Source organism: Akebia trifoliata, chromosome 11, assembly GCF_017979445.1.
Source record: "Akebia trifoliata isolate Shusen 1 chromosome 11, ASM1797944v1, whole genome shotgun sequence".
NCBI classification, from domain to species: domain Eukaryota; kingdom Viridiplantae; phylum Streptophyta; class Magnoliopsida; order Ranunculales; family Lardizabalaceae; genus Akebia; species Akebia trifoliata.
In genome coordinates, this window is record NC_141385.1 from 28116981 (window position 1) to 28261159 (window position 144179).

General features: G+C 35.1%; 1 protein-coding gene and 1 pseudogene across 2 annotated transcripts; one reads left to right on the forward strand and one right to left on the reverse strand.

Moving 5' to 3' along the window:
• Positions 1–10459: 10459 nt before the first annotated feature.
• LOC147391207 (putative calcium-binding protein CML16 pseudogene) lies at positions 10460–10934 on the reverse strand (annotated as a pseudogene).
• A 17826-nt stretch (positions 10935–28760) lies between these two features.
• Positions 28761–100750, forward strand: TPP2 (tripeptidyl peptidase ii). 2 transcript variants are annotated; one of them, XM_086457357.1, is made up of 34 exons: positions 28762–29215; positions 33311–33389; positions 33494–33567; positions 34543–34652; positions 34730–34810; positions 35429–35515; positions 35605–35741; positions 55166–55316; positions 55423–55545; positions 57077–57160; positions 57266–57453; positions 57539–57713; positions 57790–57911; positions 57988–58067; positions 61944–62002; positions 76571–76725; positions 77907–78085; positions 82175–82287; positions 82357–82527; positions 85420–85548; positions 85665–85765; positions 85862–85979; positions 88359–88438; positions 88868–88940; positions 89655–89740; positions 89832–89883; positions 89960–90070; positions 90319–90390; positions 96780–96872; positions 97633–97728; positions 98094–98192; positions 98377–98469; positions 99190–99375; positions 100382–100750. In XM_086457357.1, the coding sequence occupies exons 1-34, from the start codon at positions 28861–28863 to the stop codon at positions 100538–100540; spliced, it is 4071 nt and encodes a 1356-aa protein (XP_086313483.1). In that variant the 5' UTR covers positions 28762–28860; the 3' UTR covers positions 100541–100750. The 2 variants fall into 2 exon arrangements, with proteins under 2 accessions (XP_086313484.1, XP_086313483.1); XM_086457358.1 differs by lacking the exon at positions 34730–34810 and having other exon boundaries at positions 28761–29215.
• Positions 100751–144179: the final 43429 nt, after the last annotated feature.

Genomic DNA, 144179 nt, shown 5'->3' on the forward strand with positions numbered 1-144179 from the left:
TCCTATCCCTAAAGGAACACGAGGCAATAATGAATTTACTCAGAAATTTTAAAAGACTTGTTCACGTGGTCTGATGAGGATATGTTAGGTGCAAGCTTGGGTGTTGTTCAGCATGGAATAGATACTCGCCCAATGAGATGAAAATATCGATAGAGATGTTATAAAATGTATAAGTGCTATCCTCACTACATTTTGAGTTGCAAATCACATATTATAATTCGATATGGAAGTACCTTTTGAACTAATCTCTGATGATGGGTCATATTTCAAAGCTTAGGTCATTCCTCCGTGTTCAAAATTCAAGATCCGGCATCTCCTCCCTACCATCCTCAGATTAATGGAGCGATTGAAGCAAGTTACTAATAAAAATCACAAGACAATCATTACGAGGATGTATTAATCACATAGGGATTGATCGAAAAAGTTGTCATTCATACTTGTAGGTATATCATACTTCAATATAGTCTTCCACTAGAGTTGTTCCTTACTCTTTAATGTATGATATGGAAGCAGTCTCACCAGTTGAAATGAAGATCTTGTATGTCAAGGACTTGATGGAAAGTCAATTCTTATAAACAAACTGAGTCCGACATCAGTACAAAGAACTAAACCTGACTGAAGAAAAGAACCTAAAAGTTATGTACCACGTATAAACTTAACAGAGAAGAGTCACTCACACATTTGACAAGAAGGTCAAAGTTTGTTATTCACAAGTCGAGGATTTAACGATCAGACTTTAGAGAAAATTAAGTACCCCTCCTCGACCATAGGAGGAAGTCTAAACCCAATTGGAAAGATTTATACTTCAAGATCATAACAGAATCGAACTACTAGAGTCAACCAACCTTGACCAGATCAAGCAGTACTACATATAAAGAGGCCATCTTTGGCCGAATTAATTTTTCTTGCTACCCAGTTCAACATCTCCTTTTTCAACCCTTTGCAGCCTTTTTCAAAAAAAAAAAAAAAAGTCTTTTTTTTCTTAGCCCGATAACCTAACCTAGGGGAGGGAAGAATTCGAACTACGTCTTGGTCTGATCCCAAAATTCTAGGGTACATAGGCAACTTGAGAAGTTACTTCAGGCCCAACCACATCAAAATAAAAAAAAAGATTCCCCGACAAAGAAAAAAAATTCAAAAGAAAAAAAAATATCTTTAAAATGAGGAAGAAAATTCAAAGTAAAATAAAAGAAATGTCACACAAGGGGCATTTGGATTTTTGAGCCTCAAAATTCTTTTCTTTTTATGCCCAGTCCTAAGCCTACCCATAAAAGACCTCCTAAGTATTGTACGAAAAAGTCAAGGAAGATAGCAAAGCATGATCAAATAGTAACTCAAGAAGTTCAAAATGGAAGAAAAAGAAAAATAAAGCCTGATAGGTTGAAAACCCAAAAATGGCAACTTAGGCAAAAATTAGGGCAAGCTCGCCAGGTTGAAAATCTGAAAGGACAATCTTGACAATAATCAGAGTAAAGAAAAGAGAAAAAATTGTAAGCTCGCTAGATCGAGAACCTAAAAAGGGGATCTAGGCAAAAGCTAGAGCGTGCACGCTAGATTGAAAACCTGAAAAGGCAATCTAGGTAAAACTTAGAGCAACTAAAGAATAAAAGAAAATCATCGTTGAGTTAAGAAGCTGAAAAGATGGTTCGAGCCGAAACATCAGAAGTCCAAATGATCAAGTTTCAATACCCAGTTTGAATCAAATATAGACTCAGGGGATACAAGTATCTCGTCTTTGATTGATCTGAAGAGTTTCATGTCCTTAAGCGAACCGACGGGGAAAAATAATAAATTCTATGATGAATTTCAGAAAGAAATATTTTGTTCTAATTTCTTTGAGCCTGACTCAAAATCTTCAATATAAAGAGTCAAAATTAAAAGTTAAACTTTTATTGCGCTTGCGGTAATTAAGGATTTCAAATTTTCATAACAAGGGCACTTCCTTTTTCTAAAGAGTACAGTTTCCCCCCTTATACTGGGGGCATTCGTTTTCAAAATTATGTTCAATTATCTCTAGTGTAATATTCCCTGTCAAACTAGGGGTATTTTGGTTCTGAAACCTGGTCAATTCTAATCCCAAAGGATAAGGTTAACTTTGAATTAAAGGTTACCCTCTAGATAGTAATTTTGAAAATTCCTCAGATTCAAATAGAGTTAAAATGTTTATCGGACCTTCATAAAATCAAATTTTTTGTTTAAAAAAAAATCAAATGCGAGGTTAATCCCCTGTTTGTTCCCTCAAAGCTTAGTTCATTACTCTTTCACTCCGAGTAGGTAGATTAGAACTTCCCAAAAAAAAAAAAATTAATTCATTACTCTTTTACTCCGAGTAAGTAGAATAGAACTTCCAAAAAAAAATTAGTTCATTACTCTTTCACTCCGAATAGGTGGAGTAGAACTTCAAAAAAAAAATTAGTTCATTACTCTTTCACCCTGGGCAGGTAGAGTAGGACTCCTAAAAAATTAGTTCATTACTCTTTCACTCCGAGTAGGTAAAGTAGAACTTCCCCAAAAAAAATTAGTTCATTACTCTTTCACCCTGGGCAGGTAGAGTAAGATTCCCAAAAAATTAGTTAATTACTCTTTCACTCTGAGTAGGCAGAGTAGAACTTCATAAAAAATTAGTTCATTACTCTTTCACTCCGAGTAGGTAGAGTAGGACTCCTAAAAAATTAGTTCATTACTCTTTCACTCCGAGTAGGTAAAGTAGAACTTCCCAAAAAAATTAGTTCATTACTCTTTCACCCTAGGCAGGTAGAGTAGGACTCCCAAAAAAATTAGTTCATTACTCTTTCACTCCGAGTAGGTAGAGTAGAACTTCCCAAAAAAATTAGTTCATTACTCTTTCACCCTAGGCAGATAGAGTAGGAGTCTCAAAAAGCTTAGTTCATTACTCTTTCACTCCGAGTAGGTAGAGTAGAACTTCCTAAAAAAAAATTAGTTCATTACTCATTCACCCTGAGCAGGTATAGTAGGACTCCCAAAAAAAATTAGTTCATTACTCTTTCACTCCGAGTAGGTAGAGTAGAACTTCCCAAAAAAAATTTAGTTCATTACTCTTTCACTCTGGGCAGGTAGAGTAGGACTCCCAAAAAAATTAGTTCATTACTCTTTCACTCCGAGTAGGTAGAGTAGAATTTTCCAAAAAATTTAGTTCATTACTCTTTCACCCTGGGCAGGTAAAGTAGGACTCCCAAAAAAAAATTTCATTACTCTTTCACCTAGAGTAGGTAGAGTAGGACATTCAACGTTTTTCCAATTTTTGTTCAGATTTGTCTCAAATCTCATTCAAATTTTCTCGAGTTTTGTTTTACTCAGATTTTACTCAGTTTCACACAGTGCACACACTTGCACATTTTCACTTTTTAGTCGAGGAGAATTCTTTAAAATTCAAGGATCTGACACTATCTGTGAGAGTTCTCACTCGATGACCTGACAATCTTTTAATTCGGGGAGAGCTTTACCCTCAAGGATCCGAACACCTCGACGAATTGCCAAATCAGACTGAAAAATAAACTGTCACTAGATTTGCTATCTAGTTTGCTTCAACCCTCTACCAATGAGGGGCATCTGTAGACACCCCATTTTTGCACTTGCCTGATTAATCAACTCGTCAACCCGATCGCAATGATCCCAATGATGGATGTTTATTCTATTACTTTATTTTGTTACTAGAAATGTTTCAGAAATCCGGATGAGGTATCTCGAACTGACAAAACTGTAGGAAAATATAACCCCAGAAACTTAGAAATCATCATTTTTCAGACAAAAAGAAGATTCACGATAAAAATGACTAAAAAATTATCAAATTATCAAAATACCCTTAACCTTAAAATATCCCTAGAGCCTACGTTATGCTTAGGAAAACCCATTCACACACATAAAATAACAAATCGAAATCAAATAAATCATTTCGCCAATTTTAACAGAATTTGATAAAATTACGAAAATGTCCTTCATAAAGTTCACGATCATTTCACACAAAAAATTTCATAAATGATAAAAACCAACAGTTCCATTGAATTCCTTACGAAAAATTATTTCTAAAACATCCTAAAACATCAAAAACCGACTTAAAACGCGAAAAGTCCTCTCTGGGGGTAAAACGGTAATTTCACAATTTTTATAATTAAAAATTTTGAAATTAATAAATAAAATATTAAATAATTAAAGTAAAACATTAATGAAATTAATTTAAAATTTTGACGTAAAACAATCGATCAATCAGGCTCTTAGGCAAAATTGTTGAGGGTTCGCAAGATATTTCTTTAAGGACCCCTCCATTTGGGGGTTCAAAGAATTAAAGATATAATAGAGGGGGGTTCTCCAAAAAATCAAAGTTAACCAAACAAGACTAAAGTCAAGATATTAAACTCAATCAAATAAGACTAAAGTCAAAATTAAAGTCAATTAAACAAGATTAAAGTCAATCAATTAAAACTAAAGTCAAAATCTTAAAGTCAATCAAATAAGACAAAAAGGCAAAACCCTAATAGAGTTCCAATTAAATAATAACTCTATTTAATAGAGTTCTAACTAAAATATAACTCTACCTAAAATAATTTTAATTAAAATACAGCTCTACTTAAAACAATTCTAACTAAAATACAACTCTAACTAAAAGAATTCTAATTAAACACTAATTCTATCTAAATCAACCCTTAAAAAATCTATAAATAGGGGTCCTCACACCTTATTTTCGGATCAAATCATAAATCCTAAGAAAATAGGTCAAAAAGCTTTCCTAGCCTCCCATAAACCCTAATTTTGAAACCCCAACTCCTTACCTAACACCTATACTTCGATTTTAGCCTGAAAAACACCTAGAAACCCTTCAAAAACACCCCAAAATCCATAAAAATTTTGAAAAATCCAGATCTAAGAAAGAGATATCTTGCCTCGAAGATCAGAAATCAGATCCGGAGAGAGAACGAAGTGAGGAATACTATACAAGAAGTTGTTCTATCAAATCTGAGGGAAAAAAAACCATTGCGTTCGGAAAAGGTAAGTATTTTTATTTTTTATTGATTAGGTCTTTTTACCAATGTAGTTCTATTTGGGGATTAGTAGAGATCGACATTTTCCGGGCGGGGTTGGTGCCTAACACCTTCCAACTCCGTAACGTAATCCATGGTCTTAGTTTCTTATTTTTCGTAGATTAGTTTTTTTTTTTTTTTACCTTTTAGAATCAATGTTCGATTCCTAAACCGTAATAACTTGGTGGCAACTCCCAAACCTCAAAGGTCAAAAGCGGATCTGCGCACCCCGCGGATCGAGGGCGTTTTCAGTTATCAAGATGGTAACCTTATGTTTGGAGTTCCCATTATCTTTTAGGATTAACATTGCTCAAAAACAAAATGCCCCTAGTTTGACAATAAACATGGCATTGAACACATTGTGTAAAAATTAAAAAAAAATGCCCCTAGTATAAGAGGGAAACTACATATTATAGGAAAAAGAAAATTCCCCTTGTATGAAAGTTTAAAATATTTGATTACCACAAGCGCAATAAATATCCAACTTTTAATTTTGATTAATTTTATTGAAGATTTTAAGTCAGGCTCAAGAGAACAAAATATTTTCTTTTGAGACTCATAATAAATTTACATTTCTCTCTTTGGTTCACTTGGAGAAGTAAAAATTTTCAGATTGATCGTAGACAAGATACTTGTGACTTTTGAGTCTGTGCCTGGTTTAAGCTAAGTATTGAACTTGATTATTCAGACTTCTGATGTTTCAGCTCGGATTGCTCTTAGATTTTCTTCTGTTTTTCTTTGTTGCTCTAACTTTTGCTTAGATTGCCTTTTCAGGTTTTCAAACTAGCGAGCATGCCCTAGTTTTTGCCTAAATTGCCTTTTTAGGTTTTCAATCTAGCGAACTTTTTTTCTTTCTCTTTGCTCTGATTGTTGTTAAGACCGTCCTTTTGGATTTTCAATCTTGCGAGCTTGCCTTAGTTTTTGCCTAAGTCGTCCTTTTCGGGTTTTCAACCTAGCATGTTTTTCTTTTTTTCTTTTCTTTTTTATGGAATTGATGTCTGATCATGCTTTGTTATCTTCCTTGACTTTTTCGCATGGTACTTAGGAGGACTTTTACGGGTAGGCTTAGGACTGGATATAAAAAGAAAGGAATTTTGAGGCTCAAAAACCTAAATACCCCTTGTGTGGCATTTCCTTTTAAATTGTTTTCTTTTTCCTTAAATTTTCTTCTACATTTTGGATGATATTTCTTTTTCTTTTAAAGTTTTTTCTTTTTAGATTTTTTCTTTGTCGGGGAATCTATTTTTTATTTAGATGTGGTCGGGCCTGAAGTAACTTCTCATGTTGCCTACATACCCTAGAATTTTGGGATCAGACCAAGACGTAGTTCGAATTTTTCCCTCCCCTGATTAGGTGATCGGGCTGAGAAAGAAAAAGGTATATTTTTTTATTTTGTTTTTGAAAATGGTTGCAAAGGGCTAAGAAAGGAGATATTGAACTGGGTAGCAGGAAAATTGATTCGACCAAAGATGGCCTCCTTAAATATAGTACTGCTTGATCTGGTCAATGTTGATTGGTTCTAGTCATTCAATTATATCATGATCTTGAAGTCTGACGATTTTTCCAAGAATATTTTCTTTAATGATGAACGGACCTTCCCAAATAGGTTTAAACTTCCCTCTGGGGTTAAAGATAAAATATAGGTGCTCGATTCTCTTTGAGTACCAAATCCCCGAGTTGTAAGTGACATGCCGTAACCTTCTTATCAAACGTGAGAGTAACTTTTTTTTAATAAGTTTGCACGTGGCACAGAACTCTAAGTTATTTTCTTTTCAATCTGGTTTAGCTCTTCATACCCAATAACGAGCCTAGTCTGTTTTAGCAATTGATTTTCCATCAAGACTTTGAGATAAGAGATTTATATTTCAACTGGTAAGACTGCTTTCAGATCATAAACTATAGAGTAGGGAATAGTTCTAGTGGAAGACTATATTTGAAGTACGACACTCCCATAGTGTAAATGGTACCTTTTCTGATTGACACATTTTCACGATAATTATCTTGAGACTTTTACGAGCTGTTTCAACCGCTCCATTAATCTGATGACAGTAGGAGGATGATCTGTGATGCCGGATCTTGAACTTTGTACACAGAATAACGACTTAAGCTTTGAAGTACGACTCATTATCAGGAATCAGTTCAAATGGTACCCCCATATCGACTGATAATATGTGATTTGTAACTCAAGATGTTGTGAGGATAGCATTGATACATTTTATAACATCTCTATCGATATTTTCATCTTATCATGCAAGTATCTATTTCGTGTTGAACAACACTCAAGCTTGCACCTAACACATCCTCATCGGATCACGCGAACAAGTCTTTTGAAATTTCTAAGTAAATTCAATATCCCCTCGTGTTCCTCTAGGGATAGGAGGGTTTCTATTTGATTCTCTTTAGGAATTATTTTCTGTTACGAGGTCAATGACCTTTGCTTTCTTGATTGAAAGTTGTTGAGTCTGACCCTTATCTTCTTGTTCAGGAGAAAAATATATCCTTGAAACCAAATTATTAGTTAATTCGTTAATGCGCTCGAGATATTCAAAAATTTTCTTTATCCAATCAAATTCAGAAGGGGCGACAAATACCTCTATGACTCGACAAACTAACTCGACTCAACAGAAAAAAGAGTTGACTCAATCTAAAGAAAACATGACCTTGCTGGATTGATAAAAAAATGGACTCGAGCTAATCCAAATGACTCATGAAAACTCAAGACAAGTAACAACAACGGGCTTGATTATGGACTGAGGACTCAAGACATTGCTTATAACCGGCAAGACTGAAACACTATGATCTTCAGGAAATAACTGTGTAATATGAAAAATTCTGAGATCATTTTTTACTGTTGACATGATATTGACGCTTATTCTAACTTATCAGACTTATAACCCTAGCTAGATGATGGATGATTGAGCTTAGGTACAATGATAACCCTTAAACCTCATTGAAGGTGAATTTAATCAATTCAAGTATTACCCCTTTGATAATCTTTTAAATGAACCCTGAAAATTCATGCAATGATTATTCAGAAGGAAAATAATTCTATTGCACTCTTGAAAATTATTGACAAATAATGTTTCATAAAACTTTCACAAATCTGATTATTTTTTTACAAGTCATTTACTTTTTAGAAAGATACATTTTAGTAATTTTTCAAAGTCCACGCAAAAAAGAAAATTTCCAAGGTTCATGCAAAAATATATCTTCTGTAAATCATTTTTCCTTCCTTCTCTTTTCTTTTGGAAAACTTTTTTCTGGAAATTTTTTTTATTATTTTTAAAATGGGTCGGAACCCGAATTTAGAAAAGAATTTGATTTCCATTTTGATCTAAATGGCCTAGCCCATTATGATTGTTGGATTGAGATGGACTGGATCATTATGAATTATTGCAAGAAATGGATTTTTTATTGGGTCGATGCACCCATTTTAATCAGGTAAAACAAGACCTTAATCATTGAGAACAACAAAATATTTTGATCTCATACGTACATTTTGATCTCATCATTCACATCATCACATACATTTTTCAATCACAAGGTCAAATAAACAACCCGGGAACACCCAATAAGTTCGAGTTGTAACCTATAAGGGAGGTTTCTAGACTCTAAGCTTACTACGTGCAATACATTTTTATCTGGCCACCCTTGTCCAAGCACACCTATATACCTCTTAAGCGTACTCAATCAGATGGTATGTAGTGACTTGGTTTGATATACCGTGTAAGTGATAATCTAAAACTTCAACTCACTTATCTAAAGCCAAAAACAACCAGTTTGATCCCTAGTTGAGAGGTGGCGCACGATGCTGAGCAAGGGCCCACTTAAATACCTCTCGTCTAGAATAGACGTAGTCTATCCACCTCATACAGTAGGGTACAGCAGGGTAGGATCTCTCTTAGGCACCGGTTTTGACCAAGAAGTGAAATTGATGTACTAAGATTATCTTTGATATACTTATGGGTACGAGTCAAGAGTTGTAGCTTTTATAAATTGTTTGGCATCCCACGAGGGGACCGACCACGTACTAGTACTACTTTGGCAATCGGGACATGTGATTGTGTGGCTTACAATAGGTCAAAGGCTCAGGTCGCTCCAGCCTGGGTGCATCGATATACCTTTTAGAGTCACCTGATCAGACGGTACTGATGCCCCAGTTTGATATACCTTAAAGTACGTGACTGGAGTTGTGATTTTCATGAATGACGTCGCATCTCCAAAGAGACCGAGCCACGCACTAGTGCCACATTAGCTATATGGGACGTGCAAACGTGCAAAGCAATAAACGTGCCAGTGGTGTGTGCAAAACAGGGTGGGTGTGCCCGGGGGCCTTTTCCAAACCAAAGGGCCCATGTCATCAAAATATGGATAAATATCGATCAATAAATACAAGAACATCCAAAACATCTTATTTGAGATCAAAGCATACACATCATAGAGATATATCAATCAGATCATGGCATATTAGATAGGCAATCAGTCAAGATAAGGCAAAAGAAAACAAAAATGATCAATCAACCCGGATAGCCCAAAAATAATTAATCATCGATCAATCTAGGCAGAAATTTATTTATTTATTTTTTTAATTTGAATTTGACCCACACAAAGAGATCTCAAAATTTTCTAAGGGTCAATAAACCAACGTGGTCATCTCATCGGTAATCCAATACCATAGCCTTTTTAGATTTGATAGAAAGGATTTGGATCCGACAATAAAATTCAAAATTTTTAATTTAGATCCAAGGTTTTGAAAATTGGTGGCGATAAAAACTAAGATTAACATTCGAAATAAAAATTAAATTTAAAATTTTCTTGAAATTTTTCTTTTAAAAATTCTTAGAATTTTATCCGCAATAAGCATATGGTATTGGATCATGCTCTTAAATGCCACATGGTGAGATAAAAAAAATCTTTAACAAGATTTGAAATCTTACTACATTAGTAAGAAAAACATTCTCTTTTTTTTTTTTTTTTTTCATGCTAACACACACAATCCACATCATGCTACCACCACCATTACACAGCTCACACATTTTTATTTTATTTTTTTAGTTGGCAGCACACACAAAATATTCTAAAATTTAAAAAAAAAAACTGCTACCACGTGGGGAGATCAATGACCTTTAACAACTTTTGAAATCTTACTAAAATGTGAGGATAGCCTTACCCTTTTGTTTGTTTTTTTTTTTTTTCTCTTGGTTGCTACCAGCACACACAACTCACACATGAATTCCTAAACTTAACAAATAATAGGTAGACCACAGGAACTAGAAGTTAACAAAACCAAACAATTACCTTAACTCCATTAATAACTCATTGGTGCTGATGTGGAACAAGAAGTCAACAAAACCACAAAGTTACCTTTAACTCCATTAATAACTCATTAATGATGTTGATGAGGTATTAATGGAAGGAGCTCGTTATCCGAAGGTGCATTCAAGAATATTGACGGCTGATTTAGCCATAATAGTTGCAAACTCAACAAACTAATGGCACCATCTCCATTCATGTCGACCTCTCTCATCATATCTGTAATCAAGCCCTCTGTGAGTTAATGGATGACCCATCTTCGCCAATGATTCAGCAAGCTCTGCCTCTATTATATAACCATTACCATCTCGATCACAAGTTCATAACGCCTCCATTAATTGTTCTTAGTTCATCAAGACTTCTTCATTCAAGTCGGGTAATATAATTTTCACTAATTCATCGAATACCATCAATCCATTATCATTTGAATCTGTAATCGCCAATAATTCGTGAATTTAATCACCACTTGACTTTAATCATAGAGATCGCAAGGGCGCTGCAAATTCTAAGTGGGTAAGGTTTCCATCTAAATCGACCAAATATGTCTTTTAACTGGTTTAGTTGATTGGATTGAAGAGTATCCATAGAGATGAAGATGCAAAGAGAGAGAGAGAGAGAGAAAGGGGAGAGACGTTTCTCTCTGTTACTTTTTTCTTCTGGCTGTCTCTTCTTTGCGCATACAGAGAAGGAGATAGAAATAAATAAAAAGAGGTTTTACTAGCCGCACACCAAGCATAATAATGCTTATTTGTTACTAACAGCAAGCAGTTTTTTTTTTAATTACTTCATTGTTCAACCATCATTATCCTTCCATCCGTAATACAACCACCCCTTTGAAATCCCGCATTATTTACAGTCATTCTAGATGATCATAGATCGAACCATAAAAAGTGTGCCAAACAAAATATTCAACATAACAATCAATAATAGAGCCAAAAGAATGATGAACCATAAAAATAAACAGATAAACTAAAACAATAAATAAAAAATAAAATAAAAAAGGTCCCTACTGGCAATGCTTCCCATACTTGGGACTTTTCAAGTCTGATTCTCAGTGGTCCCTAGTGGAGTCGCCACTGAAAGAGCCATCGATCCGCAGGGTGCGTGGATCCACTTTTGACTCTTGAGGTTTGAGAATCGCCACGTAATTATTACGGTCTAGGAATCGAATACTGACTCTAAACGGATAAAGAAACTAATATACTAAAGAAAAACTGAATCCGATAATCACATTACGGGGTTGGAAGGTGTTAGGCACCAACCCTGCCCAGCCAATGTCGGTCTCTCCTTATCCCAAATAAGACTACATTGCTAACAAAAATCTAAATAGAAAAAATAAAAGAGATTTTACCTTCGAACGCAACAGTTCTATTCTCTCAGATTTGATAAAACTGCTCCTTGTGCCGTACTCCTTACTTCGTTCTGTCTCCGGATCTGATTTCGGATCTCCGAGGTAAGGTATCTCTTCCTTAGATCTGGATTCTTCGAATTTTATTATCAATTTTGGGATATTTTTTAAGGGCTTCTAGGTGTTTTTCAAGATAAAATCGACGTATGGGTGTTAGGTAAGAAGTTGGGACTTCAAAATTAGGGTTTGTGGGAGGCTAGGGAAGCTTTTTGACCTACTTCTCTTAAGATTTTTGATTTAATGAGAAAATAGGGTGTGGAGGCTCCTATTTATAAATTTTTTTAGAAGAATTAGGATTTGATTAGGATTTCTTTTAGGGTATTAATTAGGGTTTTGACTTTAGTCTTATGAGATTGACTTAGTCTTTAGGGTTTTGACTTTAGTCTTATGAGATTGACTTTAATACTTTGACTTTAGTCTTTCTTGGTTGACTTTTAATATATTGACTTTAGTCTTACTTGATTGACTTTAGTCTTACTTAATTGAATTTAATTTTTGGAGAACCCCCTTTTATTATATTTTTAATTATTTGGGCCCCCAGATGGAGGGGTCCTTGAATAAATATCCTGGCAACCATCAACAATTTTGCCTGAAAGCTTGATTGATCGATTTTTTAGTTCAAATTTTTAAATTAATTTTATTAGTATTTCAATTTACATTATTTAATGGTTTATTTATTAATTTCAAAAATTTTAATTATTAAAATTGTAAAATTACCGTTTTACCCTCGGAGAAGATTTTTTGCGTTTTAAGTCGTTTTTCAATGTTTCAAGATGTTTTAGAATCAATTTTTCATAAGGAATTCAATGGGGATGTTGATTTTTGTCATTTATGAAATTTTTTGTATGAAATGGTCGTGAACTTTATGAGGGACATTTTTGGAATTTTGTCGAATTCTGTGAAATATGGTAAAATAATTTATTTAGTTTCGATTTGTTATTTTATGTGTTTGAATGAGTTTTTCTAATCGTAATGTAGGCTCTAGGGTTGTTTTGATGTTAGGGGTATTTTGGTAATTTGATCATTTTTAGTGATTTTTATCGTGAAACTTCTTTTTGATCTGCAAGATGATGATTTCTATGTTTCTGGGGTCGTATTTTCCTAGCGTAACGTGATTTCTAAGGTTTTATCAGTTAGAGATACCTCATCCGGATTTCTAAAACATATCTGGTAACAAAATAAAGTATTGGAATAAACATCCGTCATTGGGAACCGTTGCGATCGGGTTGACGAGTTGATTAATCAGGTGAGTGTAAAAATTGGATGTTTACATTGAGCGTTAGGACTTTTGTTAGAGTGAAGAATGTTTGTATAATCATTTATTTTTGTTATCCTTCCACACTCTAATCTATCGTATGTTATTTGATGTATATAGGCTTTCGCTTATATAATATTTTGTATGTATATATGCAGGATAATGTATGTCATTTATCAAGTACAAGTTAATGACCTTGGAATGTTAAAATAAACAGAGGAGACCATGCTGAAATTTCGAGGTGTCACTTAGAGCCTCGAGATCTGACATGGGGCTTTGTGTTAACATTTGGCGGGGTGCCACAGGTGAACTCAGTATTGGGTTGTTGACCGACGACCAGTCTGAGTCGGATAAACGGACCCAAAATTATGGTATGCCGACCGGCCACACAATCAAATTTTAACGATAGGATTCCACATCGAATTTGAAGTTTGGAATATCGATTTGCCATGCTGAGGCTGTTGTATTAGCACGTTCCTCTGCTCTCTTATCGACTACACCACCGTGTTCTTATTATGTATTTTCTTTATTTTGTGATGCTGATAGATGTTTTTCATTTGAAGAATGTATATGTTACTCTAAATGATAGAAATGATAGATTGAAATTATTGACAACTTTTTATGGAGTATGATTAGACATTTATCATATGTTGCACTATGAAAAACATACATTATTTAACTGTGTAGATGTTTACTCGTACATGTATGACTCGTTGTTAGAACGACGTTCATCTTGTTGAGTAATACTCCTCTATTACTCACCCTGTCCTTCCTCTTTCAAATGTTTTAACTTTTGGAGAACTTGCCTGTGAGGAGTCATTCGAGAAAATTCATATAGAGGATTTTGTCGAGGATCTGCAACTTCCATCAGCTTGAGGATTGGTTTAGTATTATAACAAGTGTAGTGTAATTCAAAATTTGGGACATAATGTATATTTTGAAAAGTTATATTTTGGAAAATGATTATAATGTTTAGGTTTGTCTTAGATTATGATTATGACTGTGTAGCTTTCGTTGATCTGATTGAGATTATCTAATATAGATTCCGCTACATATATTATTCTTCATAGTGTTTTATTTATGATTGTTCTATCCGGTTGTGTAATATGTTTACCTCACACCTCGAAATTCTGACTGATGAATCCTCAGGATTCGTGTTTGGATTTCGGGGCATGACACAATCATTTGTCAGTATGGAGGTCACGTTGAAGATATTATGTACATTGGTGAAAATATTCAAATTTTATTGATTTCACCTGAGATTACATATTCAGAGTTACAAGGTCTTATTTTTTCAATTTATAATATTTGATAATAATTTTCAATAAGGATAGTTATCACATTAAATTATTAGAATTTTTAATTGATATTTTTTACCAAGGTACTTGGGAATATACATTACAGAGTAACCAAAATTTCCAAAGTATAATTATTTTTGTGATACAACATGAAAATATTGAAATACACCAATAAAATGATGGTCATATTAACTTTCAAGGAGGGCCTAACTCATTGAATCAAATATCAAAATACTGACCATAATCTCATTGGACACGATTCAACTAATCATATTGTTGTAGTACAAAATAATTTTCTTAGTAAAAAAATTTGAATTTGTTAATAAAAATTTAAGTTCATCATCCAACAATTACGATGTACCCAATATTTATGTCAATAAGATTTACAGTATTATAGTTGCGTCAAGAGCAACAATAATTGATTTGGAAATTAAAAATAATTTTTATATACATCATGTAATAAATAATATAGAAAATTTTACCTTTTCCCACGATCTTATCATGGTGTAAGTCCCAAATTTACCTTTATAGTCAATAATCATGTTTATGTCTCAATAATCATGAAATAACGCATTTGTCGGAAAGTTGATTACGTGCATGTTCAAATAAGTAGGTCAAAGATTAAAAGAGAAAAATTGAACACCAAATCCTCAGAACGACTTTACTTTGCAAATAAAAGAACAAGAGAATGACTCTAACCAGTTCTTTACAGAAGTTAATTCCAACTCTAGAAGCTGGCTTCTAGAAGAAGTAGAAGTCCAGGCCCTGAAAAGCCACATCCAGCAAAAGCTTGTTCATTACAGAAGTACATAAGCCAGAAATTGATGTTCATTTAACTGTTTTTTATTGCTAGATTCTTATAAAATGATCAAAATACCCTTAATATTGATAATGCACTAAAAATGAACAGAATGCTTATATATATTCAATTTAAATAAATTTATAAATTTTATAATTCTATCGAAATTTCGGCAACAGGTGTTTTGGTAATAAAGTAGTGATGATGAATTACTTTTGGTCTTGGTAGTAAATATGAAGGGTATTTTGATAAAGATGAAAGGTATTTTGATAATTCTCTTTTATTTTTTAAGGTTAAGTTTAGTTGAAAATTTGATTAAATATGAAGGGTATCTTAGTAAAGATGAAGGGTATGTTGACAATTCCCTTTTATTTTTAAACTTAAATTTGGTTGGAAATTTGATTAAAGATGAAGGGTATTTTGATAATTTCCTTTTGTTTTTTAAGGTTAAATTTGATTGGAATTTTAATTAAAGATAAAGGGCATTTTGGTAAAGATGAATGGTATTTTGGTAATTGGTGAAGAGTATTTTGATAATTTTCTTTTGTTTTTTAAGATTAAGTTTGGTTGAAATTTTGATTAAAGATGAAAGGTATTTTGGTAAAAATGAAGGGTATTTTGGAAGATGAAGGGTATTTTAGTAATCTCATTTCATTTTTTAAGGTTAAATTTGGTTTGAAATTTGATTGAAAATGAAAGATATTTTCGTAACTACACTTAAGCTATTTTACGTTTTTAAATTCACGCAAAAGCCATTTGAAGAAGCCCCTATTGAGTGACTTCTTTTAGGAGCTATTTTTGGGCTTCAATTAAAATTTGCAAGAACTAAAAAAAGCCCAAATGAATATCATTTATCTGACTTTTTTTAACTTAAAAGTAGAAAAAAAAAAAAAAAAACTGGCTCCTAAAGCTCAAAAGAATAGGGCCTAAATCATATCTGAGTCAGCTTCACCACGGTGTGGCATACCCAACCTTGGCGTTGTAATTAAAAGTTAAAGTTCTTGTCCTAATTTCACATTAATCGTTTACGTATGCATGAAGCATCAAGTTAAGTTGGTGTCTCAAAAAAGATCTTTTCAGAACCCTAATTTTTTCTATAAATAGGACTTTTACTATGGAAGGTCTTTTAGTTTTTTTATGTCTCTTTTCCATTTTTAGATTAGTTCTTCATTTTCTTTTAATTAATAGTAAAAGAGAAGAGAGTGTAACTCTATTTCCTTATGAATACAAGTGTTTGTTCTCCTTTTTCTTTCTTCTATTTTTTCTATGACCTTAAGCTAATCTCCCTCTATTAGAGAGTGGAGAAACCTAGATAAAAGTTCTATGTTGTTGTAATTCAGTAATTTATCCTTTATATTTTAATTTAATATTTATAGATTCACTTCAAGGCCTTGTCCAACTCCAATGGACCAAAGCTATAGATGAACCCTTTTACCCTTTATGTTAGAGTTTGATGGTTCACACTTGTAAATACCCAAATTTGAACATGCCTTATGCAAAAGGGCCCAAAAATTGTATCTTTAAAAAAATAAATTTAAGGGCCTAAGGGCCCAAACCCCCAAAAGGTTTATTTTCAATATAAATAAAAGCCCTAAGGTTCCAATGAACCTATGGGATCATTTGAAAAATCTTTTTCTTCAAAAAATCTTTCAAACCCCTAAGCCCTTCACTCCAATCCACCATCAAGCCCTAAGCCCGTTACAAGCCCACCAAGAATATCCTAAGCCAATCTAATCCCAAGGTTCTCCCATCCAGTCAATTTCCAGCATAACCCTAACCTGAACCAATTCCAATTCATCCCCTAACTTAACCTAACCTAACTTAAACCATGACCTAATCCCAAGCCAAAAGTACAAAAGGTCATTCTAAACCAAACCTCTACTCAAGCCCAAAACTATATCTATATCCATAATCTTAACCAATAATCACCAAAAATCCATGATCATCAAGATGGACACTTGTTACCACCACAACCCAACTCCCAAAATCAATATAACCAACCTCATCATCATTCTTAAAAGCCAATGAACCCATACCCCACGTCATAACCTACCCTTATTATTTTCACCAAACCTTCATCACAAGTAATCCCCACACCCTTTCTCTTTAATCTCCTCACTTAACTTATCATAAAACGACACATATCACAATACTTTTTACCCTCCCAAAATCAAAATACTTACTCCCTTTACATAATCATTTTTTAACCCAACAATCTCAACCAACACTCAACCTAAATTATGGTTGCCTAACCAATCCAATTAGATTTTATCCTTAGGTTTGTGTCAAAAGCAACCCATCAAGCCCTTTTACCTCACTTACCCCTTCCCAATCCAAAATCCCAAATCTTTTAACCCAAAAATCATGTCATTTGCTACTATCTTCTACATTTGACCTTTTTAACCTTAAAAATAACCCCTCAACACCTATAAAAGCCTACCCCCTTTTCACAAATTCCCCATGCTTGAACTTTCCCTCTCAAGCTTCACCTCTCTCATCTTGCTTAATCTTTAAAAATATTTCTCAACTCACCACCTCAACTCATTCAACTCTCAACCTAAAGTCCATCAACTTCAAGTCCTCATACTACACATATTTTAACCCTTAAACTCTACACTACAAGCCACTTAAGTCAAGACCAAGAAATATTTCAAGAACACAAAGAAGAAGAATCAAGAACAAGGTAGAATAATGACAAAAGAAATAATCTACAATTCCCCCTTCTTTCCCTTTCATTCTCCTTCTTCTATGATTCCTTCTCCTTTTATTTTTTGATTTTAGATCAACCTTAAGATGTAGTGGATACCTTCACCTACACTCGGTAGATTGGGCCTCGACTTGGTCGAAATGGTAGGGATTGAAGACCATTTTCAAAATAAATTCTCTTAAAAAATCCTTACATTTTGTACCCACCACAAAACATTTTTGAGGCTAAGGCATTGAGCCCATTTCTTATGAAAACGAGCATTTAACCAACAAATTCATGCTCTTTAAAACTTGTATTCCAAAGGCATTGATCACAAAAAGGATTTATTTATTTTATAAGGAATCCTTCTTGATCTAAGTTGAGATTAAAGTCCCTTGAACTTGAGGGCAAAAAATCGAATTTTCTCGATTTTTTTATTTCTCTTTTATTTTAAAAAATGATTAAATTTAAGGTTACCACCTAAGATGGAGCAAATAGGGTGCCTAACACCTTTCATATTTACTAAAATAGACCTCCTTAACTAAATCTTAGATAGATTAATACCATTATCCGTATGAGTCACTAAGAGAAAATAATTTTTTTAAATTATTTTTTCGGGTGCCCATTCAGAACATTTTCTAAAAAATAATGGAGGTGACTCCAAAATTATGTAGTTCGTTATTTTGTTCTCGAAAATCGCATAGTTATAGTTAGTGAATCAACTGAGCAATAGCTAGTATGCCCAACCCTTCTTCGATTTGGTCATTTTTCAAAAATAAATATGTTTTCATTACTTTATTTTTGAGCTACTAATGACTTTGTGTTTTTGTTCATTTTATTTTATTTTGTGGAGAATGGTTGTAATGTTTTTTTTTTTTTTTTGCTTTATTTTATTTTTGGACAAGAAAATGTAATAATTGATACATTTTTCAAAACACATGTGTATACATGTTTCACAACCCTCCAAACAACCACCCCCTTCCTTGTTTAAAGTTAACCCCAGATGTCAGTATTCTCAAGCCCTCGAGATCATTATTTTGGGTGGTAAGGAGAAAAATATTCAACCTAAGACGTGGACATTTTAATGTACATTGATGTTTGAAGAATGAGTATTCAAAAAATTATCTATGAGCCTGCATGCATCAAAGTACGATAAATATGTTAGTTCCACATTTTGTCAATTCGAGATTTAAGTTGTGCGTTGGACCGATTTATAATTGAAGACATGTGAATACCTCGGTAAAGTTGTTAAACCTCAAATACATCGACAAAATGCTCATAATGTGTGTGCATATAACCTAAAAGATAATGAGACCACCTAAACTATTTCCCAACACCTATATGATTGTTAGGTCAGCTCATATTGGTAAATACCTTTATCCATTCATTCATCAGAGCTTTTGGGAGTTCTAAATAGGCATAAAAGGTATTTTAATAATTTGATTACTCTTAGACTATCACCTACTCTTGGTTACTATTTGAGGATCTTATATAGGCAAGATTTATTAAATCCCTGAATCATTTAATCATCGGACTTCCTGAGAGTTCAATTTAACCTAAAATTGCTAAAAGGGTATTTTAGTAAGTTTACATACTTAGGCCATAACCGACCCCTTGGTGAAAGTTTAGGGGCCTTCTGTCAGGTACGATCCACAAAATCCTTAAACGTTTTGCTCAACGAAGTTTTCAAGAGCAAGATAGAGCTCAAAATAATCCAAAAAGGCATTTTAATAATTTACCTAGTGTCACCAGGTAAAATGACCAGGTGTAGACACCCCATTTTTGCACTCGCCTGATTAATCAACTCGTCAACCCGATCGCAACGGTTCCCAATGATGGATGTTTATTCCAATGCTTTATTTTGTTACCAGATATGTTTCAGAAATTCGGATGAGGTATCTCAAACTGACAAAACTTTAGAAACCATGCTACGCTAGGAAAATACGACCCCAAAAACATAGAAATAATCATCTTGCAGACAAAAGAAGCTTTACGATAAAAATCACTAAAAAATTACCAAATTACCAAAATACCCCTAAACCTCAAAACATCCCTAGAGCCTACATTACACATAAGAAAACCCATTCAAACACATAAAACAACAAATTGAAATCAAATAAATTATTTCATCAATTTTCACAGAATTTGACAAAATTACGAAAATGCCCCTCATAAAGTTCACAATCATTTCATACAAAAAACTTCATAAATGATAAAAACCAACATTTTCATCGAATTTCTTATGAAAAACTGATTCCAAAACATCCTGAAACATTGAAAAATGACTTAAAACGTAAACAATCCTCTCCGAGGGCAAAACGATAATTTTATAATTTTAATAATTAAAAATTTTAAAATTAATAAATAAACCATTAAATAATGTAAAGTGAAACATTAATAAAATTAATTTAAAATTTTGAATCAAAAAATTGATCAATCAGGCTTTTAGGCAAAATTGTTGATGGTTGCGAGGATATTTATTCAATGACCCCTCCATCTGGGGGCCCAAAGAATTAAAGATATAATAAAAGGGGGTTCTCCAAAAATTAAAGTCAATCAAGTAAGACTAAAGTCAATCAAGTAAGGCTAAAGTCAAGATATTAAAAGTCAACCAAGAAATACTAAAGTCAAAGTATTAAAGTCAATATCATAAGACTAAAGTCAAAACCCTAATCTAAACTAATCAAGTCAATCTCATAAGACTAAAGTCAAAATTCTAAATCAAAATCCTAATCTAAACTAATCAAGTCAATCTCATAAGACTAAAGTCAAAACCCTAAATTAAAACCTTAAAGACTAAGTCAATCTCATAAGACTAAAGTCAAAACCCTAAAAGAAACTCTAATCAAACCCTAATTCTTCTAAAAAGCTTTATAAATAGGCGCCTCCACACCCTATTTTCGTATCAAATCATAAACCCTAAGAGAAGTAGGTCAAAAAGCTTCCCTAGCCTCTCACAAACCCTAATTTGGAAGCCCGAACTCCTTACCTAACACCCATACTTCGATTTTAGCCTGAAAAACACCTAGAAGTCCTTCAAAAATACCCCAAAATCAATAACAAAATTCGAAGAATCCAGATCTAAGGAAGAGATACCTTGCATCGAAGATTCGAAATCAGATCCAGAGATAGAACGAAGTAAGGAGTACGGTACAAGGAGCAATTTTATCAAATTTAAGGGAATAAAACCGTTGCGTTCGAAGGTAAAATCTCTTTTATTTTTTCTATCTAGGTTTTTGTTAGCAATGTAATCTTATTTAGGATAAGTAGAGACTGACATTGGCCGGATGGGGTTGGTGCCTTACACCTTCCAACGTTGTAATGTGATCCCCGGATTCAGTTTTTCTTTAGTAGATTAGTTTCTTTATCCGTTTAAAGTCAGTATTCGGTTCCTAGACCGTAATAACTAGGTGGCGACTCCCAAACCTCAAGGGTTAAAAATGGATTCGCGCACCCCACGGATCGAGGGCATTTTCACTAGGGCCCCCTTGAAGCAAGGCCCATGTTCTATTAGGGCCGCCATGGTGTCTACCGACACTAGCGGGTTGTTTACCAAGACCGCCGGGTGAGTTACTTCAATGGTCTGAAAATTCGAAAATATGATTGTTGGAACACCCGGTACCACCGATCGGTATTTTTTTATTTTTTAAATAACTTTAAAACTCATCTCTTGAGTTCATTTATGAAGGATAAAACCCTAAAAATGTTTAGTTATCCCCTCTTTACACTTAAAGAACTTTCTCTACTCTCATGAGAGTCTAACTTAGGTGAACCCATTCAATCTTCTTAGACCTCTCATTTAATCTCATTCCATCCATCAAATGTCACCTTACATACACATTTGTACATTCATTGATCAAGGAGAAGAAGAAAGGAGTGATCAAAAGGAGTCGAACTCAAAAGCTTGATTGGAATATCCAACTGTTGAGGCGTACTACTTGTGAGCTCAAGGACTTGAAGAACTCAAGATCGCCATTAACAAATATTAAGAGTTGAGTGAGTCCTTGTTATTTTGGTTTTTCATTTTCAAATATATGTATGAGGTTACTTGTTTCAGCCCATAAAAAATCAAGCTCTTGTTAGAATCTAAGACTCTTAACAAGAGAAGAGATTCATGAATTTTCGATGAACAAAATTCACAATTTCAAGAGGATGTGTTTTTCTCGATCTTAAGATTTTAGAATTTAATCTAAGTATAAAAATTCTATTTAAAATATTAGAGGTGAACCATAAACCTCTTTGATAGTGAGCACCAAGTTCTTAGGTTTTTCTTTGATAGGACGTAGGCACGTTGCCGAACCACTATAAAATGTTTGTCTCGTGTTTGTGAAAATGTCTCTATTAATTTACACTTAGATGAATGCGTGCTGTGAATGAACATTATGCTATATATGACATGTCATAAATGTTTAGATTCTAAGTGAACAACTATTACATTGCAAACTAAAGACTTGTCGTGAGAATGGATGTAGCCACATTGCCAAACCATTATAAATTTTATGTCTCATGCATGTTTTATGATTCCACAACTTACACTTGAATGCTTTAAATATCATAAGATACCATGAATTCTGACTAGGTAAATCTTATATGAATAGACCATTAAATCATATGACGAAATGAATGTTTAAATTCCAAGTGTATTTTCATTAAATACATTTTAGAGATATAAGTACAAAATCGATGATAAGTGAATGACTTAAAATAAATAGTCACATTATCAATTTAAGTTAAAATTAGATAAATCGAAAGAAATTTTAATCATCCTATTCACCTCCTTCTATGACTAGACATGGTACGAAGTCCAGTATTTTCAATTGGTATCAGAGAGGGTTACTCTTGATAGACTTAACATCTTAAAGTTGATCACAAGACTTTGAACTATGTCTAAGTCTGACAATAGTCATTCTTTAGGCCTTCATTTATTCATTAGCTAAAGTATGCTTATTGGTAACTTAGGATGATGATTTATATCAATTCCTTTGAATTATGATGTATAAAACTTTGTAGATGAAGGGTATGAGCCACTCAAACAATTGAAGACTAAAAGTTTTAATAACTTGAAAACTTTAAATACAAGCTACACAGTCATATTACACAATGAATTATATGAATATACTCGTGATGGTCGGCAAAACAAGCTTGGCTTACCCTAGAAACTTATGTTATCAAATATTAACAAATTATTTTTGGGAATATTAAGATGAAATAAAAAAATTATGTCTAAGGATTTTATGAAAAACTTAAAGATTGTTGTATTTTTCATATTCTTTCTAGGATAGTTTATTTCAGAAGGAAGAATTTACACTAAAATTCTTAGGTCTCTTCCTAAAAGATTTGCTTCTAATGCAACCTCGATTGTAGTTCCGAGATGTAAAAATAATAAGTGTTGAAAAACTTATTGGATTGCTCACCATAATATAGCTCCATCTTGAAGGTACTCCCTTAAAAGGGTAGATGTTGGTCTTGCTTCTCTTCTTCAAAGTCATCCTCTAAATAGTTACATCATATGTCATCTCATTCTTCTTCCCAAATTCATTGTAAAACTATCATTGAGGAAAATAGTGAGAGTGACCTAGATGTTGAGGATATGACTTTGATGGGAATAAATTATAAGATAGTTCATAAGAAGAGAAGATTATAGAACTTCAGTAATCTTGGTGACTAAAGACGATCCATTTGTAAACCTCCTTAAGTCATAGGATGATACTGAATGCTATAATTGTGGATGCATTTGCCATTTTTCTATAGCTTGTCTCTTGAAGCTTAGAAAAATTAATTTTCAAAAATTTAAGTGCAAAGAAAAAACTAGCTGCAAAAGCCACTTGGGATGACTCAAATGAGTTAGAGGGTGAGTAGAGATTTCTAATAGGGAAATCAAAATCATTTTGGAGAAAATAGTTAATCTTTTATAGAAAGATTGGTATTTGAGATTAAATGATTCATTATGGACTTATTGAACTGCTTTTAAAACACCAATAGGGATGTCTCCCTACAGGTTAATTTTTGGCAAGGCATGTCATCTCTTTGTAAAATTTGAGTATCGAGCATATTGGACGATCAAGCATCTCAACTTTAATCTCAATAAAATCAGTAAATGTTGTAAAGAGATCAGAAATGACTATTATAATTGTGCTAAATACTACAAAAAGTATACAAAATTTTATCATGATAAGCATATTCTTTGACGAAATTTTGAACCAAATCAAAAAGTTTTATTGTACAACAACAGATTCCACCTTTTTCTAGGAAAATTCAAATCTCGTTGGACTGACCCTTTTATCATCCAAACAATTTACTACCATGGTACTATTGAAGTCATTAATCAAGACCACGAATCCACTTTCAAAGTGAATGGCTAGCATCTCAAACCATATCTTGAGTGTGTACCATCAGAGGAAGTTTTTCTCCTCGATAAATTGATTTATCAAGATTATTAGAGTTTTCGTCTGGCTAAAGACATTAAACTTAGCATTTATGGGAGGCAATCCATTCTTTTTTTTTTTTTAGTAGTTTTGGATGAGTATTATAATTTTTCGTTTTAGTTAGGCCTAGAATTTGATCATTTCCCTCGTCGGAAATAGTTACCAGTTCGGAATCAAAGTGGTAGGTTCTAAAAGAAAAATCATAATTGGTCTCATATGTTTAGGATTGCACAAAAATTAGTAAAAATGAATGATGTACTTGTCGATAGGTTTCCCCCTTATTGGCCCTCTTCAAATAGTTACCGACGAATCGGGACGACATACCCGATGCTCCCAAACTCTATGTGCTAAAAAGTGACGAGTTGATCCCTTATCATGTAAGTAATATCCTCAACTATCTTTCCATCCAAAATTGTAGGAACTAGTATTTTTCTCTAATATTTATTTTCTTTCAATTGTAAGATTCTATTTTTAAACTTAATTAGTGTTTCTTTCAATTTAAAATTTCTTTTTCTTAGAATTTTAGGATTTTCCTTTGACTCAAGGATACTTTGAGAATTTTTCATACACCCTAAAATCAAATAATAAGCCATAATTTCAAAATCATCTTCTCCATCTCCATTTTCAAATCCATCCAAATCCATAATCATCAAAAATCCAATTTGCAGATCTTCATTCTCAGTTGTGTTTATGCAAATCTGAAGTGATCAACATAGTCAGCATCAAATTGCGATCAGATTGCAGTACTGTGTTTGCAGATTCATCACATTCACTGCTTCGCAATCATCAAATCACAATTCATCATCAAAATTTTAATAGTCGATCGTTTTTCCTCCTGATTGTACTTGTACCTATGGCTTCTTCCAAACAAATAATTTTTTAGGAGTCTATTTTCGATCCTTACTTTCAAGGCATCAACGGATCATGGTTTTGCGAGACCATCACTGAGCAAGGATGGAGCAATTTACTCTATACCAGTTTTGAAGTTTATTGCAAAGAATTAGTAAGAGAATTTTATGCTTCCGGTGTTGCGAGCAATCCCGTCATTCCGTCGCTTACCATTGAGTTCTGTGGCATAACGTTTGCTATTGATTTTGAAGATATCAATGCGATCTTAAGAATTGCAGAGGTCGAGGAAGGAACTTGCCAAACACATCATTTATTTGAATTCTTTGTCACACAATTGGGTCTTGATTTACAATGCATTAGCAAGAGGAATGGAGGTATATTATTGAAGAGCTTTTCCGCTAATCAGTATCTTTATTGGCGATGGGTGGTATCAAAAATCTTAGGGACGCAGAACAATACTTTGCTTTGCGCAAATCACATGTACATTATGCACGCGATCTAAACCAATGATACTACTTTTTGCGTGTCCCGTCTCATCTTAAAAATTCTAATTGATGCTTGCGTCAAGTCAAAGAAGGGCCGTTCGCTAATTTTTCCTTACTTAGTCTGTCAGATTCTTTAGAGGCAAATAAAAGTGCCAATGGTAGTGCTAGCACCCCAAGACAAGATGATCTAGAACATTTTGAGGAGCACGAAAGCCCTCATGGTCATGAACTCCCAAGATATGAATTTGACGAGGCTGGAGTGAGTTAAACTAAATCATCTAAACTAGATTTTGAGGACACATCCTTCTTGAATGAGGTCAAACCACGTTTCCTGCATAAAGCATTTACAAAACTTTTCAAGGGGATATGTAAGTTGTATAGATGACGAAAGACATTAGAGCGATGACTAGATGAAGGTGAATAACTCGAGAGAGTGCAAGAATTTGAGACAATCATGCTAGAGACAGATCTCGAAGGGATTAAACACTTAATTAGATGTTTTCATTAGGAGTTTATTTATAGTTTGCTAGTATAATTTTCTTTGTTAAGTAGTTATTTTTGTTTATTTGAATGTTGTACTATCTATGTGTGTTTCAAAAATAGTTTTTTTTTTTTTGTAGTATTTTTCAAAAATCCTTTTATTTTTTGTAATTATTTTGTTTTTTGCTAGTTTACACAATGTAGGTTGAAAATACTGATGTGTGTTTTTTGACATAACTTAATAACTAATTACTTAAACTATTATCATAGTATCTTTCGTGGTGTTTCTAACATCATACAACATGATCACAATTAATACGACAGATACAATCGACGCTGCGATAGTGGTGAGTAGTGTGTTGTCTCATTTAACGAGATATTGTATTAATGTCATAAGTCTGTATGATCATTTTTAAGTGCTATCCAACCCACTTCATTTTTTTTTATAAATTTTAGCTTTGCATTTGCATGTGCATGCTAGAATATTGAGAACAATATTATGTTTAAGTTTGGGGGTGTAGGGTCGGATTTCCAGCTATTTTCTTTTATTTTCTATTCAAAAATCAAAATCACAAAAATTGTAAATTTTGAAAAATATTTTGGTAATTTTGTTGTATTTTGTTCAAAATCTTAGTTTGCATCTTTAAAGCACCTAGTTAAAAATACTAAATCAATCTTTGGTTGGAAGCTTTGATCTGGAGTCTCCATTTGTGATTCTCTTAGGCAAAAGTTAGAACAAAATTACCTTTTGTTTATAATTACTTCTAATAAGGTTACCAATAGTCTAGGTTGAATTGAGTGAGTTTGTTACATTCTTTCTATCTAGAGTATAATGAAAAATCAGGATTTGATGAACTTTGACTTCTTTGTTCGTTTGGTTGGCTGATTAGAAGAAAAACAGAACTGAATTGAATATGTCTTGAAACAACAACCATTGAATTAAACTAAGTATCTTGAAAAGAGCTGCCTGCTTTTCTTAGAAAAAAAGTGAAAATGAGTATAAAAGATAAATAAAAAAATAAAAAAAAAGAAAGAAAAAGATCCTTCGAAGCTGAAAAGAAAGGAAAATTTAAAAGAATCAAAATAGAAAAGTTAAAAGTTTCAATAAGTTGAAAGTCATTAAGTGTAAAAACATGAGTGCGTTGGAATATCATTGATAAAGTTCCTTAGATGTATTAAAGTGAACATCCACAGTTCTTACTACCCCAGAGAAGATGCTAAGTTTATAATTAAACATTCAATTATCCAATTATTCTGGATTAACTAGAAGGTTAAAACTCACTCTAGAAAATCGAATATCTAAAGTTTCTAAGTTATAATCACTATATCTTAAAGATGAATTTAAGTCTAAGTTTTGTCATAGAGAAATAAAAGTTGAAACTCCATACCAAGTATTACTTTCAAATAATTGACAAATTTTAAAAGAACTTGTGCTTCTAGATATAAGTGTTAATTTTGACCACCATTATTTCAAAAGTTGTTTCAAACTTTGTGGGTATATTCTCTACAAACCCTAGTCAAACTCGTTTATCAAGGGTAAGCTAGCAGTTTAAGGTCTTGCTACATTCATTAAATACAGTTGAGATGCCTGCGAAAATGACAAATTTATTTTTTAAGGGATTAGAAAAACCTAAGTTTAGGGGTGTTATCAGTGTTTCAAAACATTGATTTATCCGTATTTTTCTTAGGTATCTATTTCAATTTTCATCCTTATTTCATTAGATTAGATGAATAAGTATGTTAAGCCTCAAGTTATCACATTTTATGTTATACCATGTTAATTAGACTTAATTGCACAAAATAATTATAAATATTAGAAAACTAATCACGTGTGTTTACTCTACAGGTCAATGTTCAACTAATCTAGATGAATACCAAATCACTTAAGAAAGAGTGCACTATAATCACAAAGACTTGGGCTTAGACCTATAGCCCAATTGGTTTGACATATTGCAAAACAACTTAGAGGTCGTGGGTTCAAGTCTCAAGTCTAGCTTACCCATAAAAAAATAGTAACAAAGTTGTGATTCGCAAAATTTGGTAAGGCAAAAGTTAAAAAAAAAACAAAAAATCAGCAAAAATCGAAAAAAGTAAAATAGATATACTATTACTTAACATAATAATAAATAAACTAAAAAAATTTCATATTTAAACATAATATAAAAATATCATCCTTGACCTCTTGGGTAAAAACTTTTGCCCTAATCTCCAACTTTAGAAGTTTATCGACTTTAACCTTCAAACCTCAAGAATAAAATAAAATATTTTGGAAAAATTGAAGATGATAGAATCAGATATTTTCTATATGGTGCCAAGGTAAGGTAAAAAATGATAGATAGAAGATGAAGTGAAATATTTTAAAAAAGTTAATTTACCATGGATGACGAGGAACATGAAAACTTTTCAGAAGAAAAATCAATAGTTTTTTACATAAAGATTGAAGATGGGGGTATTTAGGTCATTTTATTAGTTCATAATAGAGAACGAAAGTTAAACGGCATGTATGGATTTTAAAACATAAGGTATTTCAAATATAAAAAAAAAAAAAAGAACAAGAAAATACTTGGAATAAAGTGAACCATCCAATAACCTCTTCCGGCATCCACTAACTAAACGTCCCTTCCTGCTGTTAAACCTCTTCATATACAAAACCTCGATTTATAGAATACCATTTTTCCGACAAAATTATTTATTTATTTATTTATTTTCCAACCAAAAAAGAGAAAAAAGAAAAATTGTACCTAAATAAAGAGGTTAAATGAATATTAAAAGTTGTATGTTTGGAAAGATTCGATTCGCCGTTACCTAATAAAGAGGTTAAATAAAATGATAGCAGCATTATTAAAAGTTGTATTATGTTCGGATAGATTCCATTCGCCATTGTTTTCTACGCCATTTCTTAGTCCTCCTGTTATACCCCTCTTTAACAAGTCTAGAAAGAGAAGAAAAAAGCAAACAAATTTTAGAGAGTTTTGTGAAATTAGGGTAATGCCTTTCTCCTTATCTTCTTCTTCTTCTGCTGCTGCTCCTACTGAAGAAAATGGTGCCGCACTTGGCTCCTTTAAACTAAACGAATCTACTTTCTTAGCTTCTCTGATGCCGAAGAAGGAAATTGGAGCCGATCGATTCATCGAAGCTCACCCTCACTATGATGGGCGTGGTGTCATCATTGCCATCTTTGGTAATCTTTTTTTATTTTTCTTCCAAGATTTATTACTACTCTTTTCATTGTTTGATGATTTTGGATTGCAATAAGTTAATTTCATATATCTCTTTACCACCACGGACACTCCCTACATTTTCAATGATGCAGTAACATCTTCACGCATCAGAAGGTCTCGGAGGCCCAGAGAGACAGAGAGAGAGACCTACTTAGATTAGATCACCAAAAAAAAGATTGACAAAGATCTCAATCTGACCTCCAAATTAACCGATTCAAGATGATTAGTCTTCAGATCCAAAATAATTCTTAAAGATAAAAAGCAATTTAAATGAAGATGCTTGACCCAACAAATTCCTATTAAAAAGGGAAACAACATACATACCACTCTTATATTAAAGGAAAACAGTTTCTTTCTTTCTTCCTTTCTTAAAGACCCCTTTAAACTACCCTAAGTAAAACCTCCTTGTTTAAGCAACTACCCACATACAAAAGTTACACACCAATCCCTTCCCACTACCATGCATCATATGCAACATAACTATTCTTCTCCTATCTTTAAATATAGGCATATATCACATGTTCCTGGCTATAATGATAAGGGAATTTAATTGGCCTTTCTTATCAGTCACGGTTTTTGGGATAAGTGGTTAGTTGGTCCCTGCATTATTAGGTTGCCACTTTGTAGTGCTGTTGCGGCTTTTAGCCTTTTACTTTGGTACCCTTCGCTATGGCCCTCAAGTAGTCTGTTTTTTTTGATAATTCAGGGGGAAAGCAATACAAAGGGGTGGTCAAGATAACCAACCAAGAAAAACAGCGAAAAAAGGAAACAATCGGAAGCTATAGAAAACTAAGAGTCTGATACGTTACAAACAAATTCCCAACAAACTAAGAAATCTTTAAAGAATATCCCTTTAAACTCTTTGAAGATCTTGCACAAGAAGAATATTAAATCCAAAATCTCCATAAAAATCTTTTGAATCGAACTCGATTTTCCTTCAAAAGTTCTTATGTTTCTCGCCTTCCAAATGCCCCATGAAATTGCGAAAGGAGGTGAGACTCTACATCTATCTCTTTGACAAGTGAAAACTAGCTCCCAATTGAATCCATTCAACCATCACACCTCTCAAGGTTCCTTGAAGACAACATTCCACGCCGAAATGAGCTAGAAACATAACCCACACCTCCTCAGCAACTTCACAATCGACTAAAAAGTGATTCAATATCTCCTCATCACACATGCACATACAACAGACATTCGTTCTGCAAAAACCCATCTTCCTCAACTAATCAAGAGTAAGAATCTTTCCTTGGATTGCTGTCCACATAAAGAAGGCCACCTTCGAAGGCACCCTTGGTCCCCACATTGCGGTATGAGGGAGAGTAGGCCCCCCTCTCTTAATTAAATCGTTGTAAAAGTCTTTAACAAAAAAAGTACCTTTACTATTAGTGCTCCAACATCTCAAGTCCTCCCCATTAAAAACTCTTGGAATATTGTCTAGACTTCCTAATAACTCCGTGATTTCCGACACTACCCAATCATTTAACCTTCATCTAAAACCCAAGTCCCACCTTGTGCTCCCGACATTCACCTTCATGAAACTAGGAATTAAGGAACTCTTCTTGTTTGATAAAGCAAACGTCGTCAGGAATCTATCTTTTAAGGGACCCTCCCTACACCACGAGTCTTCCCAGAACCTAACCTTATCTCTCTTTCCCACCTTAAATTTTATTCTCCTTTTAAATTGTGGTAGAATTTTGTGAATGCCTTTCCAAACACTATACCCGTATGTGTTCTTCGCCAATCCTCTTTCCCAACCAAATAATTTCTCCCCATACTTAGCTACAATAACCTCTCTCCATAAACTTTCCCTTTCCACCCCAAATCTCCATGGCCATTTTCCTATTAAAGTCCCAGTCAAATATGCTAAATTCTTAAAATCCAACTCTTCCAAGCTCTTAATCGTACAAACATTTTTCCAACTTACTTAAATGAAGTATATTTTTTCCACCTTTGCCATGCCACAAGAAATCTCTAAATAACTTGTCTAGTTTCAATTCCACAATTCTAGGGACCGAGTAAAGGGAGAAGAAATAGATCGGGATGCTATAAAGCACACTTTTGATTAAATTAAACTTCCTTCCCTTAGACAAATAATTAGCTTGCCAAGAACCTAATCTTCTAGAAACCTTCTCAATCATCGGCTCCCATACACTTTTTGCAGTTGTAAGGGGCCCAGAAGGGGAGACCCAGATATGAAGAAGGAAGATTGTCTACTTGACAACCCAAATAGGCCACTATAACATCCACATCTACGACTTGCCCCACGGGAAAAAGTCTAGTCTTTCGAAGGTTCATTGGAAGATTGGTCACAGTTTCAAAGCAACACAACACACCTTCGATGAATCTGATTTGATTTATATCCACATCCAAGAAGACCAAGATGTCATCTTCGAACTGTAATTGAGTTACTAACGGACCCCTGCTGCTTGGGTGAAAATCACCCAAATCCCCATTCTCCACTGCTCTTCCTATCATCTTTCCCAAGGCTTCTACAACCACTAAGGATAAAAATGGGGAAAGAGGATCTCCTTGGTGAAGGCCCCTAGAGCTTTTGAAAAAACCCTCTGGAGAACCATTAACAAGAATAGAAAAGGAAGCCGAAGAGTCACACAACATAATCCAATAGATCCACTAGAACCTAAACCCCATACGTCTTAGAATGTACTTTAAGCAATTCCAACTAACGTGATCATAGGTTTTCTCCAAATCTACTTTGCAAACAACACTTGGAGAACGAGCTTTTATTCTCAAATCAAGACATTGGTTAGCAACGAATCCCATCTAGAATTTGTCTACAACACACAAAGGCTCCTTGGCTCCTTACCTTACCTGTTTGGAACATGGATTTGAATTGACCTTTATTAGTTCAATTGTGTTGTAACTTGTGCTGCAATCATGAGCATGCATGTTGAGTTCCACCTCAACCATCAATGAGCAAAGGGGCAGAAAAAATGAAAAAGAAGATGAAGAACTATCCCGTGCATGAAACAAATCCTATACAACCAAGAAATATGACAATAGCAATTAGCCAACTTCACCAACCAAAACTAGTGTACACAATGTTAGATTCAAATAGGAACTGCATTACTAGACATTTGAATATAAAGTTAAATGTGGATGGTAATACTGGTTTAGGTAGGATCTATCCAATAGTCAATAAACTATGTGGCGAGTCCCGTTCTATTGAAATCCAACTTTCTTTGGGGTTTCCCTTCTTATTTTGGGATTCAATCTCTGGTTTCCTCTATATAAAAAAAGGGTTTGGGACAAGTCGTAAGCATCCCAATATAATACCAAAGTAGTCAAAGGAAATTCTGGGGGAAGCCCTAGGAGCTCCAAGATATTGGAGGGAAATCCTAGGTACTGTAGGTTATCTCCAGAGATTAGAAAGGGCTTCAATTGAAGGTATTTGGTTGATTGAAGGGGATTTGATGGCTACGGAAATTAATCTCTCTTGTAATTCGCTCAATTTGCATATTGCACATGTTTTTGATAATCAACACCTGTGGGCGAAGCCCTTAGCGGTGAACCATGTAACTTTCTGTGCGCGTGTGTCTGGTTTTCTTTATTTCTCATTATTATCTTACTATTATTGCTTGGATTCCTGTATTATTCCGTTGTGTTCAAATTCAACTAGGTATAGGATTGTGGGTGATGCAAGTCTTGCTTTTGAAATATAATCCTTGCAAATTGAAAGATTAATGATTCTCTATGTTATTGTATTCAAGGAAACCACGACAGACCTTTGGTTTGATCCATCACAGCCTTTAAGTTGCTCAAGAAAAATATATATGTGTTTTATTTTTGACTTTTTTATTATCCTAAATTGTCTTGTGGACATTATTTATTTATTTCATAACTGCACGGGCTTGGATAAGTTGATACTGTGTCATTATTGAGAAGTTGGAGTATTTGGATGTGGGGTTCTCATGTTGGAAGCTTAGATTTTTTTATTTAACTTGTTTTCTAATTTCCACAGGTCGATCTACTAATATGCTTATGTAATGAATCGTTTTAAGAACTTTTTTTTAATTATCTCCGCTTGCTTTCAGATACTGGGATAGATCCAGCCGCTGCTGGATTAGAAGTTACATCAGATGGCAAGCCAAAAGTCCTTGATGTCCTTGATTGGTATATTTGAACGTCTTCAATTACATGTAGAATTTTGTTGGCTTTGAATTTGCTGTCTTAGTATTCCAAGAAGTTTTTTAACTGGCAATTTTTTTTCCCCGCAGTACAGGGAGTGGTGACATTGATACCTCAAAAGTGGTGAGCGCTGATGCAGATGGTTATATTCATGGAGCTTCAGGTACATAATAAGACCTGTATTTTTATCACAGAAATGATGAGAATACCTAGTAGTCGAAAGCCCTAATCGTGCTCTGCTAACAGATCACTTTCACATTATAGATTTCCATTTTTCTTTGTGTTTAATATGGATTTTCTTAAGGGCGCTTGACTTAGCTTTGAATTGCTATTAAATTTATCTTTTTTTTTCTTTTTTTTTTTGATAAGTTAAAATTTTATTAGAAAAAAGGGGACGAGAAGGCCCCTAAGATACAAAACAAAAACAACTAAGAAGCATCTAAAGTACAAATAGAATCCCAACGAACTAGAAATCCTCGATGAAAGTTCCCTTGAATGCTTTGAAGGTTTTTCCCCAAAAAACCAATAACCCCAAGATTTCTAAAATAAGGTCCAGCAGATTGCTCTCTTTATCCTCAAAGATTCGTCTATTCCGCTCCTTTCAAATTCCTCAAGAAATAGCAAACGGGAGTAGATTCCAAAGGATCTACTTTGCAACTCTAATGTGTGAGCCCCAACATAACCATGAAGCAAGAAGATCCTTGAATGTGCAAAGGAAGCAACCAGCCAACCCAAAGAGACCAAGGAAGTGCGACCATACCTGGCGAGTACGAGCACAATGCAATAACAAATGGTCCATTGTCTCACCATCATTGAGGCACGATAAGCAACAATTTGGCGTATGGAATCTTCTTTTAATCAATTGATCCAGCGTAGTAATTCTACCCAACGCTTCAAAAAGGAAAAATAAAATTAGAAGTTAGTCACCAAGAGTTACCTCCAAGGCTTCAACAATTATGTGTTCATTATTTTGTGTTAACATCAAATTTTTTTTTTTCTGATAGATTTATGTTTCTATGTTCCGTGTTTTTGCCTGCTCGATAATTTTGGCCTATATCATCCCTGTCTGAATAATTGAGAACAGAATATTCTATTTGTTTTTTTTTTAAATGTGTTTTAATGTCTTAATTTAATATAGGAGCGCGACTGCTTGTAAATCCCTCTTGGAAAAATCCTTCTGGGAAGTGGCATGTTGGTTATAAATTGGTTTATGAGCTTTTCACAGACACTTTGACTTCCCGTTTGAAGGTAAACATTTCACTTTGAAACTATTGGATATTCTTTATGCCCTGTGCATTTGAGGTCTTATGAACATGTTTTGACAGAAAGAAAGGAAGAAAAATTGGGATGAGAAAAATCAGGAAGCAATTGCTGAAGCTGTAAAGAATCTGGATGAATTTGACCAGGTTGTTAAGAATGTTGCTATTTTATCGATAAAAAAAAAGAATGTTGCTATGTTACGTAGGTTATACTCCTCTTTTGAGCTTGAAAGCATGGATGTCTTGTTTCCATTGTATTGCATGTCGTCTTGTGAATGTAAATGTAACTTATGATGAAAAAGTACAATTTGTGATGTCTTATACATCTTAGTCTTGGATGCATTCTGTAGTAGAGATGGTTAGTGAGATCCTTTATTTGGCAGTCTACTCAACACCATTTGGTTTCCTGGCCTTGCTTTAAACAAAATTTTAAAGGTTGACCACTATGTCATCAAGCGCAAGAGAATCATAATCCAATTTTGTTCAATGTGTAAATCTAGCGGGGAAACGGTAGATCATCTTTTGCTTCATTGTAATGTTTGGAGTACTTTCTTTGCTCACTTTGGGATTAATTGAATTTTGCCTAAAACTGTGATTTCTACTGTCCTATCAATTATATTCTTCTTTTTTGCTATTTTTGGGGATATGGAAGGAAATAAATATTGATGAGGAGGTGGCCATATGTATGCTTAACATGAAATTGTTAACATTTAAGTGGTCTAAGTTTTTTCCATACATAATTTTTCACATATTGCCTTTTTCCAGAAACACATTAAAGTGGAGGATATGAACTTGAAAAAGACCCGTGAAGACCTTCAAAATAGGGTTGATTTTCTTCAAAAACAAGCAGACGTGAGTTACCATTTTGTTGGATATATAATTCAAAACTGTCCCCTTGAATGTGTGCCGGTCTTAGAAGTATTCTTCTTTATCTGTTTCAGAGCTATGATGATAGGGGACCTGTTATAGATGCTGTAGTGTGGAATGATGGTGAGGTATGGAGGGTTGCTCTTGACACACAGAATCTTGACTCAGAGCATGGGAAACTGGCTGACTTCATTCCCTTGACAAATTTTAGGTATGTGTGATCTAAAACTGATTGCTTTATGAGGTTGAAGAACTTCACTCCCTGTTGTAATAACGTTCGGAGACTGTAGAATATCATGTCAATTAAGAAATATAGATTTCTCATTTGAGTGGTTATGCTGCCCAGTAGTAGTAGATAACCACTCTTTTCAAAGGTTTTGCATCTCATGTTCATTTTAATTGCCTTGCCGGGGTTAGGTTTGCTAGACCAATTTTAATGATGTGCACTATAAATTCTCTCTCTTAAGTATTAATGTTAATGTTTTAATTAAAAATTATTATAGTACCATTTATGACGATTTATATTTGTTTTCAAATTTCCCAATTTAATTATTTTCTTCTTTTATTCATCAATATCCATGTAGTATTTCTTTGTATTAGTTGAACAACATGTGCATTGCATATGTTATATGTATGCGGGTGAGTGCTGTGTGTGTGTGTTTATTGAAACGAGGCCCTTGATAACAAGACTACGAGATGGAAGGACTCCGTGTAGCAGAAATTCTATAGCGGATCAGACCTAAGTATAAGATGAGAAAGCAATCCAGATCATGAAAAATGCCTCTGGTTTCATTAAGAAAGGGATGAGATAGGACGAAAAAAGAAGAATGAATATTGACCATCCCTGTTTTCTATATTGAGTGGGAGAAATTAGAGGAGAGGCATATATATTTGGGAAATATCCATCCATAGAGTTGCAGATTCATCAATGATAGAATCATTGAGGATTGTGTCTGCGTGCATGTGACATGACACATTTGAGAAGCTGAAAATGCAGACACATACACACATTTAATATCTATTATTTTAACTTTATTTAACTCATCAGTTCTTTTTGTTTTTTCCTTTTTTTTGTAGGGAAAGAAATTTATGAAGACTAAAGAACACCATAACTTAATTGTTGTAGATTTCTAATATCAAATCATGGTTGTGTTTGGCATAGGGGTGGTTCCGGTTCGGTTCCTAAGCAACCTAGAACCATGAACCATTTATTTTATCGGTTCCGGTTTTAAATTATTTGGAACCGTAACTGGAACCAATAAAACCACGGTTACCCTTCGGTTCCGATTCTATCCACATGACTCTAATTGGAAAATTCGTTTATTGATTTAAGAATTCATATAAAATCTCCTCGAAGAATATGAGATGCAAATTTTCAAGTATGCTCACTAGTGGTCCTGAATACACATTTTGATTGTAATATTGCTAATAAAAACATGGTTACTAATTATCTTTTTATTTTCATTGAGTTTGATTTGGCATGCAAGAAAAATATAAAATATTTCTATTGCGCCCATGAATATATGAACAATCAACAAATTGATCTCCCATGGATTGTAATATAGAATTATTTGATTGTAATATAGAATACAAACTAGTGTTGAATAGCAATCTTGTCGACATTCAATCACAAGGATTTGCATGTGTTTTCTTTCTATTCTATCTGGCAGAGGATATAATTTCTCTTACTATGACAAGCTTCTAAGGAATTTTTTAGCATACATATTGCCACTACAATGCTCAACAACACCATGCAATGGACAAATCAAACACACACACATACAAAAAAACCCTTTAATTTTTCTAATAATAAACTCTATCTTTCCTAAAGAAATTCATTCAGATTCAGATTATGTGAGAATCAGCTATGTTTCTAATCAACCAACAAGAAAATTACCCTTTAAAGTAATCAAAAGTTCCCAAAATTAGCTCCTAAACTCCCAAAAAGAAAAAAGATCAAACCCTAAGCAATCCTTTTTTCATTTCAAACACATACATGCTCATGAACAAACATCAGCAAAATTATATAATAAAAAAACCTTAGAGTGCAACAACTCACAAGATTCAGATCCACAAAAAATAGATCCAACAAAATAATACCCTGTTTCTACACAAATTAAACAGAAATAAATTGATATATATATATATTTTTTTTGGAGCATTGTTAACACACATCTTGGGGTGGCTAGCAAAAGTTGGTAAGGCTTTCTTATTTTATGACAACTCGGGAAACAACTTTATGATATATAATACCATTTACTCATTGATTTAATTGGGAGTCCAACAAATCAAAAAAATATGTTAACAAATTGTGTTCCATCTAAGAAAAAGAAAGGACACAAACTGAAAAAATAGTGGAAAACAAGAAAAATGTCAAATTCCTGTATATAACTTGAAACTAAGTAAAAAAAAAAAAATCTTGGTAACCACAAAAATAGTGATCTTCTCCCCTTCAACAATTAAACCTGTAAACAAATAACAAAGGATCAAGGAAAAGTCAGATTCCAATCAAGGCTTTTGGGTTCATATAATTAAAAATTAAGAAAATTAATATTAAAAAAAAAAATTATAAAAACCTATACTTGATATTTTATAGATTTAGTGTTGTAGTTTCATTCTCATCATCAGGATCTTCTTGAACAATGGGACCACAATCCTCATTTAGATGAACTTCATCAATAGCCTTGAGCACAATTTCAAGTGCATAGTTGTCTTTAACAACTCCTTCATCTAACACAAAATAACATATAGAAAAAATCATAATTTATAAGTAATTTAATAGTGTAGCAAATTGATGTGGGAAGATTGGTGGTGTGGGAACGGACCTTTTAAGGACTCCTTTCCGGACCTTTTTGAATTGTCACTAAAAAAAATAAAGTTATTTCTTACTTTAAACGTATGGATAATGGGGTGATTAATTGGGATTTCGGTTTCAGAATAACTTTTAATGATAGGGAGGTGGATACTCTTGGGAGATTAATTCTTTTGGTGGAGAGCAGTATCATGGAGACTTTCTCGGAAGATCAGAGATTGTGGGGAGGTACTAGGGATAGGAAGTTTACGGTTAAATCCTTGTATGACAGAATTGCTTCAAGTAGTGCAATGACCTTCCCCCACTCTTTTGTGTGGGGTGGGAAGATTCCTCTTAAGATTTTGACTTTTTTTTGATTGGCAATTTTAGGGGGACTCGCAACAATGGACCAGTTAATCAGAAGAGGTTTTCTTTCGCCGAATTAGTGTTATACGTGCAAGTCTTAGGCGGAAACAACGGATCACTTACTTATTCATTGCCGGGTGGCTCATTATATTTGGTCTCATTTCTTATCTTTGTTTAGCTTAGTGGGTTGCTTTCCCAGATCAGTTAAGTCAGCTCTAGATCTTAGGCTGGGGTGGGGAGGTTCTTTCTCGTCTTCAAAACGGATTCTTTGGTTTTTGGTTCCGTTCGCAATTTGTTGGGGTATTTAGAAGGAGCGTAATCGTCGCATTTTTGAGGGGAAAGAGTCTACGCTGGAAGGATTAGTGCTTTCTATTTTGGAATTCATGTTCTGTTGGAGTAAACTTTATGAGGAATTTAAGGAGGTTTTCTTTGAAGATTTCGTTGTGAGATGGGATAGGGTTTGCTATCTATCGAGAGAGTAACTTGTGTTTGTTTTCGTTTGTTGTTTGCTTTTCTTTTGCTTTGTTTCTTTTTGTTTTGGTTTGATCCCCTCGACCCCCCTTGTTTTCTTATTTCAATAAATTTATCTTTATCGATCAAGAAAAAAAAAAAATTAACAAATAAATTAAAATTTTACCTTCTTAGCTTTTTCTAATCCAATCTTGCGCACATATCAATGCTTCAACAGTCTTTGAATGCAAAGTAGATCAATATCGGTCAATTACTCTCCCACCAGTACTAAAGGTTGATTCTGAAGTAATGGTTGATGCAGGAATCACTAAGATATCATATGCCATTTTTCCCATAATAGGAAATTTATGTGCATTATACTTTCACCAACCTAAGATGTCAACTGTTTCATCATCCAAACATTTTCTTTCTTTTTTTTATTGGGTACGTAGTTTCTTCCAAATAAGATTCCAAATCTATCTTCACTTGAACATTTTTTGAACTCTCTTCAAAGGTATGTTTCAAAACTCCTTAATTTTGACGCAGTGGTATTACGTGAAGTCATGCTATTAATTTTATTAGTATCACCCAATGAGAAACTTCCACTAGTACTGCTATCAACACCTCCATTCCAAGGAAACATCTGATTTGACATAGATGAGTGAGCTACATATTTATTGTAAAGACTTTTCAATGTTTCATGAATTTCTGTTACTCTCACTGGATTTGTTTCCATACTTTCGAAAACATAAATAAAAGTTGGGAAAATTTCTGTTCTAATTTTATTGAAACAATCTGTATAATTATATACAGCTTCTAAGAATCAATCTAGGTGCTATTATAGGAAACTGAATCAATCTAGGAGCTATTCTAGGAAACTAACCCACTAAATTAGCCTAAACAAAATAGGAAACTAAATCATAGCCTAAGCAAGGAAATAAATAACACAAAATCAAGAAAGGTTCTGACTTGGATTCCTTGGTAATCCTCATCAACCCTTTCTAACACTCCCCCTCAAGCTGGTGAATGTATATCAATCATTCCCAGCTTGGATACATTTTTCTCAAACCCGACCCTAAGTAAAGGTTTTGTGAGGATATTTGCTTCCTGTGATTCAGATGGCACATAGGACAGATTGATTTTTCCACTTTCAATCTCGGATTTGATGAAATTTCTGTCGATGCGAACCTGTTTCATCCGATCATGTTGAATAGAGTTATGAACAATTGCTATTGCTGACTTACTGTCACTGTACAATTTTATTGGACCATCAATTTGAACATTTAAGTCTGACAATAGTCGTTCAAGCCAAATTAACTCACAAATCCCTTGTGCAATTGCTCTATATTCTACTTTTGCACTACTCCTTGACACAATAGTTTGCTTCTTACTTTGCCATGTAACAACATTCCCCCAAAGCTTTGTATAGTATCCAGTGGTTGACTTACTGTCCTCAATTGAATCAACCCAATTAGCATTTGCAAATCCTTCAACCGACCGTTATCACTCTTTCTGAATAATATACCCTTGCCAGGAGTTCCTTTCAAATATCTAAGAATCTGATCAACAACACTCTGATGTCTCTTGGTAGGAGCATGCATAAACTGACTAACAATGCTAACACTGTAGGTAATGTCAGGCCTAGTAGGTGATAGATAGATTAGTTTTCCCACGAGACGTTGATATCTCTCTTTGTTAGCTGGAGGATCATTCTTAGAAATCTTATGCTTCCAATTCTTCTCCAGAGGAGTACTAGCTGGACGACAACCAAGCTTCCCGGTTTCCTTCAATAGATCTAGGATGTATTTCCTTTGAGAAATGAAAATACCAGTTTTGCTTCTGACAATCTCCATTCCTAGGAAATATTGAAGTTTTCCAAGATCCTTAACCTTGAACTCAGTCTGTAATAGACCCTTAAGGTTTTCAATCTCATCATCTCCTGTGATCACCATATCATCAACATACACAATCAAGATTGATTTTCTTCCATCCTTTGACTGTTTTATGAATAGGGTGTGGTCTGCCTGCCCTTGTGTGTACCCAAAACTTTTCATAACCGTGCTGAATCGAGTGAACAATGCCCTAGGGGATTGTTTTAAACCATACAGAGACTTCTTTAGTTTACATACTGATCCCGATTTTTTTGTCTTCGAAGCCAGGAGGCAACTTCATGTAGACTTCTTCTTCAAGAGTTCCATTTAGGAAAGCATTTGAGACGTCCATTTGGTGCAATTCCCAATCTAAGTTGGCTACCATGGACAAGAGAACCTGTATAGAGTTCAATTTTGCAACTGGTGCAAAAGTTTCTTCGTAATCAAGTCCATATGTCTGCGTGTACCCTTGAGCAACCAAACGCGCCTTGTATCTCTCTATCTTCCCTTCCAAGCCTACCTTCATAGTAAAAATCCACTTACAACCCACTAACTTCTTCCTTTCAGGCATATTTACAACTTCCCACGTATCATTGTCATGTAGTGCCTTCATTTCTTCCAAAATTGCTGCTTTCCATTTTGAATCTCTCAAGGCATCACATATATTTGTTGGAATTGTTACTGTTAAATAAGTCTGTAGGGTTATTTTAGTCTTTTCACTTCTTTAGTTCTTTTATGTAATACTTACATAGCCTAATTAGGGCTAATTAATCAAATCACTATTTCCTTTTAATTCTAACTTGGTATCAGAGCTAGGTTCCATCGTCCCCTCTTCTCTCTGTCATCTCTTCCTTCTTGCTGTAACTTTTTTTTCCCTCCTTAAACCTATCATCAACAGCTCTCGACTTCAACAACTAGATCACCCCTACGGGGGTTGTTTGCTCCACACCTTAATCACATCATGTGATAGGGTTGTTTGAATCTCTACGGCAGTAGTGTAGTCACTATCAAAGGTAGCAGCAACAGCAAGGTTGTTGGTTGGGGTTAGTTTGGCCTGACGATGGCATCTTTGATCTCCACAAAGGCTGACGATGACAACAACTTGGCTGTTTGATGAAAACTAAGTCAGGCGACACAGTTTTGGATCTCCACAAGGGTTGGCGATCATAGAAAATGTCTGTTTGGAGCCTGCGATCACCCCTGTGTGACTGTTTTGGTTTGTAAACCGCAGCAGAGTTGCTGTTTTGGTCTGTCAATCACAGCAGAGTTGCTGTTTGGTTGAGTTTGGAGCCTGCGATCATCACAGGGTTATTTTTTGAGTCTGGAAATCACAGCAGAGTTGCTGTTTAGTGGTTTTTTGAGTCTGCGATCATCACAGTGTTGTTGGTTGGAGCTGAAAATCACAGAAAACGACTGGTTTAGTGCTTGCGATCACAGCAGTATTGCTGTTTGCGACTATACTCACAGCAGAGTTGCTATTTGACAGTTGTAACCACATCGAGTGGCTGATCGGGTCACCTACAGTAGTAATTGATCATCCTTCACGCCTCTTACGATCGTATATTGTCACCGGTGGGGTGCTACGATTAGTTTCCTGTTTGAATTTTCTTCAAACCAAAACATATCCACTCTCTAATGGCTTCCGAGGTGTCTTCTTCCTCAATCACTGGTAATAGTAATGGATCGGGTGGTTTTACCTCTAATTCGACTGACTTTCCCGGTATTCAAATTACCACCGTGAAATTAGATGGTCCTAATTATCTCCTTTGTGCACGATCAGTTGAAATGTTCATTGGTGGAAAAGGGAAAATCGGTTACCTCACTGGGACAGACAAACAACTTGCACAGACTGACAATTCTTACTCCCATTGGTTTGCTAATGATTCTATGGTCCGTTCTTGGTTGGTTACTTTTATTCAACCACACATTGCGGCTGGTTTTATGTTTTCCTCGACAGCAAAACAGATATGGGATTCCACAAAGAGTATTTACTCACAACGTCAGAATAATGTCAGGATCTTCAATTTGGAGCGTGAGATTTCTTGTCTTTCCCAAGGAGACTCTTTAGTTACCACTTATATCTCGCAGCTACGTGCTCGGTGGGAAGAATTGACTTTCTATTCCTCATCCTATGCTTGGAAGGACCCTCTTGATGAGACATTATATTCGTCAATTCTGGATAAGATTCGGGTTTTTCAGTTTCTAGAGGGTCTCCGGGACGAATTTGAGTATGCGCGAGTTCATTTATTGGGTATGGATCCTTTTCCGTTGCTACAGACTGCTTATTCATATGTCTTAGTGGATGAGAGTCGTCGTGCAGCTGTCCTACCTCATTCTTTAGGAGATCATTCTGCTATGCTTACTCGCATATCTTCTCCACAACCCCCCAGTGGGTCTATGCCTACCTGTCAACGACATAAGTGTGATTATTGTGGAAAGTTAGGTCATGTGAAGGCTCGATGTTATGCACTTCATGGTCATCCTAATCAGCAACGTAAATAGTTTCAACGATCTTCGGCTCATATAATTTCTCAGTCGACTACTGATTCAGCAACTATTTCAGTTACTACATCTTCATCAGACTCGGTATCTCTTTCCCAAGCTGAGCTTGACAAGTTCAGAAAATTTTTCAATCAGATAGAGACTTCATCTCAGCTGGTTTCTACCTTCGCTCACTCAGGTACCTTTGCATCTATAAACAGTGTTTCCATCACTTCCTCACCATGGATCATTGATTCTGGTGCCTCCCTTAACATGACCGGTATGTCCTCCCTATTTCAAACCTTTTTTGCTCTGGTCATCGAAAGGTTCGCCTGGCTGATGGTTCTTTGTCTTCCATAGCTGGTCAAGGTCTTTTACCTGTTACATCCTCTTTATCCTTAACTAACACACTACATGTTCCTCAACTTACTACTAACCTGGTATCCGTTAGTAGTCTTACCAAAACTTTGAATTGCAGTGTAACCTTTTATTCTTCTCATTGTGTCTTTCAGGATCTGGAGTCGAAGAGGACGATTGGCACTGGACGTGAAGTGAATGGATTGTATTTCCGGGATGTTCCCGGTTCCCCTAGCACCCATTCTGCTCTTCAGCTTAGTAGTTTTAGTTGTTAATCTAATAAGGTTCTTGTAATGCGTTGGCATTTACGCTTAGGCCATATTTCTTTTGGATATTTGAAACACATGTTCCCTAATTTATTTAATAATAACAATGTGTTTGATTTTTCTTGTGAAATTTGTCAATTAGCTAAACATGTGCGTTCTTCTTATCCTATTAGTATGAATCCTACTACACCTGCTATGTTTGACTTAATTCATTCTGATGTGTGGGGTCCTTCCCCTGCTACATCCACTCTTGGTTTTTGCTATTTTGTCTTGTTCATTGATGATCACAGTCGTACCACTTGGGTTTATCTTATGAAACACAAGAGTGAGATTTATGGGATCTTCAAGCAATTTCTTGCTATGGTTCAAACTCAATTTGGTCGTACCATCAAGACCTTCCGTTCTGATCATGGTACTGAGTATACCTATAGTGAGGTCCTGAAACTTTGTTTAGAGTCTGGCATTGAGCATCAAATGTCCAATGTTAAGACCCCTCAGCAGAACGGCTGATCAGAAAGAAAAAATCGTCATATTCTAGAGTTAGCCCGTGCCATTTCGATTGGCATGAACGTGCCCCAATCCTATTGGGCTGATGCAGTTCTTACTGCTGTTTACCTTATTAATCGGACCCCCTCCAGTGTTCTTCAGTTTGTCACACCCCTCTCTAAGCTCTCTTCAGATCGTCCCGTGTTTCCACTTCCTCCGCGTGTTTTTGGGTTTGTCTGTTTTGTTCAAATTCTTGACCAAAATCGTTTTAAACTTGACCCTAAGACCGTCAAATGTATCTTTCTGGGTTATTCCTCTACCTAGAAAGGATATCGTTGTTACCATCTTCCTTCTCGACGACGTTTCATTTATCGAGATGTTTCTTTTTTTGAGCATACTCATTATAATGGGTCCGTTGGCATTCAATCTGAGTGGTTTCCTCTAGGTTCACCTGATGTCTTTTTCCTTCTTTATTTCCCCTTCCCCTGCCTGTTCCTCCCTCTCCACCCCCTGTTAGTTCGTCCTCTCCTCCATTGCAGGTTTACTCTCGACGTTCACGTGATACTATCATTACTTCTATGTCCGACCAGCTTGCCTCCTTGCCTCCGGCTCCGCCTCTGTTTGTTCCCTGTGATGATCGTCCTATTGCCACTCGTAAGGGTAAGCGCACTTGTACTTATCCCATTTCAAATTATATATCTAACTCTGCCCTATCACCCTCCTATTAGAGTTTTCTTGCTTCTGTTTCCGCTGTTTCTCTTCCTACTACTGTTGCAGATGCTATTGCTTGCGCAGCTATGATTGATGAGTTGACTGCTCTTGAAAAGACTCAAACTTGGGAAATTGTGCCTCTTCCGCCTGGAAGGAGAGCTGTGGGTTGTCGTTGGCTATTCACGCTTAAGCATAATCCGGATGGTTTCATTGCTCATTATAAGGCCCGTCTGGTGGCCAAAGGTTATGCTCAGACTTATGGGATTGATTATCAGGAAACTTTTGCTCCGGTTGCCAAGATGACCACCATTCGCGTTCTCCTTTCTGTTGCTGTTATCGAGGATGGCCTTTTTTTCAGTTAGATGTCAAGAATGCTTTTCTTAATGGTGATCTTCAGGAAGAAGTCTATATGGTCCAACCTCCTGGGTTTCTTCCTTCTGCTTCTCCTGCACATGTTTGTCGTCTTCGCCGGTCATCTTCGCATTAAGGCATGGACAGATGCAGATTATGCTGGATCAGTGACTGATAGACTGTCTACTTCTGGGTATTGTACTAAAGTTGGTGGTAACTTGGTAACTTGGCGTAGTAAGAAGCAGGATGTGGTTTCTCGGTCGAGTGTTGAGTCAGAATACAGAGCTATGGCACTTGGAGTATGCGAGTTGTTATGGCTCAAAATCTTACTAGCTGATTTATGTCTTCCTGTGCCGGTCCCCTTCTTACTATATTGCGATAATAAATCAGCTATTAACATATCTGCAAATCCAGTTCAGCATGACAGAACGAAGCACATAGAAGTTGATTGTCATTTCATTAGAGAAAAGATAGTTTCTGGACAGATTTGTACTCCCTTTGTTCCTACCTCTCAACAACTTGTTGATGTTCTTACTAAAGGTGTTAGTAAAACCTCCTTTGAAGATGTCTTGTTCAAGTTGGGCATTATTGATATCCACGCAACAACTTGAGGGGAGTGTTAAATAATTCTGTAGGGTTATTTTAGTTTTTTCACTTTTTTAGTTCTCTTATGTAATACTTACATAGCCTAATTAGGGCTAATTAATCAAATCACTATTTCCTCTTAATTCTAACTGTTACATTATCAAGTTGAGATATGAATGCCCTATGAGTGTTAGATAAACGACAATATGACAAATGATTTGAAATTGGGTGTTGAGTACAAGATCTTACCTCTTTTTTTGATAGCAATGGGAACATCTAGATCATCTATTGTAACAGCTCCTCTCTGTGAATCTTGTGGTGGATCCGCCAAAGGTTTTGCTGACTGAGTTTGCTGAGTAACATGGGGCCTCCTTGAGTAAACAACTAGTTCACCCTGTTGTTGAATTGATTCTCCCCCTTGACTAATACCTGAGGTTATATTTTTTTGAAACTTATAAAAAAAATATATATATATATACCTGAGGTTATATCTTGTGAGGGTAATGGAGGAGACTCAGAGGATGATAACGTAGGCAATGATGGAGAGTGGGACAAAGACACAGGAAGTGAGATCGAAGGATCCCAATGATTGTCTTCATTTAAGTTCTCCCCCTGAGGACAATCGTGGGAATAAAATGATTGATTTTCTAGGAATGTGACGTCATAGGACACCTAGAATCTTTTTGTGATAGGATTGTAACATTTATACCCTTTTTTAGTGGGAGAATATCCTATGAATATACATTTGATGGCCTTTGGATCAAGTTTTCCCCGAGTAGGATTAGTGTTATGAACAAACACAGAACACCCAAATATTTTTGGTGGGAGCGAGTTGATTAAACGGATATGAGGGAATTCTTTTTGGGGACAACTAACTGGTGTACGGGATTTTAGGGGTTTTGATGGAAGTCTATTGATCAGATATGTAGCAGTTAATATGGAGTCACCCCAAAAATGATGTGGAACTGCACTAGCAAACATGAGTGATCGTGCTACTTCCAACAGATGGCGATTTTTTCTCTCTGCAACCCCATTCTGTTGCGGGGTTGATGTACACGAGCTTTGATGAAATATGCCATTCTCAATGAGGTAGTCTCCTAGAATTTGGGAGAAATACTCTCCTCCATTGTCTGTGCGGAGTATGTGAATGTTGCATTGAAACACATTCTTTATCATTTTATGGAACTGTTGAAACACATGCCCAGCATCAGATTTGTTTTTCAAAAGGAAGACCCAATAGACACGAGTATGGTCATCTATGAAGGTGATGAACCATCTCTTGCCTGTTAAATCTACAATCCGTGCTGCTCCCCAGATATCACTATGAACTATATGGAATGGTTTTGAAGATTTGTAATTGTGAACAGGATAATTTTTTCGGGACTGTTTCGCAAGAATACATGACTCACAATGGAACGAAGAGAGATCTTTTTAAAGAAAGAGTTTTGGATACAGATGTTTCATATATGGAAAACTAGGATGTCCTAAGCATTTATGCCATAAAATTACATCTGAATTTAACGAAGTAGATGCCGAAAGAGACATGTGGGTTTAACCTTGGAGAAGAATCAAAAAGATAGTAGAGACCACGTCGTTCTTCAGCATTGCCAATCATCTTCCCCGAAGACAGATCCTGAAAAACACAATGATCACAGAAAAATGTTACTTTACAATTTTGATATTTAGTTAACTTACTAACAGAAAGGAGATTGTATCTTAAACATGGAACATAAAGGACAGATTTCAAATAAAGTCCTTGGCAGAAAACATCTCCAACTCCAGCCACAAGTATTGTATTCTCATTTGCCACCGAGACTTTTATCTCACCATCACATTTTTTATAATTCAAGAAGGCTGTATGAAGCCCCGTCATATGATCTGATGCACCGGTGTCAACAATCCAGTCATTGAGATCATCTTTCTGTGATAGTAGAGATGAGGAGATATTTCCTCGTTGTGCAATTGTTGCTTTAGATGTAGATCCTGATACCTCAAAAATTTGTTGCTGGTGAAGAAGGGATCTCAAAATCTCCATTTGTTTCGGAGTAAAAGCTGCAGTGCTAGGGTTTTTTGTCCCAGCAGATTTTGCTACACAGGTTGGAGGGTTGTCTTTCATCTGATTTCGTGGCTTCCAATCCCGGGGTTTTCCATGAATGTCCCAGCAAGTCTCCTTCGTGTGATATGGCTTTTTGCAGTACTCACCATAAACGGTGTTCTTTTTTGCTTCTGAGGCTGAGATCAAGTAGATGCAAGTGCAGATCATTGAGATTGTTCCTCTGGGATTCCAAGGGATGAGTTCAGCATTACTTTTCTCCTGCTTTCTTCTTGTTGGACCTTAGAGAACACCGCACGGAGAGAAGGAAGGGGTTTCATTCCAAGAATACGACCTCGTACTTCATCCAAGTCTTTATTGAGTCCTTGGAGAAAATCAAATACTTGATCTTTCTCAAGGACCTGATTATACAATATTCCATCATCAGCACACTTTCATGGAATTGTGTAAAACAAATCCATTTCTTGCCAGAGATCAATCAGCCGATTGTATTACTCTGTTATCGACATTGATCCCTGCCTTATGTTTCGCAAAAGAGAACGAATTTCAAAACATTGAGACGTGTTTTCAAGATTTGAGTACATCTCCTGAACAGCCTTCCATATTTCGTGTGCAGTCTTGTAAAGCAGATAGGTGCATCCTATGCGAGTTTCCATGGAATTAATTAACCATGCCATGACAATGGAATTTTCAGCGTCCCATGTCTTGTAACTTGCATCACTGCTTGGTGGAGGAGGAATTTCACCAGTTAGGTAGCCCACTTTTCCTTTCCCTCGGATTACTAACAACACAGATTGAAACCATTCATGGAAGTTTGACCCGTTTAATTTGTGTTGAGTAATCTGTAGAGAATGGCTAACATCTGGAGAGGCATTAGAATACTTCTCTGTTGCTGTTTGTGGACAATTGCCTGACATGTTTGATGACGATGATCGATTTTTTTGCTTCGATCAGAAAAAAAAAACTAGAATTTTAGCCAGCAGGAACGCACAGCTCTGATACCATGAAAACATAAATAAAAGTTTGGAAAATTTCTGTTCTAATTTTATTGAAACAATCTGTACAATCATATACAATTTCTAAGAATCAATCTAGGAGCTATTATAGGAAACTGAATCAATCTAGGAGCTATTCTAGGAAACTGACCCACTAAATTAGCCTAAACAAAATAGGAAACTAAATTATAACCTAAGCAAGGAAATAAATAACACAAAATCAGGAAAGGTTCTGACTTGGATTCCTTGGTAATCCTCATCAGCCCTTTCTAACAACATTTGTGGAAAGTAAAACTCAATCGACTTATCTTTTGTTGAGGATCCAATATAGAAGCTATGGCGAAAACCAAATTAGTGATGTTCTAGTATTTGATAAATTTCTCTTTCATTCCTATTAGCATCGACACAATAAAATATTGCTCACTTGTGCTCTACTCAATAAACTGCAAATAAATACTATAAGCTAAATCGAAATATCGATTCACTGTTGCATATCTAGTTGTAGACAAAATTTGTGTAGCATTGTAAAAAACCTTCAAGCATTCAGCAACACGTCTCATATTATTCTATTCCGTTGCAAGAGGGCCACAATTGCAATCAGAATCTACTTCTGCAAAACGAAACAATGCATCTTTCAATTCTAATGTTACCTCAAGCATCATATATGTAGAATTCTATCTTGTTGATACATCTTAAACAAGTCTTGTGGGGGTGATCCTGACCTGAGCACATACATCTTCAAAATCTACTTTGTATTTGGTGTGAGTGTAATCTAATTGTAGCACATAATTTTTTCAAGTTCTCTTTCAATCTCTTTCAATTCATCTTGAACAATGAGATTAAGGATGTGTGTACAACAACGTACTTGAAGCAATTTTCCATCTAAAATAAGAGACCCCTTTGGTTGGAGCTTCTTAAAATGTTCACGAACTAACACATCATTGTTTGAAGCATTGTCCAATGTAATTGTTGTTAACTTCCTATCTATGTTCCACTCATACATCTTCTCCAACAACACATTAGCAATATTTTCTCTAGTATGTCGACCACTCACATTGGAAAAACCTGAAACTCTCTTTTGTAATTTCCATGCCTCATCGATATAATAGGCTGTCAAAGTCATATAACTTTTGTTTTAACCTGAACTCTAAAAATTAGATGTAAGACATGCAACATTGGAGTTTCTCAAGATTCTTATACAAAATCTATTTTTCCTTTTCATAAATCTTCATGGAATCTGATCTAACTGTATTACGTGTCACTACCTTAAATGCTGATTGCATTGAACTTAATACTTTTTTAAATCCAAGATAATGAATCATTGAAAAGGGATACTCATGCAAAATAATCATCTCAGCAATTGCTTCACAAGTTACATCCGGATCAAACTTGAAGTTGTGAAAACCAATAGACCCTTCCTCTTTTCTTTCATTTACTTTGAGCAACGTCTTACTCATTAATTGTTGTTTTTTCTTGAAAACCAGACATGTTGAAGTAATATGCTTATACAAATTGCTAGTTCCATTTTTACTATTCGCCCCTAAAACCTTATTGCAATGCTTACATTTAGCGAATGAAATCTTCCCATCTATTTCAATTTTTTCAAACTCATTCCAAACCTCCGAGGTTGTTTTTCGCTTTGTAGGAATATCAACAGTTGATTATTTCATAGAAATTGGTAATTCCCCCTTTTCTCTATCTGACATTTTAGATCTACAAAAAATAAATCAAAGTATCTTCAATGGAGTAAATAATTTAACAGGATTAATCTCAATAGAAATGTATGCTTTTGCATATATATGCACACACACATAATAATAGGAATAAGATCTTGGTAGATAACGAGAATTCACATGATTCGCAACATTGACTGTCAAGCCTAGACTCTAGTAGGGCAGTAATATTCTTGAATAGTTAGGATACCGACATACATAGCAATTAAGGATCCTAGATAAGATGATTAAAATAAAGAGTTCACCTACGATCACTATAAAAAGGGGAAACTGAAAGGTATATATACATAATGTTAGCCAACTAGGACTCTAGGATAGAATCGTAGGCACTCCACGAGATTTAACTCAGTAGATGGAGGTCAAATGTGTCACGTATCTCAATGTTAAGGTTACGTAATTTAAGTCTATTGTAAATAGTTTGGTAATCACTGTAATTTATTAATGCCAAATGACTTAAATAAATGAAGAAATACTGACCAGTAAAAGAAAAAGAATCAAATTCTTTATTCTCGAAGCGAGGTATCGACAAAGATAAACTACCAAATCATTGGACCAAGGTTCTGAAATGGGTGCAGTTCCCCAATATGAGGTTCTGGTTACTAATTAGACCCAAACCCAACCCAATTACTAATAATTGTACCTGAATCTTATAATCATGCTACTATTAAAGGTGAGTGAGAATCCAAGGATGAGACAAGTCTCTCCTTCAAGCGTGCTTGACAACATATTTGTTTCTCTAAATGAAGCTTCATCATCAAAGCTTACTTTATTATTATTGATGCCCAAATAAGAAACCTTTATGGGGACCTGGATTCCTTTTTTTTTTCCCTTTTTTTTCCTTCTCTCCCAAATTTCTATAACAAGATTCTAATAAGTACAAGTGGTTCTCAATGCACAATACAGTCCACATCACTTTGAGAAAAGGCAATAAGCCTCCACAGAAGCACTTTCTTTTAGGATCTTGTTATGAACTATAAACTTGCACCCCCACCTCTATCTACTTTGCATCGCTATTATTGGTACTTTTTATGACCATCATGAAAATACGTGCTTCGTACCATATCTAGTCCTAGAGGGGGGGTGAATAGGATAATTAAAATTTCTTTCAATTTATCCAATTTTAACTTAGATTGATAATTTGACTATGTGTTCTAAGTCATTCACTTAGCCTCGATTTGGACTTATGTCTCTAAGATGCATTTAATGAAAATACACTTGAAATTTAATCATTCATTTAATCATGTCATTCAATGACACATTCATATACGATTTACCTATTCGGCATTTTATGGCATCGCATGACATTCAAAACATTCAAGTGTAAATTGCGGAATTATAAACACATGCACAAAACATACGTCATCTAATGGATCGACAATGTGCTTACATCCATTCTTATGGCAAGTCTCTAGTTTGTAATGCAATTGAAATTTTCTTAGAATATAAACATTCATCGTATGACATACTTAGCATAGTATTCATTCATAGCATACATTCATCTAAGTATAAACTAATAGAAGCATTTTCACAAACACGAGACAAGCATTTTATAGTGGTTCGGCAACGTGCCTACATCCACTCTCAAGATTCCTACCTAGGAACTTGGTGTTCACTATCAAAGGGGTTTATGGTTCACCTCAAACCTTTTACATAGAATTTTTTATACATAGGCTAAATTCTAAAACCTTAAGATCGAGAGAACGCATTCTCTCGAAATTGTGAGTTTTGTTCCTCGGAAACTCACAAACCTCTACTCTTGTCAAGAATCCTCGATTCTAATCAAGAGCTTGGTTTTTGAGGGCTGAACCAAGTAACCACATACATATATTTTTAAAATTAAAAACAAAATCAAAGACTCACTCAACTTCAAAAGATTTGTCAATGGAGATCTTGAGTTCTTGGAGTCCTTGAGCTTACAAGTACGTCTTGACGGTTGGATCTTCCAATCAAGCTTTCGAGTTTGTCGGCTACTTGTAATTACTCCTACCATCATCTCCTTTTTGCTCCTTGCTCTATGAATGTACCAATGTGTGTGCAAGGTGACGTTTGATGGGCGGAGAGGGATCAAATGAGAAGTCTAGGAATGTTGAAGGGTTCACCTAAGTTAGACTCTCATGAAAGTAGAGAAGACTCTCAAAATGTGGAGAGAGGAGAGGCAATCTTTTCTAGGATTGATCCAAAGGAAGGGCTAAGGGTCAAAAGGATTTTCAATGAAGTTTGAGCCCTTCCATGGCTAGAGAGAGGGTTAAAAGTATGTAGAAATGGAGGGTTTACTTCTCTCAAGCTTCAACCAAACCAAATGAAAGAGTTGGAGTTGTTATATATGAGAAGAGAGCAAATTCGAGGCTCAACGGTCATAAATATGACCGTTTGAGCGCTTGCTGTCGGTGGCACCGTCAGGACTGTCGGTGGCACCGTCAGCCACAAGTAAGGCACATCAGTAAATTACCAAAATGCCCCCGCAGAGTGTTTTGACCATAACTTTCAAATGGTAGCTCCGATTTGTATACCGTTCGGGGAGCTGATAGATATCACTATTTAGAATATCCCCAAATTGCCACCAAGGGGTGGGCCATGATAAAATGGATAAAATGACCAAAATACCCTTTTTATCATTTTTGGTCAAAACGAGCTTTCGGGAAGTCCGACGTCGAAACGGTTCGAAGGTGTGCTAGATTTTACCTATATAATGACACCTATAAAACACCAATGACTGAAAATGGTTTTAGGGTGGTCAAATCTTTAATGTCCCCTCTATGTCCATATTCGATTCCCAAAAGGTCCGATGAGCGAACGGGTCGAGGAAAGAGTTTTCCTAATTACAACGGGTCGACCTATCAATCATCTAAGTGTTGGAAAATGGTATTAGGTAGTCTCATTACCTCTTAGGCTTTGTGCACACACATGGAAGCTTTTTGTCGAGGCATGTACGGTTGAGCAGCTTTAACGGAGTCTTCATATGTCTTCAATGGCAAATCGATCCGACACTCAACATGTGTCTCGGGATTGACAAAACATGGAACTTACACATCAACCTCCAAAAATGTATAATTCAAATAATAAAATATCAATATCTCCACTGTTGCAATATATATCTGAAATCAAAATTGTGGGATTGTATTATATATTGGGGGTTTGTGACAGCCCTATGTGTTTTCAAAAAATACAAAATACTTGCCCTTTATGCACTACACACTTTACACATCAAAACAAACAAACAAAAATCCATCAAAGGAAATAGGTGTACTGTGGAGGAAAATCGTACCTTTCTTGTTCTTTGGTTGAAACCCAAACTTGGTCTTATGTTCTTCTTGTGTTTTCTTCGATTGGATCGACAGGTATCTATTAAACCATTTAGAAATAAAAAACTAAATTAGGTTTTCTGTGTTTAATGTACAATACATGAAGAAGAAGAAGAGGAGGGCGAGGGTTGGGGGAAAAGAGAGAGAGAGAGAACTCATGATGAATCGCAGCCGTGCTGATCGTTTGATCGAGTCTTTATCCCCACAATCAAGGTCTCAAAGAAGACACAAGTTGTTAAGGTTTTAACTTCAAAGTTCAAACCTTTATTTGGAGAAGAGATGTAGAGGAATTGAGGAAGACGATATATCTAATACGATTAAAACTTGGAAATAACTTATATTCAGTTTGAACCGAATAACCGTGGGTACCCGTTGGATAATATCCATTGGTTCCGGGTCGTAGTGGTTCGGTTCTCAAAAGACTCAATTCTAATCGGTTCCACTAAAAAGGGATCCAGGACCTGTGTTTTCGGGTCCGGTTCTGGATAAATGGGTACACATTGACGCCCCTAGTTTAGCGCAATAAATTAGTGTACGGAGGATGGATTACTCAACCCTTTTTAAGATTTTTTTTTTTATAAGCTGGCATGTTAGTTTTTAATTAATAGTAGCATCTATCTCCAATTTAAAGGTATTGTTTGAACCATCCAGTATGAAAGGATGGCATTCTCATCTTATTCCTTAATTTCTCTATTCTTCAATTCTATAACGATTTCCTTTTGTCTTCTACTTTTGTTTTGAACACATTCTTAAGTGTTTTTTTAGGAAATTAAAGGCTAATGGTTTAGAGAGAGTAGGATATTTATTTTTATTTTAACTCTCAAAGTAATCATGCAGGCTTGAACGCAAATTTGGCATATTTAGCAAACTAGATGCTTGCACCTTTGTCACCAATATATATGATGAAGGGAACATCTTAAGTATTGTAACAGATTGCTCCCCTCATGGCACTCATGTTGCCGGAATTGCCACTGCTTTCCATCCGAAGGTATTGAAAAAATATCCTTCTCACAGCAACTCTTTTATTTTGGCTGCCTGCATGATTGCCACATTGAATTGGTTTTCTGTTTTGGGACTACATTATCACCTTATAGGAACCGTTGCTAAATGGAGTTGCACCAGGAGCACAACTGATATCATGTAAAATTGGCGATTCCCGCTTAGGTTCAATGGAAACTGGAACTGGTTTGACAAGAGCATTGATAGCTGCGGTGGAGGTAGGCCTGAGTTTATTTGGTCCAGTAATATATTCTTTTAATCCAAACCTGTTTTTTGAACTCTAGTTTGTCCATTATCGTCTTACCTAACAAAACCCACAATATAAACTCCATTAATATCTGCCATTACTCAGCCAGCACAGAAACACCTCAATCTTCACCATCAATCCCATACACACCAACCTAATCAACTCACCAAATCAAGTCTTAGTATCTTACCAATTTAAGGAGATTCCATTCACAGAAAAATATTATTCATTAACCATTCTAACTTACACAACATCTTAATCCTAAGTAAATGTCAGGTCACCGGCTCATTTAGCAAATAGACATCATTTTTATCTTGTTTCAAATAGGCATCATTTACAGTTAAACAATTCACCTTTAATTTTTACATTTATAATTCACTTAAAAAAAAAAAAAAAAATCCATTTTCAATCACATCTCTATTTTAAACAATTAATCCTAAGTAAATGACAGGTCACTGGGTCATTTAGCAAAAAAAAAAAAAAAAAAAAAAAAAATTGATAGGTCACCGAACTTCACTATTGTTTTCCATTCCAATTTACTTCTTATCTCATTTTTTTTTTCTTTCTGGCAATGGAGTGTAGAATTAAAGCTTGATAGGATATGTCGGGTTTTGGCATGAAAAAGATGTGAAGATTAAGCATCATTTAGTGAGTTTGAAGAAGATTTGCGCTCCCAAGAAGTGTCGGAGGTTCAAAAGTTTAATGCTAGGGAGGTGGCTCTGGTGATTGATGTGGAAGAGAAAGCCTTGGGAGGAAAGTTATTGCAGATAAGTTTGGGGTGCAGAATCATGGGTGGGAAAGTGGGGCCGGTAAGATGTTTATGGATGCGGGCTTTGGAAAGGGTTTTGAGGAGACTTCCATTGTTTCAAAAGAACGGTCATTTAATGTTGGCAATGGTGGTAGGGTTCGGTTCTGGGAAGACTGGTTGTGTGGAGAGCATCCATTGAAGGACCAATTTCCTGAGCTCTTTGAGGTGTCCCTGAAAAAGGACCAGGTTATCTCTTCCTTTGGGCTAATGTAAAATGATACAAGGGACCCATTGTTTCCACCTGAAACCCCCCGTTTTTATTCAAATCATAAGATTTAATAAAATCACTAGATGCGAATCGTGAATCATATGATTCATACAAAAATCATAGGATTTTTATTTGAAGGTATTCAAACAAAAGATTAAAATAATTGCAGTTAAAATTCGATTTGACTTTCAGGATTCAATTAGTAAACCATACGTATTTAAAGAAACCACCCAATCACATATTTGATTAGTGTATCCCATATTTGACTACCTAAAAGTATCTACCATTGCACACATTTCCTAACAATGCTTCTGAGCTATGATAATATAAAGCTTTGAAGCAGAATGAACTTCTTTTGCAGCAACTTTTGCTTTTGTGCCCTACTTCCACCTGATTGGAAATACTCCATGAGCTTGTTATGCATAAATTTTTTCCCCATTATATTAGAGGGTTTTTAGTTATGGTAGTTGTACATGCTATCTACAGCACAAATGTGATCTCATCAACATGAGCTATGGAGAGCCTACACTGCTGCCGGACTATGGGCGCTTTGTTGACCTTGTAAATGAAGTATTACTTCCAAACCATGCAGCTTATCCCTCTCTTTCTTTCTTTCTGAAGTTTTATCCTAAGTTCAAGCTTTATGTGTGACACCATCTATGGTATCATATATAGGTGGTTAATAAACACCGCCTGATATTCATAAGTAGTGCCGGTAACAGTGGGCCAGCCTTGAGCACTGTTGGTGCACCTGGTGGTACCACTTCAAGCATAATAGGAGTTGGTGCATATGTCTCTCCTGCCATGGCTGCTGGAGCTCATTGTGTAGTTGAACCTCCTTCTGAAGGACTGGAATACACTTGGTACATTCTCTTCTTTTCGCTATTGTCGGTTTTTTTTTTTGTTGCACTTTCAACACATTTACTTGAAAATTTGGGGGGTACACAGGTCAAGCAGAGGCCCAACAGTTGATGGGGATATAGGTGTGTGTGTAAGTGCTCCTGGTGGGGCGGTGGCTCCCGTCCCTACATGGACTCTTCAACGACGCATGCTTATGAATGGAACTTCCATGGCATCTCCATCTGCTTGTGGAGGAGTTGCTTTACTCATTAGTGCGATGAAGGTTCTCATTATATACTAAAATATCTTTTGTATTTTCTTCTATTAATTGCTGAGCTAATACTTTATTTCTCTTTCAGGCTGAAGGGATTCCCGTGAGTCCGTACAGCGTACGTAAGGCTCTCGAAAATACAGCGATTTCTGTGGGTGGTTCTCCTGAAGATAAATTATCCACTGGGCAAGGGCTTATGCAAGTTGACAAGTTAGTTAGTTATGTTATCATTTGCCATGGTTCTATGTACTCTGGGATTGGCTTTTGACAATTAATTGAATGTCAGGGCACACGAGTATCTAAAACAATCAAGGGATACTCCATGCGTCTGGTATCAAATAACGATCAATCAAGTTGGCAAAACAAGTAAGTGATTGGCATCTAGGATCTTTTTTTTTTCCTACTCTAAGTGTGTTTAATTGGTGAAATCTTCTGCTCTTAAGGATAAAGGGGTTTATTATGGGTAGAATTGGACCCAGGTAGCCCTTTCATAGTCTTTTTCTCCATCCTAAAAGTTAATATTTCTGGTAATGATCAGATGGACGCGACTTGTGGTCAAACCACATTGGAACGCCCTAGTTGGATGGTCTAGATTGTTTTGCTAGACACAAGTCACCAGACACAAGTCGCCAGACAATGTGCCTTTATAAAATTTCGATTACTGCCATGTGCTTTGAATAGGAGCATTAGGGATCACCACATCCTCTTGCATCTGCACTTCCAAGTTTAAAAAAACCATCACGCTCCAAGATCTTGAATCTGGATTACCCGAGAACCCGAGGGTGGTGAATTATCATAATTGATCAAAAATGACGGCATTTGAAAATGTTTTGACAGAGTTGGGGATATAGGTGTGTGTGTAAGTGCTCCTGGGGGCGGTGGCTCCCGTCCCTACATGGACTCTTCAACGACGCATGCTTATGAATGGAACTTCCATGGCATCTCCATCTGCTTGTGGAGGAGTTGCTTTACTCATTAGTGCGATGAAGGTTCTCATTATATACTAAAATATCTTTTGTATTTTCTTCTATTAATTTGCTGAGCTAATACTTTATTTCTCTTTCAGGCTGAAGGGATTCCCGTGAGTCCGTACAGCGTACGTAAGGCTCTCGAAAATACAGCGATTTCTGTGGGTGGTTCTCCTGAAGATAAATTATCCACTGGGCAAGGGCTTATGCAAGTTGAGAAAGTTAGTTAGTTATGTTATCATTTGCCATGGTTCTATGTACTCTGGGATTGGCTTTTGACAATTAATTGAATGTCAGGGCACACGAGTATCTAAAACATCAAGGGATACTCCATGCGTCTGGTATCAAATAACGATCAATCAAGTTGGCAAAACAAGTAAGTGATTGGCATCTAGGATCTTTTTTTTTTCCTACTCTAAGTGTGTTAATTGGTGAAATCTTCTGCTCTTAAGGATAAAGGGGTTTATTATGGGTAGAATTGGACCCAGGTAGCCCTTTCATAGTCTTTTTCTCTCCATCCTAAAAGTTAATTTTTCTGGTAATGATCAGATGGACGCGACTTGTGGTCAAACCACATTGGAACGCCCTAGTTGGATGGTCTAGATTGTTTTGCTAGACACAAGTCACCAGACACAAGTCGCCAGACAATGTGCCTTTATAAAATTTCGATTACTGCCATGTGCTTTGAATAGGAGCATTAGGGATCACCACATCCTCTTGCATCTGCACTTCCAAGTTTAAAAAAAACCAATCACGCTCCAAGATCTTGAATCTGGATTACCCGAGAACCCGAGGGTGAATTATCATAATTGATCAAAAATGACGTGCATTTGAAAATGTTTTGACAGAGTCTCCACTGTATTTTTATGTTCATGGAGGGACCTATGAAATTCTACCTGTGATTCAATAATTCACACTCATATATAAACTATTTACACCATTTCTAAACCACTCACACTCATGTATAAACGATTCACAAAGTATTTTGTACCTCTCTTCTACTAACTATTCTCCTAGCAATATCTAATCCACTATACGGTGGGGACTTCTAGTTTTGGGAAAGCCCATTTTCATTTTACTGCGGGTAGAAAACTCATCCTGACATTTCATTCTAAAAACTAAATAAAAGAAGCAACCTAGTCAAACTGAAATCTTGAGATTTTCATCTAGACTAAGGTCTAAGGAAATCATTTGTACTCTTCAAATGTGGTGAAATATTTTGAATACATGAAATTTGACATTAACATCTAAATGGCTAAAATTATTTATTTCTTCCTTGTTTCTACCTATGTTCTATGGCCACAAACTCTTTTACGTTATAATTTATCTCTTAGCGTGTTTGTAAGCTTTACCAAGTAGTTCAGTAGAACCTGGCTAACAATGAAAAAGTTACTGAAAATTGGTAGGTTCTAAATTTTCATTATTTTTACGTCTCTTGTATGTGGCTTGGGGTACATCATCTTTGTTTTGTGCTCTGTCTCTCTCCTTCTCCCTTCCCCCTCTCCTACTTGAGCATTTTGAGATTCCTAAGATTTTCGATGCCAAGAATTGTCATTTTACTTGGTTTTGAATAGAATTCACATGTTCAATCTTCAAATTTCACATCCATGTTTCCCTCTAGAGAGATTATCATTTTGCAATTTCCATGCTTCCAATATTTTCTATGATGCCAAAATTTATGTAAAACAGGTCCATAGTACAATCTAGATTTATACAAGTATTGGAGGACACTTGATACAGGTTGATAAAAGGCTAAGCGATGAAAACACATGTGAGAGATAATACATGAGTGCTAGGACAGGTTTTAGAAAGGTTAAAGTTTGAGATAAGATTTTTAGATGGGTTATAGGGTATTAAAGAAGGTTTAGCTAGGGTTTCGAGGGATAAAATTTGGTTCGGTTATGCTAGGGCTGTTGGAAATTTCTGGACAGCAAGGTTACGAGGATCTGGGAGGGGTCGAATGGACTCTAGGTGGTTATAGGTGTGCTATAAGTTGATGTACAATGGATCTAAAGGTTGTAGAAAAATGGACAACAGGTTTTCGCTTGATGTGTTGGTGTGGCAGCAATATGGAAGGAATAGGGTTGCTATAACAGATTTACAGCGAGGGTTTAAAGTTTGGGGTAGGGATCTATGGTTGCCAAAACAAAAGTAAAGAAGAAAATAGTTAACAAGGAGAAGATAAATTTACCTTGGCATCACACCAAGGGGGTAATGGCCTCCCACCATTAATGGATTCACAGCATAGAGGACTCTCATGGGGAAAATCAATGATATTTTTTTTATAGTCAGTGATGGATGCTTAAAACAATTACATAACATGTATTTATAAGGGCCCCAAACCCTAATGACTCTTGAAGAAGCAAACAACCTAAAGTACCTTTTTAAAATTAAAACATTACTTAAGTGGTTGGTCCACTTAATAATAAAAGGAAACGTAAAAGAATTCTTGGGCCCAAAACTTATTGATAAAAACAAAAAATAGCCCATTTCAAAAAAGCCCAATAACATAAAAAAATCCTAGAACATGAAAGAACTTAAACCAATCTAAAATACTAAGTTTAGACTACGATGTCTCCATCAACACTTATTCATTGCCTATTCTTCCACAAGTAAATTTGTTAATTTCAATTAAACGAAATATGAATTGCTAATTTGAAAGACGTTGTGGAGTATCATTTGAAGTTGCAACTTGGTGTCTAACAGTTGTAAATGTATTTTTGATGAAAAATTTGTATTTATATATGACTTTCTAGCTTATGAGGTGAGATTGCTCTTGTATTTTTCTTGGGTCTTATATGTCTCCGCGATGTACTTGCATTTATTTTTTGGGGGAATTTGTCCCTTTATATGTATTTATTATAATTGTGGAATACCAAGGTTCCCACATGCAACTGCATGGAAGATGATTTTTATTTATGGCCCCATCATTAATAGGGTAAGATCTCAGTTGTGGGATTAATGCTCGAAATTACTGGATACTGGGATCTCCCTAGTGCTTGGACAAACTTTGATCCCACGGGGAGTTTCTTAGAGAAAAAAGTGGTTCTAGAGTGACAAAAAGCATAAAAGAGTTTTGGGATTTCATGAATCATTTTTTCATGCTGGATTCTACTCTTGTAAGATGTTCCTTTACTTGGTCTAATAATCTAGAATCTTCTTATGAGTAGATTGGATAAATTCCTAAGATCTCTGATACTGTCTCTCTAGATTTGAGATGTTCAATCTCTGTGAATGTGATTTTAAAATGATCTTTGCATCTTTCTGATTGCAGCCCCTACCTCGCGAGGCATCTATCTAAGAGAGGCTAGTGCTTGCCAACAAACTACTGAGGTGCGATTTTTGAATTGTGAATTAGTGTTCCTATAGTAACTTCTTTAGACTCTTGTTATAAAATCCCAAGTAAATTTAACTTTTCTTTTTTGTGATCATGCTTTAGTCCTTATTTTATTTTGTTGCTTTCCATTTGAGGCTTCATCATGGATTTGTTTTTCCTACATTGATCTATTAGATGTAACTTGTTTACATAATTGCATGTTTAGAAATTATCTATTTCCATTCATTTTGCAAGTTTACAATTACTGCCAAATTTTTCCCAAGGGTTACAAATTACAATTGAGCTGCAACTATTTCCGTTCATTTTGTAAGTTTACAATAACTGCCTATTTATTTTCGAAGGATTACAAATTACAATTGAGCTGCTGTCAGTCCATCCTTTTGTTACTCAGCAACGGCAAGGGCTGCTTCGCTTCCTCTTGCAGTTAGGTTTTATTATTTCTAGCCTTTACCTATTGCGATAACATATCTCACATGGTCCACGGGGCTTTGGCATACCGACGTATTAATCCTAAAATTCCATGGTGAAATGTCATGATCTATAAGCTCCATGGATGGTTTTGGTGTAGACCTCAAATTGACCTACTCAGAGATGGCCTTTATATCTGCTTGATGTGAAGAATGTTTTCTTTCATGGTGACTTGAAGGAAGAGGTGCATATATTTCCTCCACGAGGATTCCTAGTGGCAAGAGGAGAAAATAAAGTCTGCAGGCTAAAAAAAATCATTGTACGAGTTGAAACAATCACCTAGAGAATGGTTTGAAAGATTCAATGGAGCAATGCTGAATTTGAAATACACACAGAGTCTAGTGGACCATACTCTGTTATTAAACACAAAACATGCAACACTACAACTCTCATTGTTTATGTTGATGACATTGTGGTGACAGGAAATAGTCAGGAGGAAATTGATCAACTGAAAAAGTATTTAGCTAGTGAATTTAAAATCAAGGACTTTGGACATTTGAAATACTCTCTTGGCATAGAAGTGGTGAGATCTCGTGAGGGATTATTTATTTCTCAAAGCAAGTATATGTTGGATATTATTCAAGAGACCCGCAAAACCAGTTGATACACCTATATAACCTAATCATAGGCTTAATAAGCAAAGTGGTGAGCCTCTACAGGATATTGGTATGTTGCGGTGTCTAGTTAGTCGACTTCTTTATCCTTCTCTCATCCGTCCAGATATTGCTTATGCAATTTGTGTCATAAGCCAATATATGCATTCCCCTCACACATAGCATTTGTAAGCAACATATCATATCTTGAGGTATCTGAAGTCTTCCCTTGGTAGGGGCCTGCTATTTGAAGGTAATGGGCATGTGAGGATAGAAGCTTACACTGATGCAGATTGGGCAAGATCTCTAGATGATGTGAGGTCTATGTTTGGATATTGTACCATGGTAGGAGGTTACCTGGTAACTTGGAGGAGCAAAACAAAATGTTGTTGCTCGATCAAGTGCAGAGGTTGATTTTAGAGATATGGCTCATGGATTATGTGAGATGTTATGGCTAAAGACTATCCTTCAAGAGCTTGGCTTTCTTGTAGATGACTCAATTCAACACGACAGAACCAAACATATAGAAGTTGTTCGTCACTTCATTAGAGAAAAGATTGTGTCTGGTTTTTGTGCACACCAGTTGTGAAAATAGAAGATCAACTTGTAGACGTTCTCACTAAAGGCATTGATATTTTGGGCAAGTTGGGCATAGTTGATATCTATGCATCAACTTGAGAGGGAGTGTTGTAAGGGTAGAATGGTCATTTTACTTTCTATTGTGGATTTTCTAATATTTTTCTATTTTTTAAGGGGGTATTTCTGTCACTACCATGTTAGCATAATATAAACAAATTTCCTGGAGGCACATGATTGATTCATGCTCTCTGACTCTTTATTCTTCTTCTTTCCTCCTTTTTCTTGTTCTCTCTATTTTTTCCTCAATCCGACTTATGTTTCTTACATTTACATCTAAAGTAAGTGTTGAAATTCGATTTAGTTCCCATGAACTTCCGTAAAGTATGCCAAAAATGACTAATGAACTTGGCATCCCTATCGAAGACAATGGAAGTAGGCACACCATGCAACTTGTAAACTTTTTTCAAGAAGAGTTTAGCAATATGTGAAGCATTCACAGTTTTTCGCCACGGAATAAAGTGCGCCATTTTGGAGAACCAATCCACAATCACCAGGATAAGAGTCATTATTTCTTTGATTGGGTGGGATACCTAACACAAAGTCCATACTAATGCATAACCAAGGTTTGTTAGGTATCGTAAGTGGTAAGTACAACCCTGCATTAGTAGCCACACCCTTGCCCTTTTGACACATATGCAACCTTTGAACATACCTTGTGATGTCCCTTGTAATTCTTGACCAAAAGTTATCCTTTTGAAGCAATGCAAGAGTCTTATCTCAAGCAAAATGACGAAAATTGTGTAGCTCAACAGGAAGCTTCTCTCGTAGGGAACACTGTGACACACACAACCTCAAACTCTTGAAAAGAAAGCCATCTTTGAGTAGAAAATCAACATGTTTACCTTGCTGAATTGTATGTAGAATAGGAGCGAAATAAGGATCCTTAAACTAAAGCAAACAAAACTAATAACTACATTCCTCATCTCTATCAATAAAGTGCACCTGTTAAGTAATCCAACATGACATCCAACATAGGAATTGAAAAATGGTACTTGATAGTTATATTGTTTATAATCCAACTATCTACACATTCTCCAAGAATCATCTTTCTTCGGAGTTAATAGTGTTGGGACTGTACATAGGCTAAGACTAGGCCATTTGTACCCTCGCTCCTAGAGCTCTTCCTTCTTTTTAGGTGTTATTTTATAGATTGCCTTGTTTGGAACAACTGAACCAGGCACTAGATCAATGCAATGTTGGATTTCTCGCATAGGAGACATCTTGGGAGGCAATTCAGGAGGAAAAACAGTAGCTGTTCCAAACAAGGCAATTTCTCGCATAAGAGACATCTTGGGAGGCAATTCAAGAGGAAAAACATCAGCATAGTGTACTAAAAGTTCTTCCATAACTATTGGCTTATGAAAATCAACAAGTTTTCCTTTTGGATTTAAAGCAACAATGTAACCAGAAGTACGATTTTCCTTAATAAAACTTTAGGCATCAAGTAAAGTAGGTGTTAAACGTTTTGAACACACCTTTTCCTTCATCGGAAGTAGAGTATATTACTGATTTCCTTTGTGAGGAGTATATTTGTTCTTTTTGCCATCATTTTCTCCAATAAAAGTAGCCTTATTGCAAGGACTATTTGCCTTAATACAGTCCGAAGACTTGTGCCCAGGCACACCACATTTGTAGCACTTGAAGTTGCCACCTTGGAATTGATTTCCAGCCCCAAATCGACTTGTATGAGATTGATTAGGTACATTAGGAATCCACTTTGCTTGCTGTTCAACCCCGACAACATCACTCTTACTTATACTCGACGAGTTGCCAACTTTGGTATCAACTCAAAATGGTTGTCTTGCCCTAAAGTTACCTTGAGACTGCTGTCCATACCTTGGTATACCCCTACTTTATTATTTTTCCACCAACAAAACTCAATTACAGGCCTCCAAAACAGTCAACAAATTTTGTAGCTAAGGATATCTTGAATGGAAGGTTTCAAGAGATTAAGATACCTTGCAACCATTTTTTTCTTCGGTTTCATTCATATCAACTCTTGCTACGAATTGATAAAACTCTTAAGTGTATTCAGTCACCTACCTTGTTTTGAAGATTGTGCAAGCCTTTATACATGGTTTGCATATAACTGAAAGGAAGAAATTGTTTTTTTTATGAATAGGAAGGAAAAAATGGCTCCTTGAGCTTCTTTTTCATCTTGTACCAATCCTTGATCTTCTCTTGACCTCTTCGAATTCGACTCACTTGCAATTGTTCCCACTATGCAGAGACTCTTCCTTCGAGTTTGATGGAAATGAAGCTCACCTTTCGCTCCTTGGAAATCTCATAATACTCGAAAACTCGTTTAAGAGTATTAAGCTAATTCAAAAATTCTTCCGGATTGAGTCTACCTAGAAATTTTGGTAGATCTACCTTGATATTATTCTCCAATCGAAAATTACTATTCCGATTCATCTCAAAAGGATTTTCGAAGTTTGAACATAGAACGAGGAGTTTTGGGCCTTTGAGGTTGCTCCATTGGAGTTTGAAGGCGTTGAGCGATTTTAGTTAAAGCCTCAACTTGTCATTGAAGGTGTTCCATCTCATCTTGTGGATTATGATGTTGTGCTGCTCAATTTCCTTCTAGATTAATAGCAGCATTGGCATGTTCCTGGCCATGTTGATTTTGACCTCGTGGTTGTCGATTCATTTCGAATACCTGATGGCACGTCTTCAATAGACGAACACCAACAGATCTGAAATCCAAAACAAATATGAAAATCTGCAATATTTACCAGATCTGAAATTTAATACAGATATGAGAAATTGAAAAATCTGCAATTTTTCATAAATCTAAAATTAGATTAACTTCTCTCCAAATTAGATCGCATTCCCTTCGCTCTGATACCAATTGATGCAATCAGATCTGAAAATTTAGATTAATTTGTGTGAAAAGTTCAAGAGGAGTTGAGAATTTAAGTTTGAAGAGAAAAATCTCTATCAAATTCATTTTATTTAACTAAAACTAGCTTACAACTAACTCAAACAACTAAAATATATTAGGTTGTTACTAACCAAAATAACAATAAATTAACTCACTAACTAACTAATTCCAACAACTAACTAACCTGGATTGCATCAAGTAGACCGAGGAACAGATCTGATATCAATTCAAACTTAATCTTGTGCACGATCATTTTCCTCATAGATAGAGTGTCTTGGTTGCTCTATGTAGATGGGTGGTCGTTGTGTCTTGTAGGTGAGTTCCCATGTCTTAATATAAGAGATATCCTAATTCTGAAGATGTCTAGGAGTGATTTTTTCACCCTGAAAGTCAGTCTGGAGATATACAACATCCAGAGGTGAATTATGCTGCATAGAAGGTAGCTGATTAGTCCTGGTGATCTGGTAATGGACTCGCCCTGCTACAAAAATGTTTTGGACTTCGGGTAAATGTTGAACGTGCAAGTACGCACTTGGACTCGTAGAGATTCTGCCAAGTGATGGTTTGGAAGAGACACTGCAAAATTAGGGAAGACATGGAAGTAAACTACTCCCTGGGATAGAGAAGGTTGTACCGATGCAATAAGAGCATCTTGAAAGTATTTTTATATTCAGTCCAGAATACAGACAAGAGCTTCGATATCTAATCCTTGGTAGACTAGAGGAATGACTCTGACTTGAAGAGCCCGATGTGTACATAATTATATCCTGACTTGTAGTTTTTTGATCTTGCTAACTTGAAGGATTGGGACATTGAGTACAGAGTCGCAATTAGAGATGACATGTGAAACTCCTACAACACCACAATGCTGAATATTGGTGATATTTAGCTTTTCCAGCAGTATTCTGGTGCATAGACATCTTTTGGGAGGAACGGAGGCATATTCCATTTCTTGGAAATCATTGCAAGTATACTATTTACAACATTGTCTTTAGAAGTATTGAAACGATTTCTTGGAAACGTTTTTCTTCAGTAAAAATCAAGCTTATCATTCGAAGAAAGATGGTGAAAAGCTGTGAATCTTGTGGAGGCTAATTCAGCCTCAACTTGCGATTCAGATGGTCCAGACATTGAGCAAGGAGATGTTGGATTGGGTACCTTTGCTTCTGGAAAAAAAGATGTACCTTCACTGGAGGAAGCCCTAAAAGTTTCTCTTTTTTCTTTTGTATATTTTTGAAAAGGACGAAGATTCAAATATCCTAAGGACAAATTGGTGCCTTAAAAAAGGTTTTAATCTTTTCCGTCCTAAGGGTGAAAACTTCATGGAGAAGTTATCGAAGGACTTCAAGAAGAAGCTACATAGAAACTTCATGAAGAAGCCACCAAAAGACCCCACATGCCTCAACAAGTCCTAGCCAGAAGACTTCCTAAAGAAGCCTCCCAAAGATCCGTTGTGTCCATACAGGACCACCTCAAAAGACTTAATGAAAATAACCTCCAAAAGATCCCACGTGAAGATGTTCCTGAAGCCTTCGCTAAGTGCCATACTCCATGTGGTCGTCAGAGACTTTGTCATATCTTTACTTTATGTTTTGTCTTTTACTTTTGATTTGTCGTTTGTCAAATTCTATTTTTGTTGTTGTTTTGCAACAGTGGGTATGCCCACTAATGTCCTGTAATAATGGTTGTCTTCTTGGATTCCTTTAATTGCAGGTGTCATCTAAGGTCAGGAATGACATCATGGTTCCTCTTTAGGAACCTATAAATGGAGAAAGCATTCTCCATAGTAAAGGAACACAAATTTTGACTGCTTCCTTTGTGAGTAACATCACAAGTTAGGTCAGAAGGTGAGAATAGTGAGTAAAATCATACGTCTCGGTTTTAGTTCTCTTATCCTATAAGCGTATAGTGTAGAAGTGACCAATTTTCGGATCACCTATCTCCTAGGAAGAATAGTGTTCCTTAGCTTGTCTCCCAACTTGGTAAGTCTTGGAAGAGTTTGTATTTAACCTTTATTTTGTCCTGTGTTCATACACACAACCCCGTGTTACCTTCCTTTGTGTGCTTACTTTGTATCTAATGTGTGCGATCCACTCAACCTTTGTTAAGACTTAGATTTGACTATTAGAACCCTATTTGAGTTTTAGTTTTTAACCATTAGAAATTAGGAGGCAAGGTTTCTAGTACCCATTTGTCAACTATCGGCTTGCATTCTGTGAGGAACATTAATTTTTGGCATCGAGAGAAAGGTGTGTTGCCCGAATGAGAGACTGAAGAGAAAAGGGATTTAGCTGACATCCCGATACTGCTTTAGGAACCACTATGGAATCCCCCGTCTCTACTCGGTAATTCAAGTGATCTAGAGTCTACCTAGCATACTGACCTTCAAGTGTTATCACCTAAGTACCCCAGCTCGGTTTACAATAGTTAGTCCAAGTTCTAGTTTTGTTAAGTGTTACCACAAGTCCCAGTCCATTGTCCATGTCCCTAGTCCATACCCAACCATTTAGTCCATGGTTCCGCCTATGTCCCCTTTTTACTCCCTTTTGGTATTAAAGCATATTATTATTATTATTATTATTGTTATTTGATAAGTTCTATTATCTATTATGCTCTTTGGCTTGGATCTTGTATTCCTAAATAGAAAGAATTGGTTGAGGATCCTCTAGAAGGAGCTGGATGGCTGAACCACAGAGTTGATTTTTATGGAGTTTGTCAGAAAATCCAGGCTGACTAGTAATACCAGATCCATTGTATATAGTAAGTTACGGGTTCTGGGTATACTGGCACTTGATTCGAACCAGAATGCGAACTAATAGGACCTGGAACTTGTATTTATACATTTCAGAGGATGTCAAGTTTCTAACGTGATACAATTTTAATTTTATTTCCCCGTTTCTTACATTTTTCAATCAGATGGGTACTCGATACCTGATAAGGAACCTGTATTTTTGTTCTAGATGAATCCAACTATTTCAGAACCCGAAACTGGATGATAAGAACCAGAACCTTTGGATTGTGTTTCATACTTCCTAGTTTTGAGTACACATTGGTATTCAAATCAGAACTTACCCTCGAGGCCCCTAGGCTAAGTGTTCAAAAGCGCAAGAAGGGCAAGTTTGGAGGTTTTCTTGGGACCCATTGGCGTTGCAGATCGTAGAGTGGCAGAATTCAGAGCTTGCTTATGAGGTTTTCTTATTTTGAATGGTTCTCTTTTTAATCACTTGGTTGTGGAAGGAGATTGTGTAAATGCCATTCTATGGGAAAAAAGCTAATTGGCCCATGGTGATTTACAAATATTTTACGTCATGTTAAATTAAGAAGTTGGCATGGGGATGGTTTATTATTATTATTATTATTTTTTTTTTGCACATGAGAAATGCTTATGAATTGGCACTATCTAGATATATAAGGTGTACGTAGGAATTAATTATCCCTTAATTGTATGTTGAGAAGAATAATTGTCAAGTCTCTAACTGAGAGTTCGACAAGAATTTATATTAGTAAAAGAGTCAAAAGACAAAAATGCCCTTACACATAAGAAATATAAAAAATAAAAGCTATTACTAAAAACATCTAGGACTGAAATAATTAGATTATTTCCAATACTCCGCCTTAAGCTAGGGAAAATATATCAACTAAACGCAGTTTGACAAGTTGAGAATTAGTAATAGAAGGACCAACAAACTTCTTAAGCATGTCGGTAAGCTGATTTGAATAAGGTATGATGATTGTTTGAAGATTACCAGATCGAACTTTCTTCTCGAGAAATTTAACATCATCATCAATATTCTTGGTTCTTTTGTGAAGAAATGATTCTGAAATAAGCATGATAGCATATTTGTTATCATAGAACAAAGTAGAAGAACTAGAAACAGGAAATCCCAACTTTGTTAGTAAAGATCGAAGTCCAATTAGCTCACATGTGCCAAGGGCCATAACACAATATTCAGCTTCAACAGAAGAACGGCAAACCAAAATCTATTTCTTACTTTCCCATGAGATAAGGTTATCACCATAAAAAGTATAGAAAACAGAGGTAGATCTCTTATCTGTAAGAGAATCGGCATAATTAGCATCTGTAAAACAAGAAAAATGTGGCTAAGCAGTGGAAGAGTAGAAAATCCCAAGACTATGACGCGACTTCAAGTAACGAAGAATACGATAAACGACATCAAGATGAAAAGTTCGTGGAGTATGCATGAACTGACTGACCATACTAACCGCAAAGAACAAGTCTGGTCTAGTGTGTGTTAGATAAATTAGACGACCTACAAGTCTCTGATAAGAAGGATCCGATTAAAGATTATCAGAGTCAACATGAAAGCGATGATTCTGATCCATAGAGGAAGAAGCAGGACGATGACCAAATATCCCAATGTCTTGGAGAAGATCCAATGTGTATTTATGTTGAGATAGCAAAATACCACGGCAAGAGTGAGCTACATAGATCCTCAAAAAGTATTTGAGTGGACCCAAGTCCTTCACCTCAACAACACGACCCAATAACATCTTAATTCTGTTAAGCCACTGTGTATCATCACCAGTCACAATAATATCATCTACCAAAATAATGGTGCAATGACCATTTACTCCTTGATGAACAAAGCAGGTATGATCTGAGTGATATCTAGAAAACAACATAGATAAAATAACTTCAGAAAAATGTTGAAACCAAGTTCGTGGGGACTACTTTAGGCCATATAGAGATTTAAGAAGGTGACATATCTTTCCAGAATACTCCCCTCAAAGAAGAAACCCAAGAGGGGGGTCCATATAAATAACTTCAGTCAAATCACCATTCAGAAAGGCATTCTTCACATCGAGTTGGTGAAGTCCATGAGTGACACGCAACTAAAGAGATAAGAAGTCTAACAGTGGAAAGTTTGACAACCGGAGCAAACGTGACACCAAAATCTTTTTTAGGAGTTTGTATAAATCCCTTAACAACTAGGCGTGCCTTATACCAATCAACAGTCCCATCGCGAGATATTTCATAGTAAAGACCTATTTACAACCAATAGTCCGCTCCCCCAGATGAAAGAGTAACGAGCTCTTAAGTATTATTTTTCTACAAAACATCCATTTCAGACGTCATCGCTTTAGTCTACTGAGGGTCTCGCAAAGCCTCTGATACAGACCGATGAATGCAAATAGAATCAGTGGCCTCAAGGTAGGCCTGATAATAGAAAGAAAGACTCTGATAGAAAACAAACCGGGCAATAGGATGATCAATCACATACCCCCATTTACCTTTGTGAAGGGCAATGGGCAAGTAAGAGTCAGAAATAGAAGGGATAAGGATATGTATATGTGTAGAAGTAAGAGAGGATATACCTGAATCCTAGGAGGAGATTGGCAAAGGTAGAGGAGGGTGAGGGCAACGAGTGTAGACTTTAAGCATCGGCGATGAAAGAGAAAAAACTGGAGAAGGCAACATTATAAGAGACGGGTCTTGCAAAGTAGATATGACACGAAATTATGAAACATTTTCAAAGAAAGTAACATCAAGAGAGTGTATGACACGGTGAGAAACTGGATCATAACTTTGACATAGAGGAGTAACCCAAGAAAATGTACCGAATAGCTTTGTCATCCAATTTTGTATGATTAGGAGTTTTGTCCTGAACAAAGCACATGCATCGAAAGACTCGAGGTGTAATGGGGAAAAGTATTTTATCAGGTTGAAGGACATTAAGAAGCATTCATCCCTCTAAAGTGCGACTCGAGACACGGTTAATAAGAAAAGCTATAGTGAGGACTGCCATAATCCAATATGCCTTAAGAACATGCATTCCTCGAAGAAGACATTGAACAATGTTCATGATGTGGCGATTCTTACGTTCAGTCACGTCGTTCTACTCAAGAGTATAAGGACAAGTCAATTGGTGAAGCATACCGTGCTCATGAAGATGGGAGCGAATCCCATCAGATATATTTTTCCCCCATTATAGGCCTAAGAGATTTAACGGTAATATTGTATAGAGTCTAAATTATTTTAAGAAAATTGACAAAAATAGGGAACACCCCAAAACGAGAACGCATTAGATAAACCCAAATACAACGAGAATAGTCATCAATAAATGTAACATAATATCTATGACCATTAAAAATAATAACGGAGGAAGACCCCCACACATAATAATGATCTAAATCAAATATTGCATTAAATCGATGCAAACGAGGAATATACGAAGTACGTGTGTGTTTAGAAAGTCACACACAACATTAGAATTTATGTCCACTACAAACAGTTTTTAAAATAGGAAATAAAGAACATTAGTGTTGAAAATTAACATGTTCTAAGTGAGCATGCCATAAATCTAAGTCTGAGATAAAAATGTGTGACTCCCAGAGAAAGGAAACACAGAATTCAGGACAGCAGTAGATTGAGATCCAAATAAGTACAGCCCATCCCTCTCATACCCTTTGCCAAAAATTCTCCTCGAAGTCAGGTCCTAAAACATACAGTGAGTAGAAAAAAAAAGTAACTGAGCAATTTAGAGATTTAGTAATACTATTCACAAACAAAAGATTAAGAGATAGATGGGGGACATGAAGCACAAAATCTAGTGAAATCCTTGAGGATAAGGGGATGATACCCTTGTTGTGGATAGGTGTAAGAGATCCATCAGCAAGGTTTAACCTCCTTGTGAGTGGTAGGAAAAATAGAAGAAGTAAAATTGCTAAACTCACCGGTCATATGATCAGAGGCACCAAAATCAATAACCAATGTCAGAGGAGCAGAGCCTGACTGAGTGACATGAAAAGCAGAGGATGTACCTAGAGGTGTAGTAATTGAAGCCACAATCGAGGAGTGAATGTGAACATGAATCTGATCCTGGACAATAGTTGCAATCTGAGTCTGTAGTTGTTGCAAGTCAATTGTGCTAAATGAAGGAGGATTAGTAAGAGGAATGGTTGATGGCTCTACTGTAGCAGCATGAGGAGCAGATTGTCCCAAAGATGGAGTGGAAGGAGATCGTGGTATTAGATAAGGATAGAGCTGAATGTAGTAGGCCTTCTCATGGCCAGTCTTCCCACAATGACTGCAAGTAAGGTCACTCCCTTTACCACAACCATGACTATGTATACCCATAAAAAATTGGTAGTTCTGATGTCGAGCAGTCCTCTTAACCACATAATCGGCTGCCTTTGAAGATAATTCAGCCATAGACTAATAATGAGAAAGTTCCTTCCAACGTGACTGAAGAAATTCAAAGTAATCTGCTACACTCTAAGTCCCTTGGGTAGCTTGGGCAATGTCTCGATAAAGCTCATAAATCCTTGAGTCATTCTTGGGATGTGCATATGTTTGAGCAAGTGTTGACCACAAAGAGGAGATTGTCTCATAATACATGAACATGGTATAGATGCATTGCTCTATGAAGTTGAACAATCACCCAAGGATAGTACAGTTGTTGATTTCCCATGATTTAAATTTGAGATCGGTGAGGGGTAGTTTAGTAACGGTCCCAAAGAGGCATCCATATTTTCCTTTACTACCTAGATAAAGACACATAGATCGAGACCATGACTGAAAGTTCTGACCATCGAGAAGAGTAGTGATAATACGTTGGGCTGAAGAATAAGACCTCAGAATTGTGGTGGAAGTTGTAATTTCTTGTTCCGAAGTCATTGCTTTGGTTAGAAGGGAGGTCTAAAGAAGAAATTTGCACTTCATGGGCACCCTAGGTGTTGCCTTAGTTCTCAAAAAGAAATATTACTAATAACGTAGCTATCCAGGAGCACCAAGCCTTCCTAGGCTGTGCAGATGCTGTCGACAGCACCCCTGTTGCTGTTGATGGGCAGAAAGACTTCCAACAAGGTAGAACACCTCCCAAGGCTGTGCAGATGTTGCCGTAGGCCTTCGCAACAGCATCCCTGTTGCTGTTGATGGACAAAAATGCTTCCAATAGGCTCCCAACAGCATCCCTGTCGCTGTCGCTGGGCTGAAAAGGTTCCAATAGGGGCTGAAAACCTCCCAACAACACTCCTATTGACAGTTGAAGGACAGAAAAGCTGCCACTAGGCTCCCAACAGCACCCCTGTTACTGTCGCTGGGCTGAAAAGATTCCAATAGGGGCTGAAAAAACTCCCAACAACACTCCTATTGTTGTCGTAGTACTGAAAACCTCCCAACTGTTGACAGAAAATGCTCCTAACAACAATCCTATTGATATCGCAGGGTAGAGATACACCCACCAGCAGTATCACTCTACTCTGCAGGTTCCTTATTGCTGTTGTAGGGCAAAAATAGTCCACCAGCAATGTCGCACTACCTTGCAACACTATAAGGCAACAACAAGGGCAGAAATCTGTTGTAGGTTCCTCACAAAACTCCAATAGCCTAATTGGATGAACAAACCCTAACGTAGGGTAGTAACACAATGTAGAAAAATTATTGCAGCATGTGATTAAATCCATATCACAATATGCGATAGAGGGAATAAGAAACAAAAGAAAAACAGAAAACCCCTGAAGGGGAGAAGGTTTAACGAAGCTAATCTAGGTTAGGGTAGTGGATAAAGAGGAGAAGAAAACGAGGAAGGAGGGGTGAAAAACAAAGAGGTGAACCAAGGAGAGGGGACGAAATTCCTTGGCTCTGATATCAAGAAGAATTGAGATGTATAATTGTCAAGTCCCTAACTGAGAGCTTAGCAGGAATTTATATTAATAAAAGAGTCAAAAGACAAAAATGCCCTTACACATAAGAAATATAAAAAATAAAAGCTATTACTAAAAAAAACTAGGACTGAAATAACTAGATTATTTCAAATATGTGTGTCCTTTGAAAATCATTTTATACACTCATCAACTGTTGATTGATGTCTTAGTACTAATCCATCATGATGAGGACGTTAGAGTTTCAACTTTAAGATTTTGAGTTTTCAAAGCCGACGATCTCATTTGCATAGCATTAGGAAGAATCCACATTGGGTAGTTGCATTTGGGCTGCTTTTAGGGAGCATAGAGTACCCATTGGACTGCTATTCAGTGGGTTTTGTAGCCCATTAATGTGCTGGACAGAATTTTAGGGACATAAGACTTCTTCTTTTTTGTTTGGGTTATTTAGGGACCTATTAGTTACTTGATTGTTTATTTGGGATCTAGTAGTTATTTCATTGTTTTATGTTTTAATCGTAGCCATAGATTTGATTTGGTAGTCGAGATTAGTCCTGGGGTTAGAGAACAATATATAAACCTTTGTTTTAGATATTTGATTAGAGAATTAGTAATAATGTACATAATTTATTTATTTATTTTTTTGACCTCTCTTGCGATTGATGCTCTTATTCTCTTGTTGTGATTGCATGAGATTGGTGGGAAGTCGCCCTTCTTGGTATGATTCCAAGTTATCATCTCTATCTTTCTTTTTCTTCTTCTCTTATTATTTGTTGTCTTATGATTTTAACCCATCAATAATTCTTTAACCCCAAGACCTGTCCAATCCTCCTTACACCATAACACCCTAACCAAAACCCTGTAATCTATCCCATCCACTCAAATACATGTATTCTACCCCAATCTTAGACAACATCCCAAGCTCCCTTATGAACACATGCAAACCCTCTCTAACCTTATTTGATCCACTTAACACTATAGCCAATAAAACCCTCTGAGCCTAACCTTGTCTTGAAACCTTTGATTGAGCTCAAGAAAATCCTAATTGATATTTGATTGAGATCCTAAGTCAGTAGGAATTAGTCTAAGATCGGTTTTAATTTCTTGCTAGATTTTTCTCATTACTTTATGGCAGAGTGAGATTATTTTGTGATTTTCTTTGTTCGTAGTAATTAATTTGATCTCAAATTCATGATTTTATGTTAGAAATCACCATCCTGCATCACATTATTTGCTTGGGCAAGTACCATTTCTATCTTTGATGTTCATGTTCTCCATTGCAGTTTTGTTTTTTTGTTCCCCCTACCCTCCTCCCCCTTACGAAGAAGCTAATATAATGGTACTCTTCTTTACAGTGGACCGTGCAAGTTGAACCAAGGTTCCATGAAGATGCTAGTAATTTCGAACAATTAGTTCCCTTTGAGGAGTGTATACAGTTACATACCTGTGAAAATACAGTTGTCCGGGCTCCTGAGTATCTCTTACTCACACATAATGGGCGTAGCTTCAAGTTAGTTTGCGAACTCTAATATTTCTTTCCCTATAGTTATTGTCTGTATATATGCACAGCTTTAAGTTAGTTACTTTGTTATTTTGTTCATTTAATTTCATTAGCATTACTTGAATTGGTCGTTATGTCAGCATTCGACTTAGCATTCTTTTTATTGTCTGAGGCACACAAGGAAATGATCTTCATTTCCATCCACTATATGGTGGTTTATTATAATTTGATCACTTATGAGTATATTTCAAGGTCTATTTGTTCATTTCCTACATTTTTAATGAAAATTTCGTCAATATTTTCATAATCTCCACAATCTTTCCATCATTTTCTTGAAATTTGTATTAATTTCTACATTGATCTAAATGTTTCTATGAAATAATTCCATTTCTTGGCTGACTGAAATATGAAACTGAAATGTAATACCTTGCTTCCAACACAATAACCTTATCACGAGTCATTACTCATAAGAGACGACATAAGGAAATAACCAAATGGACAATCTCAAAGCAAGTGCCTCCAACATCAAACAAATTCGATCCTCAGCTTCAATCAAGGATCTAGGGATGAAGATGTGATTCCATTTCAGGCCTACATAGTACACGTCAATAGCTTCCACGTAATAAGGCATGAAGCACAAAATAGAAGGAAGGATTCAAAATCACGTCACCAATGTATTCCCTTTTTGAATCATAGCCAGAACTTTGGACCCTTATTCAAATGTCCCTATTTCTTTTTTGTTTGGTGCTCTTCATGCCCCCTTCAAGGCAGAATTTTTTTTTGTTTGGATTGCTTCTCTATATTATAGCATTAGATTTTCACAGATAGACACACTCGTGTTATCATAACGAAGAACCTAATTATTCAGATATTGTTTCTTTTGTAAGTGTTCTCTCTTGCATCACCGTGACGATTATGGGCATTTTGTTCTTCACTATATATATGATGTTTGCATCCTTCCAAACTTTGGATTTCCAAAAATGCCCTTACTATTTTGTCTTTTAGTACAAAAAAGTAAGGACATTTGTGATTATAGAATGACGTTTTTGTAAATATAAAAAATCCCAATGGCGTTCTTGAAAATCCAAAAGGAGGATGCTAACGTCCCCATGAGGTCCTTGATGTTAGCATTCATTTTTATTTTAATTTCCGAAACAGATCTGCAAATTTCTCTTCTTTTTTTTATCCAGTGTTGTCGTGGATCCTACCAAACTTGGAGATGGTATACACTATTATGAACTCTATGGAGTAGATTGCAAAGCACCATGGCGAGGCCCTCTTTTCAGGGTGCCAATAACCATAACAAAGCCTATGGTTTTAAAGAATCATCCTCCACTAATTACTATTTCAGGGATGTCATTTTTACCAGGTGATTCTTCATGGCCTTACATGACATGTTCAATTTAGCTTGTCTTCTATCATGTTTTAGAAGAATAATTATATTGCATACTTGCACCATAGTTTAGAGGTTAGTATGCACACCCTTGTATAGTTGAAATTGGTGGGGGATTTGCTTTACTAATAAAAGTTGTGTTATCGGTACAATGTTGCCTAGAAGAAAGCTTAGTTGTCTTTTCATACTATTATTTTACTTATGATTCTTTTTCTGACATAACTTCAATGATGGATTACTTCCCTATTGCCCATAATTTTTAATCTCCCCTCTTTGGTTTGTGAGCCGTTAAGCTTACTGGTTTATGCAAATAAGGGGGGATAGTTCAGAAAATGAATTCAAAAAGCTACCAATGGAACCATTTTTATGCAGTTCATTACATTCTGCTGATTCTACTTATCAAAATAATACATTCTGCTGATTCTCTGATCAGTTCTTCTATGGAAAGTTTGATTAGCCACTACTGTTAATTTTAGATGGATGTTTCCTAGTTCTAATTTCTATTCTTGATTATTGGACATTGAAGTCATATATATATATTTTTTCTGATTAGTTAAAATTTCATCAGAAAAGGGGACGAGAAGTCCCGAAAAACAATACTAAACAAGGAAACGAGAAACAAAAGAAAACCACAAGGAGATAACTAATCTCCCCAGTTACAAACGAGATCCCATTGAACCATAATAAATTCTTTAAAAGCCTTTCCCCAAAAGAAGAGTAACCCCAATACGTTAACATTGAGCTCTTTGAAAGATAATTCCTTTCCTTCCATAGAAGACCCCAACAAGCAGCAAATGGCAATAGGCTCCACAAGATACGCTTTGAGCGCCAAAAAGAAAAGCCTCAAAACAGCCACAACACGAATAGCTCGTTGATTGTACATGGAAAAGGACCTTCCAAGCCAAAGAGGCCGATATAATGAGACCATAGTCTATTCGCTATCCCACAATGCATCAATAGGTGGTCTACCATCTTTTGGTCTCTCACACACAAGGCACAACAATTAGGCGTTTGAAAACCTCTTTTGATAAGTTGATCCATAGTGGTTAAATTGCCCAAGGATGCTTGCCATGCAAAGATTGAGATTTTGGAAGGAACCTTTGTACCTGAAATCATGGAAGCAGGGAATAAGGTGGTCGGTGTCAGTAGTGCAGCCATATACATTGAGCACATGGTAAAGCCTCCTTCTCTCGTACCATCCCATAACCTACGATCCTCTTCCCCAATAAAAAGAATACTTGAATCAACTACCTCCAGAAGACGTACCACACTATTAAATTCCTAGTCATTAAAGTCTCTCCTAAAACTAAAAAACCCATGCTTTATCCAAGCCATCACTTATTAAGAATGTGTCAATGGTCATCCCCTTCTTTTCTGACACCGCAAAAAGATCCAGAAATGTTTCCTTCAATAGAGTGTCTCCACACCATCTATCCTAGAAGTGGACCTTATTACCCTTTCCCACCTTAAACTATACCTTCTTACGGAAAGAAGGTAAATGATGTAAGATGCTTTTCCAAACCCCACACCTATATGCCCTTTTGTTTCCCAACCCATCTCCTTCAACCCGAATTTATTTGCTACTACCTCCCTCCACAGACTACCTTCTTTCTCACCAAACCTCCACAACCATTTAGACAGTAAAGCATAATTCATCATAGCAAAGCTTTGATTCCCAAACCTCTATAACTTTCAGTAAGCAAATCTTATTCTAACTAATCATATGATACTTTCTATTATTTTTTTTATCATTCCAGAAGAAATCCTTTCATATTTTGTTCATCTTTACTTACACGTTACGGAGAATAGAGAAAAGAGACAAGAAATAGTTGGGGATACTGGCAAGTGTACTCTTAATAAGTGTCAGTTTTTCCCCATTAGATAAATACCTAGCTTTCCATGCACTCAACCTTCTAGCCATCCTCTCCAAAATTGGATCCCAGATCTCCTTGTTTCTAGAATAAGCACCAAGTGGTAATCCAAGGTAGATAGTAGGCAAGGATCCCATCTTTGAAACCAACTGATGCCGCCAACACATCCACCCCTTGAAAAACCCCAACCCCCATTACTATGCTCTTATTAAGGTTTATTGGAATACTGGACACTACCTCAAACCATCAAAAACTGTTGCTGAGGAACCTCAATTGCAATACAGAATAATCTAGAAAAATGAGTGTCATCCGTGAATTTAAGGTGAGATATCAAATACCCCTGACTTCCCTGTTTTGAAGCCCAAAGAACTGCCATTTTGAACTACTTTCGCTATCATTCTACTAAGAGCTTCCATTACTAGCAAGAAATAATAGGGTGATAATGGATCCCTTTGCCTTAAACCTCTCGAACTCTTAAAATACCCTTCGGGAGACCCATTCACCAAAATTGAAAAGGAAGGAGAAGTGACACATTTCATCACCCAATAGATCCATAAATTCCTAAACCCCATCCTTTGTAACATATACTCAAGGACCAATTGACATGATCATAGGACATTTCAAGATCAATCTTACAAACAAGACATGCTTCCTTAAGTTCTATTCTTGAATCAATGCATTCATTTGCAATAAGAACACCATCCAAGATCTGGCGACCTGCTATAAAAGCCCCTTGATACAACCCAATCACACAATGTGGCACCTCTTTTAATCTCTTTGCTAGCAATTTAAACAATATCTTGTACACCGACCCAACTAAACTAATTGGTCGTAAGTCTAAAATATCAATTGTCCCTTCCTTTTTCGGAATCAAAGTCACAAAAGTGCAATTTAAATCGTGGAAAAGCCATCTGGTCCAGGTGCCTTGTCATCTGCCATACTCTTAATAGTGGAGAACACCTCATCCTCCTCGAAAGGTTATTCTAGCCAGGCCTGATGATTCTTTGAGATGCATTCGAACTGTAGATTATTAAGAAAAGACCTCCTAGGGTAATTTTTTATGTACAAGTCCCTGAAAAGTCAACAACTCCTTTAGCTATCTCAGTCTCCCCTATTCTACACTCACCACAAACCTTCAAACTAGAAATGTGATTCACCCTATTATGTTAGTTAGCCATTCTATGGAAAAATTGCGTGTTATTGTCTCCCTCCTTAAGCTACTTGACCCTTGATTTTTGTTTCCATGACAACTCACTCATATTTGCCAACTTTTGAAATTCCACTCTCAGATTTTCTCTTATTCCCCTCCCTTCTCTTTCTAATTCCCCTAACTCCTCTCTTCTATTGAACTCTGTAATTTCCCCCTACAACTTCAATTTTTTATCCACCAAACCAAAGTCCTCTTTATTCCACTTCTTTAAATTTTCTTTAATTTTTTTGAGCTTGCTCCTAAATACCACACCTGGTCTTCTCTCAAAAAACAACTCATCCCACCAATTCCTAATCGTATCCTTGAAATAAGGGTGCGACATCCACATATTCTCAAAACAAAACGAGATTGGCTTACTTCTTTGATCCCCAGTAATCAAAGAGATGGGGCAATTGATTAAACGTTGGGTTTGGCACCACTTCTTGTGATATCCTTCTAAATCTGTCCTCCCAACTCGGTGAAATCAAGAAATGGTCCAATTTATTCAGGATTTGATCTTTTTGACGATTAGACCAAGTAAAGTGGCCACCTCTTAACGGAAGGTCGATCAAACCATGAGAGTTGACGAAGTCCCCAAAACATCTCATCGTGAAGTGATCCGTGAACCACCCAACCTTTTAAAAGATAAGTGAATGACATTAAAATCTGCTCCCATATTGAGGTCATTTTTGTTTTTGTTTTTGTTTTTCTTCTCTTTCCCTTTACGTTTATTATTTAATACTTGGTTGGGCCTATTAGCCAAGCAACACTCTGGTTAGATATGTGATATTGTCCTTAACACATTGAATTATGCTCTACAAGTTTTTCGTATGCAAATTACCTTAATTTCTACCTTTGATATTCATTTAGTTTAATGAAATAATGCTATTCTCTACTATTAATACAATTTTTTTGGTGAAAGTGCATAAAGAATATTGTGTTCTTAGTAGTTAATTATATTAACATCTTTGAGTTTTTTGTGTGCTTGTTGTACGGCTTGCATAGGTCATATTGAACGGAGATTTATTGAGGTACCAATTGGTGCTAGTTGGGTTGAGGCAACCATGCGAACGTCAGGATTTGATACTGCTCGACGATTTTTTGTCGACACTGTCCAGGTAAATGTGAGCAGAAATAACTTTTTTTCTCTTTTTTTGTGTGTTTTTCTTAACATGTTTGTTTTGTAGATTTGTCCTCTGAAGAGGCCTATTAAATGGGAGAGTGTGGTAACATTCCCATCTCCTTCCACTAGAAGCTTTGCCTTTCCCGTGCAAGGTGGCCAGACAATTGAATTGGCTATTGCTCAATTTTGGTCAAGTGGAATAGGAAGTCACGAAATGACTATTGTGGATTTCGAGGTACTTTTGTTTTGGATGGTTATTACTTTTCATTTTTTCTTGATCTGATTTTTTTTATTGCGAGTATTTTGTTTGAAATTTCTTAAATATTTATTTTTTCAATCAAGGTATAAAATTTTGGTCAGCTTGGAATATATAAAATTTTCCATCAATGTGTGAATTAATACAATTTTCATGGAAATTGTGAAAATATTGAGGACATTTTTATTGAAACTGTGGGAATTGATAAAACAAGCATGGGAATGAACTAAAGGCATCAAATTACAATAAACAACTATATGTAATGTGGAAGCATAGATCAACAACATTCCACTACAAGTTGGTGGAGGTATCTAGGAGTCTGTAAGCTGAAACAACTATGTCATACGTAGATATGATAACATTTATGTCACATTAACTACATACACCTTAATATATAGAACACTTGGTTTAATTAACAGAGAAGCACGTGCTACATTCACACATAATGTGTGTGTCTATATATATATTGTTGAGTTTAGTCCCACATCGAACATAAATTGCCTTGTTGCTCTCCTTATAAGTTCTTGGGCCTCTCCACTCATTGCCAATTGGTTTTGAGTTGGAACCTCAAATTTATCATGGTATCAGAGCGGGCCTTTCTCTCTTCCACGTCACTCAATTCACATCTCCACGTGCTTTGGCCCAGTCTGGCCCATACTTGCTGGGGCGTGTTGAGTTGAGTCCCACATCGAACATAAATTACCTTGTTGCTCTCCTTATAAGCTCCTGGGCCTCTCCACTCATTGCCAATTGGTTTTGAGTTGGACCCCCAAATTTATCATATATATAGGGGACGGATCATGGGACATACATAAAAATAATGGTTTTTCAAAATATGGGTTAGAGGTTTTGGATCGAGCTGATTTTTTGTGAGGATGATCTCTATCCTAAAAAAAATCAGTCCAATTTGAAACTTCTGACCCCATCAAAAGTGATTTAGAATGTGGACCGTCAATTTTTTGCCAATAATTTGTAAATCACTTTTGATGGACTTACAAGTTTTAGATTGAGCTGATTTTTTGTGAGGATGATCTTCTTTGAAAAACCATTTTTTTTACATATGTCCCATGATCCGCCCCCATATGTATATAATGGAGGTGATTTTTATCTTTGCCTTCTAGTGCATCAAGATCATCAATATGTGCACTTCGAGACGCTATGGGTGGAACTTGCTCCTTTGTTATATTGCTTGTGAGGCACTGATGTGGTACTTGCCAAAGAACCTCTATTTCTTAAGTTAGTAAACTCTAATATCGGTTCCCCAAAAAGGTCCCTTTCTTATGATCTGCCTTGGCTATTTAAAGGATTTCTTTCCTCAATACCCTAATTTGGTAGTTTCCTTAGGTTATGACTCTCCCTTGATTCTTCTAGAAGATCTCAATTTGCATAACCGGGATGATTTTCCCTTAATTATGCTCTAGTTTTGATGCACATACCCCTCTTAGACATGAATCGCAAGGCTAATGATTGAATATATTTAATTGAGTATTTTCACCTATAAAATTACACCTTCTTGGGACGACGATTTATCCTGTTGTTTTCCCAAGACATATGGGGACAAGTGTTTCTAGTTCAACCTTTTGCTCCCATTCCTAAGAAGGAACTCATTTTATTTGTCTTAGAAATTTCGTCGGTACTAATAACTTTTGCATGGGGCCATAACCTTGTCCAAGATATCGCTAAATCCTGTTCCCCTTTGCAATACCTTGGATTATATCCTGATCCGGGGTACCATATATCAAATTCCTATCTCGAGTACCAATCTCTATGACAAACTGTGGATCTTATCTCGATCCATGATACCATGGACCATATCCCGATTCAGGGTTCTGTTCAACTATCATTTTTTGGACTAAGTTTCACCCCTTTCATCTCTTGGGGATTATCTAATCTTCGAAAAACACATCTATTGAACAAATTTGGCCTTAATCTTCCCATTTGACAGCATTTCTGACATGTATTGATTCATTCATTAGGTGTATTTTTCATGTTTACCCACCCCTTTATCTTGATATTCCAACATGACTTGAAGAAATTCATCAGGGCCTGGTGTTTTACCTCCATCCATTCCTCTAATGGACGGACATTTGAACAAACAAACAAAGTAGGTGCACAATATTCACTCCCTGTAGTATTTTTTTTACTATGAATATACACTGACCCATCAAACTAATTAGAACATGATCGATTGGATGTCCGTGCTTATATGTGGTGCTAGCGTGCTTAAACTATTATTTATAATTTACAAATCCTATCAATTATTTTAGGATATTTTCAAAAAAGAATATTTTTGTTGAAACTTACTATTAATCAAAATGTCCACTGAATTCTTGGAAATTTTTATACCTTAAATCTTGATTATTGCGGTCAAATTTACGTTCACAAAAATATTTCATGGAGTGCATAATGATTTGCACTGAAATATGTACGAGAAGCAGCTGTTGGTTCAAATAACACCACTTTTTGTTGGTTGTCTAATATTTTTCATTTAGAACCAACTCCAATAACTTAAAACCAAAAGCTGGCTGTTATTTCAAAATTGCAGTATATTTGCATGCCGATAATGTTTCAATTTTTACATCTTTGGTTTGTTCTTTGATTAACCACTTAAATGTTATGTTTACTTTAGGCCAGTATATGGTTACATATTGCACTTTTCCAATCAAGTTTGTTTATTTTAGTTGTAAATGAATTTCAAGTTGAATGTTGTTTGAGGTTTGATGAATCTAGAATTCATTCCTTATTTTTCTATGGAGATCCAAGCTGGAAAATCGAACAAAAAGACAGAAATGTTCTTGAATAACAAAAGAAAGAAAAAAATATTTCCTGGGGTAGTGGGTGTTAACTTCTGGATTTTAAATAAATTCTTAGATTGGATTTCATGGTATAAACATCAACAAGGAGGCAGTAGTACTCGATGGAAGTGAAGCACCCGTGAGAATTGATGCCAAAACTCTATTATCATCTGAGACACTTGTTCCTGTTGCTACTCTACATAAGGTAAGTAGGTCCCTTTAACTACATATGTTTGTGGAAACAAACATGTTATTACAAATATTGGGTGCATCTATTTTGTATCTTTTACTTATCCCTCCTCTGGGTTCTCCATTTTGCAGATTAGAGTTCCTTATCGGCCTATTGAGGCAAAACTTAGCACTCTTCCTACAGACCGTGACAAATTAGTTTCTGGCAAACAGATTCTATCTCTAACATTAAGGTGAGTTCTGTTGTTTCTATTGTTTAATCTCATGCTTTGATTTGTTTCGATTCAGCATCCGTCTAATCTTAATGACTTTTGTAATTGATTATGCAGTTACAAATTCAAATTGGAAGATGGAGCTACAATAAAGCCTCGTTTTCCATTACTTAATAATCGTGTATACGATACAAAATTTGAGTCCCAGTTTTATATGGTTTCAGATTCAAACAAGGTGCTTAACTATATATAGTATTTCTTAACTTTGTTTCTCTTCATGTAATTTATTTGTGCATTCTCTAGTATCAATTTCCAGGATTACTTCAAATTGTGTGATATATGAAAACTAGGACTCAGGAGGAAGTGTTCAATTAGGGATCTATTTGATAAACTAGTTACTATTTATCTTATCCATAGTCACCAAGTTCTGCGACTTATTGACGATTAAATAGTGTCATTTTTCTTCACCGACTTAATCACACTAAGTCACAACTTTTACGAACTTCATGATTAAATACAAACTTTATTAAATTGATGAAAATAAAAAAATGACCTTGATGCACTACTAAAAAAAGATGATGGTAACCATTTCACCAATGAAACATCAAATAATGAGGATGACATTGATTTTGAAGACATTGACCAGTTGATGACTCATGATTCTAATCTTTTTATATTTTGAGCAATATAAACCTTGGATGTGTTGAGGACTTGTGGTACTTGTTATGGATGCATGGATAATATCAATATGTGGTTGGGTGATTTATTATTGTAGTTTAATATGGGATTTAATGATATATTATGAGACCACCACGCTGAATTGTTTTTGGTTATTTCTGCAAATTTTGTTAATATTTTTAGAGTAATTTAGTCCAGCAAAGAATATTTTTGTTGAATCATAATTGTTTATGAAATACTTCTACAGAAATATTGTTTTGGTCATCGCTGTTTTACCGAAATATTTTGTCAAATGAATAGTTATTTGCCCCAAAATACAACGAAATAAACCTGTCAGATAGATTTTGTGTTGAATCTTGTGGAAATGGAAATATTACGGCATCTTTTGTGGAAGTATATATATATATATATATATATATATTTGATAAGTAAAATTTTATTAGAGGAAAACAAGGTCGGGCGAGATGACCAACTGAGCGCAACCGATACAAAGAAATTAGCTGAAGTTAATACAACAAACCCTATCCCAGTTCCCTAAGAAGTCCTCAAAAAACACCCACCTAAATTCCTTACAAATTTTGGCCAAAAGAAAATTCAGCCCAAGATCAAAACAAATAAGGATTGTGGATCACTACATTTGCCTTCAAAAACCTTGCTATTCCTCTCCAACCAAATCCCCCAACAAACTGCGGAGTGAGTGATGCTCCATAGAAATCTCATAGCTCCGAGGAAAGATTTGCCTTGCTCTAGCCAGCCTTCGAAAAGATTCCAAATGGATCTAGGGAGACAGCCAACTATTCCGAACAAGCTGAAGAACCTAGCCCGAACAAGCTGAAGAACCTAGCCCAAAGAATAGCCGTTGTTAAACACTGAACGAACAAGTGGTTAATAGACTCCCCTCTTGGAAGCATAAAATACAGCAATTAGCACCGCAACAGCCTCTCCTCATCAAATTATCCATTGTCAAAGTTCTACCCAAGACTGCTGTCCAAGTGAAGAATGCAACCTTCGATGGAACTTTCGGTCCCCAAACCTATATGTTTGGGAAAGAGTAGATCTCTCCTCTACTCAAATCCGAGTAGGACTTTACCAAGAATATACCATCCTTGCTACCGCTTCTCCCTAACTGGATTGCAAGCGATCGAGTTCAAACATGAAAGCATACCCCCTATTTCGCCCATCTCCCAATCATTTAAAGCTTGCCGAAATCCGAAGTCCCAAGAACTGCCACTCTTATCTACCATTCTAAAGCTCAAAACCGACAGCCCTTTTTTAAGAGAAAAGGTGTACAACTCCGGAAATTCTAGCATAAGAGGACGATTGCCACACCAGTGGTCTTCCCAAAAAAGAATCCTGTTGCCTCTGCTCACTTTGAACCGACTTCTCATGCTAAACAAAGGGGTCACTTTTGATATTCCTTTCCACACCCCGCATCTGAGAGTGGCTTGATTACTACCGCTGTCCCACCCTAGATGGTTAGACCCGAACTTAGCTTCAACAACTTTCCTCCATAAACTGTCCACTTCGACCCCAAAGTGCCAAAGCCATTTACCTATTAAGGCTTGATTCATCGAGCTCAAGTTTATCAAAATATAGTAATCTGGTCTTCGTTTATGTTTGACTAGACTGTTCATTTTTGAGAACTATATGTGCTGAATTTGGTGGGTTTCTTGTGTCAAACATACATCATAGCAATTTTCTAGAAATATAATTAAATTCTATATAATCCTTTGGTATTTAGATTGTGATATGTTTTATTTATTATGTTAATTGTGTTGTGTATACAACATCTGTCCCAAATATTGATTCATCGTCTTTTGATAACAATTCAAAAGTAGAAAATTTTAATTGTTCTTGTCTGAACTTGTAACCTGATGGGGATTATTGCATCTATAAGCAGAGCTGATTTCTCCTTTTCCTTCTGTTTCCACTGCAGCGTGTGTACACAATGGGGGATGTCTATCCAAAATTTGCAAAACTTCCCAAGGGAGAATACAACTTACAGTTGTATGTAAGGTATGTGGCATATTACTTGTGAAGTATTAAAACACTGCATCTCTCTCTCTCTCAGTATGCGTGCATACTTAGAGAGAGAGAGAGAGAAATCTTTATTTATTTTTTGGAATTTAATGCTCTAACTAGATTAGTCACATAGGTTCCATTCGAAGCAGAGAAAGTTAGTGAATGATAGAAATTAAAAAGAAGGCAATGTCCAGGTGCCAAGAGTTAACACAAAGCTGTCTTTCCTGATCATGAATTTAATCTACCTGGTCTTGTCAACTTTATCTCGAAATAGGTTCAATTATTTAATGAGCTGCTGCAACAGAGAGAACTAGGTTTTATTTTCAGTGTGCAACATGTGAACTACATCACTTATCAATTAACTTTGAGTGTTTCTATTCCAAGCTCTTTTCTGATGATGCTCTATTGCAATTTATGTTACAGACATGATAATGTGCAGTACTTGGAGAAAATGAAGCAGTTAGTCCTGTTCATTGAAAGAAAAATGGAGGAAAAGGTACAATACCCCGTTGTTTTGTTGCATCAATTTGTTATTTTCTGAAAATTGTATGACTGTGCCATCAAGAATCATTTTATGATGAGAAAGATACTAGCTAGGGAAATGCATTTCTTTCACTCACCTAGCCCAATCGTTCAATTACAAACTCAGGTCAAAATTGATCCTTGTTGCTTGTGAGCTTCTGTTTTCGATCTTTGGACTTCCAATTTCGGCATTTAGATAGTCAATCATTGGTAATTTTTGGAGATCTTCGTATTCGGCTTGATAGATTTTTTGAAAAACTATTTTTAGGAAAATGTCATTTCAACACTCATAACGCGTATTCGAGGGTTTCTAACATTTCATTTTAGCTCAAATTCAGTTGTGCTTATAGTATAAACTCTATTTTCTGGCTATTCTGGGACTAATGACATTCATAGATTTCCTCAAAAACATTTCTATACAAATTTAAGTATTTACATTATGCATAATACTGTATTAATTCCTCGAAATTCATGATGATCTATCAGGTCATTACAGACAAGGTGTTCTGTTTGAAACCTCAATTTATAATGTTAATCCTAATAGTGGGGAAATCGATCTTGATGAAATTTCTAAATTCTTTTGAAAGAAGAACACATGCATACCTATTTTTCATGGACTGCTAGTTGTTTAATTCAGTAGGGTTATACTTTGTCAGCAATGAGGTATCTGTGACAATTACTTTTGCAGGACTTTATCCCATTGAGCTTTTTCTCTCAACCAGATGGCCCAGTGATGGGAAATGGTAGCTTTAAATCCTCAGTTTTAATTCCTGGGTATACTTACTTTCTTCACTATGTTGTCTGTCAGTTATCTTCTTATTATAAACATTGTATATCATTCCCAAACGTATATGTTTTTTGGTAGGGCGTTAGAAGCATTTTATGTGGCCCCACCAGCCAAGGATAAGCTCCCAAAGGTATTCCTTATTCCATTTCAACAAGTAGTATGTTTTTAGTACTACTTTTATAACATTTTGCATTTCCTTTTTGCAGAGCTGTCCAGCTGGTTCTGTATTGCTTGGATCAATTTCGTATGGGAAGACAGCATTTGGTGATAAAAATCCAGTAAAGCAAACTGTATCATATCTAGTGCCACCAAATAAGGTAAGTAATATTTATTTTTTATAAATAATTTTTGTTTTAATAAATAAGGTTGTAATGTTTGATGCCTCTTTTTTTTCTTGGCTCCTATTAATTCATTTTCATCGTCTAACCCTTTGTCAGTCAGATGATTCAATTTCTGATCTAAGACAACCTGAAGTTGCAATTTGCTATAGGAATATTGATTTTTCTTGAACTGCATTCTAAACTCAAACTTTTTCAATATCATTTGTTTCATTTTCCTATGGAAGCTTGAAGAAGAAAAAGGAACTGATTCTTCTTTGACCTGCACCAAGAGTGTGACTGAGCGTTTGGGAGAACAGGTACTTGTGCTACTAATTCTGTGGAGGTTATTTTTTTCTTGGTAGTTAAGGTTTTTTTCCCCATCATCTGCAATGAATTGTGCATGTGTTTGCATCCATTCTTTCAATGTGTGCATGCTGTTGCTTTTGTTATTTCGTGGAGCATCCATAGGTTCCAACTTGGGCCAAACCTAGACATCCCGTTGTGGTGATAGTCAGAACGAGCAAGTTATCAAGTTTTAAAACACTTCTGTGAAAGCCACGCGAAGAATAGTGTTGATTTGTGTTACTACGGCTCTTTGAATCACACCTAAATGCAAATGGGTGAGCGAATTCTTAAAGGTTTAACAACTAGATTGTTTGAGAAGAATTTGAGAGTAATTGTGTCAAGTCTCTTTGTGAAAGCTTGACAGGAATTTATATAAATTACAAAGGGCAAATTACAGAAAAGTCCTTATAAATAAGAATTAAATAAAAGACTATCACTACTAAGTAATTAAGACAAAAAGCAATTATAGCAACTAACTAAATTATTTCCAATACTCCCTTTCAAGCTGGGGAGAATATATCAATTAAACCCAACTTGACAAGGTGAGAATTAGTGATAGACATGCCAACAGACTTCGTAAGAATATCGGCAAGATGATCTGAAGAAGGAAGAAAGATTGTTTGAAGGTCACCAGATCGAACTTTCTCCCTGAGAAAGTGAATATCAACCTCAATGTGCTTAGTTCTTTAATGAAGAACTGAGTCAGAAGCAAACATAATAGCAGACTTGTTATTACAAAGCATAATAATAGGAAAACCCAACTCTGTCAAAAAAGACCAAAGTCAAATTATTTCACATGTACCAAAGGACCATAGCATGATACTCTGCTTCAGCAGAAGAAAGAGATACCACATTCTGTTTCTTATTTTTCCACGAGATAAGATTATTACCATAAAATGTACAAAAATTAGAGGTAGATCTCCTATCTGTAATAGAGCCAGCATAATCAGTATCAGTAAAACAAGACAATTGCGGCTGAGTAGTGGACGTGACTTCAAGTAGTGAAGAATGTGATAAACTGCATCAAGATAAGATGTACGCGGAGTATGCATGAATTGACTGACCACATTGACTACAAAGGACAAGTCTGGTCTAGTGTTAGTCAGATAAATCAGAAGGCCTACAACTCTCTGATAAGAAAAGGGGTCTGATAAAGGATCACCAAAATCAACTTGAAGATGATTCTTATCCATAGGAGAGGAAGCAAGACGACAATCAAACATCCCAATGTCCTGAAGAAGATCCAATGTGTATTTACGCTGAGATAGTGATATACCACGACGAGAGCTAGCCACTTCTATCCCCAAGAAGTACTTGAGAGGACCTAAGCCTTTAACCTAAAAAACATGACCCAATAGCATCTTAACCTTGTCAATCTACTGTGCATCATTTCCAGTCACAATAATGTCATCCACATAGACCAAAACAATGGTGCAACGACCATCCACTCCTAGACGAACAAAGCGAGTATAATTTGAATGACATCTAGAAAACATCATAGAAAGCATAATCTCAGAAAAACATTGAAATCAAGCTCGTGGGGACTGCTTCAGGCCATACAAAGACTTAAGAAGACGGCATACGTTGCCAAAATACTCCCCTTGAAGACAAAATCCTGGAGGAGAGGGTCCATATAAATAACTTCAGTCAAATCACCATTCAGAAAGGCATTCTTTACATCAAGTCGGTAAAGTGGCCAGGAGTTATACGCAGGTAGGGAGATAAGAAGGTGAATAGTGGAGAGTTTGGCGACAGAAGCGAACGTTGCACTAAAATCTTTCCTTGGGGTCTGTGTAAATCCCTTAGCAACTAGTCGTGCCTTATACCGATCAACAGTACCATCTGTAGTGAAGACCCATTTACAACCAATAGTCCACGCCCCAGGTATTATTGGTTTGCAAAGCATTCATTTCAGTAGTCGTAGCTTTTGTCTATTGAGGGTCTCTTAATGCCTCTAAGACAGACTAAGGAACTCGAATAGAATCAATTGCAGCAAGGTAGGCCTGATAAGAGGGAGAAATACCTTGATAGGAAACGAACTGGGCAATAAGATAATTAGTAACACACCCTCGCTTACCTTTACGAAGGGCAATAGGTAAGTAAGAGTAAAAAATAAACTGAATAAAAACAGGTGTATGTGTGGAGGTAGAAGAGGGTATACCTGAATCTAAGGAGGAAGTTGGCAAGGGTGTAGACGGGTGAGTGCGACGAGTGTAGATTTAAAGTGGCGGCGAAGATGGAGGAAAAATTGGAGAAGGTAACACGATAGGAGACGAGTCCTGCAAAGTAGATGTAGCATGAAAGTATGAAACATTTTCAAAGAAGGTAACGTCAAGAGTGTGGATGACATGGTGATGAATTGGATTATAACACTAATACCCCTTGGTCATAGAGGAGTAACCCAAAAAAATGCATCGAATGGTTTTGTCATCCAATTTCATACGATTGGGGTTTTGTCCTGAACGAAACATGTGCACCCAAAGACACGAGGTGTAATAGGGAAGAGAATGCTACCGGGTTGAAGGACATGAAAGGGCATCTGTCCCTTTAAGGTGCGATTTGGAACGCGATTAAGAAGAAAAACTGCAGTAAGGACTGCCATATTCCAAAATGCCTTTGGAATATGCATTCCACGAAAAAGACATCGGACAATGTTCATGAGGTGGCGGTTCTTGCGTTCCGTCACCCTGTTCTGTTCAGGAGTATAAGGACAAGTTAACTGGTGTAGCATACCATTTTCATGAAGATGGGAGCGAATATCATCAGATATATATTCTCTTCTATTATCAGACCTAAGGGATTTAATAGTGATATTGTACCGAGTCTAAATCATTTTAAGAAAATTAATAAAAATTGGGAGCATCACAGAGCGTGAACGCATTAGATAAATCCAAGTGCAATGAGAGTAGTCATCTATAAATGTAACATAATAGCGATGACCATTAAATGCAGTAACAGGGGAAGGCCTCCACACATCATAATGAACTAAATTAAATATTGCATTAAATCGATGCATGCGAGGAATATAAGAAGTACGTGTGTGTTTAGAGAGTTTACATAGTTTATGTCCACCACAAGCAGTTTTTAAAATAGGAAATAAAGAATACAAGTGTTGAAAATTGACATTTCCTAAGCGAGCATGCCATAAATCTAGAGTCTGTGGTGTAAAAATGTGGCTATTAGATGATGGAAGCACGGAAGCCGGAGCAGTAGTAGGCTAAGATTCAAAGAAGTACAGCCTATCTCTCTCATACCCCTTGCCAAAAATCCTCTTCGAAGTCAGGTTTTGAAAAATGCAATGAGTAGGAAAAAAGGTAACTGAGTAATTATGAGATTTAGTAATACTGCTAACAAACAAAAGATTAAGAGATAGGTGAGGGACATGAAGTATAAAATCTAGAGAAATCCTAGAGGAAAAATGAATGATACCCTTGCTGTGGATAAGTGTAAGAGATCCGTCAGCAAGGCGAGCCTCCCTATGGGTGATGGAAAAAATAGAAGTAAAGTGGCTAAACTCACTGGTCATGTGATCAGAGGCACCAGAATCAATAACCTATGTCAGAGGAGTAGAGCTAGACTAAGTGACATTGAATGCAGAGGATGTACCTGGAGACTTAATATCTCATGCCGCGGTCGAAGAGGGTTTAGTATGAGTTTGAATCTGATCTCGGACAATAGTGGCATTCTGACTCTGTAGCTGTTGCAAGTCAATCGTGCCAAGTGAAGGAAGACCAGTAGATGAGGACTTCACTGTAACAACACGAGGAGCAATCTGTCCCAAAGATGAAGTGGAGGAAGATCGTGGTATCAGATGAGGATAGAGCTGAAAGCAATGAGCCTTCTCATGACCAGTCTTCCCACAATGACTGCAATTAAGGCCACTCCCTTTACCACGACCATGGCTACATAGCCACGATTCCCTGATTTAGGGGTATAGGGGTCAGAGAAACTCGAGTTGGCAGCTAAGGCCATCTGATCTGTAATTGGAGCAGAAAGAATGCCAAAGACCTAAGTCTGAGGAGGTGGAATACGGCGACGACACTCATTACTGTCAATGGTTGCAAATATCTCAAATAAAGAAGGTAAAGGAGTGGTGTTGAGGATCTGTGTTTGAGGTGCCTTAAATTCTGAACATAGACCCATAAGAATTTGGTAGGTTTGATGTCGAGCAATTCGCTTGACAACATAATCGGCTGCCTTTGAAGACAATTCAGCCATAAACTCATAGCGAGAAAATTCTTCCCAACGTGACTGAAGGTATCCAAAGTAATCGGCTATACTATGAGTCCCTTGGGTAGTCTGGGCAATGTCTCAATAAAGTTCTTAAATCCTCGAGTCATTCCTAAAATGTGCGTATGTCCGAGTAAGCGCTGTCCATAAAGATGGAACTATCTCATGGTATATGAACAGGGTATAAATGCGCTGCTCCATGGAGTTAAATAGCCACCCATGGATAGTGCAATTGTCTATCTCCCATGATTTAAATTTAGGATCAGTTAGAGGTAGTTTAGTAACAGTCTTAGAAAGCCATCCAGATTTCCCTTTACTTCCTAAAAAAAGATGTACAAATCGAGACCATGAATGAAAGTTCCGACCATCAAGAAAAGCAGTAGTAATATGCTGAGCTGAGGAGGTAGACCCAAAGACTGAAGTGGAAGTTGTAATTCCTTGTTTTGAAGACATTATATGGTCTGAAGGGAGATCTGAAGAAATTGGCACCCTCGGTGCAATCGAAAAGCACAGACAACATTCCTACTATTGTTGGCAACCCACACAAGAAATTAGAGCAGCCCAAATATTAGGGCAATGTCCAAACTGCTGTCGAACTCTATTACAACCAGCTGTGAAATCATAAGACTCAAATAGGGGATAACTATTGTCGTACTCCTCCACAAGGTCCAACAGACCTATCATAGGATTAAAACAAAGCACCTACTACTGTCGCCTGTTGATCCAGATGATCTTAGGCTGTCGCAAAACTCATAGAGGTGCTAACTAATGTCGTACTCTTCCACAAGGTCCAACAGAACTATCGTAGGACTAAAACGAAGTACCCATTGCTGTCGCCTGTTGATCCAGATGATCTTAAGGGTGTCGTAGGATCAAAACGAAGCAACTACTATTATCGTAGAACCAAAACGAAGGTGTTAGGGCTGTCGTAGGACCAAAACGAAGCAGATATGATTGTCGCTGAACCAAAACGAAGGTATTAGGGCTGTTGCAGGACCAAAACGAAGCAGGTACGACTGTCGCTGAACCAAAATGAAGGTGTTAGGACTGTGGCAAGACCAAAACGAAGATCTTAGGGCTGTCGTAGAGTTAATCAGAGGCTCTAGGTTTGTTCGCAGGACTAAAAAAGAAACAGTAACTCCTGCCATATTGTTCCAGGTTGTCGCAGGGTTCGATAACGGTGGCTATAGCACGAAAAACAGCCACTAATGTAGCTCAGTTGCTATCGCACACCAAAAAACAGAGCAATTCTTGTTACGTAGAGACAAACCCTAACATAAGGTAGAAGCACAACACATTATTGCAGCATGTGATAAAACGGAAAAAAAAATTGAAAGACCCCCAAAGGGGAGAAGATCGAATGAGATTGATTCTAGGTTAGGGCTGAGTGAGTAAAAAGAAGAAAGAGAGGAAGGAGAAAATTCCTTGGCTTTGATACCAAGAAGAATTTGAGAGTAATTGTGTCAAGTCTCTTTGTGAGAGCTTGGTAGGAATTTATATTAATAACAAAGGGAAAATTACAGAAAAGTCCTTATAAATAAGAACTAAATAAAATACTATCACTACTAAGTAATTAAGACAAAAAGCAACTATAGCAACTAACTAAATTATTTCCAATAGTTTGCTTCAATAAGCTGCCTGTAGTGTTTCGATGTGCCATATCCAAATTTCCCAATTTTTTGTTCTATTGTAGTATTTAGTTATTAAAGAAAAATTTTATGTTCCCAATTTTAGTATCTGATGTGTGTATACACTTACATATTGAGGATGGAAACAAATATGCGGAAGACAAATATAGTAAACACTTACATACTTCTAGACAGACAACAATCGTGAAAAGTCTACGAAACAATGGATACTACTTTCAGTAGAATTTATGAAACTCAGTAATTTAGGATTCCTGGGCATAACCTGTTCATGTTGCAGGAATATTTCGTTCAAGCAACTCTCACATCTCAATTACTAGCTTTCTGAATTTTTTCATCAACTCCTGATTTAGTTCCCAATACTTTCTGTTTATTTTTCGATTACATTATTCTATATAGTGTTTGTTCTGTGAGCCTGACCTTTTAATTTGTTAATATTGGTGATTTTTATGAATTGATGTCGCTAATACCTCTTTGGTGGTCAGGTTCGGGATGCGAAGATAAAGTTCTTTGCAAGCATGAAACAAGGCACTGGAGAAGAATGCTCAGAATGGAAAGAATTGTGTGCTTCCCTCAAGGTAAAGATTCCATCTGCTAGTCTAAACCCCAGTATGAATATAAATATTTGTATTCCCTGTATATGTTTGTTTATGTGGACCTCTGTTGCCAGCAAACTCAAGTGCATATATGGTCAGCTTTCCTTTTATGCATGCTAAGGCAGCCTAAAATCTTTTCAATTCCTGGCACAGACCTATAGTTAGCGATATACACCCGGTGTGGAATTATGTTTCCCTAAAATATATAATATGGCATTTTTTTCATAAATACAGAACATACATCAATTTTTTAACCTGTCTTATGTTAGTATCATTCAAAATAAGTTATAGAAACATACTGTTTCAAACTTTTCTGTTTATTACATATAATTTTTCATTTTACCAAATTTTTAAATGACAAATCCAAATTTCCCTTTACGATATTTTTTTGCATATGCCGAATTGCTAGATATGGTACAAAGACATTTTACATAAAATTTGTTGGGCCCAACAGACTTAGTGATACTAACCAAACTTTCTTGTTCCATATTTGCAATTTTGAAAAGTCTCTAGTTCACATGATTGTACTGTACTGGTATGTCCCCAAACCTGCAAGATACTCAAATTCAGAAAGGATTTTAAACATTATTCTAACCTATGGATTTGAGTGCACGATGTGTGATTTGTTCTCTGGGTTGATTTGAACAAAATCCTTCTTTCGGGCCATAATTTTCAATGGCAGGCATTAGTAAGATTTCTGCCGCCTCTTATCATTTGACTTTTCTTTACCTGTATTTTGCAGTCTGAATACCCAAATTACACACCATTACTTGCTAAAGTCTTGGAGGGCGTTCTTTCCCGAAGTGGTGATGAAGACAAGATCTCTCACAACGAAGAGGTAATTTAACTTCTATGAAGAGTAGAAACTAGAAATTTCGAACTAAGTGCCCATGCTCTGCCCTCAAAGTGGTGATGGATTTCTTGTAATTGTTGGTTTTCATCTGACACTATGTATAGATAAGTCGGGGTCTGTAGACTCTGTAAAGGGAACTCATATAGTTCACTCACAGTCCCAACCATGTAAACATGAAATTCAATGGTTAGGGTAAGAGATGTATCCCGAGAATACATCACGCATCTTTAAGATTTATTCCAGACTGTTGTATTTCTTGTTTACATTGTCAGACTTGTGACTTGTTTACTTTGTAAGGCTAAAGATACTCCTTAATAGGTTACTTCTCATACCAAGCTGCTACTTTTCAGGTAATAGATGCAGCAAATGAGGTAGTGGATAGTATCAACAAAGATGAGTTGGCAAAACATTTTTCAGTAAAAAGTGATCCTGAAGATGCTGAGGCAGAGGTGTGCATCTATGTCTTATCTTTAAAAAAAATCATTCTCCATTCTAGTTTTTGCCTTATATTTTCTGCAATCTGCTGTTTTACTTATATTTCTCCTGACTTACTTTTTTTTTTTCCTTCCGCCTTCACCTCAAAGAGAAATAGAATTAATTATATACATTACATTGGGCTGCTATTTGTTGTAGAAAATTAAAAAGAAGATGGAGACAACCCGCGAGCAATTGGTGGAGGCACTGTACCAAAAGGGACTTGCACTTGCAGAGATAGAATATTTAAAGGTGAATGTCTTCATTATTCTCCCAAGCCCATATTATTATTATTTTTTGTTTTTTTCATAAATTTTGTTCTTTGACCGTTCTTTCTAACATGAGTATAAAGTAATAAGTGCATATGGTAAGCCGGTATTGCCTGGTGTGGCATTTGTACATTTGTAGAGATTTTAAAAAAAGTTACATTTTAAGGTTTCCTTAATTCTAAGTGTCTGGCCCAAACATTTTTACAAGGTTAAGAGTTTTCCATGGGACAACCATTGTGAGACCACCAACCTTTGATAAACTACTTTTGTAGTAATTTTTCAGCATCTTACTTGAAAGTAAAGAGTAGGGAATGGATTATATAAAACAAGAGAACATGGTTAATTCATTTCTTCTTGAAATTGTCTGAAAATGTATTCTGTACTTGCATGGCTCTTTTACTTCACATAAATGTGAAACAGTAGAAGTCCGCTTGGTTTAAAAACTTATCCGACATGAATCCTTGTCTTTCATTTCCTTGCATGGCTTTAGAAATAATTGAATGTAGAACAGAATTCTTTCAGCAGACCCCAACTTTTTGGGATAAGGCTTTGATGATGATAGTGTTGATGAAAGAACAGAATAATCAGAACGAATAAAAATTGTGTTTGGTACTAGTTTATGTTACTTTTTTTTATATTATTATTTAAATTTTTTCTATATGGAGAGACTCGCTTTTTTTCTACAATTGTTGTCTTGTGCCAGGATGTAAAAGCAGGACCCAATGATTTGGACAAAACCGAGAAAACTGTGCCAGACAGTGACCAGCCGGATTTGTTTGAAGAGAACTTCCAAGAGCTAAAGAAATGGGTGGAAGTGAAATCCTCCAAGTACGGCTTGGTCTTGATGATGCGTGAGAAACGTTGTGGAAGGCTTGGAATAGCATTGAAGGTAATTTTCACAATTAGTAAGATTATTTGAGTTTGTAATTGGGGAACATAAGTGCCCCCAAACTTACTTTCAGGTTCTGTTTCTGTTTGAGGTTTTTTCTATCCATTTTGAGAAGCGGGGATCATTTATTTACACTGCTTTTTTCTTTTTTTATCTCTCTCTCTCTCTCTCTATATATATATATATATATAGGGTCCCGTTCAGCAACAAACATTTTGACAAACATTTTGGCAAAACATTTTTCAAAACATGGGTTAGAGGTTTTGGAATGGGCTAATTTTTGGTGAAGATGATCTCTACGGTGAGGAGATCATCCTCACCAAAAATCAGCCCATTCCAAAACTTCTAACCCCAGTTTACAAGTTGAAAAATCGTGGACCGTCCATTTTTTGTAAACCATTTTTGATGGGGTTAGAAGTTTTGGAATGGGCTGATTTTTGGTGATGATGATCTCCTCACCATAGAGATCATCCTCACAAAAAATCAGCCCATTCCAAAACCTCTAACCTATGTTTTGAAAAATGTTTTGCCAAAATGTTTGTTGCTGAACATTTCCCATATATATATATATTGAGGGTTGGATTCAACAGCTAAAGTTCTAGCCAAAGTTTTGTCTTATATAGGCTAAAAGTTTCAGAATGGGCTGATTTTTTTGTTAGGATGATCTCTATGGTGAGGAGATAATCCTCACAAAAAATCAGCCATTCCGAAACTTTTAATCCCATCAAAATTCGTTTATAAACTAACGGTAAAAATTGATGGTACACGATTCTTCAACTTATACACTGGGGTTAGAAGTTTCAGAATTGGCTGATTTTTGAGAGGATGATCTCCTCACCATAGAGATCATCCTCACAAAAAATCAGCTCATTCTGAAACTTTTAGCCCTTACAGGACAAAACACTTTGGCTATTGAACCTGACCCAATATTATTTATTTACAATATTGTGATTGAATCAAACTTACCTAATATTTTTATGGTGGAAATTGTTGTTTATTGGACTAGGTACTGAATGACATGATTCAAGACAATTGTGATCCACCAAAGAAGAAACTGTATGATCTAAAGCTTTCTTTACTTGAGGAGATTGGATGGGCCCATGTTGTATCTTATGAGAAGCAATGGATGCACGTACGCTTCCCTCCGAGCTTACCTTTGTTTTGATTCTTTTACTCCTTTTCAATGATAATAAGTAGATTACTGGTCACAGAGTACATTTCATCAAAATCATTATGCAAGATTTCTTTCTCAATTTGTAGTTAAACATGATGTATAAAGCAGTATCTCACGATGCTCAGATGCATGATATAGATTATGAAATACTTATGTAGATTGCTTTAAATGGAAAACCCATGTCGTAGGTTACGAATTGCACTACAGGTCCCTAGAAATAGAAAATTGGTATTTAGGTATTTGCACCAGACAAGAACCTGAAACTGACAGACTAGGGGCCAGCACCAGCACCATCATGAAAGTTTGAAATCTCTCTCTTCTTCTTTTTCTTCCTCTTATTTGCATCTATGAACTTACATAGTAGTTAGAAATGACCATGGAAACCTCCACTCTTGATGTAGGGGTCATTTGGAAATCTCAACAATAAAAATAAAATAAAATAAAGCTTCATTCTATAGTTAAAGTATGAATTCTCTAATAGATTCAATAAGTTCTTACTGAATATACCTAGGACTTGATAGGTTCCTATAGTTACACTCAGTAGGTTCCTATTGTGATTCATTTCAGGTAGATTTAGTAGGAGCATACGAGTCACAATGAAATATTTCTGTAGCCTTTTACCGAAAAATATGTTGGCCCTTTTTTTTCTTTTTGCTAGGGTCAATTTGATCGTTTCTTTATTTGGCTCTTAAATGAGTGCATGCAGAATTTAAAATATCGGAATGTATCGGTCGATATGTGTTGGTTTCGGCCAAGATTGATACGAAACATTGGATGTTTCAGGATTGTATTGGTTTGTATCTATAGAAGATAAGATTTGGGTTTAGAAAAGAAGAGAATGGAGAAAGTAAGAGTCAAAATTGACTCTCGCACTATGAACCGTGGAATATATATAAAATTAGAAAATAAATAAAATTACACATATGCCTTTAAGACATGTCACGCCTTCTCCGGGGACATGACTTGACATGTCACTTCACGTTTATTTTTGCTTAAAGAAAGGCACATGATAGAGGAATTTAAAATTTTAAGTAGATGTAACAATCCAGAAAGGTATGTGACCCATTTATAGAGGAATTTAAAATTTTAATTAGATGTAACAATCCTCGAAGGATATCCATAAATATCAGAGTGTAGCTCTATACATATAAATAACACTATTTTATAATCAAAATTTGGTACGTAGTTTATCTACATAAACTTAGAGCCCCTTTAGGCTTCTCGGGACACAGTGTCACTGAGCTTTCCATCATGGGAGCCATTGCCAGGTCACAGACAACACAGGTTTTGTTGTTTTTTTGCTGCCTAATGGTTCCCATGGTTCTCACCTTGGATGAGTTGTGTACAACCAATCTTGGCTCACTTGGTTTGATGGTGGAATCCTTACGTAACACTAGAAAAACTTGCCATATATGAAATATCACATGAAGGCATTTGATGGGAATTATTTAAACATGATTATTCTCACAGCCATTTGTCCAAATTCAATACCGAGAAGGGTTTTAAATTCTACCCGAGTGTATGCTACCAAATCTCCTTTTTAAAGTGTCTAAATGCCTTGGATTTGTAGGAATTTCTTGTGAGTGTAAGAGAGTGAAGAAGTTGCTGCTATTTCAAGTAGGCAAGGGGGCAAGAATGCGTCAAGAGTGGACTAATTTCTCTGAGATGGGAAGGTGGTTGGGTTGATGAGAACTCATGATATGAATTGAGTTGTTGAAAGTTCAGAGAAGGGAAATAAGATGCCAAGAAGGCTAGGTGTCAAGGACACTAACTAGTCATCTTGACTGAAGTCATGACTACTTGACCAAAACAAGTAACTTAGGTCAGCTATGTAATCCTAGTTGTAGGTTTGTTGGATGGTTGGGTTAGGTTATGAGTCTACCCTAGATTGACTATGGTCCAACTCTACTGACTTTGACTTTAATCAACCCTATTTGACCATATTTGACGGATTCAAAAATAGGGACAATGATCTAGACAAATCATCCTCCCCGTCAGATGTGTTGAGATCCACCGACGCATATGATAATTTGTTTCACTTAAAACTTGTCTGATATTTGCAACTACCTCGCCGTAACTTAAAACCCCCAAATCAAAGATGTCTTCTTCACTCTTCTCTTAGAATTGGGTTTTTTAACTTTCTATTTAGAGATTAGACTCAACACAAGAATAAGCAGAACTCCTTATATGCTGAAATGGCTTGGAAAATTCAATTTCTTATATGTCAGGTTTCAGTTTGATGTGAAAATAAATAACCAGATCCAAATTTCAATTTATCTTCAGAAATCACGTATTCAAGTTTGGCTTCGAGAATTATCTTTTAGTGCAAAAATGGTGACCAATAAGTAAAAACCCCATAGCAAAACACAGAATGTTCAGCAATAGAAAATGGGATATAAAAAAACTCTTGAAAATTGTATTATTTTCAACAAAAGTAAATGAGATGGGTAATTACAGCCTAAACAACAACACATAAATGTTAAGCAATACATCCTTGAGCGTCAGACATGCGTAGCCAGGATTTTGCTCATGTGGGGGCAACCAAGAGTAGAAAAAATTGTGGAGGACAATTAAGAGTGAAAAAATTAGTTGCCCCAGAGGAAATAAATAATTGTGGGTGCAATAGTGGCAGATTTCTTTATCTGCTGTTAAAATCTGTTGCCATAGCACATTAGTCCATAGAATTTGAAAAACTCTTGTGGGGGCAAGTTCCCCCACTCTAAATCCGCCCCTGGGGTTAGAGAACATAAAGATTGGGTTTTTCATTGCCTAAGTCATTGTCTTCATTTGAGATTGAGATGGTGGTGACTGGTTAGTGGAGAAATTTTTTTGGGAAGAAGACGATGAAGATGAAGCCGTTAGAAACCTTCTTGATTGATCAAGTAAGGGTGAAGACGAGTTAGGGTTAGGGTTATTGAAGCATACAGAGTGATGGAGAAAATGAAATTGGTAGGGAACAGTGAAGAAGATGCGTTTATGATTTGGGGTTGTGAGGACTCTAGGAGATACTTGCAAATATTGAAAAGTTTTAAGGTTTCGGAATGGGTTGATATGTTGTGAGGATGATCTTTATAGTGAGTAAATCATCCTCACAAAAAATCAGCCAATTATGAAATTTCTAACACTACGAAAAGTGGTTATAAACTAATTGTAAAAAAATAATGGTTCACGATTCTTCAACTTATAAACTAGGGTTAGAAATTTCAGAATTGGTTGGCTTTTTGTGAGGTTGATTTTCTCATCATAGAGATCATTCTCACAAAAAAAGTTAGTCCATTCTGAGACTTTTGACCCATATAAGACAAAATGCTTTGTCTAGGATTTTGTCAAAAGAAGGTTACCCATACATATTAACATGGATGGGATTGTGTTTGGTTGACTCAAGAAATAATACATGATCATGCCTACATGTATTATTGAGATATAAAATCCCAATAATTGAATGTTGCACTTGCTTGGTTGGGATTGCCTGTTATTACTTGAGTCAACGGAACTTGACCGAAGCCTGTCTATGCATACTCCCTACCTTTATCACTTCTCAAAAATAAATAAATCAATAAATGAAAGGCACCAAGGGTGGAGCTAAGTAGGAACGAGTGGGAGTTATAGACCCAATGAACCTATGAGAAAAATAAAAAGAAGGAAAATAAAGGAAAATTACTTAATGGTTCTTGGCAAAAACCTTTCTTTCTATTTATTCTCTAACTTTTGGGGGTTAGCCAAATAGTCTATTTAGTTAATTCCTCTTTTCAAATCAGAGTCCTTGAACCTCACTTTTGACATTTCTCATTTTTGAATTATCGAAGTTGCCCTAATCATTCATACTCACAATTTTTGTCTAAAAAATTAGATTTTCGGCATCTTGATCGAATTTTGGAGACTCTACTACGATGAAAAGGATTTGAAAAAGAAGAAGAAGCCCTTTTTAGGAAGGTTTTCAAGCATTTTGAAGATGTAGGTTAAAAATTAAGGTTTTTTAATTCTTTTGCTTCGTTTCTTTATGAAAATCGAACAAGAATGATTCTTTTTGTTTAAAATCATCTACACTAGTCGTTGTGTCAAGTTTTAAATCGTTCTTTCCATGTATTTTAGTTGGAAAAACTTAAAAAAATAAAAATGGGTGGGTTTTATAGTGCGATGTTAGACAATTTTTATTTTTGAGTTTAATATTTCTATTGTCGAGTTCGACATTTTTTTTTTTAAATTGTTGAACTCTACAATAATTAAAATTGGTGAGGTCGACAATAATTATTGATGAGCTTGACAAATTTTTTTTAAAATATGTCAAATTTGACAATAAAAATATGAGTCGGGATCCATGGACAACATTTTAGACAAAGTGTTTTATCTTATATGACTAAAAGCTTTCAAAATGAGCTGATTTTTTGTGAGGATGATCTCTATGATGACGGGAGCATCCTTGCAAAAAAAAAAAAAAAAAAAATCAGCTTATTTTACAATTACTAGTCCCAATTTACAAGTTAAAGAATCATAGACCCTTCATTTAAACCATTAGTTTGTAACCACTTTTCATAGGGTTAGAAGTTTTAGAATCAGCTGATTTTTTGTGAGAATGGTCCAATTACCATAGAAATCATCCTCAAAAAAACTTAGCCCATTCTGAAACTATCTTGCCATATAGGATAAAACGTTATCTACGGAACGTTACCATAAAAATATTGAACTCAAAAATAAAAATTATCAATCTTGATGCTGTAAAACACCACTTGTTTTTCATTTTTTTCTCGAGTTTTTTCAATTACATTACATAGAAAGATCGACTTAAAACTTGACATAATGACTTGTGCAAGTGATTTCAAACCAAAATAATCATCCTTGATTGATTTTCATCCAAAAATGACATATAAGAATTGAAAAACCCTAATTTTTTACATACATCTTCAAAATACTTGAAAATGACTTATTCTTCCTTCTCAAATCCCTTTTATTAGAATAAAGTCTCCAAAAGTCATCCAGGATGCTAGAAATCCAATTTTTTTTTGGACGAAAAATGATGAGTTGGAATGATTAGGGCAATATCAACATTTTAAATGTAAGAAATGTCTAGAGTGGGGATTAGGGACTGATTAGAAAAAAATGATTTACTAAACGGACTATTTAGCTCACCCTTAAAAATCAAGGGCTAAATAGAAAGAAAATTTTTCACCAAAGACTATTAAATAATTTTTTTCAGAAAAATAAAATAATACATGACTAGGAATAATTACATTTTGAGCACCTATAGTTTATCATAATTTTATGTTTGCCCCCTAACATTTTGATAATTGTGTTGACCTCTTCTATCTTTTTTTAATAATCTATGAATGTAATAGTCAAAAAAAAAAAAAAAAAAAAGAAGAGAGCAGCTAAATTGGCAACCTAACTTTTACTTATTACATCATAATTTTTTAAATTATTTATCATATTATAACACATCATTTAAACGTTATAAAGGTTTGGCTCAAGTTATAACTGGATAAGTTTTGTATATCATTCTTTCAAATCATTTCAGTAGTTGTTTACAATTATCTAAAATCTTAAATCCTAAAAATAAAAATCTAGAAATTAAAATTATTGTCTTTGCATTGCCAAACTTCTAGGTTAGGAGTAGGACTGCCAATGCACCTAATTCAATCTTGGGCCTAAAGTTTTAAACTTGGTTGAGCTTAGGCATTATATTTTTATTGACTAAATATTTTATTGGGCTAAAACTGAGGCTTGAGTTCAATTTTCTCCTAGAGATGATCCCCCCATTTCCTAGGGAGAATTTTTAGACTCGAGTACTGCAAGGTATGGGAATTTTTTTTTGACTCAACTCAACTTGCCCTTTAAACTCGTTTTAGTAATTATTAATAAATAATTTGAGGTCAATGAGGAAACTTGTCTTATAATTAACAAAATATAATAAAATTTGCGTATCGAAATGGGAAGAACATAAAAGCCATATAGCTAGCAAACAAATAACGCACAAGTTGAGGTAGTTTTCCACGTGAGACAGAAAAATAGGGACAACATTCGAAGATCACTCATCATTCCCTTACTTTCTGTCACTTGTAATGACTCTACTGTCGTCGTTGGCCTTTTTTATTATTATCATCATAAATATATTCTTATATACGTTTTGTGTTTACACATAAGAAGAATATAAAAAAAGATTTTTCTAATTTTATTGATTTTATTATTTTAATTAAGAGTCGTGGTTTTCTCTTACCCTCTACTCTCCTGACGTGGCATATACATACAATCGTAGATTTTTTTCATTGGGATACACAACTTCATATCTATGATTGTATGCACATGACACATCAATAGAGTACATTTATCATTATTCTTTAATTAAATATCCCTTGTGGGTCCAAATTAGTTAAAACTTTAGCCCCATGACTAGTTACAGGGCATATCACATATCATCTAGTAGAAAATCAACAGTTTAGTAATTTTTATTTATTTTTTTAATTGGTTGGGGTGTGATTTAGAGTTTGTTTGGTATATATATATGTGTTTTACTTTTAAAAGTTGTAATGTTAAAAATGACTTCTTAAAGGTAAAAATCTAAATATTTTAAAAATATAAAGAAATTACTTTATATTTTCTAAATGTACTTTTTCCTACAGATACTTTCTACTTTCTACTTTGTATCTAAGAAGAGTCTTACATATACTCTCTCCACATTTTGGTGTATGAGTCACAATCCAGAAGGGTGTCTCGTTCCTATAACAATGTGACACATGTTTAATGGAAAATAAGTGCATAGGATTGCGTGGAAAATGGAGCCAATGCGTCTTGGACTCCTATCTAAACATGCCACATAGAAACGGTTCCTACTCTAGAAAATTAATATAAAATGATCTTAAATGCCCTCATCTTCAATAAACAACAAAGAACCGTTCACTTTTTTCTTTTTACTTTGAAAGCTAGAGTCATCTTCAAACTCTTCAACTTTCATGGTAAGTTATTTTTTTCGGTTGATATCTCCAATCCAACTTTCAAATTCGTCTTAATAAGTGGTAGAAAACCCTTGATTGTTTTTCTCATAAAATTCATCAAGGTCGAACTACACAAAATATGTAGATTGAAAATGATAGTTTCTCTCTCTCTCTCTCTCTCTCTCTCTCTCTTTTTAAAGGTTGAATCAGATATAACCATAAGGTACCCCCCTTCTCTTTCAAAATTGAAATGTATATATAATTGATGATATTAGGGATACTCTGCAAAGTGCAAGATGAAGCTTACCCTCTTGACAAGAAATCCGCTCTTTGATTGATGGCATATTAATGATGCAATTTCAATTTTATTATAATGCCCACAATGCCCTCTCAAACACAAATTGCTAAAATTCTATTACATTTAAAAAAAATAACAAGATTAAAATGGACTAGATCAAGGTGTAGAGTTTGCTTTCTTCATTAATTCATTCTCGAGGACTTTATTTGTATGTTAACCATTAATATACATTCATTAAAATCTTGGAGTAATCTTATAAGATAAAGTTTTAACTTATAATTTCCTGTGAAGTTTAAATTAATTTATACAAATATTTTCAACTTAAAATCTCTATCCTAGTAAAAAAACAAGAAAAAAAAAAAAAACTAGGGTTTTTAGTTCTAAAAGGGGTTGATTTATCGGATGGATAATACTAATATTTTTTCGTGTTATCTTTTGAAAGATCCATTGACACAAAAACGAAGTTAGTAATACTAAATATAGAATTAATATCACACCCTTCAATGCAAAATAAAGAACTCCGTACCTTTTTTTTTTCTTGTTTTTTGTTAGAAAATGAAGATTTTGAGTAGAAAATAGGAAATTTTACTAAATAATTATCGTCTTTTTCATTTATTACCAAACCATTGTTAATTTGTAGGCATTGGGGGTGCAACTTGGTTCGGTTTGAGGTCAATTGGAACCGAACCGACATAGATCGGTTCCACTAAATAAGAACTAAAATCGAACAAAATTCCATTGTAACCAAACCAACCCTGTAGATACGTGAATTTCATTATTACGACGGCCACATTTACTAAGGATTGGAATCGCCACCATTCATGTTGTAAGTGGGTGTGAATGGTCACCCGATGTACATTTTTCAAAAAATGATATTTTTGGCATATAGTGACTCGCAATGGATAAGGATCAATCAAACCATGAGATTCGGGAAAAGCGGCTCGGTTGGAGAAAAGAAAAGGTGTTAGGTACCCTTTTCTCCCTGCCAAGTGACGGTAACCTCAAAGAACTCGGTCATTTGATAATAAAAAAAAGGAAAATAAAGTGCCACGTGGGTGCATTTGTACCCTAAATAGGGGTTTGCTTTCAGATCAATCATAGGATCATCTCATTGAAGGAGAAGATCCATATAAATCCTTAGCCTTGAGGTCCATTCATCATAAGTCATCTAAAATAAATGAAGAGGAGAGGGGATAATAAAAGAGGAAGAAGGAGAGGGTAGAAAGAAGAGGGGGTATGGAGTCTTGAACCCACCTTGAAGCTTCTTTTTTCTTCTTTTTTTCTTCTTCTATGTCTTCTTGAGTCCTTAGTAGACTATAAGAGAGTGTGTATATATATTTTTAGAATATTATTGTGAAAGTAGAATAGTAGAGGAGAGGTGAATATAGATTTGAGTTTTTTTTTATGTGAGACTTGATAACCCTTTTTGGAAGGAGGGGAGGGGTATTTATAGGTGTTTGGAGAATGTTTTAGGGGTATAATGGGTTGAAGAGATGAGAGAATAGAGAATACATGGGTTTTAGAAGTGAAGGGTATGAAATTTAGAGTGTAAGTGAGGGTAGTTGTGTAATGAGGGAAATGAGTTGTATTTTTAACCCAAATGGTTTGGATCTTACCCAAATCCATTTGGGTAGAGTATTTGGTGGGGTGAGATGAGTGATGGTTGATGGGGGAATGGGGGTGTAAGAGAGTTGTTTAGAGAAGGAGTGTTATGTTGGTTGAAGAGGTGAAATGTGTAGATTTAGGAGAATGGGTTATGTAAGAGATTGGTAAATTAGTTTTTGGGAGGATTAAGAGGATGATGACATGTGGCAATCATGATGAGAGGGTGAGGTGATGAGATTTGTTAATTGGTTGATGGTGGTTGTTTGATTAGAGAGAAGGGTATGGGTAAGTTAGTTGATGATGATGGGGGTATGGGTTGAGGTGATTTTATTGGAGTGTTTTAAGGAAAATGATGGATAGAGATATGGATTGTGATGTGGGTAGTTGATGGTATTAGAGAATGATGGAAGGTTAGGGTATGTAGAGTATGGGTTATGATGTGGGTGGTTGATGATGTTAGAGAATGGGGATAGGTTAAGTTAGAGTAGGGTATGGGTTGAGGTGATTTTGGAGGGAAGTGATGTGGGTTAGATGAATTATTTAGAGAATGGTGATGGGGGTAGGTGATTTGATGAGGGAGGTGAGAGGGGATGATGACATGTGTCATCTTTTGATGTTGAGAGGGTGATTAGTTGATGGGTTAGGGTTGTGGGTTGGATAATGAATTGGATATAGATCGTGGTTTGTGGGCTTTTAGTGTATTGGGCTTGATTTTAGGAGGGTTGTGATTTTGATGGGATTTGTTTTTGGTTGGATTTTTTAGGGTGGGTAGGTTTTAGGGTGTAGGTGATATAGGATTAATTTTAGGTTAGGGGGTAAGGTGGGAAATTGGTTTTTGGAGGATTGAGGGTTCATATGCTTTGAATGGGCTTATGGTGTTTGCGAGTTCGGAGGCGGAGCGGGGAAGGTAGAGGAAGGGTAGACATCCTAATTCTCACTCTTTTTAATTTTTTAATGTTTTTTGAGATTTTTTCAATCGTTGGTTCGATAAAAAGTGTCACATGTTGGCAAATTGGGCCTTTTAGGCCTGTTGGAGAATTTTATCGAGTATTTAGTTGTTCTTGGATACAAAGGCGGAGCGGTGAGGGTTGGATAAGTGTAAGATGGGTTTGATCCCTTTGGTGGGTCCCCTAGACCATTGGGAGGTCTTAGGGGCCTCGGTTCAATCCAAAATGCCATTTTTCAGTGATTTGGGCCCCTGAGGCCCGTTGGCCAACTTTGTCAAAAATTGATATTTTTGAGTAGAGCGGGGTAGATGGGAGCATGCCGAGCCTTTTCTTGTGGGCCTATTAGACCCTTAAGGGGTCTTAGGGGCTTCAATTTTGACGCAAGCGCTACATTTCAATGATTTGGACTTTTGAGGCCTGTTGGTCAAGTTTATTGAAAAACTACTATTTTTGGGCCTTTTCGAGCATGGGCCCGTTCAAATTGGGGTGTCTACAAACCCAAACCGAACAAAATTCGATTTGGTTCGGTTCTACAGATTGCCAATATTCTATAAATTGTAATTAATATTTTGTAATCAAAAAACAAACATATAATAAACATAAAATTTCATACAATAGTCACTAATCAATCCATAAAAAGTCATTGATTTATCCACACAAAAATATGAATCTATGACCTAACTCTTAAAATAATTTATAATAATAATTATTTACATAAATATTTATTTATTGCATAGGGGTTCGGTTCTAGACAACTTAATCCGAGAACTGAACTAAATTGATCGGTTCTCCATTATTGTAACCTGAAACCAAACCGCCCCGAAGCTATCGGTTTGGTTCGATTCTCGATTTGAATAGGACCAAGTTTCACCCCTAGTAGGTATTACCAAATCAATAATGTATTTTTCATAAGAGGCCAACTTACCCTCAAATGTAGATTTTAGTTTGTTGACTTGATTTGACTTAGGAGAAAGAAGAGATCTGACAAAAGCTTCATTTAACAAGCTTCATCATCTCTCTTCTCCTTCTCCCTTTTTCATTTTTTTCTCCATTTCCATTTGTGTGACTTAAGGTTGAGAGAACCATGTATTAAAAAACTTAAATTTTTTTTCATTTTCTTTATTCTTTTTCTGCCATTTCATTATATTTTTTCCATGCAGCCAAGGTTCAAAACATCTTCTTCTCTATCCTCCTTTCTTTTCTACTCACATTTTTATTGTTGTACCAGGAGACATTAATGAATTTCTATGTAAGGGATTAAGGTGAAGAGATTTTGATTTTTTTTAATTACCGGAGGAAGTGAATATGATTTTCGTATTGTTCTTCTCATTCATGCAATTTATGATTTTCATCTACCTTTTGAATGTGGGATAATCAATGCCAACTTCATTGAAAACTTAAAGTTGTATTAAATGTATTTGAAGCTTTGATTAGTTAAAAACTTATGGAAAAAAACATCGACAAGAAACATACACAAGTTGTGGAAACGTTGACGAAATATTGACAGATTTAATTTCAACGATAAAGATATGCTGACATAATTTTAGTGACAAGTTGACATTATTATTATTATCCACTATTGACTTATGTTAGGTCTATTGTTGATAATTTTAAAGATTTTTATACAAGATAAATATATAACTAAACATACAATATATGATGATAAATCTTTAGTATAAAGTTGATAACACACGAACATTATGTTAATAAAATTGGAGTAAAGCATCGACAAAACCATAATATGAACATATATATATATATATATATATATATATATTGTGTTTCCCTTTTAAGGTTGGGCTCAAATATGAAATCGGATATGATAATGGATTTATTGTATTTCTATGATGGAGTAATATAGTAGAACAATAGATGATGCATCCATAAAGGAGTTAGTAAGAAGATAAAAAATTATTCTTGTTCAATCGATTTTGTTGATTTTATAAAAATTCTTGAATAGACCAGCCAAATTGACAAAGCCAAAAAAATATGTTTTTTGTTATCAATATGATATTGATGGAGAACATAATAACATCCAATGGTGAATAAGTATTGAAAGAATGCTAGTATTCCTATCATCATATGGATTTTAAAATATGAAAAAGTAGTGTACTCTAGTCCAACAACTAGTTTTTCTCCTTTTCTGAATTAACCACAAACATACATTTCGATGAAATAAATGCATTACTGTTTGGATTAATATATGAATGCATACAAGAGAGAATATTAAAATTATAGAAGTGGAGGTAGGAGAAAGATGATATGTCAATGAAGAAGTTCATCATACTTCTTCAAACATGAGAGAGAATATTAAGATCTATGTTGCAAAACAATTTCTTAAGAATTGAAAAAAACTACTATGATAGTAGACAAATAATTCTATAATAGTTAACACATATTTTATTTCATGTTGACAAATCATTCTTTAAAAGTTGACAAATCTGTAATTAAATATTGACAAATCTTACATAGACATATTCCAAGTCATTGACAAAAAGTTCGTAGAATTTTGTGTTGACATATACTTCTTATTATGTTGATAATATCTTTATAAAGTGTTGACATATTCTTTGTCAAACATTGACATATCAATGATAGTTAGGGTGAATCCTACCAATTGCTGACAAGTTATTCTATCGAGTCAAAGCTTTGTGATCCGAATGCCTTTATCGATATTGTTACTATAGTGAGGGAATTACGTTTTCAATGATTTTATTGGACATTTTGACATCTATGAGAAATTATAAAAATACTCTTGTTTAATGGTGCTATTTTATGACATATTCTTAAAAGGTAGATATGGTGGAACATTCCTTTTCGCCATAGGTGTAGATGATGATAATTCAATTTTCACTTTAGCATTTGCATATGTGGAATAAAAAAATAATGAGAGTTGGAGTTGATGAAAATTTCATACAAGATTGACAAGTAATGAACATAATGTTGACAAGGTCAACAACTCTTCCTTGATAAGGTCAAATGCCTCTTGACAATCGTTGATCCATGTAAAGGTTATGTCATTCTTTAATAGACGCATTATGGGTAAAGCTTTCTCATAAATGTTAGGAATGAATCGGTGAGTATATGAGATTTTTTCGAGGAAACTTTTTACCTGCTTGACATAAGTTGGTCAGAGCATTTCTTTGATAACTTTAAGAATATCAGATGAAGTTCAATTCCCTTATATTTGACCATAAATCCTAGGAACTTCTAAGCAATTACTCTGAAAGTGCATTTCAACGGATTCATTTTTAGAGTCTTTTCACAACATCTCTCTAATACTCATTTTAGAATTACCACATGGTTTGAGTAAGTTTCTAATCGAACCATAATGTCATCAACATAATCTTCGACCTCGTTGTGTAATATGTCCCCAAAAATATTTTTCATGGCTCGCTGGTATGTAGTCCTAGTATTTTTCACTCCAAAATGCATCACTAAGTAGTAATATATTCCCATAGGAGTTATACTGGATGTCTTCGTTACATCTTCAAGTGCCATTTTTATGTGATTGTAACCACTGTATCCATCCATAAAACTAAACATCTAATACTTTGAAGTATTATATATCATGATATCGATGTTGGGTAGAAGAAATTCATTTTTAGGGCAAGCTTTGTTCAAATCACGAAAATCGACACAAACTTTGATTTGCCTATTCTTTTTCTTAATTGGGACAAAATTTGCTAACCATTCTAGGTATTTTTTTTTCTTTAATGAAACTAACTTTAATCAATTTCTCAATTTCTTAACGAATTTGTATTTCCAATTTATGCTTGAATTTTTTATGCGCTTGCTTTACTAGTTTGAAGTTAAGGATATATCGCTAGATTATGCATTGCAAAATCTAACGACAATTTGGGCATTTCATCATAGTTTCAGGCAAAACCATCCACATACTTACATAATACGTTTACCAAATATTTATTTTCATCACCACACAAGGAAAAAGTAATATAAGTAACTCTATTCTCTCCTTATTTTCCTAAGTTTAATTTAACTAAAATTTCTATTACTAACAATATTTCATCTTCTAGACATGGTGGACCCAATAGCACTTTATTATTATGTTGTTCTTGAACTTGATCCTCGCAAGCATACACCTCATGATTGTATTGTCAATAAATTTGTCTTCATGATTATATGCTTTGAAAGGAACAATGTTTATGAGACTTCATACAAGTTTCCATTGAATAATCTAATTATCACAACAAATATTATATTTAAATTTTGTAACATTCATCACATATTGAGTAAAAATAACATTTCATGATACATTACTTATGACAATTACTCAAATCATAATATACATAAAATGAACATGATTAATATTATTGAAACATTTGACAAATACATTTTTTGGGAGGGTGCCTCAAGGTTTTAATCTTTCATTGGCAAACATTTTTGAGCACCATTGATGGCATTGGCCAATAGCAGGAACACCCTATCCATTGTGGGTGTCAGCATCCTATACATTGTGAATGCATCCAACTATGTCAAAATATTTGGGTGCGTAAATCATTGAACATTTTTTATATTTAAGGCACCTCCGACGATGCTAACTAATTACAGGAACACCCAATACATGGCGGGTGCTAGCATCCTAAATATTGCGGATGCATCCAGTTGTATCAGAACATTAAAGGTGTTTTGAACATTATTCTTCATTATTATTTTCAAGATATTTTTATGGCAATATTTTAACATTTCTATGAAAAAAGAATTGATCACAAAAGAACAAATTTTATTAAAAATCATCACGAAACATAACAATAAATTAACTAAATCCGTTACAAAGACAAACCAATTTCATTTATTTCTCATTTCTTTAACCATTCAGATGGAACATAATAGATTTTCCCATCTTGCGGCGGCTAGACTTGTGGGGTTGACTTTGTAATCTCTTCCTCTAACTCCTTTTCAAGTAGTGGAGTTGCTATCACTCCATTCTTAAATACTTTATTTGGGATAATAGGCACTTGAAGCTATACTGGGTCATCTGTCGGGGTAATCACAGTTTCAAAGGGTAAGTAGAATTTTGAGTCGACATAATTTGTTTCCCAAGCTTTGAATGGCTCCTTTAAAGCCCATATCATTTGCTTCTACTCATTTAAGGATTACCTAAAGCACTAGTAGTATGATGAAGCTATACCTCCATGCCTATTAATCAACGGTTTCCCTAACAATACATGATAAGAGGTAGCTATGCCAATGACGTAAAAATTGTGGATAGAATCCAATTCCCTACAAAAAATCCTAAGCGGTAAAATTCCCATGGTTTGTTGTAACATTTTACCTATTCCCTAGATAATCTGGGCACTCTTTGTCTTAATCTTGTTGTTCAGAATCCCCAACACCTCGAGCATGACATCGGGAGTATAGCCATATTCAGTAGGGATCTCTTTATAAAAAATACTTTAATCTGTACTTGTACGTAAAGAAGTCTGTTGTGTGAAAATTTTACTACCAAGTTGTCATTCGAAAAATAAACTAAACCCTTTCTACATTCTCAAATATTAGCATTACAAACATTTTCAACCTTCATTTCCTCCTTTAATGCTTGTAATTTTTTTTCACTTCCATTAAGAAAATTTCCTCGCATATTTTGGGTAATAGTAAGACTTCATCCGTAAAAAGAACTTGGACTTCATTTATGTGGATCAAAATTTCTACTAGGGCAATCTCAAGCGTCAAATGTGTGCTGAGAGAAAACTTCAGAATGTTGAATACAAGATACTATTGTGGGAATCTTTTTAAGATGTGCCACAACATCGTAGAGAGATTTTGATGTTGAAACCTAAGTATCTTCCACATATTTTTTTTTTATCTTGTTCAAATGGGTCACTTGATTGATTACTTCATCGTTGTCTATCTCTATTGGTATTGAATTCCTTGTTGTTCTACTATCCCTTCTTTCTCTGATGTCTTTGTGGTTGATGCTTTATCAATGTCCTTACTATTTCCTTCCGATTTATTCTCTTCTCTCTTCCTTCTAGTTTCTACTACCATCGCATCCTCACTCATCTCGTTAGCTTGAGTCTCCTCTATTTCCCCTACTATTGCGGTGTGATGGTATTTCATCATGTCCAACTCTTTTCCATTTATTTATTCTACTAAGGTGTCGTTAGCTATCTAATCATGAATGATACTTTGTAGTTAAAATAATACTTTGTCACATATTCGGGCATACCACAAAACTCATACTACCTGGCTTCATCAATCAAGTTAGTAGGGTTATCTTGAAGAGTTGACGGTGGCAACGTGATCAAATTATTCTCCATTAGATGTTGAAAAATGACTTCTGTCTTATTCATGAAATAATTAAACTCTTTCTTAGTTTTATATTAGAACCTTCTATCTTGTCCTCCGACTCTCCTTCAGCTTCTTCCTCTAAAACCTCCTATTCCTCCTCCTTTGTATCTTGACTGGAACCTTTCCTCTGCATCATGTGTGTACACCTGTGTTTGGTTGTAACATTGTTGAAGTTCTTCTACCGCTCCTTGTAGGTCCACCATAGTTTTGGCTCCACTAACAATCAAATCCTTACGAAATTCTATATATACTCCACCAATAAAAGCATTTATCATGTTACGCTTGAATACATTGTCGATAAGTTTATAAATAAGTGTGTGGAAACTATCAAAATATGAAGTTAATGATTGTCTAGGCTCACCAATATCTCGAATTGTCATAATTTTCCTATATGAGAAAATCTACTATAGAACAACTCACAAAAATTTTCTTGATTCTCTATACTATTAATTGGGAGATTTGAGAATTAACTAAAGGTTGGAGCACTCAAAGATGTATGAAAAATTGGTGGAGTAAACTTCTTTAGGAAAGGGTGTAAAAGTACTTTTCTTTGAAACTCTTCGGTGGTTTTTTCCTTCTTCCTTTCTTGACCTAACTATATCCTTTATCATTGTTTGTATAACATTTCTCACATCTACCATACTATTTATGGAAAGACTCCTATGAAGCTGCATATCAAGTGAAATCTTCTTGATGTTTCGGTGACTCGAAAGATTCACATTCATTTTTCTAGTGCATGTTATTCATTTTCTTTTGCTATTTTATCCATAGTCTTTTTCATTTGAACTACTTATGATTTTAAGGTTTTATTCTCTTTCAAAATGTCGCTATCAATTCTCTTGTCAACCATTGGTACTTTGGAAGTAGAAACATTACCTCTCATTTGGGCCACTATTTCTCTATTTATTTTTTCTTCCAACCATCCAAAAAATATATTCTTAAGTGCATCCATATCCCATCCATGTTGGAGGTGCTCTACTAACTTCACCATCTGCCATCTCACTAGTTAATTTCATCAAGTCTACTAGATAGTCATATAATTGAGCATTGCCTTTCTATCATTTGGATTTACTTATGATTTTTTTTGCTTTTAAATTCAGGCCATTTATGTTGAGAATTTGAAATCTTTCGTTTTTCTATATTTTTTTTATTAGCATTCTATATAAAAATAATACACCCCAGAAAACATGTTGTTAGTGAGAGAGTATGAAATCTATTTCGCTTTGATTTGTGATAATTAAAACAACAATATTGATAGTTTAAAAGTAAATGGGTTGCTGAACAAATCAATAACATATTGTGTAAAGAAGGCCTAAATCAATAATCCAAACATTTCAAAGATATCAAATAAGCCATTACAATAAATGCATCGTCTAACAAAATAGTCACATTGTGCAATAAATGGTTTAAATAAATAATTCAAACATTCCAAAGATATCGAGTAAACCATGACAATGATTAAAAGATAATGTGAAAACTATTGTAATGACTAAAGAGACAATATTAGTGTTCTAACGATAAGTCATGTTTGATTTCTAAATAGGAAGCTTGTATGAAAGAGAACTAAAATAGAATAACGACAATAACTAGAAAAAATAGGGTAGCATAACACTTTATAACCAAGGAAATGTTATCGAACAAGATGATATCAAACTAAGTTTGTAATCCTCCCAAAAGAGGAAAAGAGACGAAGGGCTAATATTACTCGCGTAATAATATTTTTTCAAAGAAAAATGTAGGGTGTTACTTACTCCGCAATCCTTCAGTCAAATCAAAACCATCAAATGAGAAAATAAAGCTAAAGAGGAAAGAATGGGGTTATGCTAAGAAGACATGAGAAAAAGAAGGACAAATATAAGCAAAAAGAAGCAATAACAAAATAGGTGAGCAACTGAAATAAACAAGAAAATAGCATTGAAGTTGTTATATAGCAATTATGCAATTGTTATATATAGTGATTTTGTTGTTACAATATATAGTAATTCTGTCAATCAAATGATAGTGACTGAATGTTAACAAAGAGAGAAGAATCCAACAAAATAAGGCTAGAAAATAACCATCAGCCAAAGAATGTTACACAGTGATTGTAAAATCGCTATATAGCAAAATTTGATAAAATAGGGGTGTTACCAACATATCTTCAAGAAAAACAAATGAAGAACTAAAAGTTCATCAAAACAAATAAATTAACGATATTGAGCATGATTAACAAAAATCGGCAAACAAAAATAAAGTAGGAAAAAGAGAGCAAAAACAAATCAAACAATCAGTCAATTTCAAGAAATAAGGAGAAATAAAAAAAATGAATTCCAAATAAAATTGAGCTTTGGTGAAGAACCAAGATACCTAAACTCCAACATAAATTTGATCTCATTTCTTCTAGATTGGATAAAAAAAATTGGATCTTAAGGATTAAAATCAAGATTAAAAATAGAAAATCAAATACATTGATTGGAAAAACCATTTTCATCAGTGACAGCTAGTTTTATGAGTTGATCGATCAGAATCCATAGTGAAAACTCAAGTTTAACAGTAAAAATTGAGAATTATTGGTGAAGAACCAAGATACCTAAACTACAACATAAATTCGACCTCACTTTTTCTAGATTGGATAGATTCTTGCAGATTTGAATAAATTTCCTTATCATGTTCCTTCCTTAAGCAAATTATTCTAGAATTATAAAGAATCTTCACTATACTTTGGGGGATTTCTCTCTAGATCTATGAAGAATATAAAAAATTATACTTTTTCTATCTATCCTTAGAATTCTTTATGAAAAATCTCAAAGAGTCTACGTCTTGAAGAATCTAATCTGGTCTTTAAACAAAAACTCACCTTCTCTATTTATAGAATCATAGGGGGATAAACTTACGAAGCAAATAATTTGAAAATAGCAAAAATGTGGACAACAAGTTACTCCAAAAAATGAAAAACTTGCTGAGCAAGTAATCCCAAAAATAAAGATAATCAAATTATATTGAAGAGGCTGGAAAGTGAAATCTCTATATAGCAATTTTTGTCATTTGGATAACAACAATGATAACGATTTGCTAAATTAATGCTTGATTTTTGATACTTTTTGCTATTTCCTAGATTCTTCCAATCATTTCTTCGAAACTTGGGTTCTCCATTTATCAAATTCTTCAAGCACTTTACTCATAGGACTCTAATAATCCACAATAGTATTTAATTTTCAGATGAAACACTTAATCTTGGCTTGAGATGTGGGGACAACTTGATACATAACAATTGGCCATTCACTTTTAAAGTTGATTCGTCTTTATGATTAAGGACTTCAACAACACTATGGGAGTAATTTTTTTAGATAATAAATGGGTATTTTAGTAATACCCCCTACGAAATAAGTGAAATTAGAACTATCCCCTATAGAATGCAAGATGTGCTCTACTCACCTGGACTTTCATTGACCCAATCGAATCGTTACTGTAGAGGTGAAATCTCGAATGGTGTCGTTTCCTCAAGATTTATCCTTAACAATCGATCCTTATGGTTCTTGATGTACTAAATAATGATAAAAAAATCACACAAAAAAATGATCTAAGAGAAGGAAAAGAGAGAGAAGACAATAAGCAAGATTTATTTATGGGATTTGTCCCAAAATCGGACTACGTCCTCGGGCTCCAAAGAATCATTCCACTATTCTCCAAGCCATTACAAGATTTACAAGCCCCTAGCCTCTTCTCCACTTTCTTTCTCCTCCGAGGCCCCTCATTTTCCTCTATCTATTCACTCCTTATATATAGAGAGAAACAAACCCTAAAAGAAAAGTCAAATCAAATCATAATCTTCTTTAAAATATCTCCTTATCTAGAAATAGATATTCTCTAGTCAATGGGGAGACTTTCTATTTCTAGGTAAGATTACAATCTTAACCAAAAATCTACTCAAGGATATATCAATACCTTGAGATATGCATTAATTATCATGTGATTGGTCATCGATATTCATCTCATTTTCACCACATGTCCAATATCGATTTTACCCTTTATAGTTACCAACGTTTATTCTATTGACAATCTATGGTTTGAATACCCAAACTAACCTTGTAGCATTTAAATTATCAAAATTCCATTATTTTAGTTGAAAAATAAAAAATCAACTTAAATCTCATCGTTGGATTGAAATTTCACACCATTGGATTTTAAAAAACCCAAATTCATCTTCTAAAAGAAGATGAAATTAAGGCTTTACCATATCTCAATAGTTAGGATTTGTGTTTGTTATTGTTGGAATGCAAGAGTACTATGATTTTATTCCTTAAACCCATTACTTTGAAACCCTACAAGTAACATATTTGAATTTGATTTTGATTTTAATATAGTTTTGATTAAACAAGTTAAAGATCTCATGTGATCTCTTTTAACTATTTTTTCCTCAAGACATAAGTTTCTATGAAAAAGTCAAAAACAAATCTTGTTTGTGTTTTTGACTGCATGAGGGAGGGGTAGAATTAACATATATATTTACATAAGGGGGGTATTATTAATTTTATTAATTTTTATTATTTCATATTTTCTTTCGATTTATTTTACTTTTTTGTAATTTTTTTATTTTGAAATTTTCTCGGTGGAGATTCTAAGCATTGGGTCAAAGAATGCCTGTAGGATGAGATGAAAATGAAGAGATTGAGATGAGCACTTGATATTAGGTTGAAAAATATGAAATTGAGTTGAAAAATATGATAAATGGTTTGAAACGATGAGATTAAGCTTCAAAATAACAAAAGTTAGGTTTAGATTGATGAGAAATTGGTTGAATTTAATTAAATTTCTCTAAGTTATTTTGTTTAAAATGATTAAATCGACCATATTTGAGTTGCTTTGATTGAAATATATTTTTCGTAATTTCAACGCATAAGGGTATTTTTGACATTTCACCATATCTATTAACTGATTATTATTTATGTTAACGATTTCACAAGGTCAACGAAAGTCAAGGGGATAGACCACATCTTGCATTTTGTAGAGAAAAATACTAATATCGCCCATTTCACAGGGAGGTTTTACTAAATTACTCATAATATATGGGCCAATCTAGTGAGTGTAGACACAATTTTTTGCATCTATTTGATCCAACAATCCTTTACTCGGTTGCTGTGGATTCCTAATGATGAATGCAGAATATGCAAAGAACTCGAACGCTTATGAGAGGCCTATTTCTAAATTTTTTATCCTTTCTTAATCTTCATGATTCCATTTGTCTCTTTCTCGGCATGTTTGGCGTAGAAAACGCTTATGATCGCCACACCTTACATTTGATTTAGCAAGTACGAACACCTAACTTTGCCATACGTTTCGATAACCTAGATATCTCGCAATGCTAGGAAAATAAGATCTCAAGACTTAAAAATAATCACATTGGGACAAAAAAAAGTCTCACATTGAAATTCACACAAATTGATAAAATGACCAAATTACCCTTAGCATTTGACTTATAGTTAAAAATATTCATTCGTTAGGAAAATGCCCTTGAAATTTCGAATAAATCTAAAAACCTTTGCGCTTAAGATCACATAAAATGACAAATCTTCACATTAAATAATTATTTCTATTCACATGGAATGACACCTTTAATCCCATAAAATGATGATTTTCATCATATGAAATGACACCTATCGTCATATGAAACGATAAATTTTCACATATAATGACAATTTTCGTTTAGGTGGAATGACATTCATAGTTATATAAAATAATGATTTCTATGGAAATAATCACATGAAATGATAAAATTCAAGTCACAATCGAAACCACATATTTGAAATCGAAAATTTAAAATCCAGAATCAATTATTGAATCCTCAATAATCAAATTTTAAGTTTTTTACTTAATACAGTCGAATTTTAAAAAATATGAAATAAAAAAGATGGGGTGTCAATGGTACTTTCTTTAAGTAAATAATAAGACTCATTATTTGCTTAAAATCAAATAATTTTGATATTAATCAACATATTAAAATTCACATCAATCAATCGATTAAAAATTTAACCAATCGAATCATCAATTAACCCATGAATCGATCAATTGAATCAATCACTAATTTCAATCAATTAGAAAAATAAATTTAATCTTTGATCAATGAATTAAACTCTAATAGAACCTAAAATCACCTACCAATCGATACAAAAATCCAATCAATCACTAATAATTATTTCTTTTAAATAACCAATCATCGACCAAACGACAAATAAATCTCTAACCAATCATGAAGCATCTTAAAGAGATAAATGGGATCATACCCCCCCTCTCTACAAACATTTGGGTTTTTTAAAAAAAAGTAGAAACTCTTCGTAGTCTCTAGGTTCAACCAACGAAAGGAGAAAAATGAAAGAAAATAAAAGATAGAAGAAAATATAAAAAATAAAACATAAAAATGAAGTTTCTGAAAAATGAAAGAGGAAACACTATGAATATGGGATCTCTCTTTCTCACAAGAAGGGAATTGAATTTTGGAGGACCAAGAAAAGGCTAAAGAGAAAAAGTAAAGGAAAAAAAAAATAAAAAGAAAAATAAAATAAAAGAGAGATCCCATATTCATAGACCAACCATCACCTCACTTCCATCCCTCTAAGCAGCAACACCCTTAGCAGCCCCCATCTTTTTCAAAGTTTCCAACTTTGACCCCTTTTTTTTTCGGACAACCACTCCACCATCTTCATTGCCAATCTGTTCACTCTCTTTTTTCCTTTCCTTCAACCAAAGAAAAATTAAAAAAAAATAAGGAGAACAAGAAGAAGAAGAAAAAGAAAAGAAAGAGGAGAAGGTAGGTACATGTCTTCATTGTTCACATTCAAGGACTCCATCTCTTCCCTTCTTTTGCCACACCTAATTGAGCACCCCTCTCTCTTTCGTTCTTTTGTTCATCTCCAGTCACCCCATGGCATATTCTTTTCCACATCTTTATCACAACAACCTTAAATAACACCTATTCTATACGTTTATAGCTGCATCATATCTCATATTCTGTTTTTCTCTTTCATATACAATCTTTAAGTTCTCTCTTTTGCATTTGCTCATTACCATGTCCCTCGTATCACTCTTCACTCTTATAAGCTGTTAGTTGAGTCATGCATTCTTCTAAAAGAGCCTACAACCACCATCATCATTGAATATATTTTAATGTATTGAAGGTGGTCATATAATCAATCTCGTTTTAGCAAGAACGGTAAGTTAATCTCTTTTCACTTTTGCTCAACATAATTTGATGATCTAACTTAATGATCATCTTGCTTAGAGACTTTAACCATTTTGCTAATCATTTGCACATTTTATGATTTTTAACCAATTTGATATTTTAGTTTTAACCATTGTGGCGCCCCGCCAAACGCTAACACAAATCCCCATGTCAGATCTCGAGGTACTAAGTGGCATCTCGAAATTTCGGCATGGTCTCCTCTGTTTATGTTAGCATTCCAAGGCGTTTAATTAGCACCTGATAAACGACATACAATCCTGCATACATATACAAAATATAATACTAGCGGAAGCTTAAATACGTCTAATAACGAATGAAATATCAGAGTGCGGAAGAATAATCAGAATACAAGATTATACAATTATTTCTCACTCTAACAAAGTCCTAACGCTCAGAACAAATCTATAACATTACCTAGACAAACTACCACCACTACAGGGATGTAGCCTAATACTCACCAAGTGACAACTCTGGCTGTCTATCTGACCCCCAGATAATTCTCACTCATGTTCTATACCTGCCTCGTCCAGCTTCAGATCTGAAACTAAAAAAATGGAGAAGGAAAGGGTGAGTAACAATGGTTACCCAGTAAGGAAACAAACAATTTCTGCCAATAACCCTCCTAGCATGAACGAATAAGCATACTGAATCATTTAAAATAATCAAATTTTACATAATAAACTACGATTAACTGGTACATATAGCCATGGTGAGCAGCTAAACATTTTAAAACTCACATTACATCGATCAGTAGTACTCACTCTAACATTATCTTTTTATCCAAATCTAATTGATCAAAGGGAAATAATAAACATGGATTTCATTTTATATATCAAAATAAACAACAGATACATAATACACAATGGTGGAGTATTGGAATTAGAGAGTTGGGATTCACGACTGGATCGCTCCCAGTCGGGACATAATGTTACAATTCTTCTCTGGTTTTTAGTTCCTGATTTTGTGGCCGGTCGCTGCACTTACCATACTTGGTTGACCATTTATCTGGCTCAGGCTGGCCGTTTGACGTGATCGTAAGCAATGGGTCTCTTTTCGATGTGTCAGAACGTTCGACTACTATAGATTGTTAGTGATCACTGACCAATCATCTTCGTCTATGCCTATCAGGCGTACATGTGATTCCCAAATATACAAACCATTCGTATACGACCACCTTCACATTACAAGTTCACTGGTAAAGATAGAGAGGAATATCCCGGATTCCAGTTGTGACTCCACTCTCATACGCGTCCCATACCACGTATGAGTTTGGTGGTCCCTACCGTACATCCCAGGATAGTATATCACTCCGGATGATATGACGCACTATCCCTTCAGGCATTCACAAACTCTTTAACAACTCACAAAATAGCTAATATATATATATATATATATATATTATTTTCATTTGAAAACAAAAGAGAAATTAATAATACAAGGTTGAGAATAGATATCCAGTTTCCTACCATGCAAGTGTGGCCACCGGGCCTAAAATAAATAACATAACGGAAACGTAAACAGCGCCTCGCGCTAACAGAAAGGAAATAAACATGCAACCAATAATATTATCCCTGGATATCTATTCACCAACCTACACACAACACAACAACGTAAAATGCAGACATCACCCCTCGGGTGTGACTCTGACATTTTACCGTTTCATACCTTTTTTTTTCCTTTTTCCGATTTTTTTTTTACAATTTTCAATCTCTTAAATAAAACATCCATTTTCTGATATTCATCAACTCAATATGAGTTCATTGAATATTAAATCACATTTTCCAACTAAAGAATTTATTTTTATCAATAATATTGAAAAAAATACAAATTTCATATCAAAACGGGGTCCGAGCAGTGCACAAGACCCAATTTATAGAAATAACCTGTTAAATATCCTATCCACGTATAATTTGTAAAAAAATACTATTAAACATATCAAACATGCAATTTCTGGTGTAAAAATTTTGAAATAACAAAAGAATTCTATATTTTGGAAATACATAAAAAATTTTCAGATAAAATCCTAAATGCAATTTTTACAATCTACGATTACTAATAGAAATTGAGAGTTCCTTACAATCACTAGGCGACGGAATTGAAGCACGTGCGCAGAAATCGAGGCGAACGGCGTGGAAATCGAGACGGGCCGAACTTCGAAGCGGCTGATTTTCGAAACAGGCCTGGTGGTTTCGAAGATCTCGATGTGCTCGTCTCTTCTCCCTTCTACGGCGAAAGACGGTTTGACCCCGAAACCGATGAAAATCGAGGTCAAAATTACGAAATCTCCGTATAAAAATACAGCTGATTTTTGACTATACGGGGTGAAAAAGGAGAGAAAACGAAAGGAATTTGGGTGGGTTATGTAGAGAATGAGGCTGCGGACGTTTCTCTCTTCTGCGTCGGAAGACGGTTTGACCCGGAAACGGACGAAATCTGAGGTCAAAGTTTCAATACTTCCGTATCCAAATACGGCTGATTTTTAACGATATCGGGTAAAATAGAAAGTGAAACAAAGAAAGGTTGGGTGGGTTTTGTAGAGAACGTAGCTGCGGACATTTCTCCATTCTGCGTCGATCGTCGACGGCGAGCCGTTTGTAAGAGATCTGAGATGGAAGATCAAAGAGAATTTTTTTTTTTGTTTTTTTATATGTCTCGGCCGTATGGACGCATTGGGGAAGATGACATATATAAAAAAAATTAGAAATATTATTTAAATAAAATGTGGGACGAATTCGGTATTTTGTCAATTGTTTCGATCGATGATAACTTGATCATCCGGACTCCAAAACTGACAAATGAATACTCTATTTCACCTAATTTTTCGTTCTGGATCTAATGGTATAGTCAATTTCTACAAATTATGTCTCCATAAAAATTTTACATTTTTAGCCTGATGTGACCCCTAAACTTGATGTCGTTTTCGTTTTTGGCGATAATTCGACTTCCTGATCTCCAAAAATGACAAATAAATAGTTCATGTTGAATAATTTTTCGTTATGAATCCAATGATATAATCTAATTTTAAAAATTATTGCTCTAATAAAAAGTCACTATTTTAGCCTAGTCCGACCCGATAATCGAGGATTTTGTAACTTTTATATTTGGACTCGTATTTGAACGTGCTTATAGGCTAAACTATGTTTTTCGATCATTTTGAATCTAATGGTGAGGTCAGATTCCATTAAAAATGATCAGAAACATCCTAAAGTTTTACCCCTAAATCCCACTTTCAAGATTTTCTTAAAATTTCACTATTTATTTTTCCTTGAGATACGAATTAAAAATTCGGGGTGTTACATTCTCCCTCTCTTAATAAAAATTTCGTCCTCGAAATTGAAATCATACTTATCAAACTTTGTCGCGATTCCACTAACACGACATGTATAATAAACACTACCTATTTTCGATTACTATCTATTCTTAGTCCCAAGTCAATCTCATTTATAGCTCGTAGACTTATATCTACCATTTTCTGTCAATCCAACACTTTCATTAATTAATGACTCTATTTCAAACTCATACTCCAACTAATCCATTATTTGTATAATCATAAAATAATAATCAATTCACCTTGTATCACTTCCCCACCAATGTCTATCAACCACAATCCTTTCACATCTTCTTTATTCTTCATCTTTACTTCTCTCATCAATTACATCGTCTATTATGTTTTACTCATACTTGGTAGGAATATTACTCCTCAATGCATAGTCTTATCGCAAACATACAATTATCTTTATATTCAATTCAATATTACATTTTCTACTTATGGTGATATTTCCTCAACCTCTGTCATAACCTTTATAATTTAAAATCTTACTCGAGGGAACAAATCCTACATCTATTTTCTCACAATTCCATTAAGTCATCATTAATGCAACATTGTCACAAGATTATTTTTTTTCACATTTTACATCGATCCACCTCCTAACTTATACTCTACTAAATCTCTTTATGATGGATGTGGGCACAGGCAGGTAGTAGCCGCTGCTTCTACGGAATCATAATCATTACTTATAACTCTTTCGTTTCAAGGAGTGAAAAGGAACCACGATCGAAGTCTTGAAGTGAGCGCTTGTCTATAGAAAGCATTGATCACGTAACGAGAACGATAATAATGAATTCTTCTACTGGAAGGCAATCGTGAAAGGAGAAAGTAAAAGAAGAGTTAGAACCGACACCGAGGATAGAAAGAAAAAAGGGAAAAGATTATCTATCTTTCTAAATGAGGAGAATCGATTCAAGAAGTCGTAAAGCAAGACCTGCTTTATCTAATAGTTCAGTCGTTAGGCCTCCCAAAGTTTAGCCATCTTCAATCGAAAGGAAAGATATGCGACTCCCTACGTTGATATTCGAGGAAGTAGCTCTCGACACGAAGGATATAAAATAAACACCTGCTTATCTACTAGTGTAATATACAAGTAATTGACTAGACTATTGATATAAAGACTAGCGTATCAATTGAATGTCACTTGTCTTTTCACACTTTACAATTATTCTAATACCTATTTTGCAAGTTCTTAAATGATCTTTCAAAAATCTTATTCTTTCTTCGCAAGGCTTCCCAATGGTATAAATAATTTCATTATTCGATTCGTCTCAGTAGTTTCTAACTTTAGCAAGTGTGCAAACTCTCAGTGGAATTATATGATCTGGAGGAACTAATGTTGAATGTAACTCCACTTTTTAATATTATAATTAAAAATCATTACTTCCAAAACTTCGTCGGAGATGGGTACTTTCTCCTAGGTCATAGCTCTTACTTACGCCTGTGATAGAGGACATTCTTTCTTGATATGTCCCACCTGATCAAACGCGTAACAAAGTCAATGATTTTGTCTTCGTAGATCTCTGTGGAGTAGGTAATTGGAAGACTAGGGTCTGTAGGCTCTGAACCTGCCTTGTTGATTCCTTTGGCCCTGTTGGCATCATTGGAGCTTCAACTGCTCTCTAACTCAGTGATGGGAAAACTCTACAACTTAGTAATGGAGGAGTTCTATATTATGGATACCTTGATTCGGAGGAGAATGGCCTTGAATACATCGACCTCTTGGTCATATTTGATTTAGGAGGAAAAGAAGTCTAAGGTCGACTAATTTGTCCTCTGGAAGTCTGTAACTCCATATCTTCTCGTTTTATCCTTTAAGCTCGATTCATCGTATCTCTATAATTGGTAATCTCAATCATTGACCTCTTGGCCCTTAGGTAGGTTTATAATCTTCAAAAAAATCTACGAGCCTTCTGTAAATCTGTCAGGATAAGATCGGGCGTATATCGTGACAACCTAATGAATATCATATCTTAGTCTCTATAATTGATAGATTACCCTGCACTAATCTCAAAAACTCTTAGTATTTGATTTCTCGAGTAATCTCGGATATAAATCTATCGAGAAATATCCTCTCGAAGTTTACCCACTCAAACGATCCATCTCCCAATACATTCATCTCAAAATGTTACTAATGATTAGCATCCTCGTCCAACTAGAATGTAATCACCGTCATCCACTGATCTCTTGGGCACTACATGATAATCAAAATCTTTCAGGTCTTTAAAACCTACTCATTGACCTCAACTGGATTGGAAAAGTCCCCAAATCTTGATAGACATAATCATTGAAAATTCTACAACCACATCCTTAGATTTACATGTCCTTTGCACTGGGAAATTTTCTTATTCTTCAAAGGCACGACCTTGTGGTAATGGTCTCTAAGGTGGAATAGTATTTGTTTCTTGCGAAGAAGTCCAACACTTCCTCATTTCTTGGATTTAGTGGTGTGCCTTACAATCGTGGTAAGTCTTGTACCATCTCTCACTTCCAATCGCTAGTCTTGTCTGTTCGGGATGGCACGAATACGTTATCAACTTTATTTAAATCTGGTGGCCTTATTGTTCCTTCAATTGGTTTGTCTAGTATCTTTTTGAGGCACGCATCTTTAATTGATTGATATTGACCCAAACATTGTTCTCCTTTATGTCCCGATTTGCCACATTCATAATATACCACAACTCTTTCTTTCGACTGATTTAATAGTATATGTTATTTCTTATGATATTCTTCCATCCATTGAGTTGGTATGTTTATAATATCACTCCCCACTTCTTGTTATTTTCCTATAAATTTGTTAGTTTCGTAACTGTTTGTCGCTAATTGCCTTCCTTCCATTTGGCTTCGAGGTGTTAGTGGTTGCATTATTCATATTTCTTCTCTAAACTTGTCATGAGACTCAACCACCTATCCGATGAATGATATTAGTTGTGATATCAGGTCAAATGTCTGATCCAGAACCTATCTTGTCTCTATTGCGTTTTGGCCTCTACCTTGTCCATTCCTCTAACTTATGTTCATCCGTATTAAGGCACTTATCATAATAAGGCCAAAGCTACTCTTACGTAACTATGAATTACTATCATAGATTGGAACTTAGTAATGGACTCCATTTCCATTACTAAAGAATAAACTTAGAATCCTATCTTAGGCTTACAAGGCTCTATAAACATCTAGACACGGAAGAACTCATAATTCCAATACTGAATTACTAATGAGCTCGGATACCGAATTCCTATTGACACTCTATGATTATCGCTCTAATATATGTGGTATCAGCCAACTCTTCAAAATATAGCAGATCAGTATCCCATACGGATCTAATACTATGTTCTGATACCATCTGTGGCGCCCCGCCAAACGCTAACACAAATCCCCATGTCAGATCTCGAGGTACCAAGTGGCACCTCGAAATTTCGGCATGGTCTCCTCTGTTTATGTTAGCATTCCAAGGCGTTTAATTAGCACCTGATAAACGACATACAATCCTGCATACATATACAAAATATAATACTAGCGGAAGCTTAAATACGTCTAATAACGAATGAAATATCAGAGTGCGGAAGAATAATCAGAATACAAGATTATACAATTATTTCTCACTCTAACAAAAGTCCTAACGCTCAGAACAAAATCTATAACATTACCTAGACAAACTACCTCCACTACAGGGATGTAGCCCTAATACTCACCAAGTGACAAACTCTGGCTGTCTATCTGACCCACCAGATAATTCTCACTCATGTTCTATACCTGCCTCGTCCAGCTTCAGATCTGAAACTAAAAAAATGGAGAAGGAAAGGGTGAGTAACAATGGTTACCCAGTAAGGAAACAAACAATTTCTGCCAATAACCCCTCCTAGCATGAACGAATAAGCATACTGAATCATTTTAAAATAATCAAATTTTTACATAATAAACTACGATTAACTGGTACATATAGCCATGGTGAGCAACTAAACATTTTAAAACTCACATTACATCGATCAGCAGTACTCACTCTAACATTATCTTTTTATCCAAATCTAATTGATCAAAGGGAAATAATAAACATGGATTTCATTTTATATATCAAAATAAACAACAGATACATAATACACAATGGTGGAGTATTGGAATTAGAGAGTTGGGATTCACGATTGGATCGCTCCCAGTCGGGACATAATGTTACAATTCTTCTCTGGTTTTTAGTTCTTGATTTTGTGGCCGGTCGCTGCACTTACCACACTTGGTTGACCATTTATCCGGCTCAGGCTGGCCGTTTGACGTGACCGTAAGCAATGGGTCTCTTTTCGATGTGTCAGAACGTTCGACTACTATAGATTGTTAGTGATCACTGACCAATCATCTTCGTCTATGCTTATCAGGCGTGCATGTGATTCCCAAATATACAAACCATTCGTATACGACCACCTTTACATTACAAGTTCACTGGTAAAGATAGAGAGGAATATCCCGGATTCCAGTTGTGACTCCACTCTCATATGCGTCCCATACCACGTATGAGTTTGGTGGTCCCTACCGTACATCCCAGGATAGTACATCACTCCGGATGATATGACGCACTATCCCTTCAGGCATTCACAAACTCTTTAACAGCTCACAAAATAGCTACATATATATATTATTTTCATTTGAAAACAAAAGAGAAATTAACAATACAAGGTTGAGAATAGATATCCAGTTTCCTACCATGCAAGTGTGGCCACCCGGCCTAAAATAAATAACATAACGGAAACGTAAACAGCGCTTCATGCTAACAGAAAGGAAATAAACATGCAACCAATAATATTATCCCTGGATATCTGTTCACCAACCTACACACAACACAACAACGTAAAATGCAGACATCACCCCTCGGGTGTGACTCTGACATTTTACCGTTTCATACCTTTTTTTTTCTTCTTTCCGATTTTTTTTTACAATTTTCAATCTCTTCAATAAAACATCCATTTTCTGATATTCATCAACTCAATATGAGTTCATTGAATATTAAATCACATTTTCCAACTAAAGAATTTATTTTTATCAATAATATTGAAAAAAATACAAATTTCATATCAAAACGGGGTCCGAGCAGTGCACAAGACCCAATTTATAGAAATAACCCGTTAAATATCCTACCCACGTATAATTTGTAAAAAAATACAATTAAACATATCAAACATGCAATATCTGGTGTAAAAATTTTGAAATAACAAAAGAATTCTATATTTTGGAAATACATAAAAAATTTTCAGATAAAATCCTAAATGCAAATTTTACAATCTACGATTACTAATAGAAATTGAGAGTTCCTTACAATCACTAGGCGACGGAATTGAAGCACGTGCGCAGAAATCGAGGCGAACGGAGTGGAAATCGAGACGGGCCGAACTTCGAAACGGCTGATTTTCAAACAGGCCTGGTGGTTTCGAAGATCTCGATGTGCTCGTCTCTTCTCCCTTCTACGGCGAAAGACGGTTTGACCCCGAAACCGATGAAAATCGAGGTCGAAATTACGAAATCTCCGTATAAAAATACGACTGATTTTTGACTATACGGGGTGAAAAAGGAGAGAAAACGAAAGGAATTTGGGTGGGTTATGTAGAGAATGAAGCTGCGGACGTTTCTCCCTTCTGCGTCGGAAGACGGTTTGACCTGGAAACGGACGAAATCTGAGGTCAAAGTTTCGAAACTTTCGTATCCAAATACAGCTGATTTTTGACGATATCGGGTAAAATAGAAAGTGAAACAAAGAAAGGTTGGGTGGGTTTTGTAGAGAACGTAGCTGCGGACATTTCTCCCTTCTGCGTCGATCGTCGACGGCGAACCGTTTGTGAGAGATCTGAGATGGAAGATCAAAGAGAAATTTTTTTTTTGTTTTTTTATATGTCTCGGCCGTATGGACGCGTTGGGGAAGATGACATATATAAAAAAATTAAAAATATTATTTAAATAAAATGTGGGACGAATTCGGTATTTTGTCAATTGTTTCGATCGATGATAACTTGATCATCCGGACTCCAAAACTGACAAATGAATACTCTATTTCACCTAATTTTTCGTTCCGGATCTAATGGTATAGTCAATTTCTATAAATTATGTCTCCATAAAAATTTTACATTTTTAGCCTGATATGACCCCTAAACTTGATGTCGTTTTCGTTTTTGGCGATAATTCGACTTCCTGATCTCCAAAAATGACAAATAAATAGTTCATGTTGAATAATTTTTTGTTATGAATCCAATGATATAATCTAATTTTAAAAATTATTGCTCTAATAAAAAGTCACTATTTTAGCCTAGTCCGACTTGATAATCGAGGATTTTGTAATTTTTATATTTGGACTCGCATTTGAACGTGTTTATAGGCTAAACTATGTTTTTCGATCATTTTGAATCTAATGGTGAGGTCAGATTCCATTAAAAATGATCAGAAACATCCTAAAGTTTTACCCCTAAATCCCACTTTCAAGATTTTCTTAAAATTTCACTATTTATTTTTCCTCGAGATACGATTTAAAAATTCGGGGTGTTACAACCATTTTGGTAATTAATCATGTATGTGATATTATATTACCAATTTAAAAATGAATTATGCATGTGATGATAGTCGCCAATTTGAAAATTATGTGTGCATATGATGAATTTTTAACGATTTAAAAATTATTTATGCGTGAAAAAAACTTTTATTATTTTGAAAGTTATTTATGCGAAGGATGAATGCTTACCAATTTTGAATTTATTTAGGCATGTCATGAATTTTTATCGATTTGAAAATTATTTATGCATGTGAGGATTTTCTACAATTTGAAAATTATTTATGCACGTGAATTTTTGTCAATTTTAAAATTATTTGCGTATGTGAGAATTTCGACCAATTTAACATTTTTTTAGACATGAGGAAATTTTCATTACTTTGAAAATTATGAATGCATGGGTTAGTATTTAATCAATTTGAAATATTATGTATGCATGTATTAGGATTTAACCCTTTCAAAATTTTAATCTGTTTGGTAATTATTTGGTGCATATGCTAATATCTAACCAATTAGGAAATTATTTATGCATATGGTATTTTCATTAAATTTCATGTTTATAAATTTTTCATGTGAGCTTTAGTGCATTAGATATGATTTAGGCTTTTTAATTTGTGCATTTTCTTTTTTGCATAAGGATCCGAGGAATTATGTGACATCCGAAGAATCCTAACAATGAGATTTGATTAAACGATTCGATGAAAATGATGACGACTGGACCCTAGCTTGACCATAGTCTTCCCCATTTGACCTTAGGTATTTCTTTGATTGTAGTAGAGACTGATCACCTTGATCGGGCTGGTTCAGTGCCTAACACCTTCTGAAACCCGTAACTTGACCCCTTACCCATTTCTCTTGTTCATAGACCGACTTGATTTCATGTTGGAGTTATTTTATGGTTCTTAAATCTAAACTAGGTGGTGACTCTTCATTCTCGAAAAATTCCTCAATTATCAAAAGACATTTTTTTAAATGAAAAAAGTATCGAGGCACTTTTAGTGAGACTTAAGTTTCTTTGGAAATAGGTGAAGTCTATTATCATATAACAAGAGTTTTGGTCTTAAGAAGAAAGTCATTTTAAGAATGTGCGTATTGAATGAATTTGAATTGGTATGTTTTTTTTACCATTTGGCACAATCGTAAGAGTCATTTTTGATCTCTTTTAACTCGTCGAGTTGTAACTTACGATGCTCCTCGACTTTGTTAAAATCAACGTTGAGGCATTTGATCACCCAATATGCTCGATATTCTAACTCAAGAGGGAGATGGCAGGTCTTGCCAAAACTAATCGGTAGGCAAACACCCTTATAGGTGTTTTGAATATGGTTTTATAGGCCTAGAGTGTATCACTCAATTGCAAAGACCAATCTTTCCTTGATGGATTGAAATTTTTTTTAGATGGTCTTGATTTCCTTATTAGAAATCTCTACTTGCCTACTTTTTTGTGTGTGGTAAGGTGTAACAACCTTATGTGTGATGAGCAATTTCTTCAGTAATACAACAAAAATTCTCTTGCAAAAATATGAACAACCATCACTTATGTTAACACGCAAAATACTGAATCTTGAAAAGATGGTGCCCTGGATGAGTTAAATCAAAATCTTATGATAGTTAGTCTTATACTTAATGGCTTCTAATTATTTCGACACATAGTCGATGACAATGAGAATGTATTGGTAACCCTAAGAGATGGGAAAGGATCCCATGAATCTATGCCCAAAACATAAAAAAATTCAATAACAAAGATAGGATTTTGTGGCATCTTATTTCTCTTGGAATTTTTTTTCTAACTTCTAACATTGATCACATGATTTACTAAATTTGTAGGCATCTCGGAATAAGGTAGGACAGAAGAAATCACACTACAAGATTTTTGTAGTAGTCTTCTTCCCACTGAATTGTCCTCCACAAGTATATTATGAAAAAACTTTAGGATTTTAACTTGTTTATAGGTTGGAATACAAAATCTATTGATTTGATTGTGACGGTAGTTAAATAAGTACAGTTCATCCCAGAAATACCATTTGATTTTTGAGAAGAGATAGTTTTTCTTGCCGAGTCCATGGGACTGGCAATTGACTTATAACTAGGTAGTTGACAATGTCAGTATACAAAGGAGCATTGGAATGAGGCATTTGCATAAGTTTCTCATCTGAAAAGGTTTTAGAGATGGGTAAAGATTTATTTGATGACTTGACTACTAGTTTAGACAAATAATATACAATGACATTTTCTACATTCTTTTTGTCTCGTATCTCGAGATCAAACTCTTATAGAAATAAAATTCAACATATTAGACCTGCTTTATCATCTTTCTTATTTAGAAGGTACTTCAATATAGTGTGATTTATGTTGACCATAACTTTCGATCCTATTAGGCAGAGACAAAACTTATCAATGACATAGACCATTGTTAGCATTTCTTTCTTTATTGTAGAGTAGTTAAGCTAAGTATCACTAAGAGTTTTACTAACATATTAAATGACATGTGGAAGTTTGTCAATTCATTGACCCAAGACAACTCCTATCACACAATTTGATGCATCAAACATGACCTCAATGGAGCATTCCAATTTGGAGGTTGGATGATGGGAGCCGAGGTTAACCCAGGCTTGAGTTTGTTGAATGTGATGAGACACGAATTTGAAAAGTTGAAAGAAATATCATTGGCTAATAATTCACATAAAGATTTCGAGATCTTCCCAAAATATTTTATGAATCTATAATACAATAGAGTATAACTTGGGAAGGACCTAAATTCTTTAATAGTTCTAGGAGGTGGTAATTTCTCAATTAAGCTGACTTTCACTATATCTACCTCAATTCCTTTTTCCAAAATGATATGTCTTAGTACAATCTCAGATATTACCATAAACTGACATTATTCCCAATTGAAGATTAAGTTGACCTCTTTACAGCTCACCAAAATCAAAGTCAAGTGATGGAGATATTCTTCAAAACTTAGTTTGAAGATAAAAAAATCATCCATGAACACTAAGAATCTTTCTAACATTTTTGAAAATATACTCATCATGCATCGTTAGAAAGTAATGGGTGTATTACACAACCCAAAGGACATGCGATGATATGTGAAAGTTTTGAAGGGACAGGTAAATGTTGTATTTTTCTAATTAGTAAGAACAATAATAATTTGATTATAATCAGAATAACCATCTATGAAGTAATAATATGCATGTCTTGTCAATAGTTCTAACATTTAATCTGTAAAAGATAGCGGATAGTGATTTTTGGGAGTTATGGAATTAAGTTTCTTGATACATAGTCTCCATCTATTCTGGACTCAAGTAAGAATTAACTCATTGTCTTGGTTCACTATCATAGTGATACTAGACTTCTTAGGAGCTACTTGAATATGACTCATCCAACCATTGTCAGAGATGGGGTATATGATACCTTCTTCTAATAAATTCACCACCTAACTCCTAATCACATATTTCATGATTGGGTATAATTTTCACTAAGGTTTTAAAGAAGGATTAACAAAATCTTCTAAGCGAATGTGATTCATAAGCAAAGAAGGATTGATATCCTTACTGTTAGCTATGGTCCAACCAATAGCTTCCTAATGTTCTCTCAAAATTTCTAATAACTTTTTCTCTTAGATTTGACTAAGTTGAGAAGAAATGATCATATGAAAATTTTGATTTTTACCATGAAATGTGTATCTCAAAATCTCTAGAAGTAACTTGAGTTCTAATTTGGGAAGGAACAAAAATGAATATATGAATGCGAAGATTTTTTTTACTTTAGTGTGCTAACACATAGAGTCTAAGAGTATAACAGATTCCAACAATGAGTTAACTTCTCTTACAGATTCATCTTAGTTGAAATCTAGGCCAAAGTGGGCTAAATATCTTTCTAAAAGATTAATATATACTAGATCCTGGCATGATCGATTGACAATAATGTCTATTATGTTCACTTTTTTCACATCGTCTACATGACCTTCTTGAAAATTATGGAAAATATTCAATTTGTCTTTCATATCCTCGAAAGTTGATTTCATAGCTCTATTTCAAAAACGAATGATTGCGTCTGAAGTTGTTAAAAATGGATATCCTAAGATGATAGGAATATGATTATTTGGATTGATGATAACTTTGTGTTTAAGACAACAAAGTCGATGGGAAAATATAAATCTTTGACTTTAATGATTACATCTTCTACAACTCCTTTGGGAACCTTGAAGAAGCTATCGACTAGGCTCAATGTGATGTTGGTGGATTTAAAAACCCCTAGACCTAGTTGTCTTTAAATCTAGTAAGTAAAAGGTTCACACTTGACTCTAAGGCTAAGAAATATTTTTTAAGCACTTGATCTCCAATGTGAATATAAATTATTTGACATCCTAGATTTTTAAATTTTGGTGCAACCATTTATTGGATGAGCGACAATAATTGGGCTACCATGATGACTTCTTAAGGAAAATGTATTTTTCTTTTGACAATGGTTAAATCCTTAAAGAACTTGACATAAGAAGGTATCTGTTTGATGGAATCTAAGAATGGAAAGTTACTATACACATTTTGAAAAACTTCGAGGATATCCTTGAATTACTTACTCTTCTTATTATCTGTAAGACGACGAGGAAATGGTGCTCGTAGAATTGGTGGAACAATCATAAGTTTTTTAAAATATTTCTCCTTTCTCTGAGAAGAATTTACATTTTCTTATACTTGAACTTTGTCTTTCTCTAAGACATCTTGTCTCTCGTCAATAGGTTCAACATTGTTGTCGACCTTTTTTCATGTCCTTAAGTTGTGGATAACTTGAATAAAGTCTTGTGAAACTCCAAAATGATTTTCTACTACATATTGTCCTTTTAATCCATTTGGAATCGTAGGTTGACTTCTAAGGTTAGGAATAGTTTGACTAGGAATTGCCTTTCTCTCTCCCTCTTAGGAAAAAAGCTAACGATCTAACCGAACTTCCATCTTCGCCATGGATTGAGTAGTGATATAATTAATTTGAGTTTGAACTTGGTTGGTTTGTTGTTGTTGTTGAATGGGCTACTATTGTTGGTTCATCAATTCCGACATCAAAGACTCTAAAGATGACTATTGTTGGACAGGAGGATTGTAATTGGTCATGGGATCTAGTATTAAAGCTCTACACTCTATAAGCTATTGAGATGGGTATGGAATTTTAGGAACAATAGCTTGGTTCATCTGGGAACCGACTTGCTTAGGAAAACCTCTATTGAAACCAGGTGAACCATTTTGTTGGATAGGTTCATTTTGTTTGTATGAGAAACTGGGGTGAACCCTATCATCTGTGTGGTAGGTTTGGCTAAAAGAATTAGGTGTTGATTTCCTAAATGCATTGTAACCATTGACAACATTGGCTTGCTCGACTTCATTGAATGAAAAATTAAGAGAATATTCGACCAAATTATCATTATTGTCGCACAAGACAAATAATGTACTCGACTTGACTGATACTTGAAAAACTGAGCGAGATGGTTAGATGCTGAGATTGTGAAATCATCTAATTTCTTAGCAAAATTATTCATACTATTCACTAAACTAGTCACGACATTCTTGAGATTAGGGTCAACCTTCATCTTATATATGCTTGACTTCTTTACTATATTGTTTCTATCGAATTCTCCATGATTAGGATTTCAATTTTGAATACTTTTGGCTAACTCGACTAGGAAATCGTATGCTTGGTTGGGTGTTTGGTCATGTAATACCCCAAATTTTTAACTCGTATCTCGAAGAAATCAAATGGTGATATTTTGATGAAAATTCCTAAATAGGGTCTTAAAGTAAAATATTTGGATATTGTTTTGTCCATTTTGAAAGAAAATCGACTTCTTCATTAGATTCAAAAAGGTTGGAATACATATTTTAGCCTATAAGCAAGTTCAAATTCGAGTTCGGAGGAAAATTATAAAATTCTCGAATTTCGCATTAAGTGGGATCCAAAATATTAAAATTTTATTAGAGTGAGAATAAAAAAATTCAATGCCATCGTTAGGTCCACAATGAAAAAATATTCGAAATGGAATATATATTACCATTTTTCGAGTCTGAATAATCAAGTTACGGTCGAACCAGAAACGATGAGAAGAAAATTACAAATATACCCTCATCACTTTCTATTTAAAAGAAAATTAACTTTCTTTTATTCCTTTCTCCTTCTTCTCCAAAGAACTAAACGACTACCACTCTCAACCCAAGGGTTTTGACCCATTCCCATCAAATTCTAGTGTGAACGAAGCCGAGTTGAACCTCGACGAAGAAGGCAAAGTGTTCAGCCACGACGAGAGCTACAACTTCACTATCATTACTTGCCCATTCTCGTTCGTTTTTCCCATCCTCCATCAATAACCAGCCATGTAGTTCGAGGAAAACTCTATACCTTCCATCCAAAGGTTTCATCGAATAGGAGTTAGATCTACCCTTCATTATAAAAGCGAAGGAGAGTGTCGTCATCAAATACTTGGTAAACGCTCGCCTATTTTGTTCCAAACTCAGCCCAACCTCAACTCTTTTTCCATCCAACCTAAGCTCTCGTACTAGCTCATCACATTTGACGTCCACAAACTTCGGTAAGGGACTCTCAATTCTTAGTAGTAACCTTAGATTTCGAAAATGTGCATTTAAGTTTTTAAGAAAACTTGTTGTTTGTATTCATAAATTGTAGAAATCTTGTGTTTGATTTTAATTTCATATTAGAATTAGAGATTTGATATGTTTTTATCAAGTTTTAACAACAAATTCATGGGTGGGTCGAAGGGTTCGAAGAATGGATGAAAAACCCAAAAAATGGATCGAGAAATCGAGAATTCGTGAAGTGGTTCAGTACTGTCGACAGGAGCTGGCAGTGCCAATGACAGAATCATGCTTCTGCCACCGACAAAAATTATTTCAAAATAGCTTTTGACTTTTGGGTTGTTCTTTTCATGACTTACACTTATTTTTTCACCCTTTATTTCATTAAAAACATTTAAGTATTTCATGTACTTTAAGTTCTTTAATAAAATTATGGTTTTACCCTCCATTTCGAAATAATGGGAATGGTTTCAAGATCAAAATTTCAAAGGATCAAAATTCGAATTTTGATTTCAAGAATAAAACGTAAACTTCGACGTTTTCGACAAATTTTAGAAAGTTAATATCTTTCGCGATGAATTAGATTATAAAAATATGGTGTTGAATCTCATGCTCAAGACTTTCATTTTCAAAAATCCATTTTCAATTTCGAGAACTTTGAAAAATTAAGTTTTTGAGGCTTAGCCAAATTTTCATCAGCTTTTTCAATTTTAGCAGTTTGATTTTACATACCTATTGGGACCTCGTTTTAACAAAAATTTGATATTTTTGTGACTGAAATATCAAAGTTAATTTGAAATCTTGAAAAAAATAAAGGTTCAGATTTGGAAAGATGAAAAGTGAAAATGTCAAAAAAATGGAAAATGGGATAAAACGGTAAAATGTCAGAATCACACCTGATGGGTGATGTCTGCATTTTACATTGTATGTTGTGTATAGGTTAGTGAAGGAATATCCATATGTAATGAATGATTGCATGTTTATTTCAATTATATTGGCACAGAGGCTCCAAGTATTGTTATTTATTTTAGGCCAGGTGGCCACAGTTACATGGTAAGAATTGGATATCTATTCTCAACCTTATATTGATAATTTCTCTTTTATTTTGAAAGAATAATATATATATCTATTTTGTGAGTTGTTAAAGAGGTTGTAAATGCCTGAAGGGATAGTACGTCATATCATCTGGAGTGGTGTACTATCTTGGGATGTACGGTAGGGACCAACAAGCTCATACGTGATATGGGACGCTTATGAGAGTGGAGTCACAACTGGAATCCAGGTCCATTCCTCTCTATCTTTACTAGTGAACATGTATTATAAAGGTGGTCGTATATGAATGGAGTTGTTAACTTTGAAAATCACATGCACGCTTGATAGACATAGACGAAGATGATTAGTCAGTGATCACTAACAATCTAGTAATAGTCAAACGTTCTGACACATTGAAAAGAGATCCATTGCTTACGGTCACGTCAAATGGCCAGCCTGAACTGGATAAATGGTTCTGCCAGTGTGGTAAATATTGACCAGCCACAAAATCAAGAACTACAACTTATTTGAAGAATATCATGTCCCAACTAGGAGTGATCCAGTCGTGAATCCCAATATCTAATTCTACTACTCTATCATCATGTATTATGTAACTGTTGTTTTATCCTGATATATAAACTGAAAAGCGTGCCTGTTATTTAAATGCTGTCAATTACACTTGTTTAAAAATGGAAATGTATAGTGAGTACTGATAATTGATGTTATATGAACTTTTAAAATGTTTAGCTGCTCACCCTTTCCTTCCTATTTTTTAGTTTCAGAACTTGCAGTGAGGAGTATTTGGTTGGTCAAATTGACAACTAGAGTCTATTGCATGGTGAGCACTAGGGCCACACCTTCAGTGTTGTCAGTTCCGTCTAGGGCGTATATAGATGTTTGGGTCGAGTATTAGGATTATGTTAGAGTGAGTATTTTTGTAATCCTGTATATTGTTAAACTTTCACACTTTGATCTACTTACATGTTAGATATATTTAATATTCCGCTATTATCTCGTGTTTGCATTTTCTTATATACAAGATTTGTTGGATTTTGGTTTATTAGATTTTCGAGTTCCGTAGAATGTTAACATGAACAGAGGGAGTCATGTCAAATTTTCGAGGTGCCACTTAGTACCTTCAGATTTGACCTTGGGAGTTGTGTTAGCGTTTGACGGGGCGCCATAGTTTATGAATTATCCTTTATGCATAGACTTAACTAAGGTATATTAATTTATGGTTAATCGACCAGTAAATCGTTGAATCTTTCTTAAGTTTGAGAGAATTCTTCATCAGAACGCCTTCTAATATTTTTAATGGCATCCTTCATTCTATCATTTTTTTTTCCATGGGATAAAATTTTGCCATGTATTTTTTAGATAAAATAGCCCAATAGGTTATTGAATTGTACTAATGGTACATTCGATCTTAAGGTTGAGAGATTCAAATATGTCACTCCTCGAATGTCTACCAAACAGTCGATCTAAAAATAACAAAAAGAAAAAGACTTGACCTAGGTAGGGTGACTAATGCATAAACAAGGACACATTTAAATCACCTTATTTTCTAAAATAGACAATGTCTATCCTTTAAAGGGTAAGATCGTCCTACGTACAAAAATGACTAAGAAGTACAATCCGTACAACTTGAAGTGGGATTTGCCTATCAAGCTTGTGGGTCTTATAGTTAAAATATAATTGATTTTAATTAATTTAATTTTGGAAAATAGTTAGTTAATTGGCATAATTTAGAACAAGGAATTGGTAAGGACTTCCAATCCATATCTTTTTGGTGTCATCCCTTGATAGGGGTGTTCTTTACTAATTAATGTGATCCAAATGTGTGCAAATTAAAAATTAACAAACAAAGGCAAGGAGTAACCCATTAGCAAAGGGTACGTGGGTGTTATAGATAATACTTTTCTACTAGATGGGGGGACGAGTTGAGTCGACTTAGGCAACCAACTCCAAATTTGGTGTACGAACCTAATGAGCCGTGATGATATCGTCCAACCATGAAGCCTAGTCTATTACAATCCAAGCCTTATTGGATATTTATTAAAATGTAATTACAAATATCCTAAATCAAAGATAGTCTATTACAAAAATTAAACTTCACTAGAAAGAAATTAAAAAAAAAATGTAAATTTCTTGAAACTCTCTTTGATTGATCTTTGGATTCCTTTCTTCAAGATGTAAAATCCTACAAAAGAAAATAGATAGTTAAAACTATACTAAACTAAAAAAAATAATGAAAAATGTTACTGAATCTATAGGTTCACAGAGGCATCTAGAAGAAAACCAAAGAGTAGAGACTCACTAGTTAACCACAATATGATAAGGACAATAGATTTCACGATATGAGTACAAGTTTCTCGAGCTATTTTTTTTACAGAGACCTTCTATTAACCAATTGATTCTAATAAATATAAAAGTTTTTAACTTTGTGAAAAAGTTTTATACTACCAGAAAATAGAAACAAAAAATAGAAATGGTTTGATACAACTTTCAAACCGAAACTACTATACTCATCCCTAGCAACGGTGTCAAAATTTTGATGTCGCTATTCAAAAGATGTTGATTAGAATTTAATATTTATACCTTAACTTGGTTGACAATAAGGTCGAAGCACAAATGATAAGGGGTAGTAATGTGTTTAAAGGGAAAATAAATCAAAACCATAAGATTAAAACAATTTAGTTAATTGGGAGTCACAAAAACATAATTGAAAGTTGCTGGAAATTAAACTAGAACAATCAAAATAAAGCCATTAGAGATGAGGGCCCACTTAGAGCCATCTACTTAGCATGATCTAGTTTTATACTCTTTTTAATCTCAATCAAAGGAACTTGGTATTGCTTCTTGGAT

Coding starts and splice junctions, on each gene's coding strand:
- TPP2 (XM_086457357.1), top strand. CDS start 28,861: ATGATAGCAGCATTATTAAAAGTTGTATTATGTTCGGATAGATTCCAT. Junction 33,568..34,542: donor TTATATTCATGGAGCTTCAG/GTACATAATAAG, acceptor AATTTAATATAG/GAGCGCGACTGCTTGTAAAT. Junction 96,873..97,632: donor AATTGTGTGCTTCCCTCAAG/GTAAAGATTCCA, acceptor TGTATTTTGCAG/TCTGAATACCCAAATTACAC.